The following is a 144,179-nucleotide window of genomic DNA, read 5'->3' as shown; positions in this document are numbered from 1 at the left end:
CACCTGCCCTTGGGGAACATTTGCTTACACGGTCTTACCCTTCGAGCTGTGCAATGAACCTGCACATTTCAAATGGTTGTACTCAATATTTTTTCATATTTAATAAATGAAGGGCTCAAAGTGTATATGGATGACTTCACACCTTATAGAGATGACTTCGAGCCAGCATTACAAACATTAGAAAAAGTGTTGCAAAGATGCATTGCCACTAGGCTCTGTTTAAGCAATGAAAAATGTCATATGACGATGACCGAGGGACTCATCTTGGGACATTATATCTCAGTAGCTGGAATACAGGTAGATCCAGATAAAATTCAGATAATTCTTTTAATACCTACCCCTTCCACACAAACAGAGGTACGCAGTTTTTTGGGATTTTCTGGTTACTATATAAGATTTATAAAGAATTTTTTTTAGATTGCTGCACCATTATATGCACTAACCGGATATTGATTTCATTTGGACAGATAAATGTGACAACGCTTTTGAGGATTTAAAAAGGCTTGTATCAACAGCCCCAGTGCTAAGGGGCCCAAACTGGGATTTTCCATTCCAGATTTCATCTGATGCTTCAGACACAGCAATCGGAGCAGTTCTCGGCCAGGAAGAAGATAAAAAACCATATGCAATATATTATGTTAGCGAACATCTATCTCCTACTGAATTAAATTATACTGTGACTGAAAAATAATTTTTAGTTGTAATATATGTTGTTAATAAATTCTCACATTATATAACTGGATATCCTGTAGTTTTATATACAGATCACTCTGCCATTAAATATCTAGCGAATAAACCTATTACAAATGGAAGAGTGACAAGATGGTTGATTCTCTTGCAGGAATTTGACATCACAATTAAAGATCGACCTGGAAAAGAAAACCTTGTAGCTGATTTTCTCTCATGAATGCCAAAGCCAGTTGACATAGCAGCAGTTGAGGATCAATTTCCTAATGAACATTTATTTGCTGTTATTGTCAGAATGCCATGGTATGTGGACATTGCAAATTATTTAGCAGTAGGTAAATTACCCAAGCACCTGACGCCTAATGAAAGAAAAAAAATAGTGCAACGCAGTACCTGATTCTCTTCGATCGGGAGCTATTTATTCCATACAAGAGCAGATATGCACATTAGAATATGCGTCCGGGAAGATGAAGTGTTTGACATTCTAAAAGCATGCCACGATGGGTCGTGCGACGGACATTTTGCAGACCGCAGAAACGGTCACAAAGTCTTACAAACAAGTTATTACTGGCCCACTATCTTTAAAGACGCTAAAAAGTTCATTCAAGCATGTGATAGCTGCCAGAGGGCGAGACACCCTGGAAAATCTAATGAGATACCTCTGAACCCTCAATTAGTAATCGAACCTTTTGAGCAGTGGGCGCTAGACTTTATTGGTCCTATTAACCCATAATCTAATAAAAAAACATACATACTAGTTGCAACAAAATATGTTACTAAATGGGTCGAGGCATAGGCGTTACTAAGGGCAAATGAGGATTCAGTGATACATTTTCTTTTCCAACTATTTGTGTGATATGGCCTTCCGAGAGATATAATTATAGATGTAGGACTGCAATTTGTAGGCAAAAATATTGCTACAACATTGAGACATTATCATATCCTACACAAAATTACAACTCCATACCACCCACAGGCAAATGGCCAAGTAGAAAGTACTGATAAGGTAATTGAGGAAATACTTACAAAGACAGTTGCATCACATAGATGTGATTGGGCTTCCAGATTGCCAGAAGCCTTCTGGGCATACCGCACAACATTAAGAAATACCACGGGATATTCACCATATCAATTAGTATTTGGTAAATAACCCATCTTCCCAATCGAATTCGAAATTAAAACATTAAGAACAGCTCAGGAGGTGGGTTTGAATTTAAAGGAAGCTCAGATCACTAGATTACAGCAAATCAATGAATTAGATGAAATCAGGTTATCAGCTCTTTAGCACACTGCATTGATCCAACAGCAAAGAGTGAAATGGCATGATGCCCTTATTAAGAAGAAGATCTTCCACGAGGGAGATTGGACACTCCTATATGATTCTAGGTTTCAAGATTTCCCCAGAAAGCTCCAGACCAAATGGTTGGCACATTATGAGATACAAAAGGTGCATGATAATGGCACCATTACATTAGCAACCATTGATGGATCTGGCTATTCTTTTAAATCGAATGGTCATCGACTGCGACTTTATCGCAAACTGCTTACCAGGGAGTCCTTTTGTCAACAGATATGGGAAGATTCCACCATGCAAATTCTCGCTGAGGAGGGTGTTGTTGGGAAAAGTATCCAATACGGAATGACCCTATCCCACTCTAAGGGTGATAGTACCTCAGCAACAACCGAATGCAAAGCTATCTAAGATTTCTTCTTTATGAAAGTAAAAGGGGAGAAAGGGATCCACTAACCGATGTCTTCCGCTAATGGTTGATCCAATCTTCTCTCCTTGCTACTTGTTCCCAGCTCCTTGTTTTTTACCGGCCCAGCTACAACAAGATCCTGCAAAATGACAAGAGAGGGAAACTACAAGAAGCATACATTCATAATTGATTCAAGGATTAGAATAAATCAAATACACAAGTATAACAATGCATCATTGAGACACATGCATATAGAAGAACCTCAAATGCTTTATTAATGGAAGAAGTAAAGTTCTGAGAGTGTTACAACCATAAGAGGCCCAATCCAGCAACACCTACCAGCAGAAAGAAATCTCCTCTTCACCTCCTTCAAGCAAATCACCCAATAGCTCTATACTCAAACCAACAGCATTTCTTTACCTTCACAGAATTCCAGCCTCCCTAGACCTCATGAGAGAGCTCTATATATAGGAGTTTTGGAGAAAGGATGAGTCAGCTTGAGGCTGGCATGAAGCTAACTAGTGTCCTCTCCCACTTCAGTTATTCTTCAGTTCTTGAGTCCACTTGGAGTTTCTTGCTTCCACTTGGAGATCTAGATCCTCTTACTCATCACAAGGCGAATTCCATGATCCAAGTGTCATTTTGGAAGCTCCCTGGGCATTTGACACCTTGAGGAATGACTGTGCCACTTGGCCAATCTCGCCCAGCACAGGTAGCCTTCATTAAAGTTGACATTCAGCGTAGGTACAGAGTGGAGCAGTTGACATTCAGCGCAGATGCTCAGTGGAGCAGTTGACATGATCCAGAATTAGCTTGTTTTTGAGTGTTTTCAGGTGGAGAACTGATATTTAGTGCTGTGGTTTGCTGACCTTGTTCCTCTAGGGGTAGGAACAACATGTATAGGGACTTTGGATCCCTTAGATTATTGAAATTTCATGCTTCATGCTGTAAGGCACAAAAATGTCTATAACAGTTGCCCCCTAAAGTATGAGGTCGTTTATCGGGTGAAATGCTTTATCAGGACGATCTGAAGTTCATTCAATCGCTGAGAGGTGACCTGTAATAAAATACAATACAATACATTATTTTTCATTCTGCTTTCATGATCTAGCTGAGGCGGGCATTCCCATGCTCAGCTTTATAAATTCATTTTGGTACATAGAACAGATGATCATCTGATGGTAGACTAATAATTCTCTGCTGAAATTATCATCCTTTGAGTAGGATGATCATCTGCTGCAATGATGTACATATCAAATGTCTTTATATTTCCTGAATATATATCGCAGCCCGGATGGATGAAATTAGATCCGGAGTCTTCAAACTCGTTCGATCTTCACTCTAAGTACAAGTCGATCCATGTGAGAATTGTGCTAAAGTCGAACATGGAAAGACATCGCTTGATTATTGGTCAATGATGTAAACCGTTAACAAGCGCGAGAGGAATCACCGATAATGATAATGATCCTCAAGGTACTGCAGTACAATTCACGTGGTGTGAATAAAGGACTTGGCGTCGAACACCACGCAAAATCTTCTGGTCGAAGGTCATTGATGTATACCTGTCGCCGGAAGTGAGAAACTTGCCATTGAGGCATGCAAGCTTCAAAGTACTGAGGGGGGTGTTCCTAGATCAACTTCTTGGATAATGAGCTGAAGTCGACAAGAAGTGATCCGTCAAAGGAGGGCCTTAATGAATCCCACATCAGTGACACGGAACGGAGCTAATGATTTTAGTGGAGGTGAAAACAATCTGTGATATCTGATTCAGGGTGGCGATCATGGGTGGATGAAGGATAATGTATGGCAGTGGATGGGACACGGTTGACTCTTGTTGAACAACATCTCTTGAACATATAACGACACTGATGTGATGGATCGGTAGCATTACCCCAAATGTGGATGGTTTGGCGAAGACCATGGTGATGAGACCGGTGAATGAAACAACCCAACCCGATGTGATACGGAGGACAAAGTGTCATGTTCAAGAGCGACTTGCTACCATTAAAGCTTTGAGGTTCTCCCAATTTTTCCCCAGTCATTTCTGACCAGTACCTCTTTATTTTTGTCAAGCTTGAGGAGGATAACATATGCTTGTTCTATAACCTGCCCTTCGGGCAAGCCCATCGCTATGTTTTAACGAGCCTAGCGATAGGGAAACTCATTCTCGTCTAAAGACAAATTTGTCGCTATTTAATCATTTTAACGAGTCTAACGACAAGGAAAACTCGGTCCTTTTCATTTTTAGAGAGTCTGAAAAGGTACAGAAAGTTAACTCCAAAATTCCTTTTTCATCATCTAATCCCTTAAGTCCGAAAAAGTATAAAACAATACAGAAGGGATGAGTTTTCGATAACTTTAACGAGCCGAATAAAACAAGCGCTCGACCTTTTTGTGCAATAATCCCTCAAATCCAAAAAGATTAAAATCTAGAGGAGGGATAGCTCTTCCGGTCACTTTAACGAGCTGGAAGGCCAAAACTCGGCAAACTTTTCATATTTTACGAGTCAGTGAAAAGAGCTCAAAGAAGACTCGTCTTTTGAGGAACGAGTGATGAACAGGGCAGCAGCAGATTCCAGGTACAGGTTGGAATATTCCAATCACGGCAGTGTCACAAGGATGGCTTAGTGAAATCACTCTTCGCAGCTGTTCCTCAAAATGGGTAAACAATCATATGGAGGTGAACGATCGGCCAAATGAAAAGTGGAGGTGACGGTGCACAAACACGACCAAGGCTTTTATTTTATGGCTGATGGGTTACATTTACCAAGGTTATTTACCGGGATGGGTTCGTTTTTTAACGAGCTTGAACACTGCTCAAACTTATGTTTATTTTTTAACGAGCATGAACATTGCTAAAACTGCTCGAATCCTGCGTTTATTTTTTAACGAGCATGAACATCGCCAAAACTGCTCGATTATACCAGTCATAAGATAAGAATGTCTCCTGTGAGATAGCTATTTTTATGGAGCTTTATCTCACGAAGCTATGCTCCTAATTTGGCAAATTTTGACCTTTGCCCCACATCCTTTCTTTATGCAAGTTAGGAAACGACTAATCCAAAAAACAGATAAATAACCGCTCTTGGCTTGCACTCCAAAAGGTTTTCATGCCCCCAGGTATAAAGTACAATTTCAAGGCTGCCCCTACTTATCCATCAAAACATTTGTTTTAAAGGGTGAGGCTTGCCTCTTTCTGGTTACCCAAAGATTGTTTTGTTAACACCATCAAACGAAAACATCTCTTCGGCACTGTCTACCGAAGTAGACCATGGTGAATGACCTTTGTCAAACAAGTAACCTTAACAAAAGAATCCTGTTCCAGAACAACCCCTCTTCCTTCTTTCGGACGGGGTACGGACTAGTCATATTCTTTCGCGGAAATTCTACCTTATACCCAGGGTTTCCTCTGCCCGAAGCAGACCAGGATGCATGCCCCCTGGGTTCCAGTCCCATCTTTCCAAATCACTCACACTCATCGGGAAGGAGGACTGGGGGTGGAAACATTCCTTGAGTGAATAGACCATTCAGGGTTGGTATTTGACTATTTGCGATGCGTGATCCCGGAAATGAAAGTTGGTCTACGAGCTTGACCATTCTTCCTTCGTGTGGAAAACACATTACTCTAAAGAGTGAGGAGACTACAGCTCCCATGCAATATATATAGTCTCGTCCAAGGAGTAGGTTATAATCCAAGGGTCCTTGAACGACCATCACGTTCATTTGAATGGTCTTCCCTTTCAATGTAACAGGCACATTGGGGAGGATCCCTAATGGTCGACTGGTTCCTTTATCGAAACCTGAGAGATTTCTTATCTCAGGTAAAAGCGCCGGGGAACCTAGTGCTTTCCAAGCAATAGAGGAAAGGATACTCACAGATGCCCCTTCATCAATGATAGTTCCAGCCATTACCATTCTGTAAATTTGGACGATGATTCTGAACGGTATACTGGCTGGCAACCGGGGTCTGCCTAGTTGGTTCCAATCAAAGGACACAACCAGGTTGCTTGGTGGTGGGACCGAATACACGGCCGGATATGACCCTGACGATGTTCCTTCCTGCGATAAAGGAATGGGCGCATTGCCCTGATGCTCATCAGAGTCTGTGTTGATGAAAAGAATCTGGATGGTGTCATCCTTATTCTCTTCAGTGAGGGTGTCATTTGAAGATGAATCTTCAATGACGGTGTCATTTGAGGATGAAACCTCTGAAGGAAGAACCGGCTCAACTGCCGTTTCAACCTTTAGACTTTCGTCCGGTCTGGATTCAGTAGGTTCATTTTCAATGACTGACTCTTCAGCTGACCACTTGAGCGGGCCAGCTGTGTTCTCAACCAACGAAGGACTTGGCACGAGTTTTTTGTATCCAGGAGGAAGTCTCAACGGTGAAACCGGACGATCTTCCAAAACTCTCTTTGCTTCGTCTAAGAAGGGACAACAGTGGATGGCGTGATCGCCTTCACACAGTCTGCAGGGGAATCTTGCTCCTCCTCTTTGTCTTGAACCTTCACTTTCGCTGGTTGACGGTAAGCAATCAACATGGCTATCAGAGGTTGATGCTCCCGAATTGTGCAAACGAGGGGACCAGTCCCTTAGTATCCGGGGAATACAGGGAAAATCTCTATGGAAATGGTCTCCTCTACATATGACACATGGCGATTTAGGCCCGGTCTGTGCTGTGTGTGGATTTTTGTCAGATGCCTTTTGCTTGCCCCCAGTCGCCTTAGGCTCCTTCTTCTTCTTCTTCTCCTTCTTCTCCATGGGAGCTTGGCTTTTGCCGGCTCTACCTTGCGAAGATGAAGGATTGGAGGAAGAGTTATAGGAAGTAGAAGGCTGGTGGGCAGCTCTAGACTGATCTAACTGTTGACTCGACTGCTCAGGAACCATGGTGTTCTGAACTACATTGGTTGAGAATAGCCAAATTGGCAGGCCAATCGTCAGTCCTGGAAGCGACAATGTGGCCATATGGGGCGCACCAACTTCTCCCCAAGAGGAGAAAGGACTAGGATTTCCATCATGTGGAATTCCTTGGTTGGGGCGTTCCATGTTCTCAACCTACAGATCAACGCAGGAATAGGAGGTGATTATGTTCCGTTTAAAATAAATTTTATAACAACGCTTTAGACACAACTTGCTTTTTCACTTTTTAAGAGTCGAGAAAAAGCTAAAGATGACTCTAGTCTCCTTCGATGTTTTAACGAGCCCGAAGTGACAAATTCTCGGATGGACTTTTTCAGTTATAGAGTTTGAAAAAGGCCAAAAGAAACTACTCTGGAGTTCTAGGCAGAGGGTGTGCCAAACTTTTCGCAAAACCACAGAATACGTTTTACGGTACGGGTGGTCGATCTTCGTGAATGCTGTGTTCACTGCATTGCGATCAGTAGGGCGGCCAACACGGCTTCCTAAGGATAAAATATATATGCCTATAGGGGTCTCCCAATATATACGCGACGGTACGTGGGAGCACAAGTCCGTATTAGTGCTACCGACTCTCAAGAGGAATCACCCACCTTCTTCGAGATCGACAGTCACTACGTTTAACGACGCCGGAACACGTCTCTAGCTTAGACCTCTATGTGTTTGCATTATGTTTCAAAGCGTTGTTAGGTTCATTCAATATATTTTAAGTTGATCTTTTTAAAGTTTGCCTTTCAAGGTTCACCACGAGATGTATGATACAAATTCCTAAATGCAGTCTAAGATGAGAAGCAAGCTTTTTCAATCTTTTTGACTTATGAAAATCTTAACTACTGAGGGAAAAGAAAGACATCATCTTTTCACACAGATCATAAAGCACACACTAATGCACTTTCTCCTAGATCAACATGCAAACTTATCGAATGCAAAATGCACAATGCAGGTATTTCTTTTCTCTTTCTTAATGTTGATGTATTACAAAAAGAAAGCTGTTATATAACTTTGAATTCAATTTCAAGTGAAAGCAAACAAGCTTGTCCAAAATCAAAAGACACCTTAAGATTTACTTGTTTCGACACTAGAAATATATAAATTCAAACCATATGACGAAAGCAAAAGCTCAATCAGCTATGAACAGCAAACAAACTAACTCTTAAGATCAGAAAGACACTTATCACAGGTCTAGATCTAAGAGGCCACAGCAAGACTAGTTCACTTTTCGTTATGGGAAACTGCAAATGATGTAAGAAATACACAAAGAACAAATACAGTTTCTTTATACAACTGAGGCGGAATAGTGGCAAAGAAAAGTGGTTTCAGATAGGTACATTGACTGGTAACAGGCTGCAAAAACAAGGGTGAAAACAGGGCAAGAAGCAACAGGAAACCCCAGTAGCACAAGGCAAGACTGGTTCAGCGCAGGTAGTACACAGGAAGTTTGACCTTCAGCGCAGGTAGCCCCTTCGGGAACTTCGCTGAAATGCAGACAGCCTTCACATAGCCTGCACTGAATAACGAAACTTTCGTTTCTCTTGGTTTCCGGGTCACAGATTGCTCAAAAATTCACAGTTTTTTGCCAAATCAGAAGCTATCAGTCAAGTACACACTAAGGGATGAAAAGGAGGATGAAAAGCTATCACTAAGAGCTTATCAGAGTCCTTGTGGATCAGCTCTTCAAATCATAAACATGCCCAGAAACTGAGCTAGAGTAGCTGCCCTCTACTTTGCATTTGAAAGATCCAAATGCTGTTCGATTCGGTACTCCCTGTGTTTAGGAAATGAATAGCAAAAACACAAACAACCAACAAGATACGATCCCCAGCGGAGTCGCCAATTTGTTGTTGGGAAAAGTATCCAATACGGAATGACCCTATCCCACTCTAAGGGTGATAGTACCTCAGCAACAACCGAATGCAAAGCTATCTAAGATTTCTTCTTTATGAAAGTAAAAGGGGAGAAAGGGATCCACTAACCGATGTCTTCCGCTAATGGTTGATCCAATCTTCTCTCCTTGCTGCTTGTTCCCAGCTCCTTGTTTTTCACCGGCCCAGCTACAACAAGATCCTGCAAAATGACAAGAGAGGGAAACTACAAGAAGCATACATTCATAATTGATTCAAGGATTAGAATAAATCAAATACACAAGTATAACAATACATCATTGAGACACATGCATATAGAAGAACCTCAAATGCTTTATTAATGGAAGAAGTAAAGTTCTGAGAGTGTTACAACCATAAGAGGCCCAATCCAGCAACACCTCCCAGCAGAAAGAAATCTCCTCTTCACCTCCTTCAAGCAAATCACCCAATAGCTCTATACTCAAACCAACAGCATTTCTTTACATTCACAAAATTCCAGCCTCCCTAGACCTCATGAGAGAGCTCTATATATAGGAGTTTTGGAGAAAGGATGAGTCAGCTTGAGGCTGGCATGAAGCTGACTAGTGTCCTCTCCCACTTCAGTTATTCTTCAGTTCTTGAGTCCACTTGGAGTTTCTTGCTTCCACTTGGAGATCTAGATCCTCTTACTCATCACAAGGAGAATTCCCTGATCCAAGTGTCATTTTGGAAGCTTCCTGGGCATTTGACACCTTGAGGAATGACTGTGCCACTTGGCCAATATCGCCCAGCGCAGGTAGCCTTCATTAAAGTTGACATTCAGCGCAGGTACAGAGTGGAGCAGTTGACATTCAGCGCAGATGCTCAGTGGAGCAGTTGACATGATCCAGAATTAGCTTGTTTTTGAGTGTTTTCAGGTGGAGAACTGATATTTAGTGTTGTGGTTTGCTGACCTTGTTCCTCTAGGGGTAGGAACAACATGTTTAGGGACTTTGGATCCCTTAGATTATTGACATTTCATGCTTCATGCTGTAAGGCACAAAAATGTCTATAACAGAGGGTAACCCATCCTTAACATCAATCCAGTAAATAATTCATTTGTTTTTGAATTTTGTATATAAACTTTTCTTTCTATTTGAATTTGCTTGTATAAACTGTAAATAAACTCTTGTTTGCTTTGGTTTTTCCATTTAAAGAACAGTTGTTGTTCCCTCCTAAAGAACAGCTACCGTTCCTCTAAAGGAACAAAAATTTTGTGTACAGATTTTGTGTTGTTCCATTTAAGGAACAGCTGCCATTCCCGTCAAGGAATAGCAACCGTTCCATTTAAGGAACAACAGTTTTCTGTTTATTTGATTTTCGTGTTGTTTCACTTAAGGAACAACTGCTGCTCCCTCTAAGGAACAGTTGTCGTTCCATTTACGGAACAACAGTCCTCTGTATATACAATCTTTTTGTTGTTCCATTTAAGGAACAATTGTTGTTCCCTCTAAGGAACAGTTGTTGTTCCCTCTAAGGAACAATAGTCGTTCCCTTTAAGAAACAACAGTTTGGTATGTGTCTTATTTTTGTTGTTCCATTTAAGGAACAACAGTTTCACGTGGTTGTGTTTTCGTTGTTCTATTTAAGGAACAACTGTTGTTCTTCTTAAGGAACAGTAGCTGTTCCATTTAAGGAACAACAGTTTCGTGTGGTTGTGTTTTTTCTGTTCCATTTAAGGAACAATTGTTGTTCCTCCTAAGGAACAGCAGTCGTTCCATTTAAGGAATAGCAGTTTCATGTGTTTCTTCGCACTGTTCCATTTAAGGAACAACTGATGTTCCCTCTAACGAACAACAACCGTTCGATTTAAGGAACAACAGTTTCGTGCGTTTCTTTTTGTTGTTCCGTCTAAGGAACAGCAGTTCTATTTATATTTGTTTTCGTTGTTCCGTTTACGGAATAGTTGTTCCTTTTAAAGGAACAACAGCTATTCCATCTAAGGAACAACAGTTTCGTATGTGAGTGCTTTACGATGTTCCATTTACGGAACAGTTGTTGTTCCTCCTAAGGAACAACTGTCATTCCTTCTAAGGAACAGTGGTTTCGTCATTATTTTATTTTTTTTGTTCCTTCTAAGGAACAACAGTTTCACTTGGGTTTGTTTTAATGTTGTCCCCCCTAAGGATCAACACTTTCGCTTGCGTCTGTTTTTCCATTTTTCATCTCAAGGAACAACTACTATTCCTCCTTAAGGAACAACAGTTTCATGTGCAATTTTTTTGTCCTTTTGCTGTTCCTCCTAAGGAACAACAGTTTCGTGTGCAGTTTTTGTTTTTTTTATTGTTCCTCCTAAGGAACAACGGTTGTTCCTTTTAAGGAACAACACCTTTTTTTTGTGTGTATTTTTTTGATGTTCCTCCTAAAGAAAAACACTCTTTTTGAGAGGTTTTTCTTTAGAAAATAAGCACCTTGGAAAAATTATTTTATTCTCTATCATCCTCTATAGGGAAAGAATACAAACATATATGTAAAGATACAAAATTTAAAGGTTACTGGAACAAGCAAATCAAAGAAAAATTATCATCTTTAATGAGATTGCTTTGTATTGATTAGAAAAGGGGAGCACACAACTATCTATATCACTTTGTTGTCCTTATCTTCACTATAACTCAAATCGATTGATTACTTGTACCATGCTGGCTTTTCCCTAATCCCCATAATTCTCTCTGCTTATTATCATTGAATAAGAGTAAGGGCATATTATCTTCTATTGATATGTTCAGACTTCTTCCACCATCCCTACTCTTAAGGAGTGCTGAGCCACCCTCTATATATAAATAGGAAGTGCTATATAAAAGAAAAGAAAAAGAAGGAAAGAAAAATATATATATGTTTACTAACAATTCTATGATTTGTCAGATAGAGGATAGGGGGTCTCATCATGAGCCATCCTACCATGATCATAAGGAAGTAGTGCAGTGGAATTCCCACTATGGCCACCACACCAAGGATATGATCCAATGGACACATAAGAAAAATAAAAGTCCTTGGAACAGGAGGTCTCATCACGAGTCGGCCTGCCCACCTTTCACTCCTTCCCAGTGAATGGCATTGTCATCCCTCTGGTTACCAAGCCAGCACAAGGGCCTCCATTTGACATCACAAGGCACTTTCCTAATTATACATAAAGGATCATGGTTCCAAAGGGTGAAAAAAGAAACTCTATCAAGGTTATAAACACTTGTGGGAAACGAAAGCTTTGCTGATGGTATTGGAGTCATACTTTCAACCTCAATAGTGATTATAAATCCCTTTTCTTATTTCTTTATCTTTATTACAGAAGAGATTATCTTCCTAATTCCTTTTTTTGAACCTTTATGCATGAGATATCGTTTAAAAAGTCAATCATAATGGTTTAAGTGGAATAATGACCGCATAGCATCTCACCCATGTCAGATGTCCTTTCTCCCTTTTCAATCACTCCATGGCATCTCCACATTTATTTATAATTTTCATTCTATGCATCGATTCCAGCAACTCGATATTTTTGTGATCTTATCATAAATATGTATACCTTGCCATTTTTTACTATTGTACGATTTCCACCAGTACATCGTTCCTTCATTTAACCGGCCAAAGGCGACCTCTCATTTTTCAGGGGGGCGCAAGTTACTTCCAAAGCACTTTTGCATGTGTGTCAGTCTTTTATTTGGTTGTACTAGGCAACATGATATCCCATAATAGCAAGTTTTAACGGTATCTATGTTAAAAACGTATTATCCAATATTAACAACTTGTTGTTCCCTTGTTGGCTCTGTGTATTGCTGTGTTACCTATGTTAAGCTAACAGTGTGTAGAATTCAGACAAAATAGGAGGACGATCAGTGCATAGGGAGCCATAGATACTAGTTGTTTCGTATGCTGCCCGAGAAATTATAGTACAGGCCGGATGGGTCGCATATTTTACATGATTGCAACAACCTAATGAAACTGTGGCTATCAAATTTTTACAAAATTTACATGATGATCATTCTATAATAAGAGGAAGGCGAATGATAGTAACAGATGCAGTAATAGCTGAGGTGTCTGGATTACTAGCAGCCGGACCCATATGGACACATAAAAAATTGAGGCTACAAGACGCCATTTCCACCTTTCGGGATGAAGGAAAGAACCTGATTGTCAAAGGCAAAGGAGTTCAACCTTCATCTTTGGGAGAACCATGGATAAAGCTAGCTAGAGTCGTTTAGAGCTATATCACATGCGACAAAAGAAAAGATGTGGTAAGGCCATGCCGCCTTAAATTATTAGCAGTTCTAAAAAAGAAATGTTCTATAAACTTGCCTGCATATTTGAATTTCTTGTTGCATGCCGCTGCTCAAAGCATAAAGAAATCCTGGCATATAGAGACTGTTGTAATTCATCATTGTTTAATTAGGCTGGTAGTAAGCTACAACCTTGCCCAACAGCAAACCAGTCGGGAAGAATTAGTGTTTACTATAGGGGGGGTTAGCCTTACCTGCCCCAAAAAGGAAAAGGACTACCAGCACAGTAAACAGACCAAAAAAATGCAAACGATATTCCGAGACAAGCCTGGGAACAGCTGAAAACCTCCTGGGTAGTAGCAGCCAACCCTTAGAATTATCTAGCCCTGAAAATGAGCAACCTTTACAGCTGGAAGGAAGAGATAACCAAGAGTCAGAACTTGAGGAGGAAACAGAGCATACTAGTGAAGAGGAGAGGGATGAAGCAGAACTTCCCTTAACTCCCAGCACAAGTCCATCACAAGACTCATTACATGATGTTGAATTGGCCTAGATTTTTGCCAATATGAGTGAATTCATACAACCCGAAAGCTCACTCAACCTTAATATTGAAGTAGAGTAATTAGAAGAAAACTCTGCCCGCAGTAGGAGCATGATGGAAAATGAAACTGGTGAGGAAGAAACAGGGGCAGAAGTTACTTAGGAAGAGGCAGACCAAACTAGGAGTACACATCCAGAAAGACCTAGTCGGGTCAATTTGAACATAGAAGATGTGGGCCAAATAGGAGAAACAGAAACCAGTCGGGGCAAAGACACATCCCTTGGAGAGCAAAGTCTAGGTGAGCAACCGAGCTCATTAGGAATGGAAACAGTTAGTGAAACAGTTGTTCCTCCCAAAAAGAAGAAAAACAAAAATGAAAGGTTTAGAAAGGAACAACAAAGGCTGCAAAAAAATAATTAAAATACTTCGGCAAAAGATAAGGACATTAAAAAGGGGAAAAATTTCAAGCAGAACCCTGAAAATGGTGAACATAGCCATTCAAACTGAATTTCATGACATAAGGGTTACTGGGACTCAAACTGAGCCCATATTCATTCAAATTGATAAGGAACAACATGCAACTATTATAGAAGCGGCTGCCCAAATAGAGAATATACATTTTTGTAATGTAGTTGTTCAAACAGAGGCAATACCCTCCAACAGCGCGGCCACCCGGACAGAAAGACCGACTGTCAATAATAAAAGAACACAGATTTTAAGCATTCCATCCCATAATAAGAGTATGCAGACTATAGGTATCTCATAATAAAAACACCCGGACAGATATCCAAGCCAAAGATTTTTTGATGTGTAGGGATCCTTGTATAACAAATCTTCAAGAAAATCTGGCACAGACTCAGTTGACCATAGAAAGGCTTGAGGAAGAAACTATTCCCCAACAGAAGTACCAGGAATTACAAAGCCAATTGCAGGATATAAATGTGTTGGAAAGTGAGGCCTTCGATAAATATTGAATGGCAGAAGAAAGAACTGAGAAAATAAATATCAGACTAGAGATAGTCATGCATCAAATGGATACTCTTTGTTCACTATACACGGATGTTTTGGCATGCAGGTCCCCTACAATTAACTATGCTTTATTTTTGTTAGAAAGGTATTTACAGCTAAAAATCAAGGCTGTCAGGGTAGGGAAACCCATAGAATTGAAAACTGTTGAAGATTTCATAAACTGTTGTAAACACCATGGAGTGAAAGTTCAATGATTACTCTATGAGTTTTACTTGCATAATTTTGTATTGGAAGAAGAATTGGAGAAGAATCCCAACCCTTTTGTGGGGGATGTATAATTTCAAACCTTCATTTCATTTGCTATTAACCAATTGAAATGGTTTAGAGCCCATAATACATTCCAGAGGCAGGAAAATGGATTGGACCTTTGGGTCAAAGGTGAACTGAAGAACCCACTATAAATGTTGGCCAAACATAAAAGTTTGATGAAAAATGAAGGAGTAATCCAGATCTTGGGGCCCATTCACAAAGAAATTGTCCAACAGGGGGTAGAGTATTTTCTCTCTATTAAAGACAACTCCTTGGCAGCAGCTAAATTCAGATGGACAGTTTCCAATCGTAATGTACAGGACAGAGAACCATTTAACTATAAAAACTTCAAATTGGCTGCAGATCGCTTTGTTACTTATAGCAACCTCATCTTGAGGGAAGGCCCATATTGGCTAGGCTATCGGTTCTGAAGCCCTATTGTCTGGTATCCTACCGAAGGGTATAAAGCTATATATGAATTACCTGAAGGGCAGACAGGGCACATCTTTGAAATTTTGGCTAAAAATCATGGTTTCAGACCACTTCATGACCTTCCTTCTCCAACCAATTGCTTGACTACTTTGCACAAAAACTACATGGTTTTCATGAGGACAAGAAAAAGGGTAAGCAAGGGAGTGTGTTTAGTTATGGAAAAGGTATGCATATCTTACTTATTTCATCATCCTTTTCTTTAGTTATATTCCCTTTATATCCTAAGATGATAATATATCAAAGGATTATAGTAAAAACAAGGAAATTATCTATTATCACAATTTAGCTGATTTATGTCCTTCTTCATGCAGGAAAAAGGAAAAAATGGGACAACTGTCGTTCCCTAACCAAGAAAAGGATAAAGATGAAATGGAACAACTGTTGTTCCCTAACCAGGAAACAGCATACAGGAAGCAAGCCAAGGATGGAGCACGCAGTTATGGACAAAAGCAAGGCAAATCAGAGGGCTAGCGCAAAGGAGGAAATCTGACTAAAGTTCAAATATTGCACGAATCCCTTAGGATCTCTTGATCCTAAGGGATTGTTGTTACTATTTATCCTTCTTACCTCTTTGCCATTATAAAAGGCAACGATTGTAAGCAGAGGGGAGAGATTATTCAAGAATTACTATTGTATTTGTAACTTTGATCATCGACTCTCGTTGTTGAAACAGAGTACGAACTGGTTGTAACTATTTTGCAATGATTAATATATAAAACAGTTGTTGTTCCTTCTCATATACTGAAGTAATCCAACAGTGTTCATTGGTGGCTAAGGGCCCGGCCCTAGTGGATTCACTTGTTGTTCCTGTACCATTCTTTTATGATTTCTGTCGTGTGATGGTTTGGTTTGATTTCCACTTCTTATAATCACATTGCTTTGCTATTTCCTATTTCCAGACTTAACGAAATTACTCTGTTTTACATGCTGCAGAAATATTGATTTACGTTGTTATTATCTATGATCTAATTATTTGCTTCAGTATTTCATTATTGTTATTTCAGATTTAGTCATTTAGTCCAGTGTTCTATTATTATTGTTTCCAATACAGTTATTTAGTTCAGTGTGCTATCTTGAGATTCTCTCCTGTAAAGAGTATTGACTATTGTTGTCTACGCTCTCAGACCGAGATCCCTACTGTTCAGATTAGAAATTGTGTTTGGAAAATCAATCAGTTCAAAGAGAAATGAGTTATTGTTACTATATTCTTGACTGATACTTGAATGAATGCATGATTTGGTTTCATTAGTGAAGTAATCTTTCTTTTAATTGTAATTAGAATTATATAAGCTGCATCCATTTACTCTTGTATTAGAAAGAACTGTACTGCAATTTAGATGCATTACTCTTGAGTAAACAGCTGCCACAAACTGTGTACACTCTTGAAATAGAAATTCTTACCTGGATTGATAACTAATGTAAAGATAATTAGGAGTTAAAAAGACACCTTTTATCACTCAACACCTTCAGTATTCCATTATTGTTATTTCAGATTTAGTCATTTAGTCTAGCGTTCTATTATTATTGTTTCCAATACAATTATTTAGTTCAACGTGCTATCTTGAGATTCTCTCCTGTAAAGAGTATTGACTACTGCTGTCTACACTCTCAGACTGAGATCCCTACTATTCAGATTAGAAATTGCGTTTGGAAAATCAATGAGTTCAAAGAGAAATGAGTTATTGTTACTGTATTCTTGACTGATACTTGAATGAATGCATGATTTGGTTTCATTAGTGAATTGAGCTTTCTTTTAATTGTAATTAGAGTTCTATAAGCTGCATCCATTTACTCTTGTATTAGAAAGAACTGTACTACAATTTAGATGCATTACTCTTGAGTAAACAACCGCCACAAACTGTGTACACTCTTGAAATAGAAAGTCTTACCTGGATTGATAACTAATGTAAATATAATTAGGAGTTAAAAAGACACCTTTTTATCTTTATTAATATCTTCCCTCAAAACAACCAAATCCTCCCTACGCACTCAGCTGCAGGGGTCGATGCACACAGCTGCAGACTCTACCAGGCCTTTGCACACACAGCTATAGAGCCTCTATATATCTACCAACACCCTTGACTCGGACTTATAGACGCAGAGAATATTGCATTCACAAACCCATAACATCAAGATCCCAAACAAAACTTCCAAAAAACTGACTTCTAGCCATAGAGCCTTGCTCTATTTATACATTCCCATGGTCCACGGACCATGTGCAGGCTGACTCACTTCCTATTATTTTACATTATTCTTGGGCGGCCAACCCTTTGACTTAACTCATTACAATTCGCGCTCTACGCACTTCGCAAAGTCTTTACCATACTTTTTCCCAAAATTGTGGACTTTGAGTCCCAAAACACTTACACGGGGCCTTCGCTACCCAACAACTCCAATTCATTGATGGGTCCAAACATAACTAGAAACCAACTGTTATACCTATCAAATACATGTTCATGAATATAACACATATTCTCATAATGTTAGATAAAATCAAGGTGAAGAAGACATATTATATTCATGCAAATAACTCATTCATTTGGAATTGTGGTTTCCAACATATCCAAAGGAATTCTCACCCAATTAATTTCTTGTACTTTTTACCTTGCTACAATTGAGTCTTACTCTACACTATCACATCACCTGGCTATTATTTATATAAAAAAAATTAGCTATTACCTTGTCATGCTAGTACAAAGCATGTTGCCCTGCAACTGCTCAAACATGTGAATCACATGCTCCAAATATCAAGACATCATATCTATTAATTTTAAGTCAACCTTTACCAATACTAACAACCATGTGATAATCTAGAATCAACTCACAGTCATAGTCATAATACTAAAACTATCACCTACTCTCACTCAAGTACATATCAACTATCTCAACACATATTGAGTTAGTACAACCATATTAAAACAATATCATTCCTTCATGCAATATTATAGACACATGCTCATATCATGCACTTAATCAAACAATCAAACATATTATAAACATACCATGTTAGCTAAACCAAATAGGAGACATAATCAAACTCATACCTCAATTTATCTTAGGGGAGGCTACCACATCTACACAAGTCAATGTAGATTAGCATGACACAATATCACAAGTATATCAACTTGTACCCGAATATCATAACCATAACCATATGCATAGAGAAATCCATATTAGCATGATACATATAACATAAACATCTTAGGTGCAATGACCATAATCATCATGCATATGACTGCAATGCATATAACTTGTATGGTGATTTCTCTTACACTGAGGTCCAACGTTGTAACCTTGCTCTCATTATCTACATCTCCTGCTCTATCTCAACCAACACATCAACATCATAACATACCAACAACATCAAAATGACCTAAAATTCATACAATGACATCATGCCTAACAACCTTAACTATGACAATGCATGCATAATAGCATGCATCAATCCCATCAAGTCCAAGTATTGAACCATGCTTTGATACCACTCTGTAACGCCACCTCTCATATGTACCCACTTTGACCAGCCTGTTCGGGTAAACATGAGATGATGAGCTACTATGACATGACTCATCCTCCTAGATTACCTTAAGGAAATGGATTTGACAAACCAAGAATTTACTGACTTCCCTTAGGTGCTACAGGGCCCCCAAGAGCTAAACCACCTGTCCAGGTGCGCAAACCCTGAGTTAAATTGCTTTTTCACTAATTTGGACCCTCAAACGTTGGCATAAACTTGCCAATGTCACATGCATAATCTTGCAAGGGAGCGTTTGCAATATTTTTTACCTAGTTTTGTGCCAGTGACCATGAGATCTAAGCCACTTTTTCAGGGTTAGTCACCAGACTACTGACCAAAACTTGATGAGACTTTCCATAATGATGCATGACACACCTACAAATATTTTAACACAAAACTTGATTAGGGAATCACCCTAGCTAATCCTAGCCATGATAGTCATTTTTAAACACATGATGAACATGCATCCTACAGGTCATGAATGCATATTTGAACATAGAGATCTGAAAATTATCTGAGGTTTACCAAAGAGGACTAATGCCCTCTCACCATAGTTGCAATAGCATCTGTTAGGTCATGCATTCAATAACCATTCATTTATCAATCAAGCATGATAAGATCCATAACTTGGATCTTTCATAAAACCATGCTTATAACCAACATATAACCAGATAAAGAACAATAATAGAACAACCATTAAAACCACATAATAACAAGTAAATTTGCTCATGAAATACAAGAGGAAATTATCTCTTATTGACATATTCAAAGGCCAACCAAGTCAATGACTTCCATGTACCACCTGACCATAGATTGGGTTGAACCAAATATTTCTTTCAGCCAATCACCCCCATGCCATGTTCCAAGCATGAATGTGGGATCTCATGGGATAAAAAAATCCATAAACAACTAAGGGAATCTAGAGGTTAAACCACCTCCACACTCACACTATCGTGATCTCACCTAAACCGGTATTGAGATCACAAAATGAAACTAAGCTTGGATGCCTCATAATTCCTTCATCATCCCTTGAGGAATTTTCCTGTCTCCAACCACTCGTTGAGGGCTTCCCAGAGAAAATCATCTCCACCCTCAACCCTTGGGATTTTCCAAAGACCACCTCACCCAGATCCAAAACCTTTCAACAATCCAAAGCTCAACCAAGAATGAATCCCATCACACCACGAATATTTGGATATGGCAAGGAAAGGATAAAACCACTATCGAAACCTGACAAAACCCATGCCATTGACAAAAAATAACCAAATACAGACATGCATATACCATGCATGCCAAAACCATCTAGGAAATCATACATGCAACTAGTTACCTGCAATTATTCTCACTGAAGCCACTTGATCCAACCTTTCCTTGCTTTATCCTTGCTTTCCTTGTCCTTCCTTTGCTTGCTTACTTTCCTTCTCCTCTTGATGTTCTTCTACTCTCTCGGACTAATTCCAAAACTGATATGACAAAAGTTTGTGAACTGGTCCTCATAAGCCTTTTTATTTGTAGGTTTTAATCTTGTACAGAAATTACTTGCAAACAAATTCCTAAAACAAAAAATATACAATGGAAAGAACATAAATAAAATATCCATAGATATTTTCCCTTGAATCCCAAAACTGGGACTACCAAATTGATTTTTCATTATATTCCTTTCAATGTTACAGTACAATATATACATGTCGAAGCATTCATAAACCCCAATCCATTAACCCTGGATTAAAACATAATCATAGTTCCCTTAACCATATCTATAAAATATCATGGGAAGAAAAATATTATGCCCAAATCCATGTGCAAAAACCATGCAAAAAACCATGGTAGGTCCACCCACCATGTTTGGGTTCACCCAAATATTATTAGTTCTGCAAAAAAGAAATAATAATAATAATAAAAAATAAAAAAAAATTGGCGCACTATCCCGGACCCCGTGCAGGGGGGCTACTGCCCACCTTGTAACCCCCCCGCCGCCCCTGGCACAACGTACAATGTGTTAGTGTGAAATTTATTGGAAGGTGTACCAAAACAATTCACTTAAGTCACTAGATGAAGAGTGACCCTAACAACAATTTGATGGCTACTTACGATTCATATTTGTAATAAAATTTGAAAAACTTGCAACAAAAATATAGATGATCCAGAATAACAAACAACAGTAAAAATATACAATTTAATAACTCAAATGGAAATACTTTAATTGAATAAATTATTTATTAAAAACACCTTGTGAAGGAGATCTACATAAAGGGTCTGCAAATCCCCCTTCTTGGGATGGGTCTTTTGATGTCCTTAATGCTTCAGTAAACGATCTTCTCTCTCAATATGTGAAAAACCCAGACAAAATGTGGAGAACTCAAATGGGAGCTCAAAAGAAAAGAGACAATATTGGTGACGATGATAATGATCATGGTGAAGAACGAATGGAAAAACCATCCTATTTATAGCAAAGTATTGAGTTAATCTAAAAAATGGAGAATAATAAAATAATATTGACTAAATCAAGATCTAACCACTAGGAATAGTTTATTATATTTATTGGAGAGGGAAAAGATATTTAAAATGGTTAAATATCTTTATTTAGAAATAATTAAAAAATAAAATGATTTATTAATTATTTCGCGAGGATTAAGAATGGTGTGATATTGAAATAGTTATTTAACAATTATTCCAATAGTGGACATAAGGAATAATAAAGAAATAGTGATTTATGTAATTTTTCCTAGGGGATTTAGTCAAAAGGAATACTTATTTAAACAATGATTTAATAATTATTCCTAGAGAAAAGTTAAAAAAATAATTATTTATCTAATTATTTTCATGGGTTTTTTTATTTAACTCAGAAAATAATTTAATAAAAGTGGTTTACTAAATTATTTTCCACTGAAAGTGATTTTACTATCGTAAAATCAATCCTACATGGTGTATTTCGATCCACCTAGTTAGAAATGGCTAGGTGATCATTTTTTGGTGATAACAGATTACCCCCAACGTATGAGTGTTAGGAGATAATTGTATGACCGAAATACGTTGTAAGTTACACTTCACCAAAGGGGAGTCAAAGAGAGAGAGAAAGAATTGAAGCAATACAAGGACAGACAAATAATGGAGGGGGAAAGACCTACTAAACTGATAGAAGTCTCCTTTTATGTGGGAGTAAATGATCTCAAATGAGGCGGGGGAGGCATTCCCATACCCACCAAGATAACCATGTACAAAGAATAATGATGAGCCCAGTTATGTGGGACTGAGCTACAAAGTACATGATACATGATACACTGACATCAATGGGCTTAAAAATAATACAATGGATCCCATATACATAATGCGCCTAGAAAAACATAGGCCAAGATTGAATACAATAAAATCTGATTACATGAGACATAATGCCCCTCAAGCTGACATGGTGAGGGGGGATCACAACCAAAGAAACCTTGATGAGTAGGAAAGGGCTCTAAATATCTGAATGGGTCATCTGAAGGAGAGATGCAAGAGGTAGAAACTAAACCCGTCACATATGTGGAACTACATCTAAGGTTGGATCAACATCTGCGGTCATCTAGGCATGTGGGGGGCTACCTGAAGGGCCACCCCCTCATGAGGTGTGAAACATCTAACACACACTTGAGAATCACTGGGACAATCGTCTAGATCAATGAACCGTCAGGTGTATGAATCTCAATTGTGTGATAAGGAGTTGGTGTCGAGCACATGAGAAACAACCAAGTCAAAGGGAAATGATGATTCCCTTTTCTTGATCTAAGGCACTAAAAAAAGATGGACGCTAGAACCAAGGTACACCACCCTCTATACCACTCTTTTGGAATAAATGTGCTAAGGGTGATAGAAGGGAATCATAGCAGAGTGACTGATGGGCTGACACTAGGGATGATGATGGAAGGAAACAAAATGTGTGGCGGACTGACGAATTCCCTTGTCATAGCATAATAAGGATGGTGAACCTGGCAGCGACTGATTCGATTCTAGAGGGGATGGTCAATGACTCAAATGGAGGTTCGGAAAATATTGAATAGTAGAGCTGGAGGAAAAATATGAAAAATGGGAGGGATGTGACATGACAATGTATGGAACACTGTAACTAGACAGAAGGGGACTCAAAACAGATGCCATAGATACAAGGGTAACTCATCTCAGAAGATATGAAGAAGGGTGACTCGATGATGCTAATGTTGGCTTGATGGGGCCCATGCCCAACAGTTGCCACGTGGGAGAGGCCTGGAGGGGACCATAAAAACATGAGTGATTACTCATGATGAAAATCAACACCCAGACCTAGACCTAGGCATATTAACCTAGACCTTGTGATATCTAGTAAGTATGTTATGATCATGATTATGCTGATGTTTATATATGTATACATGTAGGTGTATATGTATGTCATGTTTAATAAGGTCTTCAGAGATCATGATTATTAATGCCAACATTTATGTGTATATATATGTATGTATGCATGTCATTTTCTAACAAGATCATGCTTGTTTATGCTACTGTTTACATATATGTATGTATGTATCCATGTATTTATGTCACTTTCCAACAGACCATCAAGAATCATTCTTGTGGCAGAATGAATGCTTATGCAGGCGAATGGCATGAATAGGTTCTTGGTCTTACAAGGAATCAATTGGGAAGAGTAGTCATGAAAAATATATGAGGTTAGTATTATGTGGTTATGAGTTGATATTATGTGAATATATTATGTCTATGTTATGGACAGGTTATACCAAGGGATACATCAGCGAAATGAAAGTAGTATGGTCTACGGCATGCTAGGACAAGCATGGATAAGATTGTGGAAGCAAGGCTTCTTGGTAGAGGTAGTGTGGTTTCAGATGTGTGGTATTACTATTGTGCATATGGCATACATGTTGTAAATGTTTCATCTATGATGATTGTGCACATGTAGTATTGTGCATATGTAGTGTGTGTACATGTTGTTTATGAAATATTATGTACAGGGTGTTAGTACAGATAGTGTTGTATGAGCATTGCATATTTAGTGATGGGTATAGATGGTGCTATGAACATGTTGGATATACGGTGTTGTGTACATATTATACAATGTGCATGATGGATATGTGGTGTTGTATGCATATGGTGATCTGCGTGTGTTTGATATGCGGTGTTGTGTACAAGTGATGCTATGTACATGTTGGATATGTAGTGTTATGTACATGTGGTGTTGCGTGCATGTTGTACATGTGGTGCTATACACATATGGTGTGGTGTGCATGATTGTACAAGTGGTGTTGTGTATATGTTGTACAAGTGGGCGTTGTGTGTAGGTGGTGTTGTGTACATGTCGTGTATGTGGCGTTGTGTACATGTGGTATCACATACATGTCGTGTATGTGGTACTATGTAAATGCGGTATTGTGTACACATCGTACAAGTGGTGTAGTGTATATGTGGCATTGTGTACACGTTGTGTAGGTGGCACCGTGTACATGTGATGTTGTGCACACATTGTGCAGGTGGTGCAGTGTACAAGTGGTACTATGTACATGTTGTACATATGGTACTGGTGCATGTGTGGTATTGTGTGCATACATGCTATGTTGAGGGTATGTGGTACTAGGTATGTGCATGTATTGTGTAGTGTTTTACATCAGATATAGATGTATGGTGTTGTGTTGTCGCCAAGTGTAGGTGTATGTATTGTGTTATGCATTGGATGTAGGAATATGTATTATATTATATACATTGGGTGTAGGTGTATGTGTTGTATGTCAGGTGTAGGTGCATGTATTGCATGGAGTTGTATGTTGTGTCTGGTCATATGTGTGTGATGCACACTATGTATATGTGAATTTGGTTGAGCAGAACGCACTGGGTGTTTTTCGTTGTGGCAACCGATCTGGTGTATGTTGGAATAAGAACAAAGGTAGAAGTAAGGATCAATTAAAGGATAAGTATCAACATTTTATTTCAGTTTTATTATGCATGTGATTTATGATTATGGTATATGATGATTATATGTGATTTATGATTCTGGTCTATGATGATTACATATGATCTATGATTTTGGTTTATGATGGTTACATGTGATTTGTGATTTTGATGGTTATGTTTTGAGATAACCTGATGTGATATTTTTATACATGTTGATTTGGTCAAATATGCTAATTTGACTTGTTGTGATAGGAAGCGAACAAGATTACCTTATTGACGAGCTACCAATGAGGTATGATGTGAATTTATTTCAATTTATTTTAAATCTAATGGAAGTTATGTGCTTGGTAGAAGAATGCATGAAATGCCTAGTTGGGTGATTGAAATTGACTGCAAGAATTTGCAACAACAAAAGGAATTGGAAAATGAAGTAGTATACTAGAAAAGAATTCAGGAACATGGCCATTGTTGGAAACTGATACCCAATAGTGTCCATTGATTTCCATAAGCATGCTATGACCGGTATGATGGTTTTGAGGCAGGGATATGCCTTGGTTTTTGTATCTTCCAATGTGAGAAAGCCTTGCCAAGGGATGGACTACCCAGGATGGGGGTTCTAGCGGAACTTGGAAGGTGAGTGATTGCACGAAAGGGATTGACCGGATTGCTCGAAGGACTATGTAGCAAGAGAAGGGAAGATCGGGGATGGATTTTTTTTGGTCATTAGCATTGCCAGATGGGATCATATGCACATTAGGAGTGCACCCTCGAATAATGAGTCAGTAATTGTTCACTGAGAGGACAAGTGGTAGAGGATTATAGCATTGGACATTGGATGTAGTTTCACTGTGGCAGTGGATTCTAGACTTCCTAGGAAGGAGTTGAATACTGGTATTAATTTAGGGTGGAGGTGTGAGCCTCTGGATTCCCTTGTTGCAAATGCAAGCATTGTATCCTTTTATTTTCGAGCTGAGAAAACATGTATATGTGTATATTATTGTAAATATTGTATCAAGTTGGATTTATAAAGCTCCATAGACAGTACGGTTATTCGCTTGTTGAAGCAAACATGTATGTGTATATGTTGTTATTGTAAATATCGTAATGAGTTGTGTTATAAAGCTCCAGTAAATGGTATGCTTTTCATGTTTTAGCAGTGGTCATTGTAAATACTGCAACGAGCTATGTTATAAAGCTCCATGGGTAGTATGTTTTGTTTTCAGCAGTCTTGTTGGTTATAAGTGTCATTGAACACCGAGGACAGTGTTCCACCAAGGGGGAGGGTTTTGTAACACGCCTGGTGAAAATTCCATGTAAAAATGTATAAGAGCACAGTTGATGGGACAAGTATTCCAAGCTAAATGCTGGGCAAGACACCCTGGGGGGTGTTCATTTGGTTGTTTATGGCTAAGGAAATTGGAAAAGGCAATGGATAAGGCTTTGGAAAGGAAAAATGGCATTTTTGGCACAATTATTTATGAAAATAAAGGAAATTAGGAGAAAAGGAAGGTGAAAGGTAAAAGGTTGCATCTAAGGAGGAAATTGAAGGAAAATAATGGAAAATGAAGAAAATAGAGGCCTCATTGATAAAAAGGCTTATGAGGATTAGTTGGTAACCTTTTGTCAGTTTAGTGTTGGAGCTCTCTCATTATTATCTCTCTCTCTCATACTCTTGGACACTTAGAGTTTTCATGGGGCACTTTGGCATTGGATCAAGAAAGGAAAAGAAGGCAAGAGGAAGCAAAGATCAAGCAAGGAAAGGCAAGATCAAGCAGCTACAAAAGGTTTCATTGCAGGCATCAACTTGCATATATATTTTCCTTGCTCGATTTTGCATGCATGGGATTGCATGTGGTTATCTTCTATCATGGCATGGGTTTTTCCAGGTGTGACAGTATTTTCATCCTAGCCTTTCCATTTCTTGATATCTTTGATGAGATGGGTTCTCACATTCAGTTTATGTGGGATGGCCAGATTGGATTCAAAGATGAGTGGGGTGGATATCCGAATTGACAAACATATGGTCTAAGTGGTCCCTGAACTGGGCTGAGGATCACAAAGCCACTGGCCTAGTAAACCATTAACCAGACTGTGAGTTGTGGTAAGGCAAAATTGTGTGCCTCAGTGGGCATAGGAATACTTGTCAGTGAATGGCGAGATATACGATAAATACAAGAGGTGAACTTTCTCTCTGTTGGGCCTAGTGGTCCTGGGATGGGATGCATGGTAAAGCCTAGAGAGTATGTCTCGATGTAGGGCCTATTGATCCCTGGATCAGAATGTGGATTGCAGTAAAGCCTTAGAGACTAGGAATAACTCAAATTCCTCATGGTGTAAGTGGATAACTCCAATGGCATCCATGTTGATTGGTGTTTTTGATGTGTTCTATGAATCCCACATTCATGTTTGGAATATGGCACGCTGGTGATTGGATGAAGAGACTTGGTTCAGCCAATCTATGGTCGGGATGAAGGTGGTAGTCCCATCTCTAGTTGGTTCATTGCATTCATTAATGAGAAATGCATTCCCTTGACTTTCAAGTGTAAATGTACTGATGTATATGTAGATTTTGATGGCTGATATGTTTATGGTATTTATGTTCCTATTATGCTGGTTATTTGTATATTTTATAACAACAGCTATGTATGTCTCTTAGAATATTTTTAGTTTTATATGAATGGATAATGTGTTTATGACCTAATAGATGATAATGCAACAAATGACATGAGGGAAAAATGGTTCATAGTGATTATCAGATAAGTATGAGACCCCTACACTTAATTATGTTGTTTACACCTATAGGTTAAATGTTGATGATATGTTTGAAGAAATGCTTGTCATGGCTAGTAGGGGTCTGGTTATGGTCTTGTTCATATTATTGCTTTTTCATCATTGTTTCCCTGTATTTTTACTAATTCTAATTTATCACTCCATTCTGGGCAGTGACCTGGGTTCTGGGCCTGAAAAAGGGCTCAAATCTCGGGGTCATTGGCATAGAATTGGCAACTTTAGTGTCTGGTCACTGGAAGGAAATCCTATGAGAGTGACTTTGGGTCTCTGGTCACTCCATTTCCCATAGCATGAGAGCAATCATGGCCTAAGATATCCAGAACATTAGTGCGACCTAAGGACATGTTGTCTAAGTGGTTGACATGTCTTCTGAGGATTCTGAAGCTGATGTTGGATGACTGTGTGTGATGTTTCTATCAATTCCACTTCCTTAAGGTCACATAGGAGGTCGAATTTGATCATAGTAGCCTCTCATATAATTTTTACCCCAGTTGGTATGGTTACCTGGGTTGATGTGGGAGGAGGGTGTTATACATTTTTTTTTCCAACTATGGTTCACGGTCACTTAGTGGTTACTACATCATGGGTAATAATCCGACAGACCCACCCGAAGGGATCTACCCATCATCTTATCTGGTCGGGCCTAACCTCAAGGGCGTCGAGGATATTTGACCCCGTGACCTCCCATATTGGAAAGGTACTTATCAACAGGAACTTGAACAATTGAGCTATCCCTTGTGGCTAACAGAAGTAGTACATACAATAATACATATTCTCAATAAGGCACATCTCAGACCAAAATGTGATAAGACACATATGAACTGTGGCACAGTAAGCTAGCTTCAATCAAACATTTTAAAGTATTTGGGAGTAAATTTTATATCAAAATAATGATGAAAAACTGGGAAAGTTTGATGCTCGATCAGATGAGGGAATATTTTTGGGATATTCATCAAAAAGTAAGGGATATATGTGCTATAATAAAAGAATGCATAAGATTGTGGAATGCATATATTTAAGTTTGATGAAGAACTACTTAATAGGAACAACAACACAGGTTTTATCAACCCTCTAGATCATCATCATGACAATAAAGAAAACAAAGTATAAGATGAAGATTTATAAATACAGAGACTCATTCAAAATGTCCCTCAAGGTACACACAAAAGAATCATCTTGAAATTCAAATTATTAGAGATAAAAGTGAAGGAGTGAAAAAAGGAGGCAACTTGCGGAGAAAGTATACCAAGTTCATATTGCTATGTTGTCACAGATTGAACCCAAGAACTTTGATGAAGCATGTAATGAAAAAAATGGATAGATTCTATGAATGAGAAGTTAGATCAAATTGAAAAGAATAAGACTTGGGAATTGACACCAAGACCAATTGGAAAAACTGGCATTGGCACAAAATGGGTATTCAAAAACATGATGAATGAACAGATTCAAATTGTTAGAAACAAAGCCAGGCTAGTGTGTAAGGGGTACTCACAAGTAGAAGTTCTTGACTATGAAGAAACATTTGCACCTGTTGTCAGATTGGAGGAAATCAAGATGTTTTTGGCTTTTTCTTGTTACAAGGATTTCAAAGTATACCAAATGGACATAAAGTCTTCTTTTCTAAATGGAGAAGTTGAGGAAGAGGTCTACATGGAACAACCAGAAGGATTTTCATTGTCAGATAAACCTAATTATGTTTGCAAGTTAAAGAAGGTATTGTATGGTCTTAAACAAACACCTTGGGCATGGTACCCTAGAATGGACAAGTACCTTCAAAAATAGGGTTTCAAGAGAGGAGGAGTTGATAGTAATCTGTACATAAAGGCTTATGGAGATGAATTACTAATTGTGGTTGTGTATGTGGATGATATCATGTTTAGAAGCAATAAAGATCATCTAGTAAAATGGTTTTATCAAGAGATGAAGTTTGAGTTCGAGATGTCAATGACTAAAGAACTTAACTTTTAATTAGGGCTGCAAATCCTAAATTTTTTTGGAGGGATATTCATTTCTCAAGAGAAATACCTCAGAGATATTTTGAAAAAGTTCCAAATGGAAGACTGTAAACTTGTCTCAACCCCCATTGAATTTTGATGCAAGCTATGCGCAAATGATGAATCGCCTAATGTGGATCAAAATCTTTACAATTATATTATAGGAAGTGTGCTATACCTAACAACTTCTAGACTAGATATAATGTTAATAGTCAGATTAGTGGAAAGATATCAATCAACGCCTAAACAAAGTCATCTATTAGCAATAAAGAGGATATTCATATATTTGAAAGGCACTACGGACTATGGTATTTAAAAGGTAAGTACTTTACATTGACAACATACACAGATGCGGATTGGGCCAGTTGTGTGGATGACAAAAAAAGTACAAGTGGTGGTTCATTATACCTAGGAGAGTGTTTGGTTGCATGGTTAAGAAAGAAACTATCATCAGTTCCTCTATCTACAACAGAAGCCGAATACATGGCAGTTTCCTCTTGTTACACACAAGTGTTGTGGATCAAACAAACACTAAGAGATATGAAGGTAAATTTCAGTGAACCTATATCTATCAAGTGTGACAATATAAGTGCAATAAGAGTTTTGAAAAATCACGTGTTGCATTCAAAGACAAAACATATTCCCATAAAGTACCACTTCCTTAGAGAACAAGTACTTGAGTAAACAATGAATATGGAGTACATACCCATAAAAGAACAAATAGTAGATATATTTACAAAGCCTTATGCTAGAGAACCTTTTGAATATCTCAGAAACAAATTAGGGATAAATTTTGCAGATCCTTCTCACTAATATGACTTCAAAAGGAGAATCTATATCATTATAGAAAATATGGGGTTGAGTGCACTATCTAGGGGGAGACTGCAAGAAGAAGAAGCATATAATTATGTGTAGAATTTGAAGCAATCAAGAAGCAACAAGAGAAAAGGACTATCATCAAATTGATCAAGACATCTTCTTTATAAACTAGAAACATCAATCAGGTTCTTCATTCAGAGACCTATTCTTGATTCAAGATTTTTTTTTTAAATTGTAAATACTTGTATATTTTGTATATAAGCATGGAAATAGACATTCTCAAATGTACATAGTCCAGTTAGACATTCCCAAATCATGTTGAAAGATGAGCCTAGTTCATTGTATATTGCCATCATCAAAATTTCCTCAAAACTCTTCAACTTCTGTTGAATTTAAATATATGGAATGCATCAATGCATAACTCATGTATTCAACTGATCTTATTCAATTCAAATATATATATGCATGCAAGAAAAATCAAAAGTATGGCCATCATGTGAAGGAATAGATTCTATACATTTATTTTTGAAGCTTTCATCATGATCTACATCCGGACCATATTACTTGCAACCTCTATGTGAAGATAACAATTGAAATGAAAAAAGCTCTCCAATCAAAATTAAACTACAATGCTACATTCCATAGCATCATGAGGACTTCTCTAAATGCTTCAGCTATGTATCATAAAAGCAAAGACTCGTATGCTATGTTATATTAGAATGCAAGAATTTGAATGAATACAAAAGATGAATGCTAGAAGTATTGGAAAAGAAATTCCTTGAACTGCTTCTGCAACATGTGGTATTCTTAGTTATCATTGGCACAATGTGTTGAGTATATTTTCTAAACAAAAATAATAAAAGGGAAAATAAATATCTAAATGCAAATGATAGTTAATGAGCCATTGCAAGAATCTAAAGCTTACCATGAAGCATAATATTGCAAGGACATTTCACTACCAAACTAGAATGCATTTAAAAATAAAAGAGGAGAGAACACAAATTTTACCAGTGCATGCCATTGAAAAGGGACATCGCTAGCTTTGATACATTTAACAATTGAATAACTGCGTACATTCAAAAGCTACAAAAGAAAAATGAAGCAAATGGAAAATCATTCAAGGTTGCAGAACATATTCTCTAAATCACTTCTCTTTGCTAGTGAATTCCATTGAAAAAGACATCGCTAGGATTGAATAACTAAAACTAAACTCTAAATAATCAAGTAAGCATCTCAAATAAAGAAATGGCATCCCAAACAGAATTGAGTGCTCAAGGTAATTCACATTTGTAATGGAAAGAATGAATTGTTAAAGGAAAAGTAATGTAAAGAAAAAGTAATAACTATGTGGTAAGGAATATGATGAGGATAGGCGCAAAATGACAGGAGATAGAACACGAGCAGGATGGAAGGAGAATGAAGGATAATAAGTATGGACAACCCCAACATAAATGTATTATTGACTGTGCATTAGCATTTATTGTGTGTTGGCTCAAATATGTGCATTGGCCATAACATTTATCATTACTCCTTTCATTATCTCATTTAATAATTTTATTTATTGTCATACTTCAGCATGCAATATCATATTACAACTGGCACACCATTATTGTTTTAACGGTTGGCGTAGGTCTTGGAAGATTCATTATTATTTTTCTAGAGCCTCATTATTATTTTTCTCGAACAACCTCTAGCACAAAATTATTTCATGAGCATTATTGTGCAACTGATGCTGGAGTGCTCGATATGTTTTGAAAAGGTTATACCACTATTCATTTTCAAATGTGTTGGAGAAATTGTTCTTAATGGGGTGATTATAATTTGATATGCATTGAATTTTCGATATGTGTTGAGAGTGGCTTCAAGATTAATATGTTTTGGCATGCATTAATATATTTATTATGTCCCAATAATATTTCTTGCATTGGTTTTGTCGAATAAGAAAAACCAATATTAGGGTTTTATGTCCTAATCTGAGCAACATTATATATTTAAATACTTCAATGAATGGATTGTGTTGAATGTTGTGTTTCAATGTAATGAGTTTGAATGGATTGCGTTGAATGTTGGTGGAATCCTCCAGTACCAATGTGGTGTTTTCAACTTCAAGGATTTCCTATCTCGTGGTCTTCTAGCCAAAAAACAATTCTGCTCTAAGTGGCATCCAATAGCCAATACATGGCACCCCTACAATATACTCTAATATTATGAAGGAAATATTGAGAATGTATGGGCTCTCTCCATGAACCTGTTGGAGTTGAAAGGCTCAAATCAAGGGCTCAAAAATCATTCAAAGTGAATATTCAAGACCAAGGAGTGCCACTTACAACAAATGAAGTTTCAAATCAAGAACTAGATAATAATTCTGACCTATTAAAGAACCATCCTGACTAGAATATTTCCTTACAAGTGGGAATACAAGGCAATGGTATTAAAGTGACACAATTATCTGGTAAGTCAAGCATGGTTGGTGTGGATGTGTCTATAAAACAAGAGTCTTTGGTGGGAACCCAAATGTCTACTGAACGTGAAAAAAACAAGAAAATGACTGTAAGAATAAGGTTTTAGAACCATAACTTAAAAAAAAAAAAAAAAAAAAAAAAAAAAAAAAAAAGAAAGAAAAGAAAAGAAAAAAAAAATTGATGACACAGATAAATCAACCTTCGACCACAGAATTTTTGGCTAGATGTTGCACAAAAATTGTCACCATGACATTTGCAGTCTGTGTGAGTCTATCACCACTCATACATACCTCCTTTGCAAGTCTTAAGCCTCAGCTCTTCGTGTCAAGCCTTGAAAATAAGAGAAAGACCTTAAAAATCTCTTAAACTCTGGTTCCGCACTTTCTCTTAGCATTACCTGTGGTCCCGCAACTAACGTTCATGTCCCCTGTGCACCTGACCGCTCTGTCTGTGTGTAATGGGTGCAGACCCCTGTAAAAGTCAAAAAGGTGTAAGTACATTCTTAAAAACTCACCTTGAGTCATTTCTGGATGCTTCTAGAAGGAATCTTGCACTGGCAAGTTCGCTCCTCCATGGTTCATGCATCCCATAACTAAAGGAGCTAACCCCTTGATATGAGGTGCTTATCCCTTTGAAGGAGGACTTATCCCTTCATAGGTGGACCTGCAACTTCCTTCCTTTGCACTATAAAATGAGGCATTGGGCTGGTTGTAGGGGAGGTTGAAAGCTGAATATTTTTTAGGGTAAATGCTCCTGGAACTTAGTCTTCTTTTTTGAGCTTTTGAGAGGAGAGATCACATACCTTTTAATCTCATTTGGAAGTGAGTGAGGCTTGTCAAAGTAGAGGAGATTCTTGTTTTGACCCTGGAAAGAGCTTCTACAACATCAAGGCACCAAGGTTGTAAAGTTATTTTATTCTCAAAGTTAATACAATCAAGTTTATTTTTCTCAATAAGTTGTGTTTAATGGTTTATTTTATGAGCTCCTTGATCTTCATAATGAACATGATTTGTTATATTAGCTATGCAGGTGTTATTTGATGTGTGCTTGTTTGTGTTTGCAGATTCTCAAAGAAAAACTCTTTCAGACGGTCGAAGCGTGGCTGCAACAAACTAGCGTTGGACTTAAGGTAGGGTCTAAAACACCTCTTAGTTTTTATTAATGAATCACAATATGTTTAGAGAAAGGTAGATTTGCTTGTCCTGCTTATTGCTAGATATCTGTTGATACTAGGGAGATCAGTCTTGTCCGCAAGAACGATTTATCTGGCCAACAACTTGGCGACCATACTGGGGAACTGGATTTTGTTTTTAATTTTCCTTTGCCTTTGACTTGAGAAACTTGATTTTTTGTTTCTGATTTTTGCTCGATGTGTGTGGGATTGGGTAGTTGTTAGATCCTAGTTTGATTTTTCTTTTTTCGAATTTTTTGAAAGAGGACCACACATTCAGCTTGTAATACAGTGTGGACCTCTCCACATTGTTACATTACTACACAGAGCGATACCGCATCTGGTTTTACTGGAAGCCTGCGGACCCTGTCAAAAGTTTGAAAAACCTAAGATCTTTTCACCCAGTTAGGTTTAGGTTTTATTTATAGCTGTTAGTTTTTGCCCAGATCTGCATGTGTCTTTTCAAAAGTTCCTTGTGAGTTAGTTCCATTGGCATTCTTGTTTTAGGTGATTTTCTAGAAGTTTTGCTTGTCCGGATCGATTTTCGCTTGGTCTTTGTAGTGGCTCAGAGATTGGAAGTTTAAGAACCTTAGATCACCCTGGTATCTTTTATCTTCTTGATGAGTCTGGCTGGTTTATGAAATCTGTCCTTGGAGAGAAGTAGATCTCGTTTTCTCTTTGCAAAACTTTGAACGAACTTGCTTGTAAGTTTTGAATTTCATTTTTTATAAAGAAAACATAGCTAGGTGTTTTTGATTAGTTTGTTTTTTCTGAACAAATTAATCCTTAGTTGACTGAATAACTAAGTAAAACATCCTCAAAAAGATTTCAAGTTTTTATCAATCTATTTTGTTTTTAGATTTCAATATTAGAATTTTATAGTTTTAAGTATTTTCTAGAAATTATAGAAGTTTTTTGAAAGAATTATTTTTAATAGTTTAGAGTGTTTTCTAGAAATCTTAGAATCTCTTTTGAAAGAATTGCTTTCTGTAGTTTTGAGTGTTGAAAAAGAAAAGGGATTTTCAGTGAGCATAATTAGTAGTCTCGTTTTTTAGTTCATTGAAAAAGACAAAAAGTTTTTCTTTTCAGTTGTATGTTGAAGGAAAGATTTGTTTTTCAAAGCATTGCATTCTCAACTCTTCCTTTAGCTAGAAATTCATTGAAAGGAAAAGGAATTGTTATCATATTAGGTGCATTTTTTAGTGTTTTGGAGTCGAGTCTTCACACCATCAAGTTTCATCTCCACACCTATTGACCTAAGAAACAACCAATAAAAATAACGCTTAATTAAAATCAATCTAGCAATCTTTTTATTTTCTAGGGCTTTTATCACCAACATAGCTTAGGCCAGTATCTTGGAGTAGGGAGTAATTAACTCTCCAAGACAGTTTAAATAAACAAGTAGTTGTATCTTGTGGTAGGAAGTAAATCCAATTGTGATTGATATAATCTGGGAAGCTCCTCTTATAGGAGTCAATCACGAGATCATGTCTAAACCTTTGAGATAATCAAGTTTGTCTCATTGGGAAAGAGAGAAGATTTGCACGTATTAAAAATGGTAAACCTCAGATTAACCATTGTCGAGCAGCCTGGGGTCACTTGTTGGTAAACCTCGGATTGATCATGTTGAGGAGCCGTCAAGGGGTTTGAGCTTTGTTACTCTGCCCTTGCACGTAGATCAGATCGTAGATTGTTCCCCCAGTTGTATTTGTTACTGTTGGTAACCTTAGTGACCATAATCTTAAGATTCTTTCCCAAGGTGACGGTGAAGGACGGGTCTCACTGTACCTGGAGCAGACGTCGACTAGACTCACTTGGACTCTCTGGGGGTTCTCTCCACTCGAGACGGTTTTGTGGAGAAACTTGTGCTAGTCTATTTCATTAAGTAGGTTGTCGGGGTAACTATTCCAACCGCCATTTCTGTATTGAATTCTGTGATGTTGGATTTCATCACCAACTAGTGTTTTCAGTACGAAAAGTTACTGTTTGTGTGTGGTTTGATCTCTTAGATTTTTTTTAGGTGTGTGCTTCAAATTGTTTGGTTCTTTAGAGACTTTAGGTGGTTTTATTGAGATTTTCTTTGTTTGCATGTGAAATAATGAAATATTTAATCGTGGCTGAAGTACCGAGACAATCCCCTAGACTTTGGGGGCAACCTCCCGAATTTACACCAAGTCAGCTTGAAGGGCTACGAGCTCTTGTTACACCTAGTGATAGTAGAGTTGGGTCACTGGAGGCCGGAGAGTCTTCTTTGATTATACATCTTGATTATCAAGTTCAAGCAACAGAATATATTTCTGAACTGATTTCATTTTCCGAAGTTACTGGTAGTATTAATCCTACTAGTGAATTAGTCGAAGAACCTGAAATCTCTGAACCTGAAACTGAACCTGCTGCTACTCCATCTTCAGAATTTGCTTCTCCAGCTTCTAGTGGTTCTCGTTCACCAAGGTTAGAAAGTGTCATTACCCAAAATCTTCCTTCTGGACTCATTTCCATTGAAGAACTTGTAAGTCCGGACGAAGATATAAACCTCCCTGAAAATCAACCAGCTATAGAACTTAGGGAGCATGAATCAATCTTCTACAGTCAAATTAGAGGTGATTCTTGGTATATATCGTTGATGAACTTTTTAGAAAATCCGGGTCTTGCTTCTTCACCACCTTGAATTCCTTTCAATCCAACGCCCAGAGGTTATTATACTCCTTTGAATATGTCGAAACGGTCATCCTTGTTTTCTCAGATGCCAGAAACATTTTTACATGGCGGTCCTTTTGTTCCTTCTGTGTATCAGTCATTATCTGGTACTTTTTCAGGAGCATCTCCTCAACCAATTGAATATGTGATATCAATTGGTAATAACGGAACTCAACCGTTGAGTGTAGAAGAGATTCTTATGATGTCTGGTACTACTCCAAATCTGCAACCTCAAGGTAGTCAGATACCACCTGGGGGGCAGCCACAAGGTACTCAAATACCGCCTGGGGGGCAGCCTCAAGGTAGTCCATTATCGCCTGGGGGGAAACCTCAAGGGCAGTACATCCCTACGGGACAGTACATTCCTCAAGGTCAACCCCAGATGCAATATATACCTCAAGGTCAACCCCAGATGCAATATATACCTCAAAGTCAACCCCAGTATCAATATGTACCTCAAAGTCAACCCCAGTTTCAGTACGCACCTCAAGGTTATCAACCTCAAGGTCAGTACCAACCTCAAGGTTTCCAACCACCTTTTGGTCAACCATTTGTTCAAGGAACTGGAAATGTACCATTTAATTATCAACCCTACACTCAACCCGGTTATGGTCCTCAATATGCTCAACCTTTTATGGGTCCATACCCTGGAATGAATGTGGTGTGGGATTCATCTCAACAGACTTCGCAACCCAATGTGCAGTTGTCATCTCAATCTGGACAACCTTCGGTTTCGGGCCCAACCCAGCAACCTGTCCAACCTACTACTCAAACTTCTGCAACTAGGGTAGTTCATCAGCCTGGGCCTATTTCACCTCGGACTCTACCTCAAACGCCTGCTGCAACTACTGCGGCTTCTGTTCAATCCACCCCACCAACTTTTGGAGTATCAGCAGCTCCGGTTTCTATTGTTCCTGCATCAATTCATCAAGCCTCTTTACCACAGTCCGGACCTACAATCTAGACTTCGGTTCAAATGCATGTAGGACAACCTGGGCCAAGTACGGTTGTCACAAGTCAACCACAATTTACTTATCAACCGTACCAGGGACAATATCAATACGGTCCTGTTGTGCAAAGCCCAGTTTATCAGTATCAGCCGTACCCTGGGTATACTTATCAGCAACCTCAATAACCCCAGTATGGTCTGGTTAATCTTGGTTTTCCAGGAGGATATAATATCCCAAATGCAAATCCAATTCCAAGTTATCCTGGATATTCTCCTCCTGGGGCTGGTCTTATGACCCAAAGTTTTCGAGACCTGAACCGTTAGTTACCATTTATAGCAACTTTCATTTACCTGAATTGTCGCGCCTTACAAACGATCCAATTAATTATCTTCCGTTTTGGCTACCAATGCCGAATAAGTTGCCCAGTGATATACCAAAGTTTGAGGGGAAGTCAGGAGAAGATCCGTCTAATCATGTGATGACTTACCACCTCTGGTGTGCATCTATTTCCATTATAGATGATTCAATTCACTTACGTCTTTTTCAACGCACTCTGATTGGTCTTACTGCCAAGTGGTACATTGAGTTGCCACGAGGCTCTTTTTACAATTTTAGTCAGTTAGCCACTTCCTTCCTAACTCATTTTCAGTTGCCTGTCCGATATGACAATGGCACGGAATTATTAACCTCATTAAAATAGTCAACGTCCACATACATTTCAGATCATATTCATGAATGGCAACGTCGACGTCGTTTAGTGAAAGTTTTTATTTCAGATCAAATTTTGGCAAAATGGTTTGTTAAATCATTATTACCTAAAATAACTAAGGATGTAGCTAAGGCAGGAGTTGTTACTGAAGAGCAAGTAATTGCTCAGGTTCAGTACCTTGACCTCGTTTATACGCAGTCAGGTACTTTACATGAGAAAATCCCCGACCTTCTGAAAAAAATCAGATAACTGTAGCTCCTTCAGGGTCTCATGCCGATGATGGTATGATTGGTTTGGTTAATACCAAAAGTAAGAAGAAATCTTCAAAGAATTCTTCTCCTATTATAACTTTACCAGATTCCTCGACAGGAGATTCTTCTGCTGAAATTCTTGCCGATGTCCATGTCGTAGAATCATCTACGGCCAAATAAAAATCCAGCGGTAAAAACAAAGGCAAGAAGAAAAATAAACAAAACTCAAAAGAGAAATCAGATAAAACTGAATCTACTGACGAGAAACATAAGCCTCGTTATCCTTGTCTCATCTGTGATGAGGAGCATTTTACAAGAGATTGTCCACATCGAGTTGAGGTTGCGAAAATCGTCAAAGGTTTTCAAACACCTGCTGTCTTGAAGGATCCTTTTCCTAGCCAAGATAGTAAGATGATAGGTTCTTCCTCAAATGCCTCCGAAGAACCCATAATGATGATGTCCCATATTAGGATTGCGACACGATCGCAAGATTATGGAAGTAAAAGTCCTGTTGGTGGTAAGGAAGCAGAATCTTCTAATTCAAACCCATCAACTTCAGCTCCTTCTGGTTCCGATCCACTATAGATCGAGAAACCTAATCCAGACTTAGTAATCAAACCGTCTGCTAAAGGTATACTTCGAAAGTCAGCTTTCAATCCACATGCGAGAGCTACTCAGAACTATAACATTATTGAAGATTTAGTTGTTTCTCATTCAGCAATGTCGGCTTTGGAGGTGCTGCAATCATGTCTAGCACAGCCTAAATTGCTATTGTCATCTATAGGAGCTGTTGATCTTCAGGACTCAAATCTTATAATATTCGATTTAGAAAATAGTACACCTCATCTACCTCATCAAATGACTTTCCAGATTCCAATGTTAGTCAAAAACAGACCTTGCTTTAGGACTGTGATTGATGAGGGAGCTTCAACGTGTATTATGTCGATATAGTGTTGGAAAGCGCTTGGTTCTCCTACACTTAATCAATCCCCGAAGATTCTAAAGGCCTTTGATGGCCGAGGGTTTCATCCCTATCGCATTTTGCAGGACTTACCTATAGGGGTTGAAGGAAAATCTGTTAATCTAGATGTGGAGGTGGTTGATGCCCCTCTAGATTACAACCTTCTCTTGGGTCGTAGTTGGTCTTACACAATGACTGTTGTTGTTTCATCGGTCTTTCGGCTTATTAAGTTTCCACATAATGTAAAGATTGTTACAACAGACCAGTTAACTTACTTCTCATCCGATCCATCCTCTTCTGAGAGTATTCAACATGTTGGTAAAACAACTATCCCTTATAAGGATGTTGGGGTAGGTTTAGTTAAAGATTCTGGTTTACTAGGAACTTTTTCCTTTCCTCCTCCCAATGTATCACCTTCTTTCGCAACTATTCATATGATTTTGTCAAACACCATTGCTTTTGATGATCCTTGGATCGTTCCTTCCAATTCCGAGGTGGACTCTTTTGGTGATGCCATGCCTTTGAGTCCCTTTGAGGTTGCTTATCAGGCTGTACAGTCGTTTTCTGACTCAAGTTCAACCAATTTTGATCTAATAAATGTGATCCATGCAGAATCACTTTCAATATCAACCTCAGATTCAACAACGTTTTCCGATCCTGTTCATACTGATGAGCGAATTCGCGAACTCTTGTCTGTTGATGATTTACCTTGGGAAGATCTTCATCATCGATCTTCGTTTTTACCTGAGCTTGATCATTTTGAAAATGATTTTTCATCTATTTTTACTGTTGATTATGTCAAAGAACCACAGAATCCATTACAACATCCTCATTCTGAGCTAAATTTGGGAAATATTTCTTGCACGATTCCTATTGACATTTCAGTCAAACCCGGAATTGTTGAAAACATTCATATAGGTGCTTCCTGTACATACGATGAAATCCAAACTTATAAAGCCCTATTTCAAGAATTCTGCGACGTGTTTTCCTGGTCATATGAAGAAATGCCAGGAATCGATCCATCAATTGTTGTTCATGAAATTAAAACTTACCCAGATGCTAAACCTGTCCAGCAACGTTTGCATCAGATACACCCATGAAAAGCTGCTGCTATTAAAGCAAAAGTTGAGAAATTACTTTGAGCAGGTTTCATATATCCAATTCCTTTAACAGATTGGGTATCGAATATTGTTCCTGTTAACAAAAAGCAAGGAACGATAAGAATATGTATTGATTATAGGGATATTAATCGAGCTTGTCCTAAAGACAATTATCCAACCCCCTATATCAATCAAATTATCGATGATTGTGCCGGCAGTGAAATTTTCTCCTTTATGGATGGCTTTTTCGGTTACAATCAAATTAACATTCTCCCTGCTGATCAACCAAAAACGGCTTTCATTTGTCCATGGGGGACATTTTCTTATTGCAAGTTACCTTTTGGATTGAAGAACGCCGGAGAAACTTTTCAAAGGGCCATGTCTTACGCATTTCACGACATCAAGCACATTGTGCAGCCTTATCTCGATGATTTACCTGCCCATTCATTAGGTAGAGCCGACCATCTCACTCATTTACGAGCAATATTTATGAGATGTAGGCATTATCGAATTAGGCTGAATCCACACAAATGTGTTTTCTGTATAGAAATGGGTCGTTTACTAGGATTTGTTGTTTCGAAAGCCGGCATTCGTGTCAATCCCTCGAAGTTTGAAGCTATTGTCAAATTGCCTCCTCCTTCGACTCTTCGCCAACTCCAAAGTTTGCAAGGGAAGGAAAACTTTTTACGTCGTTTCATTCCTAACTACGCCGAGATAACGAAAGGTTTTACCAGGTTGTTGAAACAGAACACTCCATTCTTTTGGGATGAGATAGCTGACAAATATTTTGATGCACTCAAACATGCGTTGACCCATGCACCGTTATTGCATCCTCCCAACTACAACCAGGATTACTTCTTGTACCTCACCACTTCTCATTCCACCATCGGGATGGTTTTAGTTCAGGAAAATGAATTCAATAGTGAACATGTGATTTACTATCGTAGTGGAACTCTGAATCCGACTAAGCTTAAATATTCACATGTGGAGAAATTGGCCTTGGCAGCAGTTCAAGCTATCCAACGTTTTCATCATTACATCTTATTACGTAAAACCATAGTAATTTCTGACTGTAACCCTATGGCGTATATTTTGACTAAACAATTGCTAGGGGGCAAGTATTCCAAATGGATCGTTATCCTACAGGAATTTGACTTTTGGAATTTGAAAAATCCAAGGCAAAGAAATCTTTGGTTTTTGCGGAACTGATGTGTGATTTCCTGCGTACTGATACTGAAACTGTGGCGGAAGAACCCATTGCGGATGAATCCTTGTTTCTTATCAGTATTCTTGATCCATGGTATGGAGATATAATTGTCTATCTCCAAACCCAATCTTTTCGGCCTGAAATCTCACGATCTCAGCGAAGGAAAATACGTTTCCAATCCCAACAATAAAATATTATTGGAGATACACTTTATCGTTGTGGGGCGGATTTTGTTTTCCGACGTTGTCTAACTCATCAAAAAGCTGAAAAGGTTCTTAATGACTGTCACTCTGGAGCATGTGGCGATCATATGTCTGGGTATGCCACAGCCCAAAAGATATTGCGCGCTGGTTATTTCTGGCCATCCTTATTTAAATATTGTATCTATGCAATCCAGAAATGCCACAATTGTCAGATTTTTTATCGTAAGATGCGCGCTCCACCGGCTCCTCTCCACCCTATAATTGTCGTCGACCCTTTTTCAAAGTGGGGTATCGATTTTATTACATGTAAGCCTCACTCAGCCAGGGGGCATTCGTACATCATCCTTGCGGTAGATTATTTTACCAAGTGGGCCGAGGCGATGCCTACATTTTCGGCAGACGGCAAAACTGCTGCAATTTTCATTTTCAATCATATAATTGCTAGATTTGGTGTTCCTTAAGCGATTATCACTGATCATGGGAGTCATTTTCGAAACATCATGATGACTGAACTAACAAATCATCTTGGCTTGCGTCACGATAGTTCCACTCCATATTACCCACAGGCAAATGGTCTGGTTGAAGCAATCAATAAAGTTCTAGTCACTATGATCCAACGAATCATTGGGATTCATAGGTCAAATTGGCATAACATGTTATTTTCAGCACTTTGGGCATATCGAACCTCAGTAAAAACATCAACAGGTTTCACTCCCTTTCAACTGGTTTACGGTTTGGAGGCAGTGTTACCTATTGAATGTGAAATCCCGTCATTACAAATAGCCATAGAATTACTACCAGCCACTTCCGAAGAGGAGAAAAATTTGTTGTACTTAGCTCAGCTAGATGAGAATCAACGTGATGCTGCATTAGCAATCGAGACTCATGCCAAAAGAATTAAAGCTCAGTACGATCGAAATGTTACACCCCACAATTTTTCGGAAGGAGATCTAGTCTTACTATACGATCAAGCAAATGATAAGCTAGGGGCTGGAAAATTTGTACCTATGTGGCATGGTCCGTATATTGTTAAGCCAAAGCTGGCAAAAGGGGCCTATAAATTGGAAGATTTTGACGGTGTCTCTTTAGGTAGACCTAGGAATGGGCTTTATTTGAAAAGATATTATGCTTAAAAGATTGGCGTGGAGATTTTTTAGAATAGTTTCTTTATAGTTGGTGTGTTTTAGATTAGGAATGCGTACTTAGTTTAGAGAGTGTTTTCATCATTATTCTTGCTTATCGTGATTTTACTCTTGATATTGCAGATGTCGACGTCTCTCCAAACATACATCGGTTTTGCTGATGGCGCTTGTCGTAGTACATGGAACATTTCTTCCACAGCTTGGGTTATCTATTCACCCTCTGACAAGTTAGTATCTATGCATGGGGTAAGCCTCGGTCAAACAACAAACAACATTCCAGAGTATAGTGCAGTGATTGAGTTATTATCTGAATCCATTTCATTTGGGATTTGGAGTTTGATTGTAAGGTTAGATTCTGAACTCGTTGTATTACAGCTTAATAGAGTTTATGCCATTAGAAATCCAGTGTTATTGAGATTATTTTTGAGAGTTCGTCTCTTGGAATGTGAATTTGATTACATTGAATATCAGCATATTCCAAGATATTTAAATATACATTTGCATTAAATCAAAATAGTAAATTTAAAAACATCCCATAACATCTTTTACAAGATAACCAGTAATAGTGATATAGCATAGTATAGGAGTGTGTCAAATATACATCGTCCTCGATCATAGGTTGAAAAACACCTTATGATCAGCAAAAATGATAGTACAAAAAGCTATAGAATGTCGTATGAGTCTACAAAAGGCGATCATCCTATCACTGGTGATGATCACGATAAGAAACCACTGCTCGGGCCACTCTACAAAGGAACCTCCTAAAAGGTCCTAGGATCCCAATCACATAGTGCTATAACCTAAGAGGAATATCATCTATGTTGGTCTCTAGAATGTCTACTGTCAAGCGCTCTAGATGATTCTCCAATTCTGCCAAGGTCTCTGTAGATGGGTCCTGTGGGGCCGGTGCTGCGGCAATAGGGTGTCTTCTTTCATAGGGCTAGAGAGTGGCTAGTCGCCGTGGACCCACATCTACATTCAAAAACTTTTTACTATCAGTTTTGGGGCGATTTAAAAAACAAAAAAAAAAATTAGTTAAAATCTAGAAAATGTTGAAAATGATTTTACCTGAATCATCCCATTACTCTCCTGGTGGAAGAGCCATGTTTGGATCACCAAGACAATCCATCCCAGCATATGGAAAATCCTGAATCATGAAAAGTTGGTTTCCCAACCAATGAAAATACTTTGGAGGAAATTGAACGACCTCTGAACCCTCCTCGGGATGACGGGCCATCACTGCAACCCAGCGCATAATCCTAGGCTCACGAGGAAGTCCGTCCTCAACGGAAAGCTGTTGTGGGATCAACATAGGAACCCTCTCTAGGCCAAAGCTCACAACTAAGAAACCATATCCAAAGTTCTTTAGTTTCCCATTCTTGGCTCTAGTCAGTTGGCCCTTCACATTCGCCAACATAGCGTCACACCAGTTGAAGATGGTGCCTCGGTAATAGTCTACTGCCATTCACATTTGGGATCTGGTAGCTAAATGTAATGCTGCGCTCCCATAGAGTCTGGTGACAGTAAATGTGATCACTTTTAGTTCAGGACGGGAGATAGTCTTAACATCTATCCATTTGTCTGCAGTTTAGAAATTGCAAAACTCTAGTCGGAGACTAGCGACAGACTGGCCACCTGGCCTAGTCCCGAATATAGATAATCTTTCGCCTCTCTTGGGCAAACCAGTCAAGAAGTATATGTCCTCCGGCTCGATTTCGAGCCGGTGGCCACCAATAATGAAACACTGGTCCTATGTGTTCCACATGTCCACCAGCCATTGCAGAAAGTCTACCTGAGCCCTCATGTCGGGTATGGCCCAGAATTTCAATAGTCTGCATGCTCTTAATGCCTACATTGAAGATTGATGAAGTAATGTGGCTTGATCCACATCTTCGTGTTCCATTTCCTGCCAAATGAGCATCTTGTATATCTACATTGCAAAAAAGGTGGATTAGAACATTTCAATTCAAAACTTTTGGGGTAAAAATGGAAAAATTTGAACTTTCAAACCGTATTTCGCGGGGTTCGCACCCGCCAGTTAAGGACAGTGCGTAGTTTCGCACTTGTCCCTAGGAGCAGGTGCGGCACCCTAGTTGAAGCAAACGTGTATGTGTATATGTTGTTATTGTAAATACCGTAATGAGTTGTGTTATAAAGCTCCAGTAAATGGTATGCTTTTCATGTTTTAGCAGTGGTCATTGTAAATACTGCAACGAGCTATGTTATAAAGCTCCATGGGTAGTATGTTTTGTTTTCAGCAGTCTTGTTGGTTATAAGTGTCATTGAACACCGAGGACAGTGTTCCACCAAGGGGGAGGGTTTTGTAACACGCTTGGTGAAAATTCCATGTAAAAATGTATAAGAGCACAGTTGATGGGACAAGTATTCCAAGCTAAATGTTGGGTAAGACACCTTAGGGGGTGTTCATTTGGTTGTTTATGGCTAATGAAATTGGAAAAGGCAATGGATAAGGCTTTGGAAAGGAAAAATGGCATTTTTGGCACAATTATTTATGAAAATAAAGGAATTTAGGAGAAAAGGAAGGTGAAAGGTAAAAGGTAAAAGGTTGCATCTAAGGAGGAAATTGAAGGAAAATAATGGAAAATGAAGAAAATAGTGGCCTCGTTGATAAAAAGGCTTATGAGGATTAGTTGGTAACCTTTTGTCAGTTTAGTGTTGGAGCTCTCTCATTATTATCTCTCTCTCTTATACTCTTGGACACTTAGAGTTTTCATGGGGCACTTTGGCATTGGATCAAGAAAGGAAAAGAAGGCAAGAGGAAGCAAAGATCAAGCAAGGAAAGGCAAGATCAAGCAGCTACAAAAGGTTTCATTGCAGGCATCAACTTGCATATATATTTTCCTTGCTCGATTTTGCATGCATGGGATTGCATGTGGTTATCTTCTATCATGGCATGGGTTTTTCCAGGTGTGACAGTATTTTCATCCTAGCCTTGCCATTTCCTGATATCTTTGATGAGATGGGTTCTCACATTCAGTTTATGTGGGATGGCCAGATTGGATTCAAAGATGAGTGGGGTGGATATCCGAATTGACAAACATATGGTCTAAGTGGTCCCTGAACTGGGCTTAGGATCACAAAGCCACTGGCCTAGTAAACCAATAACCAGACTGTGAGTTGTGGTAAGGCCAAATTGTGTGCCTCAGTGGGCATAGGAATACTTGTCGGTGAATGGCGAGATATACGATAAATACAAGAGGTGAACTTTCTCTCTGTTGGGCCTAGTGGTCCTGGGATGGGATGCACGGTAAAGCCTAGAGAGTATGTCTCGGTGTAGGGCCTATTGATCCCTGGATCAGAATGTGGTTTGCAGTAAAGCCTTAGAGACTAGGAATAACTCAAATTCCTCATGGTGTAAGTGGATAACTCCAATGGCATCCATGTTGATTGGTGTTTTTGATGTGTTCTATGAATCCCACATTCATGTTTGGAATATGGCACGCTGGTGATTGGATGAAGAGACTTGGTTCAGCCAATCTATGGTCGGGATGAAGGTGGTAGTCCCATCTCTAGTTGGTTCATCGCATTCATTAATGAGAAATGCATTCCCTTGACTTTCAAGTGTAAATGTACTGATGTATATGTAGATTTTGATGGCTGATATGTTTATGGTATTTATGTTCCTATTATGCTGGTTATTTGTATATTTTATAACAACAGCTATGTATGGCTCTTAGCATATTTTTACTTTTATATGAATGGATAATGTGTTTATGACCTAATAGATGATAATGCAACAAATGACATGAGGGAAAAATGGTTCATAGTGATTATCAGATAAGTATGAGACCCCTACACTTAATTATGTTGTTTACACCTATAGGTTAAATGTTGATGATATGTTTGAAGAAATGCTTGTCATGGCTAATAGGGGTCTGGTTATGGTCTTGTTCATATTATTGCTTTTGCATCATTGTTTCCCTGTATTTTTACTGATTCTAAGTTATCACTCCATTCTGGGCAGTGACCTGGGTTCTGGGCCTGAAAAAGGGCTCAAATCTCGGGGTCATTGGCATAGAATTGGAAACTTTAGTGTCTGGTCACTGGAAGGAAATCCTATGAGAGTGACTTTGGGTCTCTGGTCACTCCATTTCCCATAGCATGAGAGCAATCATGGCCTAAGATATCCAGAACATTAGTGCGACCTAAGGACATGTTGTCTAAGTGGTTGACATGTCTTCTGAGGATTCTGAAGCTGATGTTGGATGACTGTGTGTGATGTTTCTATCAATTCCACTTCCTTAAGGTCACATAGGAGGTCGAATTTGATCATAGTAGCCTCTCATATAATTTTTACCCCAGTTGGTATGGTTACCTGGGTTGATGTGGGAGGAGGGTGTTATACATTTTTTTTTCCAACTATGGTTCACGGTCACTTAGTGGTTACTACATCATGGGTAATAATCCGACAGACCCACCCGAAGGGATCTACCCGTCAGCTTATCTGGTCGGGCCTAACCCCAAGGGCGTCGAGGATATTTGACCCCGTGACCTCCCATATTGGAAAGGTACTTATCAACAGGAACTTGAACAATTTAGCTATCCCTTGTGGCTAACAGAAGTAGTACATACAATAATACATATTCTCAATAAGGCACATCTCAGACCAAAATTTGATAAGACACATTATGAACTGTGGCACAGTAAGCTAGCTTCAATCAAACATTTTAAAGTATTTGGGAGTAAATTTTATATCAAAATAATGATGAAAAACTGGGAAAGTTTGATGCTCGATCAGGTGAGGGAATATTTTTGGGATATTCATCAAAAAGTAAGGGATATATGTGCTATAATAAAAGACTGCATAAGATTGTGGAATGCATATATTTAAGTTTGATGAAGAACTACTTAATAGGAACAACAAAACAGGTTTTATCAACCCTCTAGATCATCATCATGACAATAAAGAAAACAAAGTATAAGATGAAGATTTATAAATACAGAGACTCATTCAAAATGTCCCTCAAGGTACACACAAAATAATCATCTTGAAAATCAAATTATTAGAGATAAAAGTGAAGGAGTGAAAAAAGGGGGCAACTTGCGGAGAAAGTATACCAAGTTCATATTGCTATGTTGTCACAGATTGAACCCAAGAACTTTGATGAAGCATGTAATGAAAAAAATGGATAGATTCTATGAATGAGAAGTTAGATCAAATTGAAAAGAATAAGACTTGGGAATTGACACCAAGACCAATTGGAAAAACTGGCATTGGCACAAAATGGGTATTCAAAAACATGATGAATGAACAGATTCAAATTGTTAGAAACAAAGCCAGGCTAGTGTGTAAGGGGTACTCACAAGTAGAAGTTCTTGACTATGAAGAAACATTTGCACCTGTTGTCAGATTGGAGGAAATCAAGATGTTTTTGGCTTTTGCTTGTTACAAGGATTTCAAAGTATACCAAATGGACATAAAGTCTTCTTTTCTAAATGGAGAAGTTGAGGAAGAGGTCTACATGGAACAACCAGAAGGATTTTCATTGTCAGATAAACCTAATTATGTTTGTAGGTTAAAGAAGGTATTGTATGGTCTTAAACAAACACCTTGGGCATGGTACCCTAGAATGGACAAGTACCTTCAAAAATAGGGTTTCAAGAGAGGAGGAGTTGATAGTAATCTGTACATAAAGGCTTATGGAGATGAATTACTAATTGTGGTTGTGTATGTGGATGATATCATGTTTAGAAGCAATAAAGATCATCTAGTAAAATGGTTTTATCAAGAGATGAAGTTTGAGTTCGAGATGTCAATGATTGAAGAACTTAACTTTTAATTAGGGCTGCAAATCCTAAATTTTTTTGGAGGGATATTCATTTCTCAAGAGAAATACCTCAGAGATATTTTGAAAAAGTTCCAAATGGAAGACTGTAAACTTGTCTCAACCCCCATTGAATTTTGATGCAAGCTATGCGCAAATGATGAATCGCCTAATGTGGATCAAAATCTTTACAATTATATTATAGGAAGTGTGCTATACCTAACAACTTCTAGACTAGATATAATGTTAATAGTCAGATTAGTGGAAAGATATCAATCAATGCCTAAACAAAGTCATCTATTAGCAATAAAGAGGATATTCATATATTTGAAAGGCACTACGGACTAGTGTATTTAAAAGGTAAGTACTTTACATTGACAACATACATAGATGCGGATTGGGCCAGTTGTGTGGATGACAAAAAAAGTACAAGTGGTGGTTCATTCTACCTAGGAGAGTGTTTGGTTGCATGGTTAAGAAAGAAACTATCATCAGTTTCTCTATCTACAACAGAAGCCGAATACATGGCAGTTTCCTCTTGTTACACACAAGTGTTGTGGATCAAACAAACACTAAGAGATATGAAGGTAAATTTCAGTGAACCTATATCTATCAAGTGTGACAATATAAGTGCAATAAGAGTTTTGAAAAATCACGTGTTGCATTCAAAGACAAAACATATTCCCATAAAGTACCACTTCCTTAGAGAACAAGTACTTGAGTAAACAATGAATATGGAGTACATACCCACAAAAGAACAAATAGTAGATATATTTACAAAGCCTTATGCTAGAGAACCTTTTGAATATCTCATAAACAAATTAGGGATAATTTTTGCAGATCCTTCTCACAAATATGACTTCAAAAGGAGAATCTAATTCATTATAGAAAATATGGGGTTGAGTGCACTATCTAGGGGGAGACTGCAAGAAGAAGAAGCATATAATTATGTGTAGAATTTGAAGCAATCAAGAAGCAACAAGAGAAAAGGACTATCATCAAATTGATCAAGACATCTTCTTTATAAACTAGAAACATCAATCAGGTTCTTCATTCAGAGACCTATTCTTGATTCAAGAATTTTTTTTTAAATTGTAAATACTTGTATATTTTGTATATAAGCATGGAAATAGACATTCTCAAATGTACATAGTCCAATTAGACATTCCCAAATCATGTTGAAAGATGAGCCTAGTTCATTGTATATTGCCATCATCAAAATTTCCTCAAAACTCTTCAACTTCTGTTGAATTTAAATATATGGAATGCATCAATGTATAACTCATGTATTCAGTTGATCCTATTCAATTCAAATATATATGTATGTATATATATATATATATATATATATATATATATATATATATATATATATATATATATATATATATATATATATATAGATATGCATGCAAGAAAAATCAAAAGTATGGCCATCATGTGAAGGAATAGATTTTATACATTTATTTTTGAAGCTTTCATCATGATCTACATTCGGGCCATATTACTTGCAACCTCTATGTGAAATAACAATTAAAATGAAAAAATCTCTCCAATCAAAATTAAACTACAATGCTACATTCCATAGCATCATGAGGACTTCTCTAAATGCTTCAGCTATGTATCATAAAAGCAAAGACTCGTATGCTATGTTATATTAGAATGCAAGAATTTGAATGAATACAAAAGATGAACGCTAGAAGTATTGGAAAAGAAATTCCTTGAACTTCTTCTGCAACATGTGGTATTCTTAGTTATCGTTGGCACAATGTGTTGAGTATATTTTCTAAACAAAAATAATAAAAGGGAAAATAAATATCTAAATGCAAATGATAGTTAATGAGCCATTGCAAGAATCTAAAGCTTACCATGAAGCATAATATTGCAAGGACATTTCACTACCAAACTAGAATGCATTTAAAAATAAAAGAGGAGAGAACACAAATTTTACCAGTGCATGCCATTGAAAAGGGACATCGCTAGCTTTGATACATTTAACAATTGAATAACTGCGTACATTCAAAAGCTACAAAAGAAAAATGAAGCAAATGGAAAATCATTCAAGGTTGCAGAACATATTCTTTAAATCACTTCTCTTTGCTAGTGAATTCCATTGAAAAAGACATCACTAGGATTGAATAACTAAAACTAAACTCTAAAATATCAAGTAAGCATCTCAAATAAAGAAATGGCATCCCAAACAGAATTGAGTGCTCAAGGTAATTCACATTTGTAATGGAAAGAATGAATTGTTAAAGGAAAAGTAATGTAAAGAAAAAGTAATAACTATGTGGTAAGGAATATGATGAGGATAGGCGCAAAATGACAGGAGATAGAACACGAGCAGGATGGAAGGAGAATGAAGGAGAATAAGTATGGACAACCCCAACATAAATGTATTATTGACTGTGCATTAGCATTTATTGTGTGTTGGCTCAAATATGTGCATTGGCCATAACATTTATCATTACTCCTTTCATTATCTCATTTAATAATTTTATTTATTGTCATACTTCAGCATGCAATATCATATTACAACTGGCACACCATTATTGTTTTAACGGTTGGCGTAGGTCTTGGAAGATTCATTATTATTTTTCTAGAGCCTCATTATTATTTTTCTCGAACAACCTCTAGCACAAAATTATTTCATGAGCATTACTGTGCAACTGATGCTGGAGTGCTCGATATGTTTTGAAAAGGTTATACCACTATTCATTTTCAAATGTGTTGGAGAAATTGTTCTTAATGGGGTGATTAGAATTTGATATGCATTGAATTTTCGATATGTGTTGAGAGTGGCTTCAAGATTAATATGTTTTGGCATGCATTAATATATTTATTATGTCCCAATAATATTTCTTGCATTGGTTTTGTCGAATAAGAAAAACCAATATTAGGGTTTTATGTCCTAATCTGAGCAACATTATATATTTAAATACTTCAATGAATGGATTGTGTTGAATGTTGTGTTTCAATGTAATGAGTTTGAATGGATTGTGTTGAATGCTGGTGGAATCCTCCAGTACCAATGTGGTGTTTTCAACTTCAAGGATTTCCTATCTCGTGGTCTTCTAGCCAAAAAACAATTCTGCTCTAAGTGGCATCCAATAGCCAATACATGGCACCCCTACAATATACTCTAATATTATGAAGGAAATATTGAGAATATATGGGCTCTCTCCATGAACCTGCTGGAGTTGAAAGGCTCAAATCAAGGGCTCAAAAATCATTCAAAGTGAATATTCAAGACCAAGGAGTGCCACTTACAACAAATGAAGTTTCAAATCAAGAACTAGATAATAATTCTGACCTATTAAAGAACCATCCTGACTAGAATATTTCCTTACAAGTGGGAATACAAGGCAATGGTATTAAAGTGACACAATTATCTGGTAAGTCAAGCATGGTTGGTGTGGATGTGTCTATAAAACAAGAGTCTTTGGTGGGAACCCAAATGTCTACTGAACGTGAAAAAAACAAGAAAATGACTGTAAGAATAAGGTTTTCGAACCATAACTTAAAAAAAAAAAAAAAGAAGAAGAAAGAAAGAAAGAAAAAAAAAAGAAAAAAAAATTGATGACACAGATAAATCTACCTTCAACCACAGAATTTTTGGCTAGATGTTGCACAAAAATTTTCACCATGACATTTGCAGTCTGTGTGAGTCTATCACCACTCATACATACCTCCTTTGCAAGTCTTAAGCCTCAGCTCTTCATGTCAAGCCTTGAAAATAAGAGAAAGACCTTAAAAATATCTTAAACTCTGGTTCCGCACTTTCTCTTAGCATTACCTGTGGTCCCGCACCTAACGGTCATGTCCCCTGTGCACCTGACCGCTCTGTCTGTGTGTAATGGGTGCAGACCCCTGTAAAAGTCAAAAAGGTGTAAGTACATTCTTAAAAACTCACCTTGAGTCATTTCTGGATGCTTCTAGAAGGAATCTTGCGCTGGCAAGTTCGCTCCTCCATGGTTCATGCATCCCATAACTAAAGGAGCTAACCCCTTGATATGAGGTGCTTATCCCTTTGAAGGAGGACTTATCCCTTCATAGGTGGACCTGCAACTTCCTTCCTTTGCACTATAAAATGAGGCATTGGGCTGGTTGTAGGGGAGGTTGAAAGCTGAATATTTTTTAGGGTAAATTCTCCTGGAACTTAGTCTTCCTTTTTGAGCTTTTGAGAGGAGAGATCACATACCTTTTAATCTCATTTGGAAGTGAGTGAGGCTTGTCAAAGTAGAGGAGATTCTTGTTTTGACCCTGGAAAGAGCTTCTACAACATCAAGGCACCAAGGTTGTAAAGTTATTTTATTCTCAAAGTTAATACAATCAAGTTTATTTTTCTCAATAAGCTGTGTTTAATGGTTTATTTTATTAGCTCCTTGATCTTCATAATGAACATGATTTGTTATATTAGCTATGCAGGTGTTATTTGATGTGTGCTTGTTTGTGTTTGCAGATTCTCAAAGGGAAACTCTTTCAGACGGTCGAAGCGTGGCTGCCACAAACTAGCGTTGGACTTAAGGTAGGGTCTAAAACACCTCTTAGTTTTTACTAATGAATCACAATATGTTTAGAGAAAGGTAGATTTGCTTGTCCTGCTTATTGCTAGATATCTGTTGATACTAGGGAGATCAGTCTTGTCTGCAAGAACGATTTATCTGGCCAACAACTTGGCGACCATACTGGGGAACTGGATTTGGTTTTTAATTTTCCTTTGCCTTTGACTTGAGAAACTTGATTTTTTGTTTCTGATTTTTGCTCGATGTGTGTGGGATTGGGTAGTTGTTAGATCCTAGTTTGATTTTTCTTTTTTCGAATTTTTTGAAAGAGGACCACACATTCAGCTTGTAATACAGTGCGGACCTCTCCACATTGTTACATTACTACACAGAGCGATACCGCATCTGGTTTTACTGGAAGCCTGCGGACCCTGTCAAAAGTTTTAAAAACCTAAGATCTTTTCACCCAGTTAGGTTTAGGTTTTATTTATAGCTGTTAGTTTCTGCCCAGATCTGCATGTGTCTTTTCAAAAGTTCCTTGTGAGTTAGTTCCATTGGCATTCTTGTTTTAGGTGATTTTCTAGAAGTTTTGCTTGTCCGAATCGATTTTCGCTTGGTCTTTGTAGTGGCTCAGAGATTGGAAGTTTAAGAACCTTAGATCACCCTGGTATCTTTTATCTTCTTGATGAGTCTGGCTAGTTTATGAAATCTGTCCTTGGAGAGAAGTAGATCTCGTTTTCTCTTGCAAAACTTTGAACGAACTTGCTTGTAAGTTTTGAATTTCATTTTTTATAAAGAAAACATAGCTAGGTGTTTTTGATTAGTTTGTTTTTTCTGAACAAATTAATCCTTAGTTGACTGAATAACTAAGTAAAACATCCTCAAAAAGATTTCAAGTTTTTAACAATCTATTTTGTTTTTAGATTTCAAGATTAGAATTTTATAGTTTTGAGTATTTTCTATAAATTATAGAAGTTTTTTGAAAGAATTATTTTTAATAGTTTAGAGTGTTTTCTAGAAATCTTAGAAGCTCTTTTGAAAGAATTGCTTTCTGTGGTTTTGAGTGTTGAAAAAGAAAAGGGATTTTCAGTGAGCATAATTAGTAGTCTCGTTTTTTAGTTCATTGAAAAAGACAAAAAGTTTTTCTTTTCAGTTGTATGTTGAAGGAAAGATTTGTTTTTCAAAGCATTGCATTCTCAACTCTTCCTTTAGCTAGAAATTCATTGAAAGGAAAAGGAATTGTTATTATATTAGGTGCATTTTTTAGTGTTTTTGAGTCGAGTCTTCACACCATCAAGTTTCATCTCCACACCTATTGACCTAAGAAACAACCAATAAAAATAACGCTTAATTAAAATCAATCTAGCAATCTTTTTATTTTCTAGGGCTTTTATCACCAACATAGCTTAGGCCAGTATCTTGGAGTAGGGAGTAATTAACTCTCCAAGACAGTTTAAATAAACAAGTAGCTGTATCTTGTGGTAGGAAGTAAATCCAATTGTGATTGATATAATCTGGGAAGCTCCTCTTATAGGAGTCAATCACGAGATCATGTCTAAACCTTTGAGATAATCAAGTCTGTCTCATTGGGAAAGAGAGAAGATTTGCACGTATTAAAAATGGTAAACCTCAAATTAACCATTGTCGAGCAGCCTGGGGTCACTTGATGGTAAACCTCGGATTGATCATGTTGAGGAGCCTTCAAGGGGTTTGAGCTTTGTTACTCTGCCCTTGCATGTAGATCAGATCGTAGACTGTTCCCCCAGTTATATTTGTTACTGTTGGTAACCTTAGTGACCATAATCTTAAGATTCTTTCCCAAGGTGACGGTGAAGGACGGGTCTCACTGTACCTGGAGCAGACGTCGACTAGACTCACTTGGACTCTCTGGGGGGTTCTCTCCACTCGAGACGGTTTTGTGGAGAAACTTGTGCTAGTCTATTTCATTAAGTAGGTTGTCAGGATAACTATTCCAACCGCCATTTCTGTATTGAATTTTGTGACGTTGGATTTCATCACCAACTAGTGTTTTCGGTACGAAAAGTTACTGTTTGTGTGTGGTTTGATCTCTTAGATTTTTTTTAGGCGTGTGCTTCAAATTGTTTGGTTCTTTAGAGACTTTAGGTGGTTTTATTGAGATTTTCTTTGTTTGCATGTGAAATAATGAAATATTTAATCGTGGCTGAATTACCGAGACAATCCCCTAGACTTCGGGGGCAACCTCCCGAATTTACACCAAGTCAGCTTGAAGGGCTACGAGCTCTTGTTACACCTAGTGATAGTAGAGTTGGGTCACTGGAGGCTGGAGAGTCTTCTTTGATTATACATCTTGATTATCAAGTTCAAGCAACAGAATATATTTCTGAACCGATTTCATTTTCCGAAGTTACTGGTAGTATTAATCCTACTAGTGAATTAGTCGAAGAACCTGAAATCTCTGAACCTGAAACTGAACCTGCTGCTACTCCATCTTCAGGATTTGCTTCTCCAGCTTCTAGTGGTTCTCGTTCACCAAGGTTAGAAAGTGTCATTACCCAAAATCTTCCTTCTGGACTCATTTCCATTGAAGAGCTTGTAAGTCCGGACGAAGATATAAACCTCCCTGAAAATCAACCAGCTATAGAACTTAGGGAGCATGAATCAATCTTCTACAGTCCAATTAGAGGTGATGCTTGGTATATATCGTTGATGAACTTTTTAGAAAATCCGGGTCTTGCTTCTTCACCACCTTGAATTCCTTTCAATCCAACGCCCAGAGGTTATTATACTCCTTTGAATATGTCGAAACGGTCATCCTTGTTTTCTCAGACGCCAGAAACATTTTTACATGGCGGTCCTTTTGTTCCTTCTGTGTATCAGTCATTATCTGGTACTTTTTCAGGAGCATCTCCTCAACCAATTGAATATGTGATATCAATTGGTAATAACGGAACTCAACCGTTGAGTGTAGAAGAGATTCTTATGATGTCTGGTACTACTCCAAATCCGCAACCTCAAGGTAGTCAGATACCACCTGGGGGGCAGCCACAAGGTACTCAAATACCGCCTGGGGGGCAGCCTCAAGGTAGTCCATAATGCCTGGGGGGAAACCTCAAGGGCAGTACATCCCTACGGGACAGTACATTCCTCACGGTCAACCCCAGATGCAATATATACCTCAAGGTCAACCCCAGATGCAATATATACCTCAAGGTCAACCCCAGTATCAATATGTACCTCAAAGTCAACCCCAGTTTTAGTACGTGCCTCAAGGTTATCAACCTCAAGGTTAGTACCAACCTCAAGGTTTCCAACCACCTTTTGGTCAACCATTTGTTCAAGGAACTGGAAATGTACCATTTAATTATCAACCCTACACTCAACCCGGTTATGGTCCTCAATATGCTCAACCTTTTATGGGTCCATACCCTGGAATGAATGTGGTGTGGGATTCATCTCAACAGACTTCGCAACCCAATGTGCAGTTGTCATCTCAATCTGGACAACCTTTGGTTTCGTGCCCAACCCAGCAACCTGTCCAACCTACTACTCAAACTTCTGCAACTAGGGTAGTTCATCAGCCTGGGCCTATTTCACCTCGGACTCTGCCTCAAACGCCTGCTGCAACTACTGCGGCTTCTGTTCAATCCACCCCACCAACTTCTGGATTATCAGCAGCTCCGGTTTCTACTGTTCCTACATCAATTCCTCAAGCCTCTTTACCACAGTCCGGACCTACAATCTAGACTTCGGTTCAAATGCATGTAGGACAACCTGGGCCAAGTACGGTTGTCACAAGTCAACCACAATTTACTTATCAACCGTACCAAGGACAATATCAATACGGTCCTGCTGTGGAAAGCCCAGTTTATCAGTATCAGCCGTACCCTGGGTATACTTATCAGCAACCTCAACAACCCCAGTATGGTCTGGTTAATCTTGGTTTTCTAGGAGGATATAATATCCGAAATGCAAATCCAATTCCAAGTTATCCTGGATATTCTCCTCCTGGGGCTGGTCTTATGACCCAAAGTTTTCGAGACCTGAACCGTTAGTTACCATTTATAGAAAATTTCATTTACCTGAATTGTCGCGCCTTACAAACGATCCAATTAATTATCTTCCGTTTTGGCCGCCAATGCCGAATAAGTTGCCCAGTGATATACCAAAGTTTGAGGGGAAGTCAGGAGAAGATTCGTCTAATCATGTGATGACTTACCACCTCTGGTGTGCATCTATTTCCATTATAGATGATTCAATTCGCTTACGTCTTTTTCAACGCACTCTGATTGGTCTTACTGCCAAGTGGTACATTGAGTTGCCACGAGGCTCTTTTTACAATTTTAGTCAGTTAGCCACTTCCTTCCTAACTCATTTTCAGTTGCCTGTCCGATATGACAATGGCACGGAATTATTAACCTCATTAAAATAGTCAATGTCCACATACATTTCAGATCATATTCATGAATGGCAACGTCGACGTCGTTTAGTGAAAGTTTTTATTTCAGATCAAATTTTGGCAAAATAGTTTGTTAAATCATTATTACCTAAAATAACTAAGGATGTAGCTAAGGCAGGAGTTGTTACTGAAGAGCAAGTAATTGCTCAGGCTCAGTACCTTGACCTCGTTTATACGCAGTCAGGTACTTTACATGAGAAAATCCCCGACCTTCTGAAAAAAAATCAAATAACTGTAGCTCCTTCAGGGTCTCATGCCGATGATGGTATGATTGGTTTGGTTAATACCAAAAGTAAGAAGAAATCTTCAAAGAATTCTTCTCCTATTATAACTTTACCAGATTCCTCGACAGGAGATTCTTCTGCTGAAATTCTTGCCGATGTCCATGTCGTAGAATCATCTACGGCCAAATAAAAATCCAGCGGTAAAAACAAAGGCAAGAAGAAAAATAAACAAAACTCAAAAGAGAAATCAGATAAAACTGAATCTACTGACGAGAAACGTAAGCCTCGTTATCCTTGTCTCATCTGTGACGAGGAGCGTTTTACAAGAGATTGTCCACATCGAGTTGAGGTTGCGAAAATCGTCAAAGGTTTTCAAACACCTGCTGTATTGAAGGATCTTTTTCCTAGCCAAGATAGTAAGATGATAGGTTCTTCCTCAAATGCCTCCGAAGAACCCATAATGATGATGTCCCATGTTAGGATTGCGACACGATCGCAAGATTATGGAAGTAAAAGTCCTGTTGGTGGTAAGGAAGCAGAATCTTCTAATTCAAACCCATCAACTTCAGCTCCTTCCAGTTCCGATCCACTATAGATCGAGAAACCTAATCCAGACTTAGTAATCAAACCGTCTGCTAAAGGTATACTTCGAAAGTCAGCTTTCAATCCACATGCGAGAGCTGCTCAGAACTATAACATTATTGAAGATTTAGTTGTTTCTCATTCAGCAATGTCGGCTTTGGAGGTGCTGCAATCATGTCTAGCACAGCCTAAATTGCTATTGTCAGCTATAGGAGCTGTTGATCTTCAGGACTCAAATCTTATAATATTCGATTTAGAAAATAGTACACCTCATCTACCTCATCAAATGACTTTCCAGATTCAAATGTTAGTAAAAAACAGACCTTGCTTTAGGACTGTGATTGATGAGGGAGCTTCAACGTGTATTATGTCGATATAGTGTTGGAAAGCGCTTGGTTCTCCTACACTTAATCAATCCCCGAAGATTCTAAAGGCCTTTGATGGCCGAGGGTTTCATCCCTATGGCATTTTGCAGGACTTACCTATATGGGTTGAAGGAAAAACTGTTAATCTAGATGTGGAGGTGGTTGATGCCCCTCTAGATTACAACCTTCTCTTGGGTCGTAGTTGGTCTTACGCAATGACTGTTGTTGTTTCATCGGTCTTTCGGCTTATTAAGTTTCCACATAATGTAAAGATTGTTACAACAGACCAGTTAACTTACTTCTCATCCGACCCATCCTCTTCTGAGAGTATTCAACATGTTGGTAAAACAACTATCCCTTATAAGGATGTTGGGGTAGGTTTAGTTAAAGATTCTGGTTTACTAGGAACTTTTTCATTTCCTCCTCCCAATGTATCGCCTTCTTTCGCAACTATTCATATGATTTCGTCAAACACCATTGCTTTTGATGATCCTTGGATCGTTCCTTCCGATTCCGAGGTGGACTCTTTTGGTGATGCCATGCCTTTGAGTCCCTTTGAGGTTGCTTATCAGGCTGTACAGTCATTTTCTGACTCTAGTTCAACCAATTTTGATCTAATGAATGTGATCCATGGAGAATCACTTTCAATATCAACCTCAGATTCAACAACGTTTTCCGATCCTGTTCATACTGATGAGCGAATTCGCGAACTCTTGTCTGTTGATGATTTACCATGGGAAGATCTTCATCATCGATCTTCGTTTTTACCTGAGCTTGATCATTTTGAAAATGATTTTTCATCTATTTTTACTGTTGATTATGTCAAAGAACCACAGAATCCATTACAACATCCTGATTCTGAGCTAAATTTGGGAAATATTTCTTGCACGATTCCTATTGACATTTCAGTCAAACCCGGAATTGTTGAAAACATTCATATAAGTGCTTCCTGTACAGACGATGAAATCCAAACTTATAAAGCCCTATTTCAAGAATTCTGCGACGTGTTTTCCTGGTCATATGAAGAAATGCCAGGAATCGATCCATCAATTGTTGTTCATGAAATTAAAACTTACCCAGATGTTAAACCTGTCCAGCAACGTTTGCATCAGATACACCCATGAAAAGTTGCTGCTATTAAAGCAAAAGTTGAGAAATTACTTTGAGCAGGTTTTATATATCCAATTCCTTTAACAGATTGGGTATCGAATATTGTTCCTGTTAACAAAAAGCAAGGAACGATAAGAATATGTATTGATTATAGGGATATTAATCGAGCTTGTCCTAAAGACAATTATCCAACCCCCTATATCAATCAAATTATCGATGATTGTGCCGGCAGTGAAATGTTCTCCTTTATGGATGGCTTTTTCGATTACAATCAAATTAACATTATCCCTACTGATCAACCAAAAACGGCTTTCATTTGTCCATGGGGGACATTTGCTTATTGCAAGTTACCTTTTGGATTGAAGAACGCCGGAGAAAATTTTCAACGGGCCATGTCTTACGCGTTTCACGACATCAAGCACATTGTGCAGCCTTATCTCGATGATTTACCTGCCCATTCATTAGGTAGAGCCAACCATCTCACTCATTTACGAGCAATATTTATGAGATGTAGGCATTATCGAATTAGGTTGAATCCACACAAATGTGTTTTCTGTATAGAAATGGGTCATTTACTAGGATTTGTTGTTTCGAAAGCCGGCATTCATGTCGATCCCTCGAAGGTTGAAGCTATTGTCAAATTGCCTCCTCCTTCGACTCTTCGCCAACTCCAAAGTTTGCAAGGGAAAGAAAACTTTTTACGTCGTTTCATTCCTAACTACGCCGAGATAACGAAAGGTTTTACCAGGTTGTTGAAACAGAACACTCCATTCTTTTGGGATGAGATAGCTGACAAATATTTTGATGCACTCAAACATGCGTTGACCCATGCACCGTTATTGCATCCTCCCAACTACAACCAGGATTACTTCTTGTACCTCACCACTTCTCATTCCACCATCGGGATGGTTTTAGTTCAGGAAAATGAATTCAATAGTGAACATGTGATTTAATATCTTAGTCGAACTCTGAATCCGACTAAGCTTAAATATTCACATGTGGAGAAATTGGCCTTGGCAGCAGTTCAAGCTATCCAACGTTTTCATCATTACATCTTATTACGTAAAACCATAGTAATTTCCGACTGTAACCCTATGGCGTATATTTTGACTAAACAATTGCTAGGGGGCAAGTATTCCAAATGGATCGTTATCCTGCAGGAATTTGACTTGGAATTTGAAAAATCCAAGGCAAAGAAATCTTTGGTTTTTGCGGAACTGATGTGTGATTTCCTGCGTACTGATACTGAAACTGTGGCGGAAGAACCCATTGCGGATGAATCCTTGTTTCTTATCAGTACTCTTGATCCATGGTATGGAGATATAATTGTCTATCTCCAAACCCAATCTTTTCGGCCTGAAATCTCACGATCTCAGCGAAGGAAAATACGTTTCCAATCCCAACAATACAATATTATTGGAGATACACTTTATCGTTGTGGGGCGGATTCTGTTTTCCGACGTTGTCTAACTCATGAAGAAGCTGAAAAGGTTCTTAATGACTGTCACTCTGGAGCATGTGGCGATCATATGTCTGGGTATGCCACAGCCCAAAAGATATTGCGCGCTGGTTATTTCTGGCCATCCTTATTTAAATATTGTATCTATGCAGTCCAGAAATGCCACAATTGTCAGATTTTTTATCGTAAGATGCGCGCTCCACCGGCTCCTCTCCACCCTATAATTGTCGTCGACCCTTTTTCAAAGTGGGGTATCGATTTTATTACATGTAAGCCTCACTCAGCCAGGGGGCATTCGTACATCATCCTTGCGGTATATTATTTTACAAAGTGGGCCGAGGCGATGCCTACATTTTCGGCAGATGTAAAAACTGCTGCAATTTTCATTTTCAATCATATAATTGCTAGATTTGGTGTTCCTTAAGCGATTATCACTGATCATGGGAGTCATTTTCGAAACATCATGATGACTGAACTAACAAATCATCTTGGCTTGCGTCACGATAGTTCCACTCCATATTACCCACAGGCAAATGGTCTGGTTGAAGCAATCAATAAAGTTCTAGTCACTATGATCCAACGAATCATTGGGATTCATAGGTCAAATTGGCATAACATGTTATTTTCAGCACTTTGGGCATATCGAACCTCAGTAAAAACATCAACAGGTTTCACTCCCTTTCAACTGGTTTACGGTTTGGAGGCAGTGTTACCCATTGAATGTGAAATCTCGTCATTGCAAATATCCATAGAATTACTACCAGCCACTTCCGAAGAGGAGAAACATTTGTTGTACTTAGCTCATCTAGATGAGAATCGACGTGATGCTGCATTAGCAATCGAGACTCATGCCAAAAGAATTAAAGCTCAGTACGATCGAAATGTTACACCCCACAATTTTTCGGAAGGAGATCTAGTCTTACTATACGATCAAGCAAATGATAAGCTAGGGGCTGGAAAATTTGTACCTATGTGGCATGGTCTGTATATTGTTAAGCCAAAGCTGGCAAAAGGGGCCTATGAATTGGAAGATTTTGACGGTGTCTCTTTAGGTAGACCTAGGAATGGGCTTTATTTGAAAAGATATTATGCTTAAAATATTGGCGTGGAGATTTTTTAGAATAGTTTCTTTATAGTTGGTGTGTTTTAGATTAGGAATGAGTACTTAGTTTAGAGAGTGTTTTCATCATTATTCTTGCTTATCTTGATTTTACTCTTGATATTGCAGATGTCGACGTCTCTCCAAACATACATCGGTTTTGCTGATGGCGCTTGTCGTAGTACACGGAACATTTCTTCCACAGCTTGGGTTATCTATTCACCCTCTGACGAGTTAGTATCTATGCATGGGGTAAGCCTCGGTCAAACAACAAACAACATTGCAGAGTATAGTGCAGTGATTGAGTTATTATCTGAATCCATTTCATTTGGGATTTGGAGTTTGATTGTTAGGTTAGATTCTGAACTCGTTGTATTACAGCTTAATAGAGTTTATGCCATTAGAAATCCAGTGTTATTGAGATTATTTTTGAGAGTTCGTCTCTTGGAATGTGAATTTGATTACATTGAATATCAGCATATTCCAAGATATTTAAATACATTAGCAGATGCAGTTGCTTCTCAAATGTTAAATAGACATTTGCATTAAATCAATATAGTAAATTTAAAAACATCCCATAACATCTTTTACAAGATAACCAGTAATAGTGATATAGCATAGTATAGGAGTGTGTCAAATATACATCGTCCTCGATCATAGGTTGAAAAACACCTTATGATCAGCAAAAATGATAGTACAAAAAGATATAGAATGTCGTATGAGTCTACAAAAGGCGATCATCCTATCACTGGTGATGATCACGATAAGAAACCACTGCTCGGGCCACTCTACAAAGGAACCTCCTAAAAGGTCCTGGGATCCCAATCACATAGTGCTATAACCTAAGAGGAATATCATCTATGTTGGTCTCTAGAATGTCTACTGTCAAGCGCTCTAGATGATTCTCCAATTCTGCCAAGGTTTCTGTAGATGGGTCCTGTGGGGCCGGTGCTGCGGCAATAGGGTGTCTTCTTTCATAGGGCTAGAGAGCGGCTAGTCGCCGTGGACCCACATCTACATTCAAAAACTTTTTACTATTAGTTTTGGGGCGATTTAAAAAACAAAAAAAAATTAGTTAAAATCTAGAAAATGTTGAAAATGATTTTACCTGAATCATCCCATTACTCTCCTGGTGGAAGAGCCATGTCTGGATCACCAAGACAATCCATCCCAGCATATGGAAAATCCTGAATCATGAAAAGTTGGTTTCCCAACCAACGAAAATACTTTGGAGGAAATTGAACGACCTCTGAACCCTCCTCGGGATGACGGGCCATCACTGCAACCCAGCGCATAATCCTAGGCTCACGAGGAAGTCCGTCCTCAACGGAAAGCTGTTGTGGGATCAACATAGGAACCCTCTCTAGGCCAAAGCTCACAACTAAGAAACCATATCCAAATTTCTTTAGTTTTCCATTCTTGGCTCTAGTCAGTTGGCCCTTCACATTTGCCAACATAGCGTCACACCAGTTGAAGATGGTGCCTCGGTAATAGTCTACTGCCATTCACATTTGGGATCTGGTAGCTAAATGTAATGTTGCGCTCCCATAGAGTCTGGTGACAGTAAATGTGATCACTTTTAGTTCAGGACGGGAGATAGTCTTAACATCTATCCATTTGTCTGCAGTTTAGAAATTGCAAAACTCTAGTCGGAGACTAGCGACAGACTGGCCACCTGGCCTAGTCCTGCATATAGATAATCTTTCGCCTCTCTTGGGAAAACCAGTCAAGAAGTATATGTCCTCCAGCTTGATTTCGAGCCGGTGGCCACCAATAATGAAACACTGGTCCTGTGCGTTCCACATGTCCACCAGCCATTTCAGAAAGTCTACCTGAGCCCTCATGTCGGGTATGGCCCAGAATTTCAATAGTCTGCATGCTCTTAATGCCTACATTGAAGGTGGATGGAGTAATGTGGCTTGATCCACATCTTCGTGTTCCATTTCCTGCCAAATGAGCATCTTGTATATCTACATTGCAAAAAAGGTGGATTAGAACATTACAATTCAAAATTTTTGGGGTAAAAATGGAAAAATTTGAACTTTCAAACCGTATTCCGCGGGGTTCGCACCCGCCAGTTAAGGACAGTGTGTAGTTTCGCACTTGTCCCTAGGAGCAGGTGCGGCACCCTAACTTTTCCCTGTGCACAAAAAATTTGGGGTTCGCAGGGGCCACATGGTGCACCTGCGGACCCCCAGCGGGCGATTTTTAATTTAAATTTTCCCTTAAAAATCAATTTTTAAGCCCTAAAACAAAATTTCAAACGGTTGAAATGCAAGATTGGGGTGATGTGGATTACCTGGAGCTCTCGATTTTCGTTTCCAACGGTCGGATTTTCCGCAATCTTCACAGGAAGTTTCTTACCAAAAGCTCTTTTTCTTACTCTGAAGTCAAACGGTAAAAATGAATTTACAAAAATCCCTTTTTATAATCTTTTTTGAATAAATGAATTTTTAATTTTTTTATTTTCCACTTTAAAAAGGTAACTTTTTGATGCATTTTTATTTATTTTAAACAGGTATGAGTAACCTGTTGAGTTTTTTTGCAGAATACTTGATTTTTAGGGATAATTAATCATTTTCGACGAAAAACATTGGAGTCCTCTTTACGCTCTTTTCTGACTCGTAAAATATGAAAATATTGCCGAGTTTTTCTCTTTTTGAACTCGTTAAAACGGAATTAAAAAGACGGTCCACTTATAGCTCTTTTCTGACTGTATAAACATGAAAATATTGTCGTACTTTTGTCGTTTCAATTTTGATATTGGTAATAAAACGACGTGTATTTGATCGCTTTTTTACTTTTTCAGATCAAGGCCACTAATTATGAAAAGTACTCCTTGATCGTAATGGTCAAGGGGTTCTCTCAAGTATTATTTTATACTTTTTTGGGCTTGGGAGACACAAATTTACGAAAAAGGACAACCATGGAGTTTTCTTAAGTTTTTCTTCTAACTCCCTAAAATTGAAAAACACCAAGTTTTTCCTATACTAGACTCATTAAAATTTAACAGTAAAGGACCTGTTCAATTTAAACAGGGACGGACCACTCCTTCTTAGGGTTCGAATCTAAACGACGTTGGACTCATCCGAAGGATGAGCTTATAACCAAGCAAATGTTATCCTCCTCAAGCTTGTCAAAAATAAAGAGGTACTTGCCAGAAATGGTGGGGGAAAAGAGAGAAAAATGAACCTGTTTGTTGTACTTTGTGTTTTAGAAAAACTTTAAGTCACTCTTGAACACGACACTTTTTATTCACCTGGTTTGGGAAATCCTTTGCCTAACAGTTAATCAAACCATATTGAAAGTCTTCAGCCGGTTTCTGGGTATTAGCTTTGGGTCAATACCAACCATTGTATGCGGTCTCGAACTAATGATCACAGACGAGGAGCATTTCACTGTTCAAGGGAAACTAAGACCACTTGTGAATTTGATCGGAGCCGTCGACTACATGCAAGAGCTACTGGCTACTTCAAACTTCCCGCCAGGCATGAATGTAGGCATGCTGGGGAATCCCACTATAGGATGGAAGGGGATACCTAATCAGATCTTTTCATCAACTATTGCATATACTACCTGCCTTGTTTGGTTTGTCACCAAACCATCTGCAGTGTCGTTATGTGTTCAAGAGGTCAGTGCAAATAAACCATTCATCTCCAAAATATCTGTCATCAATCTTTGACCATCCCTGAGTTAGTCCTTGCCAAATATATTTCTTCAAACTTGATCTATGATTTCGTGTTATGGGCTTGCCTATGACAGATCGCTTTCTATCGACTTCAGCTCATTATCTAGAAAGATGATCTAGAAATCGTCAGTACCTTGGAATCTGCATGCCTCAATGGCAGGTTTCTTGCCTTCAACGACAGGTTGCATCATTGCCCTTCGATCAAAGGATTTCGTGACATGTTCGACATCAACTCATTCATTCACATTTCATGGATTGTACTGAGTACTTTGAGAGCCATTGACTTTACTAGTGGTTTCTCTCACACTTGTTAACAGTTTACATCATTGACTGGTAATCAAGTGGTTTCTACCATGTTCGACTTCGACACATTCATTCACATGGATAGAATTGTACTAGTTCGGGAAGCAAAAATCAAGACCTTGGATCTAGTTTCCACCATCCAAGCTGCAAAGAATTTTGTTATTCATTATACAGTGGACTATTCATAAATAGATGGTTGCACCAATACTGTTTCCATATGTCTATACTTGTGATGTATTACAAAATCATTTCTATATCAGAACAGTTTAGTTAGTTCTTAGTCAGTTTTGATCTGAGTATGGGAATGCCTATCTCAGCGATGATATTTTCACATATATATATTTTGTATTGAATGTTTTTACAGGTTCCGACCAGGGTATCCACAGGAAGATCCTTGAAATGATAAAGTACTTCACTCTTCTTATATGAAAAATACTATCCTCATCTATTACAGACTTCACACTTTAGGGGGCAATCTTTTGCACAAAAATTGTCACCATGACATTTTGCAGTCTGTGTGAGTCTATCACCACTCATACATACCTCCTTTGCAAGTCTTAAGCCTTAGCTCTTCATGTCAAGCCTTGAAAATAAGAGAAAGACCTTAAAAATCTCTTAAACTCTGGTTCGGCACTTTCTCTTAGCATTACCTACGGTCCCGCACCTAACGGTCATGTCCCCTGCGCACCTGACCGCTCTGTCTCTGTGTAATGGGTGCGGACCCCTGTAAAAGTCAAAAAGGTGTAAGTACATTCTTAAAAACTCACCTTGAGTCATTTCTAGATGCTTCTAGAAGGAATCTTGCGCTGGCAAGTTCGCTCCTCCATGGTTCATGCATCCCATAACTAAAGGAGCTAACCCCTTGATATGAGGTGCTTATCCCTTTGAAGGAGGACTTATCCCTTCATAGGTGGACCTGCAACTTCCTTCCTTTGCACTATAAAATGAGGCATTGGGCTGGTTGTAGGGGAGGTTGAAAGCTGAATATTTTTGAGGGTAAATGCTCCTGGAACTTAGTCTTCCTTTTTGAGCATTTGAGAGGAGAGATCACATACCTTTTAATCTCATTTGGAAGTGAGTGAGGCTTTTCAAAGTAGAGGAGATTCTTGTTTGGACCCTGGAAAGAGCTTCTACAACATCAAGGCACTAAGGTTGTAAAGTTTTTTTATTCTCAAAGTTAATACAATCAAGTTTATTTTTCTCAATAAGCTGTGTTTAATGGTTTATTTTATGAGCTCCTTGATCTTCATAATGAACATGATTTGTTATATTAGCTATGCAGGTGTTATTTGATGTGTGCTTGTTTGTGTTTGCAGATTCTCAAAGGGAAACTCTTTCAGACGGTCGAAGCGTGGCTGCCACAAACTACCATTGGACTTAAGGTAGGGTCTAAAACACCTCTTAGTTTTTATTAATGAATCACAATATGTTTAGAGAAAGGTAGATTTGCTTGTCCTGCTTGTTGCTAGATATCTGTTGATACCAGGGAGATCGGTCTTGTCTGCAAGAATGATTTATCCGGCCAACACTAGAAGTGTGATGCACTAACAGTGTTGTATTTATCGACTTAGGTATTCAACTTGAAGGTTGACTATTTTTTGGTGTATAGTATACAAGATCACAGGTGTAACTTACATTGTTAAAGAAACCAATATGTGGGACTAGTATTGATGCACAAATCATCAAGGAAACTGTAAATTCATGACTCTTTTTTTTGTGATTAGTGTTTTCTAGAGTCTGTTTTGGGAAGATGATATGAAACATCGCAGAATCTCAGAATCTGATGATGTAGAGCTAGGAATTTTCTCTTGGAGATGCATTCTCAAGATAAAATTTACAAGTCTATTTCATCCCTCACGAAGATATGGTTGACATATGGTATGCGTTGGATCTCACAAAGATAGTATATATATATATATATATATATATATATATATATATATATATATATATATATGAATGGTGGTAACCAACATTAAACTACAACAATATTACATATTGTATGTGTTATCCTTGGTGTATAACCTACGTTCAAGTCCAGCATTTAGTATTAATGATCCAGTGTTCAAATCCAACGTTAATAGATCAAACTCCAATTTTATTGCACCTGTTATGGTTGGAATTATTTATGGTTTGGCTTTATTAATGATCCAACATTCTTGGATTCACATTATTATTATTTTGGATGGTGTTACTATATATGGTTTGGAGCTATTATATGATCCATCATTTAATCTATGGTTGCGCATTATTACAAATTGTTAGCATTCATAATGGTATGGGTTACCTTAATATTACCCTTGGTGGTGTATATCCATGCGTTGCCTTAATATTATAGTTGGTTTTGTATATACATGTGTTGTGCATAAATCCTATATACATGGTCGTATTATATACGTGGTGTATTATATACATGCTTTTTAAAATATTTTATATGTTATCTATTATTCAAGACAACAACATCTCTGATTAAGCCAACATTGTCTATATGTCGCATACCCTTGGTAGATACACTACTAATTCAATTATGGAGAACAACCTTCTAATTGGATCACTCAACAGTATCTTTTAAAATTAGTGTTTTGTGCCCTATCATGCAAAAACACTAGAGAATAGTTTTTAAATGGATTTATTAAGCAGATTTTGAAGCAGTATTTTTATTTAAAACACTCTACATTCTCCAACATCTATATTTTTCTTGAAAGGTAAATTTCTTGTCATTGATGTCAAAGGGGGAGATAGGCAGAGGTAAAAAGAAGAGGTAATTTCTTGAGCAACAACAGAAAAGGTTGTCATCAATACCAAAGGGGGAGAATGTTGGTAATATTTTCATCGATGTCATTGATCACATTGGTGATAATTTATGTTAAATGTGAAGTTCACATGAATGTTGAAGGTTTGAATGAAAAAGGTTGAAAGTGATGTGAAGTGAAAAGGCTAAAACATTGATAGATATGTTGATTGAATTGGAAAATGGCTCATGACATAGTTGTTTGGAAAATGTATACTATTATTAATCATTAACAAGTAGCTCGTAAAAATCTGGAAAATGTAACCAATACAAACTAAGAAGTTTTTAGATATGTCTTATACAATCATTATTTCTGGTCCATTTTATTGCAGCTCTATTTCATATTACAAAATTATGATTTTCAACATTGAAAATGAAGAGAATATTTGTGAACAGTCATGGAAGACCAAGAGACAACTTCTCATTTCATATTCATGTAGAGAATACAAACAGCTAACAAGCCATGCTTATAAAATATACCTTGTTGAATGGAAAGAGTGTTAATTTTTCATAGGGCTACATTGTTCTTTTCTTTGATAATTGCATTTCTTCACTAATACATTAAGTTCACCCCATATCATCATTACATTATTCATATCAAAACCATTATTCATCAGCATATGAAATTATATAGAAAGAAAAACATCATCATCAATGCAACAGAACATCAAGGAACAATAGAATAAAATCATGCACACACATAGAGACACTAGGATTGGTCCAGAACCAGGGAAAAACCCACTATGAGGAAAAAACCTTGAAAATATTCTTCTTTGTAGATCATCATCAAATGATTCAGCAAAATATAGTAAAATGAACATAACTTTATCTATGCAACAAAACAACTATGATATCCATGAAACGGATCTAATCATGCTTATAATCACAACCTTGATTCTAAGGAATGTAGTGCATTGTCATTGATTGTAGTCAACAATTAGACACTGTTGTCATTGTGCTGAACACTAATTTCACTGTGTGGAATATTTGGAATACTAAAATATCATCTTTGAGTCTGGGTCATAGGGAGGAGGTGCTGTGTGAGGATCTATAGCAGTCTTGGATGCTCTCTGCAGAACTGGAAGACTGTGCCTGGAACAGATGTGGACGCTCCCACGTGAACTAGATGAGGGTGTCCAAGGTCAAACATACCTAGATCTGCCTCAAACCTTGGATGCTCTCATAAGGCTGTTGAAGAATCTAGGGCATGCATGATTAAGTCAATTCTTCATTACAATTTTATCTTAGCTTAATGTTTACTTCATTATTAGCATGTGTATGTTAGCTTCATCAAACTGCTATCAAAACAAAAAGAGACAAGAACAAAAATGTTTGGCTTTATGCTAGGGCCAAAACCTCTCCCTCTTGGAGAGGAAAATCCATGCATAAATTCTTCTTATAGATATTCCATTGATGAATACCAAGACCATCACCCTTGACACAATCTACCTCTCCAAGACCAAGACATCAACCCTATTCCTTACCATTGATGAGATCATCATCATCACTGTTGCTTACACTGATGTCATCAAAGTTGCACTATTGCTACACTTTTAACTGAGATCATCCTCGTTGCTTTCATCAACACCATAGTTGCTATATCTGCATTAAAATCACCATTGTTGCAACATGAATGCCTTCACAATAGTATCACTGAAATCATTTTCTAATGCATCTCTCACTATACTGAGATCTTTGCTGCACTTCGAGATAATGAGATCATAAAATCATGATCTATAGCTACTATGATTATGGTTATGCCATGATCAAGTTACTGGTCCTTGTAGTATGTCAAGACTGCATCATACTAAGTCCGAGATTTGTGGTAACTAATGAGACTGTTTGTCTCATTTCATAGGTATGCCGAGGATCTCTGCCATCATGTAAACTCATTTTATGATTCTTCCGAGATAGTATAGGTATTCTTCATATAACCCTAACCACTGCAATTCATCTTGTTAAAGATGCTACATGTGTATCATCATAAAGACAGTAGTATGTGTGAAGGCCCAGATCACATGCTTCCTTATCTGCTCTATCCATCCGAGGGAATCATCTTCAGATCACAGGTATGCCGAGACTCTGTTCATAACTGGTATAGTATCTATATGCATATACCGAGACTTATCCATAGGTGACTCTTGTTGAAAAGTGTGCAACAAGAAATGCTAAATTTAGGAAGTGCTAAAAATAGAATTGTTAAAAATAGCACTTCTAAAAATAGCAGTTTGGCCAATGAGGATTTTGGCCACCTTGGGTGAGAGATGAAACTACTAAAAATAGAATATTCTAAAAATAGCATTTCTGGGTCCCTTCCTATTTATAGCAGTCCCTGGTCTATCTATAGGAAGTAAATTTGACTTTGGTCTTACCAGCAGTTTAAAATATTAATTAATTAATCTCCATGAGTTAATTAGTTAAGGAAAAGCAAACTTGAAGTCTTTGTGAGAACATGCAAATATTTCTCCACTAATTGGGGAATGTGTCCTTGATTTTCCCCACTGATTGAGGAATTAAGGATGAGTTCTATATTGAGAGGATCAGTTGACTTAGTTTAACTTAGTCAAGTTCAGTTAGATTAATTTAACTTGTTAAATTAATGAGATATAGTTTGTTGATGCTTGCATGCATGTGACAACTATTATTTTTAGATAACTGTGTATTCTCTCATGGATAACTGATGCATGTCAGTTCTATCAGACACCCAGTTGAGATCAGAGAAGGGATAGTGTACTATCAGTTGGATGAATAGTTTACCTATAAAGGAAGCTCATCCATGATGAGGATTTATCTCCTTCAGGTTTGTGCAGCTAGATCAGAGGTTAGTGAGTGTATGAAGAGGCCAATTCACACAGGTGTAGCACTAGACCCCAAGGAAAACTGCACAAGGAAATAGGAGGCTTGGAGGATAGAGGAGAGGGTTTGTGAGAAGGCCTTGACGGTCTATGAGAAGCAGAGGGATTGCAGAGAGAGTAGGATGGCATGTAGGGCCTTTGAGGAGAACCAAACTGCGGGTTCCAACCTTGCTGGTAAGGATTTTTCCCCCATAGTGGAAGATTTTTTCCATACGGGATTTGATTATTCCCCCACTGAGGGTTACCTTGACCATAAGGTCGATTTTGTGCAGGGTAGGTTTGATATTTCCCTACCATAGGCCGTTGATAAGAATTATACGCGTCATATGTATTGTAAGGTTGTTGAACTTGTTGACTCTGGATCTAAAAAGTTTGGCCTTGTTGCTATAGGGGTTGACCGTGTGCTTGCAAGGTCTAACTTTGTCAATACCCATATGAAACTTGTTGTTGTAGAGGTTGACCTTCATGTTGCAAAGGTTGGCTTTGCTGCTGTCAAGGTTGACCTTGCTACTGCATAGGTTGACCTTTCTACTGCAAAGGTTGGCATTGCGAGTACAAAGGTTGAGTAGACTACTGAACAAACTGAAGTTGTTGCTGCAAAGGCTGTTGAGACTGCGGGAAAGGGTGCCCCTACTACAGTAATAGTTTCCCTTTGCTACTGAAATGTTTTCCCTTGCTATTGCAATGGTTTTCCTTGCTGTTGTAATGGTTTCCCTTGCCACTACAAAGGTTTTCCTTGTTGCTGCAAGGGTAATTGAACAGTTCCTTGGGATATACCCTGCGGGTATTAGTAATTTCTGAATTGAATCTGACCATATCCACAAGGAATGGTAGATTGACCAGGTTGGACATAAGCTCTGGCTTGAAGAATGTAAGACAGATTGACCAAGGCTTGCAAACCATATGGGACAACCTGTTGGAGTGGAACCTAAGCCGTATAAGGCTATTGATATTGGATGTTACCTAACCCACATGGATCAACCAGATTAGGAATACCATATGGGACAAAATCCTATTGGAGTGGAACCTGTTGGCATTATGATTCTGGTATGGCTCTATGTTACAGATGTTGTACTTGATGGCAACACCCTCACGTGACAATGCTCCGCTCAGGTTCTCAAAATGTTGAAAATTAAGAGGTACGCAGGAGAATAGTTCAGCAGGTGCGTACACGCAGGTACACTGTGAAGGGACTGCGGCCACAGACGCAGGTCACCCGTTCAGAAGGTGCGTACCCCCAGTTCACTTACTTCAAGGCAGAGAAGCGCGTTCACGTGGGGTTTCCTATGCTTGGCTCATGGTATTTAGCCCGCCGTTCTTGATTCTATGGTTTTGGCCCATGGTATTGTTTTATATTATTATTATTATTGAGCCCCATGTTTTTGGGCCCCTTGTATTGGTTACCTATGGTATTGATCCATGATTTTAGGAAGTGCTTGCCTATATAAAGCAAAGGAGATCACTTGGCTAAGCATATTTTTCAAATTGAATATCTTAAGATCTGAAATATTTGGTTATCGGTTTAAAAGCTTGATCTACATAAAAGTGAAGTTGAAAGTGAGTCCATGAAGCGTGATCTCTCAGGCGCATGATCAGATCTGGGCATCTGACTATCTGTGGCACACTGGTGGACTGCCAATTCGGCCCTAATCAGAAGTACGCAGGTGATTAACGGTGCAAGTGCGTGGGTACGCAGAACAGAAGAAGGAGAACTGCGTGGGTACGCAGAGCAGAAGAAGGCGCAGTGCGTGGGTACGCAGCGCGACAGAGGTTCAGGTGCGTACGCACAGTAAAACTACGCGGCACTTCAGAAGCTGCAGGTGCGTAGGTACGCAGCGCGATAGCATCTGTGGGTGCGTGGCTACAGTAGCAGTACGCGGCGCGACAGTATCATTAGGTGCGTGCCTACAGTAACAGTACGTAGCGCGATTAAAGAAACAGTGCGTGGGTACGCGGTGCAGCAGAAGGCTCTCTGCGGGTATATGCAGGGGAGCAGAAGGTGAAGTGCGTAGCGACGCAGGCCAGAGAAAGAAAAACTGCGTATCTGTCTTAAGATCTTTTGTTGACTGAATTCTTCTGTTGATAAGGTGTTCTGGGTTTAGTTCTGTTATTGTTGATCTGGTTACTGCAGTTGACTGTGAAACTTACATGTACTTGACGATTATTTGATGTTCATGGATCCAGTTTGAAAATTTATGAAAAGTGGTCCTTGTAAGAAAAGAAGTAGGGGCTTGTAGCTCCCTTCCAGGAGAGACTGGAAAATGAGAGAGAGTTGTAGCTCTCTGCAGGTTGCAGCCTGCGTACTGGTAAAGGACTACACCAGTACAAAACCATTGTAAAAGGAGTTTCTAATTTGAAAGAAGATAGAGACATATTGCGGAAGGTGGTTTTCACCCACATTGGGTTTCCACCTTATATCTGGTGTTCTTTGGTGTGACTATCTGTTTTTTCTTGTTCATGTTCATTATTTTATGGTACTGACATGCAAAAATAATTCAAAGTGTAAATAAGGAAGATTTGTTAAAAGAACCTGATAATACTGATTCACCCCCCCTCTCAGTATTATTTCCAACAATTGGTATCAGAGTAGGTCCTTCAGAGAAGCTTGATCGCTTGAAGGAAGATCACTCATCATGAGCAACTACGAGAGGGAAGCATCAATCAGGCCACCAATTTTTGATGGGACAAACTTCAATTATTGGAAGGTAAGAGTTACTGCCTATCTTCAATCTCTTGGTACAGAAGTTTTGGATATCATAGATACAGGCTACACCTTTCCTTCAGCTACTCCTACAGATTCGGCCGAAAAGAAGAAATATGAAACAAATGCTAAAGCAGTCAATACTCTGCTAGGATGCTTATCTCAAACAGAATTCGTGAAGGTTATGCAATATAAATCCGCAAAAGAAATATGGGACAAGATTGTCTTGAGCTACGAAGGAGATGAACAAGTAAATCGTACTAAACTTCAAACTCTCAGGATTCAGTATGAGAATCTCAGGATGTATAATGATGAAAGTGTGGCTAACTATTTCCTTTGGGTAGATGAGATTGTGAATTGCCTGAAAAACTTGGGTGAAGAAATAAAAGAGTCTATTGTGGTTGAAAAAGTTCTAAGATCATTGTCCCCCAAGTTTGAATCTAAAGTGTCTGCAATAGAAGAAAAGGAAAATCTACGAATTCTTACTATGTCTCAGCTACACGGAATTCTAACTGCTTATGAAATGAGAAAGGGAGTTCCATCAGACAGAAGAGAAGCTGCTTTCAAGGCTTCAGGCAAGGGAGACTATTATGAAGCAAGTCATGTGCCAGAAGAAGAAGAAGAAGAATCAAATTTTGTCAGAAATCTTCAAAGGGGTACTGGAAGATTCAGAGGTGAGTTACCTTTTAAATGCTTTGCTTGTGGAAGAGTAGGTCATTATGCTGCGAAATATCCTCATAAGGATAAAGGAAAAGAACCTGCTAGATGGAACAAGAAACAGATTGCAAATAAGAAAAGCTACTACACTCATGAAGATAATGATGGTCTATCAAATAGTGATGAAGATGAACGAGGTAATGACTATAAACTTTTAATGGCATTTGAAGATGATGATTACATGGATGCTATAGATGTGGATAGTTTTTGTGAAGAAATTTCTAGACTCAAGACATGTATAGAAGAAAAGAATAGGATCATTGATACTCTACAACTTCAAATTGATGAAAAAGTAAAATATCTTGAAAAGTTAGAAGGTGAAATTGTTGGTCTTAGAAAAGAGATTGAGAAAAAAAAGGCTATTAATCTTAAGCTTGTCAAAGGATCTGAAACTCTGGATGAGATCATCAATGTACAACGTTCTCCTCTAAACAAGACAAGTCTGGGCTATAATGGACAAACTTCTCAAGCATCCACCTCAAAGAGTTATCTTGATGCAGCAAGAAGGAATGAGCAAAAGCACAATGGAGATCACCAGGTAAAGCAGGGACCAATTACAAACAAAGACTATCAGGCAAATCAGGGGCAATCCGTCTTAAGGATGAACAAAAGCTACAACCAGCCACAGGTAAAATCCTCTCAATTTACTTCAAGAATGAATGACAGTAGAAATTATAATCGTATGGCCGGAAGATTTGATAACCGCAGAAGTTTCTTCAATGGACAATGCTTTTCTTGCCATAACTTTGGTCACAAAGCAGCTCAATGTGTTGCATATAAAACGATCATGACTAGAGAAGCTCAAAAACAAAGAAGTATGACCAGGATTACAAAAAGGACCTATAACAACTTTTCGGTTCTTGAAAATGAAGTTGAATGTTCTATTTGCAATAATTTTGGTCATGAAGATTCTAAATGTAGGAGCAGGTTTCAGCAGACAAAGGAACAAGCCTCAAGCACCAAAACATGGAGAATAAAGGAACCACAAACTAAAAGATGTGGGATAGCATTTTATGCAAAGGGACAAGAAAATCTATGGTACATTGACAGTGGATGTTTGAAGCATATTACAGGTGATAAAGAAAAACTTGAATCATATTCTGCTCTAGAAAAAGGAAAGAAAGTTTCTTTTGGAAATGATACTCCTGCAACTATAAAAGGAAAAGGCACTGCTCAGTTAAAAGAAAAGGTCAAAGCTGGAAATGTTTTGTATGTTGATGGATTGAAACATAATCTTCTAAGTGTCAGCCAGATGTGTGATCAAGGAACCGAGGTGATATTTAGAACAAATGGATGTCTTGTTCGTGATCTTGATACAGGTAAAACGGTGATCAAAGGTAAAAGAAATCCAAATAATCTATACATATTTGAAGAAGGACAACAACAATGTTATCTAAGCAAGGATGATGAACACAGGTTATGGCACCGGAGGTTAGGGCATCTAAGCTTTTCACAAATAAGGAAAGCATGCAAATATCAGGCAGTTCGCGATCTTCCAGATATCAAAATTCCAGACAACACCATATGCAAATCATGTCAGTTTGGAAAGAAAACCAGTGTCAGGATCATAATTTACTGGAGCTTGAGCCAGTAAAGAAGAGGCTCTCTCGAACTGAGAACGTGTGCGTCGCTGATCTGTAGGATCACCGGCAAGATCACCTGCGGCATCTCGAGTAGCACGAACCCATTTTGGAAGCTCAGGAGCTGAAGGAGGATCCTGAGATGGTGGGGGAGGATTGTCATCCTCACTTTCATCATCTGAAGAAGAAATGTTTTCAAAGGTAGAAGAGATAGGGAGAGGTGGCACATCCGCTGGACTAGGCTCGCAGACCGATATATTTTCATCAAATTTTACATCTCTTCTAATGATAAAATTTTTGGACTTAAATGGAATAAGTCTATAGCCTTTGACATCTTCAGAATATCCAACAAAAGTACATTTTTCACTCTTAGGTTCTAAAGCTTTATGCTTTTCATCTGGAATATGGGCCCACGCTTCACTTCCAAAAACACGAAAGTGACTTACATCTGGTTTGATTGAGCTCCATGCTTCTTCTGGAGTGATATTCTTTAAAGCCTTAGTAGGAGTGTGATTTATTATGTAATTTGCACAGTTAATTGCTTCTGCCCAAAAACTAAGACCAAGTCCTTTAGATTGTAGCATACAATTAGCCATTTCCTTTAAGGTGCGATTCTTCCTTTCAGCTACACCATTTTGTTGTGGAGTATATGGAACAGTATTTTGCATTTGAATTCCATTCTCAGTGCCATAGTTGATGAATGTGTTTTTAACATATTCTCCGCCATTATCAGATCTTAACTTAAGAATTTGATGTCCAGATTGTTTTTCAACAAAGGCCTTGAAGGACAAAAAAGTGTTAAATACTTCACTCTTGAGTTTTAAGAAGTATACCCAAGTGCGTCTCGAGAAATCATCAATGAAAGTTAAGAAATACTTGCAACCAGAGAATGACACAACTGGAAGTGGACCACATAAATCACTATGCACAAGCTATAAAGGGGCTGAGGCGTGCCAAGAGGCACGTTTTTCAAAACTGTCCCGATGATGTTTTCCGAGTACACATCCGGAACAAACACCATCTCTGCAAGATACCATAGGAAGACCTATCACCATATTTTATTTACATAGATGCTGAAGGAAGCGATAGTTTAAGTGACCAAATCGCTCATGCCAAAGTTTGCTCACTTCATCGTTATGAGCAACAAATACTGAGGGAAGATTTGATGACCCAAAGTTGTGCAACTTATACAACCTTGTAGAATCATCAGCAATGCCAGTAGCCAAAATCTGTTTAGGATCTTTTAAGTCCTTGATTACAACATCATGAGGTGAAAATTCAACGATTTTACCTTCACCTGAATGAGTTATCTGATATACAGATAGAAGGTTGCAGGATAAGGTTGGAACACATAATACATCATTAAACTGACCATTGTATAGATGAACAGTTCCAGTCCCTACAACATTAAGAGATCTATCATCACCAACATATATATTTTTGGTGTTACAATCATTTAAAGAAGAAAACATGGCTTTGTTTTTGGCCATGTGATAAGAAGCTCCAAAATCAATGAGCCACTCATGAAAATGAGAAGAAGAAGATACATTTAATGCATAGCCAGACCGAGATGCTTGACAACCACATGCAGAAAGTGCCATTCCTGAAGATGAAGTTGAAGTTGAAGATTGCCCCAAATGGATGTTATGCTTCTTCATTGCTGCTTCCAAGGCTTCCATCTTTTTAAAGCATTTTGATTCTAAGTGGCCATCTCGATTACAAAAATTGCAATGTCTATCAGTCTTAGGGCTGAAATTGCTTAGGACCCTTGTTTGGTTTAGGACCATTCTTTTTAGGATTCTTTGAATTTGGTTGCTGCTGGGCGGCTAACGCTTTCTTGGAAGAGTTTCCAAGATTAAGAAGACCAAGGTGTAAGAGTTTTTCTTGTTCTCTTATTAAAGAATCACAAAAAGAGTCAAAGGAAGGGGGCTTGTAGTCTTTTCCTTGAGAAATGAAGGCTTCTCTTGTAGAATGGAAGGTGGAAACAAATACAGAGTAGGCTGGTCCCAACTTAGTAAGGATGGAATAAATAAGGTTACTATCTTCTTTCTTAACCTTAACACCTTCCAAAAGATATCTAAGGGTCTTGAACTTAGACAAGAAATCTTCAATGCAAGAAAAATTATTAGGGTCCAATGTAAGCAACTCATTTTCAAGTTGATGGGCTCTAATTTCATTTTTAATCCCAAAAACTTTATTGATTTGTTCCATTGCTTCATGAGGAGTATCAAGTTCTGCAATATGGAATCTTAGATCAGGAGAAATAGACATCCCTATCAAACCACGTGCTTGATCTTGTCTATTTTCCCATTTAGCAGCCTTGTCTTCATCTTTTGGTTTCTTTTCTTGGCCTGTGGTTATGCGGTAGAGACCTTTACTTCTAAGTAAATCCTCCATGTAGGACAACCATTAGAAGTAGTTGGTGTTGTCAAGGGTAACTTGGTATTGACTTTCCATTTCAACAGAAACTGAAGCTGAAGATGCTGAAAGTAAGTGTTCCAATGGATAGATCTCGAAAAATTAGGCTGGTTTAAAAAAAACGGCTCTGAAAAAGGCTTCCGGATGAAGAAGTTATGGCCTTTTGAAAAAAAGTTGTTGAAGTTGCCAACGAAGTGCGGGAATGTGCGGAAATGAAAAAATCCGCCCCCACAAAATGGAGACTTGAACCCAAGACCTCTAAATATTTTCAAAAATGAACCTTGCAGCTCAAAGTTAGCTTTGGCCGAAAAAATAAATATTTTTCTCAATGTTTCTGATTTTCCGAGATCACACTAGGGTGCAGGGAAAAGAGCATACGCATGAGAAAAATCCTTCCTTTCTGTTTCTGATTTGCCCAGATCGCACAGAGTCGCAGGGCAAAGAGCATACGCAGAAATGAAAGGTATAGATCTGGTTAAAAAAGGCTAAATAAACCGAAACTGAAATAAGCAGAGAGAAAATAACAGTAAACTGCAAATAAACATTGTATACCTCCAGATCTTAAAAATGACGCAGCTAGGGCTACCAGAAACCTTTTCGCATGAAACGAAAGGGGTTCCTCACTGGAACAGATGCTCCGAACACAACAGAGTATTCCTCTTGGCCCGAAAGCAGTCAGAAACAACAGATCTAGGAAACGGCAGTCGGATGCAGTTCTACCGGCTTCAGATTTGGATCACCAACAGACGCGGCCCTCAAATAGCTCTGATACCATGTAGGAATATACAGGGTAAGTTCCTCAGACAGAACACCAAAAGGACACCGCTCACAACCAGATCGCAGATCAATACACCAGTATTTTGACGTGGTTAAAACCCTCAAAGAGGGAAACAGTCCACGGCCTGAGCCAACGCGGTTACTTCAGGCAATTTATTAATAAAAGAATGAAAATTTACATATGTTTCTCTCATGCACGGATTACCCTACAAATGACCCTCCATGCGCTTTAAATAGAATTCATGGACCAATCGGGTGTCAAGCCACGGATCAAGTGTCGGTAATACCGAGGAGAGAATGAACCGTCGGATCACTACATATCGTGACCATCGGATTGTAAGTTACAAAATGTACAACGGTAAAGAAACACACTTTACCTAACTCTACACTAGACCAAGGTGTACTTAACTATTTCCTATGTGTCGGAATATCCTAACAGAACTAACTTTCCAGAGAAGGAAGGATCAGCTAGCATGCCTCTTGAGCTAGTACACACAGATACATGTGGACCATTCAGGAAAAGAACACCTCGAGGAGAAGAATACTTGATATTATTCATTGACGATTTCTCCAGATTTGTCTGGTTAGGACTTATGAAGCACAAAGATGAAGCATTCGAAAAATTCAAATCCTTCAAAGCCTTGGTTGAAAATGAATGAGGATACAAAATTAAGTGCCTCAGATCCGACAGAGGTGGGGAGTTTACCTCAAATGAATTTTTCGATTTCTGTGAAGAACATGGGATAAGAAGAGAATTCTCTACAGCTAGAACTCCTCAGCAAAATGGAGTTGTGGAAAGAATGAACAGAACAGTCCAACAAATGGCTCGTGCTATGCTTGATGAGTCTGGAACTCCCGCAACTTTCTGGGGTGAAGCTGCACATGCTGCGGTTGTTATTCTCAACAAAACAAATGTCCGGGTGAACAGCACTCAAACCCCTCATGAGCTCTGGAGTGGTGAGACTCCTTCGGTAAAGCACTTCAAAATCTTTGGGAGCAAATGCTATATTAAGAATACTAATGAGCAACTTGGCAAACTTGAACCTAGAGCAGATGAAGGCATTCTTCTTGGTTATTCTCCACATAGCAAAGCATACAAGTGCTACAATAAAAGACTTGGAAGAATTGTTGACAGCATTGATGTAGTAGTTGATGAGAAGGGATACATTCCTAGGCAAGTACATCATGAAGACATCGAAGAAGATGAAGGCTACCCTCAAAGACAGAATGATGAAGAAGAAGAACCTCAAGAATAACCAGAGGAGAAGATAGGGATAGAAGAGAAGACTCCATCCAGATATGTTCAGAAGAATCATCCAGAATCTTAGATTTTGGGGCAGAAAGAAGCAGGTGTACAAACAAGAAGAACAGTTGCAGAATCTTCAAGCTATTTGGCATTACTCTCTTCCACTGAACCACAAAATGTTAAAGAGGCATGCAAAGATGAATGTTGGGTGAAAGCAATGGATGAAGAACTTGAGCAGATTGAAAAGAACAACACTTGGGAGCTGGTTCCCAGACCAAAGGATAAGAATGTTATAGGGACAAAATGGGTCTTCAAAAATAAATTGAATGAAAATGGAGAAGTAATTAGAAACAAGGCCAGACTTGTTTGTAAAGGGTATGTGCAGCAAGAAGGAATAGACTTTGAAGAAACCTTTGCTCCTGTTGCAAGACTTGAAGCCATCTGAATGTTCCTTGCTCTCTCAAGCTTTCAAAACTTTAAAGTATTTCAAATGGATGTGAAATCAGCCTTTCTGAATGGAGACTTGGAAGAAGAAGTATACATTGAGCAGCCAGATGGGTTCATTCTTGGAAATGATCCAAATCTTGTATGTAGATTGAAAAAGGCTCTCTATGGTCTCAAACAAGCTCCAAGGGCTTGGTACTATCGATTGGACAAATATCTTCATCTACAAGGTTTTTCAAAAGGATCAACAGATAGCAATCTTTATATAAAAGTTGGAAATGAAAAATTGCTAATACTTGTTGTGTATGTAGATGACATTATCTTTGGCAGCAATGAAGAAGCTATGAGTCAAAGCTTTGCCTTGGTCATGCAGAAAGAATTTGAAATGTCCTTGCTGGGAGAACTGACATATTTCCTTGGTTTGCAAATCCAACAAAAAGAATGAGGGATCTTTTTGTCTCAAACCAAGTATCTCAAACAGATTTTGAAGAAATATGGCATGGAAGATGCAAAACCAGTATGTACACCCATGGTCACAGGATGTAGCCTCAGTGCAAATGATGAATCTGCAGCAGTGCATCAACCAACCTACAGATCTATGATTGGAAGTCTACTTTATTTGACAGGTACCCGACCGGACATCATGCATGCAGTGGGAATAGTTGGAAGATTTCAGGCAAATCCAAAGGAGACTCATCTTCAGGCAGTGAAGAGAATTTTCAAATATCTTCAAGGGACTCAAAATTATGGCTTATGGTATCCTAGAGATACAGATCTCACACTTCATGCTTATACAGATGCAGATTGGGCCGGAAGCATGGATGACAGAAAGAGCACAAGTGGTGGTGCGTTCTTTATGGGTTCCAGATTAGTATCTTGGTTCAGCAAGAAACAGAGTTCGATTGACTTGTCTACAGCTGAAGCGGAATATGTTGCTGCTGCATCTTGTTGCACTCAACTCCTTTGGATGATGCAGACCTTGCAGGATTTTCAAATCACTTGTACACCACCTATCTCCATCTTGTGTGATAACACAAGTGCAATCAGCATCTCAAAGAACCCAGTCATGCATTCAAAAACCAAGCACATACCAATCAAGTATCATTTTCTCCGGGAACAAGTGCTTGAACAGAAGGTCAAGTTGGAGTATGTTCCTTCTAAGGAACAAGTTGATGATATACTCACCAAACCATTGCCCAGGGAGACTTTTGAATACCTCGGGCAAAAGCTGGGGGTTGTTGATGCATCATCTTGTTGTTGAATCTCTTTTGATTGATGGTTGTACGCAAGGTTCATCTGGGGTATATGCGTACATTTGCTGGGTTGCGGATTGATCGAAGATTGAATGGCACAGGTTCAGGGGGAGCATATAATGCATTGTTGGCATTATGGAGGAAGTACAGGAGGAGATCATGGATGTTGGTCTGAATATTGCTGCAATATGTCTCTATCTCTTTCATGGTGTTTGGTGGATTGTGGTTCTTCTTTGCAGATCTGGTTCATGTTCTTAGGGGGAGCATCACCCTTTGCCCTTGATGTCAAAGGGGGAGAATGACGTTGAATATTTTGAGGTTGCCATCAAGTCCAAAGGGGGAGATTGTTGGCATTATGATTCTGGTATGGCTCTATGTTACAGATGTTGTACTTGATGGCAACACCCTCACGTGACAATGCTCTGCTCAGGCTCTCAAAATGTTGAAAATTAAGAGGTACACAGGAGAATAGTTCAGCAGGTGCGTACACACAGGTACACCATGAAGGGACTGCGGCCACAGACGCAGGTCACCCGTTCAAAAGGTGCGTACCCCCAGTTCACTTACTTCAAGGCAGAGAAGCACGTTCACGTGGGGTTTCCTATGTTTGGCTCATGGTATTTAGCCCACCATTCTTGATTCTATGGTTTTGGCCCGTGGTATTGTTTTATATTATTATTATTATTGAGCCCCATGTTTTTGGGCCCCTTGTATTGGTTATCTATAGTATTGATCCATGATTTTAGGAAGTGCTTGCCTATATAAAGCAAAGGAGATCACTTGGCTAAGCATCTTTTGCAAATTGAATATCTTAAGATTTGAAATATTTGGTTATCGGTTTAAAAGCTTGATCTATATAAAAGTGAAGTTGAAAGTGAGTCTATGAAGCGTGATCTCTCAGGCGCATGATCAGATCTGGGCATCTGACTATCTGTGGCACACTGGTGGACTGCCAATTCGGCCCTAATTAGAAGTACGCAGGCGATTAACGATGCAAGTGCGTGGGTATGCAGAACAGAAGAAGGAGAACTGCGTGGGTACGCAGAGCAGAAGAAGGCACAGTGCGTGGGTACGCAGCGCGACAGAGGTTCAGGTGTGTACGCACAGTAAAAGTATGTGGCGCTTCAGAAGTTGCAGGTGCGTAGGTATGCGGCGCAATAGCATCTGTGGGTGTGTGGCTACAGTAGCAGTACGCGGCGCGACAGTATCATTGGGTGCGTGCCTACAGTAACAGTACGCAGCGCGATTGAAGAAACAGTGCGTGGGTACGCAGTGCAGCAGAAGGCTCTCTATGGGTATACGCAGGGGAGCAGAAGGTGAAGTGCGTAGCGACGCAGGCCAGAGAAAGAAAAACTGCGTATCTGTCTTAAGATCTTTTGTTGACTGAATTCTTCTGTTGATAAGGTGTTCTGGGTTTAGTTCTGTTATTGTTGATCTGGTTACTGCAGTTGACTGTGAAACTTACATGTACTTGACGATTATTTGATGTTCATGGATCCAGTTTGAAAATTTATGAAAAGTGGTCCTTGTATGAAAAGAAGTAGGGGGTTGTAGCTACCTTCCAGGAGAGACTGGAAAACGAGAGAGAGTTGTAGCTCTCTGCAGGTTGCAGCCTGCGTACTAGTAAAGGACTGCACCAGTACAAAACCATTGTAAAAGGAGTTTCTAATTTGAAAGAAGATAGAGACATATTGCAGCAGGTGGTTTTCACCCACATTGGGTTTCCACCTTATATATGGTGTTCTTTGGTGTGACTATCTGTTTTTTCTTGTTCATGCTCATTATTTTATGGTACTGACATGCAAAAATAATTCAAAGTGTAAATAAGGAATATTTGTTAAAAGAACTTGATAATACTAATTCACCCCCCCTCTCAGTATTATTTCCAACAAAACCTAAGCCATATAAGGCTATTGATATTGGATGTTACCTGACCCATTTGGATCAACCAGATTAGGAATACTTCCATAATAAGGTTGATTAACTCCAACCATGGAAGTTTGTAATCCACTCACAGTGGTCTCACCTAATACAAGAGGAATATTCAGATTATGCCCCCTCAGGCAGTGGCACATTATGTCCACTTGACGAAGGGGTAGAAGAACTAACTAAAACCTGACCTGAAACAGTCGGTTGTACCGGAAGAGTCAGTTGAAATGACGATACAAGATGTGATGGAATCATAGGTTGTACAGGAACTGACGTGACAATAATTTGTACAAAAGTTTGAGAGGTCGTGTTTGGAATGAATGGAATGGGCATAGGCATCGCATTTGAAGACTAAATGGGATTTTGATACAAAGACGAAGCAGTAGGAGTACCCGAAACTAACTGAGCTAAGGTTGTATAACCGGGTGGAAACATGTGTCCACTAGTTTCAGGAAGCGTGAGAGATGGGACTCTTCCTGTAAAAGGAAAGCCTTCTGGAGGAAATTCATACCCTTGTTCATCATCGACATGAGGAGTATGGGTAGAGGAAACTTCTGAATGACCCAGAGAAGAGGTTGGGATTTCACCCTCTAACTCCATAGATGGAAACAACTGATGAGGAGGAATCTGAGATGTGCAAGGAGATAAATCCAAAGGAATACCATGTCGATCGTAAGGACTATAAGGATGCTAAGGAGATATCACAAAAAAATCAAATAACGGATTCAGTGGATGAATAGCAAGCCTCTGTGGACTCTCAGGGGTTTGAATAGGATTTTCTGGGGTCTCAAGATCAGATTCTTGAGGTGGATAGGAATCAGATGGAGGTGAACGAGAAGATAGGGATTGTATACTTGGAATAATCCCAAGTTCCAAATCTTGATCTTTAAGTGACTGAGGAAGCTCCATATGAAATCCTTGGGAGGACCCTTCAGTATCAGACAACGAAGGGGAACTGTGAGATGAACTCAATGATCTAGCCACAATGACTTCCTCTCAGAAGCATAAAAGGAAAGGAGATTCGTTGAGGGCTTATCAAAAATCTTGAAATTAACAAGGAATTACTCAATATTGGTCCAAGAAGCAACTACTTGGGTTCGACATGTTCATCGTGGGCAATTATTTTTAGAAACAAAAACTTTCCATTTTCATCGTTTAAGAGTCGAGAAGAGGATGAAAAGGTGACTCTAGTCGCTTTCAATAGTTTAGCAAGCTTGAAAGGACAAGTGCTCAATGATCTCTTAAAATTTAAGGGGTCAAAAAAGATCCAAATGACCACTTAGGTAACTCTAGGAAAAAAGGAGTACCAAGTAACAGTGAATTGCAATATACACCTCAGCAAATAAACTTACCAAGGACTTGACATACGTGCAGGAAATCTCCCCAAATGTTGTGTTTGGTGTACCACATTTACAGGGCAGCAGACTTGGCTTCCTATGGATAAAGGTTTGCAACCTATGAGGGTCTCCATTTATATACTTGATGGTACGAGGAGCACAAGTTCGTGCTAGTGTTGTCTAATGCAAGAGTTAATGATAGTTGCTAAGTTTTATAGATGCTAGAACATGTCTCTAGCCTAGACCACTAAGAATGAACATTGTTTTAAATGCTCCTTAGATTAATTGATAGATTTTAAAGTTGATCTTGAAATTGTGTTTTGATTTCAAGGCCTTAATGATGTCACCTATTCCTAAAATGCAGCTAAATGATGAAATTGAAATCCTTTCATTCGGTGAAAACTACCTATTCAGGGAAGAGAAACACCAAAAGCATGCATCAAAACAAGCAACAATGCATCAATGAAAAATTTCCAATACTAAATTCAAAACATGAAATATAATCTTTCATATTATAAGCAAATGAAATGCCAAAACAAAATCCTAAAGTGTACTACCTTAAGATATAATGAAGATTTCCTTTTCACTTTAATGTAATCAATGCAATCTAGTGCAAAAATCAAAAGAGAATGCAAAAAACTTCAATAATCATGAAAATATCTTTCACATTAATGATTTTGAATGCAACAAATGCTTCGAAAACTACTTAAAAGATAATCAATTTTGCTTTCGCTTTTCGAAACACAAAATTCAAAGCAAATATTTCCTTTTGAGTTCAATCGAAACAAACAGTTTTGTAATATATTGCTTGCCAAAGGGAACTAAAGGGAATTTCAAATCATCTACTCAATTCGACACTAATGAAAACAACTTAATACCCAAGAACCAACAGTCATTTGCAAAAGACGTCCAAACACAAAAAGACTCTTTTAAGAAAGGTAATCAATCTCTGAAGAGAAGAGCAATGAGTGAATGAAGGATGACTAGAAGACCTAAAACCCTAGAAGGCAGATCAAGCTCCAAATGCACTTAAAACCAAATAAAGAGGCAATTGTAATCAGAAAACAAGGACACTAAAATCACATTGGTAAGCCACTAACAGAAGGAAAAAAACTGAAAACAAGAAGACAAACCCTAATTTTCTTTAACCTTTGTTATCATCACACCTGTTAAGAGAAAAGCGTCGATCATTGCTAGTGTAATCAACATATCTAGGATGTCATCACGATTGCGAGGGATAAAACCGAGATGGTCAAGAAAGATAAATAAAAAACAAAAAAAATCTTCAAGAGTAGCACAAATCAAGAACCTTCAAGCAATTACTAGGAAGTTAAAATAGTTACAGACAAGCAAACAAGTGTGGAATTGGACGGTTGGTCAAACTCATCACAAAAATGAGGTGAAGGATTGGATGGAAACGATCATAGGGTCCCTAGTGGATTTGTCATTTTATTGTCTAGGTAAATCCTCTCTATGGATAGAGATGATCCCTCTAGCCCAATGAGTGGTTCTAGAAACCGAAGTGACAATCTACTAGACACTTTCCTAAGTTGCAATTGAAAAGAGGGATGAAGAAGATGGCCTACCTCATTCTAATGTTATCTTGATCTCCTTTGTTGGAGACCTTGAATCGCTTGTGCCATGGGCTCGTTCCTACTTGCTCTTAGTGTTTATGTGCCTGCACAAGAGATGAAGACACAACAAGGCATGCAAATGTGAATGGCATATCCAAAAGTAACCTACTTAACTGATCAAGGAATGTTAAGCTAAATGATACATGACCATACACATTTAGTGAAAATGAACTACCAATTGTATATTAATAGAAAATAAGGGGAAGCATACAGCCAAGCCTTGATGTTGATAAGCTCTCCTTGAATGAATATCCAAGTCAAAGCTAAGCTCTCCAAGCACTCCTCCAAGCCTAATGAATAGCATATAGGCACAATCTTAGCATAAGGGTGAAAATAGGCATAGACCAACCATTTGGGAATGGGAGAGGATGAATATATAGGGTGGGAAACGGAGTTAGGACCTCTCCAAATATAGGATTAGGCCCTCATCTCAAGGAGGTATATCATAGGGATAAAACCAAGAGGTCAAGTTGGGATAATTCGACCTCATTTATGCCAAACAACCTCCAACTCACCGCTCTAGAAGCTTCTAGATCACGAAGCTTCTCATCCTCTTAACAAAAGTTACCTTTTCGAGATGATCGCAGGTATACAAGGGAATAGAGCAATACCATTGTGGGTCAAGTTCAGTGCAACAGGCGATCATCGCCATTTTGAGTCTCATAAGTGCGATGATGTTCAAATCAAGGTTTTAGAGGTATTTCTTCCAAGGAAATCTCAAAGCATTTTCCAATCAATGACTTAGGAAGGATCTGAGCTGCATAATCTTGGGCATATGAAAATTTTATGGGAAAAATGGTTATTTTGCAAGTCACTAGGTTATTTTGAATAATAATTTTAATTTTAGTTTTAAATAAATATAATTTTATAAAAATGTCATTATATTATTTTTATCAAATTATTAGTTTAAAATATAAAATTGTTGCAAAAATTATTGAGTTGAGCCCAATCTCTAGGTCTAAGTCTATTTCAACACAGAGGGTTCATCATCCAAGAAGTTCACCTAGAGTTCCACAATGGTGAAAACCACCAATCACAAGCTAAGGCAGTGCCCAATGCCTCAAGCACCAAGTTGGGGAGAGTATACTTTGCACTACGTGTCGAGTTGGTTTTGAAGGGAATGGTGTATATAAACACCATGATATTTGTTTACACAATAAATGTGTGATTATTTCCCATTGTTGGCTTATCGGGGCTTGACCCAGGTTTGGAAGAGTTATTTAGCCCAACAAATCCTGCAGCTACTGGCCCTTTTGGCAACAGCCCGCAGAACGCGGACTAAGGTCTCATCCAAGGTAGTAGGGGAGGGTGCTAGAACCAGGTTTTCGCACCCTTGGGATGTCTTGATGTGGTCTAGAGGCTTTGTGCACCGTTCTGTGCTTCGTGCCACTCTGCTTCACACAGATCCAGTCCCAGAATACTCCTTAATACTTATTAATGCGTTGTTTATAGATTCAATCTACATTTTATGGTCTTTAAGCAAACATTTATCAAGATCAACCCATTCGCACACTTAGAATAGATACAGATTCACATATATTCATAACATAAGCATACACGCATAGACCAAACTATTATATTAACCATACATTAGCTAGATCCGTGATAATTCAGGTTTAACACAAAATTTCATAATCAACTTATCTTTAATCAATTTCTTCACCAATACATCTAGGTTTGTCCTGCTTACTTAGCTGCAGGGGTCCGCGCACACAGCTGCGGACTCTTCCAAGCCTCTGTGCACACAGCTGTAGAGCCTCTATCTACTACCCAATACCCTCGACTCGAACTTACAGACACTTCAAGAATTTTCTTCTCAAAAACCCATTACATATCAGATCTAAGATTACATACCAAAAAGCTACCTTCTACCCATAGAGCCTCGCTCTATTTATACCTTCCTATGGTCCATGGACAGACTTACTTCCTATTATTCTATATTATTTCTTGGGCGGACAACCCTTTGACTTGACCTTTTACATTTTGCGCTCCGCATATTTCAGAGTTTTACAATATTTTTACCCTAACTTATAGGCTCTCAGCCCCAAAACTGTTACGCGGGACCTCCGCTACCTAATAGTCCCCCTGCACAATCATCGTGACTCATCCCGAGTCACTTGTCGGTGTGGCAAGACGCACCGCCTTGGATTCACGGTTCACCTCCCTTTAAGTGACGCTCTTCGTCCTGCTGCTCCTTCGTTATCTCCTACAACGCATCGTCGAGTTCTTGTTTCATTGTGTCTACCATGTCGCGCAACTAAAAATTTTCATTCTGCCCTGCTCGGTTAACACAGAACATCCCCTCATAGGATTTTAGCTCTAGCGGGGGAGCCGCATACTGGATCTCCTTGTACCACCGCAGCCACTTCCTAGCTTTGTATCTTCTTTTCGCACTATCTGTTGCATCTTTTGTTGCGTTTTCGCAAGACTTGGTCTACTGTCCACGAGATCCCAATCCACAAGGTTCATCATAGACAACTTATTAACTGCACTTCGACCAATGGTCTCCGTCTTTCCATCCTTCCTTTTTTCTGTTGTGGTTCGTCGGCCCACCCATGGGCGAGGCTGCAGCATCCAGACCAGTTCTGCTTCGTGTCTACCATTTTCCGGTACATCCCCTACCGTCGATGTTGAACTCTGCGTGGTGCCCGCAGCTGTCAACACCATATTCTTCAGGGAGCCCTACATCTCCATCATCCATATCACCACCCTCAGGCTTACTCCTTGTGCATAGATAATAAAAAGTTCCATAGCGGTAGGGAGGCACAATAGCTTGCGGTTCTCAGAAGTGTAGCTCGCTCGGTGGAGCCCCCCTTGTGATTTATAAGTGTTTCAGATTTCAAATTTGTTAGCTCCCGCCTATTCTGGCACCCTCACATTAAACTTGTGGCATATCGTGCCATATCTGGTTCGTACTCCTGCTCTTAATGTTCCGTTGCCCGCTCCCTTTAGCCATGAGGCAGACATCTTGTCATGAATAGTGACAGCAACGGTCACCTCATTTCCTATCAACGCATCAGCGCAACCCTTTCCACGCAACCACGACCCTTGCGAGATGCCAAATCTACGTGCATCCTGGCAGTCGCGCCTCTTTCCCCCAGACTGCTTTATCGTCCCGTGCTCTCTTTCAACTAGTTGGAGTGGTGAGATTGTCCTTCGGGCGGTTAGTCAGGTAGTCGGCCCACTCGTGTAGAGCTTCAGGCAACTGCCATTCACTCAGCCCAGGAAGGTGTCTTCGTTGAGCTTAGCCAGTTGAACCGCACCCCCATCTTAACTTCTTTGATGACATAGGGTCCCAACCAATGCATTCAGAGTTTGCAAGGGAATTTCTAAAGCTTGATATCATACAGTAATACTAAATCATTTTCCTTGAAAGTGTGCACCTTGATATGGCGATCATGTCATGCTTTCTCTCATTGTTTCTATACTTGCTGATGGAATCCAGCCAAAAATTGGTCCTCCTCCAGTTCTTCTAGTTGCACGAGCCATTCCTCCAAAGCCCCGTGGTCAGCCATGCCTGTTATGGCCGTTATTCGCAGACTAGGGACAATGTATTCCATTGGCATGATGACCTCCTTACCATAGACTAACCGGAAAGGTGTCTAGCCTGTCAACCTCTTGCACAAAGTTTGGTATCCCATAGCATAGTAGGGATTCGCAAGTCCCAGTCATTTTTTTGCGCATTACAGACCTTGGTCAACGTGGTCTCCAAAATTTTATTGAATTCTTACACGGTCCCATTCGCTTGCGGGTGGTAAGGTGTACTCTATTGATGATATATCTGGAATTCCTCAGTGAGTGCGTTGATCATTTCATTCAGAAAGTGCATACCCTAGTTGCTCATGAGGATTTTGGGGCATCCAAACCTGGTCAACACATTCTCAAAAAAAAACTTCGCAGTTGTAGCAGTCATGTAATCCTTAACTGGTTGTGCCTCTGCCCACCTAGTCAAATATTCGGTTGCGGTGATGATATAGCACGCTCCCGTCTTCCCTCAAGGTGCGATAGGTCCTACGAAGTTGATTTCCCACTTCTCGAATGGTTGTAGCATCATCTATGGTTTGAGCGGCATTTCATCCCTCCGCAATGGTTTCCCGGTCCGTTGACAAATGTCGTAGGCCCGACAGTACACTTTCGAGTCCTGATGTAGAGTTGGCCACCATAGTCCTGCGCGAAGAATCTTTTGTGCTGTAGCATGACCTGTAAAATGTCCTCCAGCCACCCTGCCATGTGCTTCAGCCAAGATTTGTCTGCGCTCGAATGCAGGCACATATTTGCGTAAGATTTCATCGTTGCCCATTTTGTAGAGATGCCCTGCAATCACGGTAAAATCGGTTGCACGTATCACCAATTCCTTCTTCTGCTGAATAGAATATCCTTGCGGCGCGGTTCACGACGTGTCAACATGCACATGAAATTCAATGTCCCATTTCGGAAAGACCAATATAGGGGCAGATTCCATATTTTCCTTAAGTGTTTCCAGACTTTTGTTGCATTCCTCATTCCAGCAATAAGTAGCATCCTTCTTCAGCAACTATTCCATTGGAGCCGTGATCTGGGCGTAGCTTTTGATGAACTTCCGATAGTAGCCCGTGTGTCCTAGTGTGGCGCGTAGTTGTTTGACACTTCGCGGCGCTTGCAGATTGAGTATGACAATGATCTTTGTCGGATCCACCATCAGGCCTTGCTTACAAACCACATGGCCAAGCAAGTTCCCGAAGGGGACGAGGAAAGTACACTTCTTTAGGTTTAGCACAATCTGGTGTTGTCAGCAAGTATCCAGCATTAACTGTAAGCTCGCGATATGTTTCTTAACCAGTCCGAATACGGTCCAGTCATCAAGATAGACCTCTAAGAACTTGTGTATAAATTCCTTGAATGCTGCTACCACAATGCGTGAGAATATCATCGACACATTCTTCAGTCCAAAGGGCATCACCGTATACTGAAAACAACCCGATTCAGTGGTGAACGTTGTTTTAATCCCGTCCTCTGGTGCGATCTTGATCTGGTGGTATCCTGAGAATCCATCCGTGAAGGAGTAGGCTTCCTACCCACCCACATTTTCCAGTACCTCATCTGTAAAGGGTGTTGGAAACGGATTGTTAACACAGGCATCATTGAGCTTCCTAAGATCCGCATGTTAGAGCCTAGATTTTCCTCAGGCTGAAAAGACAAGGTTCTAGGTCCACATCAAACCACGCTTAGCCTTGTAGCTAGCCCTACGAGGACAGGAGAGGGCTCTCTCCAGGTCAATCTCAGCAAAAGATAGTCAGATGGGGCTTGAGATGACTGATTTAGAAACTGATTTTAGGCTAGGTATTAAGTGCAAGGATTTAATTTGAGTTTTTGGGGTTTTGTTGGAAAAAGGGAAAGGCAAATTTTGGGTCCGGGGATGAGGCCAGATTTTTGCAGAGTTCAGGTAGGGGCAAGATAGGCAGTAGTTTTGATGATTTGGATTGAATGAATGGATGGATCAGACTGGTGAGGAGCTAAGGAGGGCAAGAGGGTCTCAAGAGTCCTCCTCAAACAGATGAAAACATGTAGAATTAAACAAAATTTCAAGGCAGAGCATAGCAGTCCAATGAATTCTACCTTAATCACTCATTTGTTTAATTGCAGAAGAAAAGAGAAGGGAAAATGATACACATAAACATCAGTGAACTTACAAATACATAGAGAAAAACACCATCAAAACATAGAGCCACATGGATCCCAACAAGTGCTGCAAAACCCTGGTCTTTCCTTTGCCAAAATTGCAGAAATGAAATGTACAATAGAGTGCCAAACCATCCCAAGTATCCAACCCTAAAAATGACTGAGAAATTACATGATATAGACAAGCCTAACTCATTCCCTTGCCTCTAGGGTTCGAGCTCATCATTCTAGGAGTTGTTTGAACTAATTCTAAACAAGGAACTGAAATCTAGGAATTCAAACAACTTGCCTCTATATGCTAGGAAACTGATTCATTCATTTAATTTTCACTTTTTAGTGAATGAATCCTCTAGAACAAGTAAAAATGTTCCAATATTACATCATGGTTATCAAATTACATCATGAAAGGTCAAGAGTAACATCAAAAAGCAAAACTGGTCAAAACTGGGCAAATTCCTGAGCTGTACAGTGAAAAATAGGCAAATATCCTTTATGCGCCGCGCTTGATTCTCTATGCATCATGCCACGTCGGAGCTGAATTTGAGGCACTTACTGAAGTCCAAATTGGGACCAAGATAGCTTGTTGGAAATCCCTACCTGTCTACTTTCCAAACCAAGTGGAATTTCTGAATTTGGATGTCATTTGTCCCTCCAAAACTTCAATATCCCAAGACTGCTTCCTGTGTGTCACAATATGGGCAGTGAAGTCATTTTTTTAGTGTTTTTTGACCTTTTGACTGCCAAAAATCTGCCCAAATTTCTTGGCCATGCACAAGAAACCATAATTTATCATGAAAAATCTAGAAATGCAAAGTTTTTTGGATTTGGATCCCTCTAGCAAAAGCGAGCGCCACGTGGCGCGGCGCATAGGGAGGCAAAACCTGTTTTTTAGTGCAAAAAAAATTAAAATGCCAAAAATTGCTCCAAATTTCTTGAAATTTGGGCTGGACCTTCTCTATCAAGTGTCATGCTGGGCCAAAGAGGCTTCGGCCAATATCTGAAGACGATCAAGCTCCTTTTGCCTCTTTTGCTTCCTTACTGCCTTCTTTAATTTTGCCTTTAGATTTCTTATTCGTGCCTCGCAAACCTTGTTCCGCGCCATGTAGTGGAAAGCCATGCGTCTCAACAATGCATTGTCCCTATCGGCCTTGTCCAGCAGCCTCTCTAAGTGGATTTTAACTCTCTCAAGATTACACTCCCGATTCTCATTAATCTCTTGCTCCAATGAAGTGAATTCAATCCTCCTCCTTTGGGCAGCTTGACGATTTTGCCAAATGTTCTGTAACTCCATCATCTTCTACTGATCCTCTAGCTGCTTATTCTTCTGCTCCAAATACTGAATAGTCCACTGGGCTCTATCCAAGTGAGTGGACAAGGCATCAATGTCCTCCTGCTGCACGCGAATGATCTCTTTAAGATTTGCATTTTGTGAGCCCATGTCAGTATCGTCATCCCGAATGAGAATGAAGTCGGTCTCTCGTTCACCTAAAGGCCCTTCCTCCTGTAGAGGCCTCTTGCCTCGGTCCTGAACCTATTGTGCTGATGGAGGAAGAGAGGCCCCTTCCACCCCGGGTGGATAAGGCATGAGGGGTAATGAATGAAAAGACCCTTCCGTCAGATTATGGCATGCCCCTAGTGGAATGCAACTGAGTGAATCGAGCGAGACACCTAAAATTGAAATGCAATAAGAGAAATGATCTCTGATAGAGGGATGACCAGACTGACTCTAACACCACGCAAATGCGACTCTCACCCTTCTATTTCTTCTCCTGCACAACCATAGGACTTACCCAGTCAGACTCCTCGACTGGTTCAATGATTCCTGCTACCAGCATCTTGTCCAGTTCTTCATGGACCTTTACTTTGTATTTTGGATTCAATCGGTAGGGTCGCTGCTTAACTGGCTTCGCGTCTGGCTTCAACGTTATCTTCATCATTCCCAGGTCTCCTAGGATCCCTTTTAGCTCTGTGATTTTTGTTGGGAATAAATCTCGATATTCCTGAAGCAACTCGATGACCTTTTCCACCGTGGCGTCATCCCAATAGTCCCCAAGCGTTGCATACTTCGGCTCTTCTTTTGTTCTGATATTTACTTGTTTCGTTTTCAACAACACCGTGATATCTGGATCTTCGATTTCGGTCCCACGCACCTCATGGCTCCCCTCTAATTCTGGAATATTGATGTTTCGCGGGTCATCCTCATCATCTTCTACCTGGACATTGTAACATTCGAGGGCCTGGCTCAGCTGTCGCGACTAGTTGGGCTGCACGGTTTCTTCTGGTTCCAGTGGCGTTTTGAAAATGGCAGCCTTCACCAACTGTAACGTGTCATCCACAGCGTCCATCCATTGATCTTAAAAGAGGAATTTCAACAAAAACCCTTCGCGCAAGCTATCCCACTCGCTTGTGCTGTGTCGGAGCTCTGCTTCAGTATACCAGTTTCTGGGAATGACGTCCAGGGTGTGATAAAATAAGTGTACCCACTCTAGTTGAGGTTCTGCTCTGTAGGCTTTATTCCATCTGGTAAGGTTCATGCGCGGGTCATCACGTCCATCATATTTCTCCGTTATTCGTAGTTCTGGCTTTCCAAATCTTATCTGCATCATGCACCTGCAACTGCGCCAATCTTCGAAATTCCCTTCATGTGTGCCCCACCATCGTGTAAGTGTTGCACGCAATGCCCATCTCAACGCCTCAAACCATTGGTGCTCTGGTACCACGCTTTCAAATTTGGTCAGGAATTCATCTATTATTGTCAGCCCATCATACATTGGAAGTTCGCGATCCTGGGCCCTTACGCAGTATAGAGATTTCGTCACCATATTGCAATGTAACGTGGTTACTCCGTTCAACCTATTATGCCACCGCTCACCTTCTTCATCTGAATCGGTGGTGCAGGACTCTGCATAGCCTCATGATATTCTTCTATCCTTCGTTGACTTAACCCATTCTTGCCTTTGTGCAAAAATTTTGTAGATACAGTCTAATTCGTCGTCACTTTCTTTGTTGCGTACGGGTTCAATGTAGCGTGGTCCTCCAGCCGAGTCTAGCAGAACGACTACGCTGAGCAACTTCGTTTCAAATGTCATTGTCCGCTTCTTTAAATTAATAACCCCATTCATGTCGGTGGCCTAGTCTATCCCTAACAACGCAGGATAAGGCATACTTTCATCCACGATTTCAATTACTTCAAAGTCTATTCTGGTACTCGCGCCTTCTATATCTACTGTAATTCCCTGCAACCTTCCCATGGGCAGGATCTTCTGTTGGTTTGCCATCCGCAATTGAATAGGAGACCATTGTAGTGTAGGCCTACCCATGCGCTCCCAAGTTTGTTTAGGCAGTACATTTGCATCCAAGCCCAAATCCAGAATGATCTGATCCATCTCATAGTCGCCAATTTGTGTCGTTAATCGCATCTCTCGCCCCGTCCATGTTGCGTGTTTTCCTAGTTTACGGACCACACTAGGTTCTCGCGTCCCCGCGCACCTATTTATTAATTCTTGCAATCCTGTAACTGCCCTATTGTCACGCAGCAATTTTATGCATGTCTCTAAATAGGTAGCTAGCATCAAGGGATCCCTATCCTGCTCAGGTTGATCCCTACTACTTGGGGTAGATACCTCCGCAAAGCTCTCCCTAGCTTCCAGATATGTCTCCTTGCCAACCCCTGTATCTTCCTTACTTAAGTTCCCTTTATCCTCTCCTGTGTCTGTGCCACTTCTTAGTACCATGTTTACTTTGGGGTCTTCGTCGCGGGGTTCGGACCTCATCATTTGCACGTTCTGGGTCGTCGTCAGTTGCGCTACCCTTTTTTCACGAATATGTGCTATCAGTGTAGGGAAATCTATCAACTCATGATCGAATTGCTCATAGTAAGTGCATGAAATTCTAGTTGGGTTAGTACAATCCTGCTCGTAATGTCCTGTTCCTCCGCAATTGTAACAAACTCGCTACCCACGACCCCTTCCTGGCCCCATTCCGCCCTGCCCTCGTCCATGTCCCTGGAACCCACAGCGCGCGATCGTCATGGCTGGATCCTGACCTCGCGCCTCAGTTTGCATTCGGTAGGTAGGTGACTGGTCCATTAATAATTGATAGCTACTATAGTCTCTTTCCTCGTGGCCCACTGATCTGCAAAAGTTGCAAAAGAGATATTGGGGGGTCTGGTTGAATTTTGGCAATAGATGGCAGTTATCTATGTTATGCTTCCTCCCACCTGACAGATTGTGAAACAGAGTGGGGTTGTCACGCTTGGTGCTACCTGTGCCTCTGGTCGCAATGGTGTTGGTCCCCCCATTGCCACATAATTCTCCAAGACCAAGAAGTGATCTTTATCATGCCCCTGGCTCCTACACTTTATACACCATACTTCCTCCCAGACTTCTAGGCGGGGTACCTGTTCCTGTTTTAGCTTCTTCATTTCAAAACACAATTCTTGTATCTGTGCTTGGATTTGCTGAACTCCCAACCCCGGTCCCGTAACGGAGTTTCGTGCAACCTCATCGCTGTCTCCAATGCTTCAGCCTGGGTTGATATTTTTTGTTGTGACAAAGTCATCCTCAGATGTGGTGTTAATGATGCCATAAACTAAGCGGAGTGATGCGCATCCGTTAGTGTCACGTTTGCTTCGCAGATGGTACTTTTCAATATTTGATCTAAATCCCACAGGGTTTCACCAGGCATCATCACGATCTCCTTGAACCGTATGATCGACTGTGTTTCTGACTTCGGCTAGCTAAATTCCTTCTTTAGTTCAGTCTAGATCTTTGTTGTCCCTGCAGCCATGTGATCGCTCGAGTACTTTATGTACCATGTCAGCTCTCGGTCCTGCAGCGCGCTAACTAAGGTACCCTTTCTGATATTATCATCCGTAATTCTATGTGTATTCCATACCGATGTTAACACGAACCAAAATTGTTCTGGATCTTCTCTTCATGCTCCTTTGAATACCGGTAGTTGGATCGCGCTCGTCATTGTCAACCTCGTCAATGTACTCTGAACTACTACTGCTCCTAGTCCCTTCGATCCTTCAATTCTTTCTTTATAGAGTCCCCGTGTTCCACGTCAGACACCCCTTAGGAAAATCCCGGTCCCAACAATGGAACCATTTGTTGGCTTATAGGGGCTTGACCGAGGTTCGGAAGAGTTATTTAGCCCAACAAATCCCACAGCTACCAACCCTTTCGACAACAACCCGTGGAGCACGGACTGAGGTCTCACCCGAGGTAGCGGGGGAGGGTGTTGGAACCAATTTTCTGCACCCTTGGGATGTCTTGATGTGGTCTAGAGGCTTCGAACACCGTTTCGTGGTTTTGCACCACTCTGCTTCACGCAATCCAATCCCAGAATACTCCTCAATACTTATTAATGCGTTTTTTATAGATTCAATCTACGTTTTATGGTCTTTAAGCAAACATTTATCAAGATTAACCCGTTCACGCACTTAGAATAGATAGATTCACATATATCCATAACATAAGCATACGCGCATAGATCAAACAGTTATATTAACCATACATTAGCCAGATCCGCGATAATTCAAATTTAACACAAAATTTCATAATCAACTTATCTTTATTCAATTTCTTCACCAATACATCCAGATCCGTCCTACGCACTCAGCTGCAGGGGTCCACACACACAGCTGTGGACTCTTCCAGGCCTCTGCGCACATAGCTGCAGAGCCTCTATCTACTACCCAATACCCTCGACTCAGACTTACAGACGCTTCAAGACTTTTCTTCTCAAAAACCCATTACATATCAGATCCAAGATTACATACCAAAAAGCTACCTTCTACCCATAGAGCCTCGCTCTATTTATACCTTCCTATGGTCCGCAGACTAACTTACTTCCTATTATTCTATATTATTTCTGGGGCAGACAACCCTTTGACTTGACCTATTACATTTTGTGCTCCGCATATTTCGGTATTTTTACCGTAACTTATAGGCTCTCAGCCCCAAAACTATTACGCGGGACCTCCGCTACCCAACACCCATGACTAATCAAATAAAAAATTTGGGTTTGATGGAGTTGTTAACAAAGTAAACACACCGAAATTAGCTCCCATATGGAGTTTCAAATGAACTCCAACAAAGGAATGTTTAATGCCAGTAGTAAGTCACCAATAGATTAATGCAATATGTCAAGTATGTTAGATAAAATTTCCCAAGTATATTATCCAAATGTCGAGTGTTAAAGGCCAATGGTAGTAGTGCACGAGTAAATTGCAAGCAGGTTTCAATGGTGATTAGATGCACCTGTAAATCAACATAGGTGATTTCGTTGTGGAAAACACTGGTGGTTCCACATATAACGTGGCTCAATCTAGAGAAATGCACACCCCCTCAGCAAAAACCACTCACCAGCTAGCGGCCCCCCCCCCCCGCAATCCACTTCTGGTTTTCCTCATACCATGTTTTGATTTTGTCAACTTCTAAAAGTTTTGAATTATTAGCGAAATAGGTGTATTAATGTTGGTCATAGTAGATCGTGCCTCTATGACATCGATATATCCATAGTGATCACACAATGTCTATAAGAAACAACACCTTCACAAACAGGTAAATGAAATTTGATAATGCAGAATTTCACAAGTTAATGGCCAATAAACCAAAAAAAATGATGGATTGGATTGAATAGATAAATTAGTTCTCTGAAGATTAAGAAATTGTTGAAGAGAATCAAAGGAGATTAAAAATGAGAAAGACGAAGTTGAAGCAAGAAGAAACTGATCATAAAATCACCTGTAGAAGAGGCAAGAAAATCATGAACTTGTGCCAAGTTGGTGGAGCAATCAGGGAGAAAACGCTTTCCTACAAACTATTTATAAGCATTCTCTAATTTTGAGACGGAGTGATATGACAATCTAAAACAATATCAAATAAAGAAGTGTTTTGTAAGGGGAATAAGAGGATTTTAGAACTATATATCTTAATAGTTTAAGGTACTAGATTTAGGATAAGATTTTTGTGAAGTTGATATCATGTACAAAATTTAATGTGAAAGCACCCAGTTCTAGACATGAGGAAATCTGGTAGAAGAGCTTATTGCAATAGATATGAAGCATCAGGAAAAAGGAAAAATCATCTGAATTCGCCTAGCTTAATGAAAAATGTGTTCCTTTCAACTTTTTTTCACAAGTTGTCTTTTAAAAATATCTCTCTTAGACTTGGCTTGGTGGGAAACCTAACTATTGTAGCGTCTATAGCCACCCTCCAAAATTTTGGCTCGCATGCAAATTTTGGAGCCTACCTCAGATCATGCGATTGATTATCCTTGGTCACTTGATTGGTAAGTTGATGATTTCAATCTCCCCTCCTTGATCTTAAGCGTTTTCCGTGTTCTCGTCTTCATGCAACATGTGTCATATTTGGGCACAAGGGTTATTGTTTGTCATGCAAAGGGGATGTTGTCTTATTCAAGGGAAGTGTGTGCGTATGAGTGGTTTTCATCACATATACATGTTTCACACTCACCTCACGCACTCACGTCATGAAGGTTGTTGCATCAAGAAAAATATGTCTTATGTATTTTGGATGGTCTACGTTGTGTCACTAAGTGTCTGTGTGTGATCACAGTCAAGTCCTATCAATTTTTGCATATGTTTCATTGATCTCACACTTAGCCATTTTCCCAAGCAACCTAGCCTCATCCAGCTTCCTAGAAATATGCATTTTTTTTCCGCAACCATCAAGCTTGCTCCCTTTCCTGCTGAAACCCCGCAGTGCGCAGAGACGCCAACCTATCTTGCTTGCTGAAACCCCACAGCCCGCAGAGGCCCCAGCCTACACTTCTCTCCAAAAATGCACAGAGCAATCCAACTACACTGCACTCAGAAATTGCATAGATGTGTCCTCTCGGGACCCCGTCCCGCAGTAGTTATTTGAGCCTCAAAACTACGTAGTGTTGTCCAATTTGTCTTCTCGATATTGCATGCAGAAATTGCACAGATGGGCCTCCTAGGGCCTCATTCTGGCAGCAGCCATTGTCCACTGAAATTGCGCAAATCTACCTCTCAGTGACTACAGGAAAACGTGACATGCTGAAATTTCTTCCAAGTAGTTGAAGAGAAGGACCAATTAATGGAAAATATCAAGACCGCATGCAAACTCTGTCAGATGCATGGTCATATTGAGGGTAATTATGGTAAGTACGGAAAATATTTCGAAGTACACTTCTTAGTTGAGTTTACAGGATTGCTTGTCATTGTCATCTCATCCTGTCCTCAGTAACATGCATGTTCACAAACACAAAAATTCATCTTATGTGTTTCTTCTACATGTCTTGCTTATTTTTCACTTCTTCGACCAACTGTTGTCTTCTACATGTTGATTTCTATGTCATGCTTGCGACCTCGTTTTGGTGATGTTGGCAGTTGTGTTTTAGTTGTGTTTTCTATGTAAACATATATCGCACTCACACATGATGTTGAATGCATTGTCGTGCAAGCGTCGTCGCGGTCGTTCAACGATCTATCATAAGTGTTGCGCTTGTCACTCGCACCATCAGTCAGTCACACTGAGTATATGTTGTCTTGATGGTTTGACGTTGCTGGTCATCGGATCATGTTGAATGTGTATTTGCAAGCTCGTGTATGCACAAGTTCAGTCGCTCACACACTTGGTCATTTTTCTGAAATTTTGACGACCGGATCACCCTCCAACAGTTGGACCTTCGCTGAGTTGCATTGTGCATTTTCAGCCCTCAGTAAACATGTAGTGCTACCCAAAATTTCACATAGCTTGAGGCCATCTGTTATCACCAAAAAATTGATCACCTAGCCTAATTTACTAGATGGATCGAAGTACACCATGTAAATCCAATTTTACCATAGTAAAATTTCTTTCACTATGAGAAATTACTTAATAAACCACATTTGTTAAGTATTTTATAATTAAACCCATGAAGAATAATTAAATAAATCACCATTTATTTAATTATCTTCTAGGAATAATTAAGTAAACCATTGTTTAATTAATATTCCTTGTCATATTTGATCCAGTTATAAAGAATGAACAAATAAATCATTAATTATCTTATTTTTCTCTAAGGATAATTAATTAATCACTAATTAATTAGTATTCCTTTTCAATTTTGAGTAAATCCCATTGTTTCCCTCGTCTCGATGAATTTTGTGATTTCCTTGAGGCGCTTCGCGAATATGAGACCACTCGTAGTGGATCACCTGCTCCTCTACCGTGGATTCTGGTACCATTAGTAAACTAGAATAGGGGGACTCTAGTCCCACTATCGTGGTCCCTCCCCCGATGTCGAGATGATGGAATCCATGGGCCATATCCTTTACCTGTCATCATCCTTGAGTTCCTCGTAGGAAAACCTTTCTAAGGTTTCTACATGTGCTTCTATCAAACCACTTTCGACATAATCCCAGGTCTCAACATCTGTTTATCCTCCATCTACTAGCTCGTCATCTACCATTCAAGATGATGCATATATGAACCTTATTTCTCAGGTTGATGCACAATGTACCTCTGTCGCATCATGTAGTTAGCCTTCCTCCCATGCCCATCTTCCATTCTGATGAGGACGTCATGGAAGTTATGTCTACCCCTGATTACCCTTGCACTTAAGCAAGGGGGCATATCTTTTGGATGATTCTGAAGGCCATTTCCTTCCTAATTCTCCCAATGCACTCTACCTTAAGAAATTTTTCTCATAGCATATCCCTATGATTTGCATGTCTTTATTTCTATCATGAATTTAGGTAGGCTGCATCATCTCATCCATTGTATTTTGCACCTTTCAGATGGATCCATCATCCACGTTGTATATCAGTCATGTCGACGGTGCGAGTCGCTTCTCCAAGAATCTAACCTTGGCAGCCTGGGCCATTTTTATCTCCTTTCATATGTTAGTCCTTTCAAATGGCGTGTGCATTGGATCTGCCACCAATAACTAGGTCGAATATGATGCAATGATAGGCTTGTTAGTCGATTCCCTCGCTCATTGCATCCTTCATCTTCATGTTCGTTTAGATTCCTTGCTACTTGTCATGCAATTGAATGGTGCGTATCATGTGCATAGCCAAGTTCTATTTAGAAAATATCTATGAGTTAAGCTATTGGTACGTGAATTTGAAACCATTACTTTCAATCATGTTCCTAGAGCCCAAAATAACTATGTAGATACCATTGAAAACAACATTCTAGATTGGAATTTATCACTTGTATACCACATAAGGAAACCATAAAACACAACACATGGTGAACCATCATCGTCATATAAAAATGCATAATCATATTATGTATCACATAAAACATATAATTGTTTGGAGTCCACCACTCTAAATACATCCAGTACGCCCATAGCATACTGGGGGGCACATAGGCCCCTACATCTCCTTATCATACTTTGGAGGATCTCGTGCCAAGTTGGGTCGAGATGCTTGAATCCATTTTTAGAGCACTTGGAACACAATGGTGCTAAGGGGCATCATTTCCACCTTTGCATACCAAATCAGTCCCCTCCATCACCTACGTTTGCGGGTAGTATCCCATGCTTGGGGACATGATGGTTTTCCCCTGGCCATCTTCTTAATTGATTAACATAAGTCTCAGCCTAGATCCCACTGGATCTAGGTATGGTCGATTATCCTCCCATTCCTTGGATAGTTTGTCCTACTAACATCTCCAGCGAGCCATATGCACATCACATATCATAGACGTTTGATACCATATCTTCAAATATTCTACTCTATGTCCACATAGTCCCCATGTTTTACTTATTGGGTGAGAATGGTTATAGACCTCCTCTAGTAGTTCATTCTCGTTTTCCTCTTCCCCTTATTCTTCACCGGGAACCATCGTTCCGTGAAGCATTAAGGCCATCTTTAGACAAGTAAGGCCACTTTCCTGAAAGTCACAAATCCTGATTCTCATGGTCGGTTTGTCTGCTATGATCTCCACAAGATTTAGGGCCTCCTCCTCCACTCCAAATTCACCATAGCTCTCTTAGAAAATGAATTAAATTGGAGGGAAAAAGCCCTTTTCTAGGAAATCCCATAGTTTTTCTATCGCACATTGTGAGCAGAGCATAGCTTCGTCTAACAAACTCTCAACACCATTGGAAATATCTCACTGATTACTCTAATGGGTCTCTCTTTGTTTTTGATGATTTGACACTTCACTCGGAAGCCATTTTTCCAAGAAGGGTCACTTCGTCACCTCTTAAAATTAAATTTCTTCATATGCGACACTTGTACCTTAGGGATCACCTTCCCTTAATACTAGTTGCTCCACGTGTCGATTTTCATCATGAGTAACCATCAGTCGCTCATGTTTTCATGGTCCCCACTGGGCCTATTCTGTGTGGTAGCATCATCGGTCACCCTTGTTCAGAGCATCTATGATGAGTCACCTTCGCATCCATGGATTTTGTTTCACATTCCATTATATCATGTCATAGTATTCCATCCATCTTTTCATATCGTTCATCTTGTATTGCCCATTTTGGCCTCTAGTCATACTGTCGCCCATCCCCTCCAGAGTCAAGCTAGTCATTGTCAGGTCAACCATGTACTTTATGCTCTAACAAGGGAAGTCGTTAGTTTGTCCCTCAGTCCCATTTTCTCCATAGTCCCTAGTGGCAGTCCATCAGTCACATTGTTATTTTCCCTCATGCCTTAGTTGAGGATCCTCATTGCCTCACCTATCGTGGGCCATATTCTGTTGACATCAACTAATTTATTCCAGAAGAATGGCCTAGAGGGTGGTGTATATTGGTTCAAGCTTTCATTCTTGTCCAATGCCTTGGCTCAAGCAAAGGGACTCATCATTTCCCTTTGACTTTGTTGTTTCATGTTCGTGATTCATACACTTGATGGTCCAGTGATGCAGCAGATTGTACCAGTGATTCCCGGGTGTGTGTGAGATGATTCAGACCTCATGAGGAGGTGGCCATCCAGGTAGCCCCCAACATGCTCAGATGCCTTCATATTATTTTACAGCCTCATATGCAGTTCTGAGATTTGATGGGTTTGGTTCCTACCGATCACAATGTTTATAGCATGCACGTCTCCTTCAGATGATCCATTCAGTTTTGCATAGCCCTTCCCTGTTCAACAGGGCTTCTTCGGTTGTTCTAACCTCCCTCCCACCAATTGTTTGAGGGAAGGGGCATTATATCTCATGTACTCACATATTATTATATTTAGTCATGGCTCATTTTTTTCTAGGTGCATTATGTATATGGGACACATTGTATTATTTTCTGGCTCAATTATGACAGTATGTCATGTACCATTCAGCATGTACTTCATTGCTCAATTTTATGTTTATGGGTGCATCAATATTTTTTTATAAGTTATCTCGGCAGGTATATGTATGCCTCCCTTGCCTCACTGAGATCTGGTACCACAACATGAAAGGAGACTTGTATTGTCTCGTCCCCTCTGTCCCTATCCTCTTTCGCTTTAGCTCTATTGGTCTCTCTCCCTCTCTCTCTCCCCACTTTGTTGTCTAGTGATTGTTTCTTTACAATGTACTTCGGTCATACGTTTTGATCCTAACACTCGTACATTGGGGAGGAATTTGTTACCACCAAAAAAATGATCATCTAGCCTAATTTACTAAATGGATCGAAGTACACCATGCAAAGCCAATTTTACAATAGTAAAATTGCTATCACTGTGAATAAACCACATTTGTTAAGTAATTTATAAGTAAACCCATGAAGAATAATTAAATGAATCACTATTTATTTAATTATCTTCTAGGAATAATTAATTAAGCCATTGTTAATTAATATTCCTTGTCATATTTGACCCAATTATGAAAAGTAAACAGATAAATCATTAATTATCTCATTTTTTTCTAAGAATAGTTAATTAATCACTAATTAATTATTATTCTTTGTTTGACTAAATCCATGAGGAATAATTAAATAAATCATTATTTTTTATTATTCCTTAACTAATTTCTTGAGATGATAAATAAATCATTTATTTATTTATTATTTCTAAATAAAAGTTTAAATACTTTTTCCCTCCTAACCAAGCATACTAAAATATTCAAGTGGTTATTCCAAGAATAGGGTTAATAATATTTTATTATTGCTCATTATTCAAGGATAACTCAATATTTTGTTATAAATAGAAGGGTTTTCCATTCGTTGTTCACTTTTGATTATTTTCATTGTTGCACTCACAGCTATAACTCTGATTATTATCATTGTCGCACACCATTTTTTTTTCCATTTTGAGTTCCCATTGAGCTTAAACATTTTATTTGTTGGGTTTACACATTATAGAGGAGAGGGACTCTACACAGGCTAAAGACATTTGAGGATAGCCAAGAACCCATCCCATAGAGGGGGACTGGTGACATTTATTTGTTCCCTTCACAGGTGTTATAATAAAATATATTCTTTGTATATCTGGTTTCCATTGGATTATTGGAGTTATTACTATTGTTTCATTTTGTTGTTTAACTATGATTGTGGCATAAATTAGGACTTTGGCAGGTTTTGTTTCTATCAGTTGTTGTAGATCTACAATGTTTAGCAACCATTTATATTGTTGAGACTGTTTGTCATCCACACTCTTAGGTGATTTATTTTCGTACACCTTTGAGAAGAAAACACTACAACACTATCTCCCAGGTAGCCTACACTATGCAATCTTGAAATTGACCAAACTGACTGTCATCTAGAAAAGCACAGAAGTTCCTCAGCAAGCCATCTTAATCTGCGTTACCTGCAAGAAAATCAACCAACCCTCCTGCTGGTCAACCGAAGAGTTTGACCGAGTAGTCACCAGGGACTCACTCCCCTAAAAAATTATGCAGAAACTGTAGACCTTGCCCGCTCCACTGACTGAGAAAATTGCGTAGACAGGCCAGACAAACACCCAGTGCCCGTCCCTGTCTCCCTCTAGAAATTGTGTAGTTTTTCCAGCCAGCCACCCAGACAGCCGATCGACTGCTCACCCAGATAATTGCGCAGAATTCATGAGCAAGCCCCTCAGCAGCTCAGCATCCTGCTCAACTCAGAAATTATGCAGAGGTGTTCAACAGGTCAGCCTCCCAGCAATTGCACAGTTTTTGTCTCCAGCGACACCACAGCCCACTACCATCTCCCTCCAAGAATTGCGCAGTTTTTGCTGCCAAGACCCTCTATTGCCTGAACTACTTCCCTCCAGAAATTGCACAGATCTTCCCTCCATCCGAGCTAGATCTTGTGGACAGTCGCTGCTGATCTGGATTGCCCATCTTAGTCCCCTAGTGACCTCTACGCAATTTTCACCAGTAGTGGTCAGAGCTCACATCCCAGCTTGAAGCTTTCCTCGTGCAGTTTTATAGCCTTTTCCTCTCTCATGATCACCTACATCCAAAAGCGAATGACCATGCAACATGGTAGACTAGGAGATTTATGGATTTGATGTCATCTCGTCATGAGTGACTGCAGATACAGGTACATGAATAAACATGATGCGATGACAGATGGGATGAACAAGGACAATACATGCAAAAGGATGTGTTCGCAAACAGACAAACATACGATTGATGCAAGAAGATGTTTTCATGAATGGACGAACAGACGAACAAATGATGCATGCAAGGAGATGTGTTCACAAATGGATAACTATGCAAGGATGTGTTCGTGGACGGACAGATGAATGAGCATGTGAGGAGATATTTTCGTGAACGGATAGACATGTCAAGCATGTCAAAGTACAAGCGAAGAGAAATGTGCACATGCAACATCAAGTGAACCCAACAACCATCAAGGACTCTACACACCTTTCCATGTGGAGGTGAAGTTGTGATACACTAAGAGGGCATCCATCACTCAACAACACTGCAGCTCGACATGCACACCTGCAACAGCATGAACATGCCAGCACTGTCATGACGAGTCATGTCATGAGTCATGTCGACCATATCATTACTGTGGGCCATACTGTTGTCAATCAATGTAATGTAATGTGGAAGTCTAAGAGACCCACTTGTAATCTGAAGAGTCATGTAATCTGAAAAGTCATGAAAGTCAAATAGTCATGAGGGAATTCAAACAATCACAAGGGCCAGTTTCACCCTTCGCTATAAATACCCCCTCATTTGTACATGCAAAGGACTTTTTTCACCTTGCTTCTTCCCACGTAGCCTTGAGAGTCTGTAATATTTTATTTGAGGAGTGAGTAGTGGCTCCAACACCCCGCCCACGGGGTTAGTGATGGATGGTGTACCGATGTGTCTTGGAACTTTCGCTTAATTCAGAAGCCTGCTCACAAGCTAGAACGTTTTCACACATGTGTTGTAACTATTTTTAAGAATTAACCTTGAACACTTGTAATACATGTTGCTTTAAACTGCGTTAAACAATTGAACTCATTCAAATGTTCTAATGCATATATTTATGAAAATGTGTTGTATAAGTTGTTAACTATGTCCTTCCATGTTGGTTACCTCCCCGAACATCAGACAGAACCTTTCACGTAAACTTTTTATAACGATTGTCGCACTCGTGTGGACTGACTCGTTGGGTATTGTACATTCTATCTTCCTTTGTGTGTTGTGACTGCCGCATTCACATGGATTTCTCTTCCGAAAGTTGTGCATGTCCTGTTGTGTTGTGTGTCTCTGAAAAAGTTGGGACTTCCTCCCTTCTGACTGGAGACTCACTCCCACCCTCTCTCTCTGTTGTGAAAGAACCTTGACACAAGTAACACTAACACTCACCAGGCACGCGAACCTCGTTGGTCAAAGACAAAGCAGACCACTCTCACGTGCTGACAAGCAGGAACTAAGGCATATCTTTAAGATAATGGCAACCAATCCATCGTACCAGATGGGACTCCTACACCAAATGATGTGAGTTCTAGTTGGGACTTCATACCAGGGAGATCCCCTGATGTTGGCAGGTCCAACACCGTCAACACTAACCAAAGATGATTTGCAAAACGATTCATAGACAAGGTCAAAGTGAAAGAATTGGAAAATGTTCTTGATACTCAATGTCAAAGTGAAATATGGGAATGCGTAAGGGTGAAAGACAAGAAATCTATGAAATACTCAAAATAATAAGAAGACAACATATGTGGAGAGTTAACTTTTTTTATATTTTTTATGGTATTGTGTTCTTGGATTTCGGGAAATTTAATTTCAATGACTATCAAATACAATTAGAATGCTAGATTAGAAAATTGATACAGAAAAGAGAATAACAACATAAACATTGCAGTTGTTATGGCTATAGATGGAAGCTAATATTTGTTTAGAAAGGAAACAAATTGGTTGGTTTTTCAGATAAGCAGGTTGCATATCTATCAAAGGATATATATGTGTAACTTATGTGTTAATGGATTGGGTTGGTTTATCAAATATATCTAATGACCAGAAATCATATTTTTCCTCTGAGGTGGAACACATTTCGTGGTGGGCAAGATGGCGTATCAAGGTCATATGTGACCAATTGGAATTCATAATGAATATATGACAATAATACATTTGGCATAAGAACGCCAACAACCCTTTTTTTAATTTGGAAAAAGAGTATAAGGTACATGGGATCATGCCAATTTTCTATGATACACATGGATGGGTTCAAAATCTCGAAAGAAGAGCATGCTCAAGTCTCAAGGAACAATTCACCATTGATGCATGATTCTTGATAATTGTTGAATTGAAATGGCATTTACTTGAATTCAATGATGAAACATTCACTGCAAAATATTGAATCCTTCAATTCATCTTATTAATGACAATAATGACCATGTTTACAGGTGTGTTGGGTATTCAAATGGGAGCTCTATGGCGATAAAGTGGATGTATCTTTAGAAGTGAATAATAATGAGAAGTACTTAGAAAGGAGTGCCCATTTTTTTGAGAGAATTGACAAGATTACAAAGCTAGTTTTTTCTTTTCAAATCCAATCAAGATTAGAGGCTGGAAATTACAGATAAGTTTTTGTAATGATAATATCATCACTTATAGATGATACTAAAAATTGCAATGAAAGATAGTTTTTGAAGTAGTGTTAGAATCAAAAACTTGGAAAATCAGGGTTGTTCCCTTCTTGGTCTAAATGACATATGGTTTTAGATCAAACCATATCATTTTTTACAGATTATATGATATGATTTATAGGGTTATGTGAAAAAATCCTCAATTTTTCTACATGAAACAAATTCAATTGGAAATTCTTGTAGGAGATATAAAGGAATGTCTCCATAAAAGTATAAAGACTTGTAGAATATCTAGCAAAAGAAGTTGCATATATTTATGAGTGTGCACGTTAAATGAAGGGTGGAAAATAGATCATATATTGATGATTAGCAATTGGGGATTAAATCCAATTTTTTAGGGATTTTGTGAATGTCTTTTGGGAGTATTAAAGATTCAAGAAATATCTGGCAATAACATAGTATTCCAAGACACAATATGAAGTACCATATTCTTTAACAAAATATTAGCATTCAAGGATTAATTTAGCATATCCAGGAAGAATTTCAAATAGTTAGAAGGTTTATTCAGGATTCAAGTATCAATTCAAGAACATGAAATCTGGTGGATGTGGTAACAGTCAGTTAACATGTGGAATAGGTTGTCAAGGTAGGATATCAGTGAAAAAGTGTTAATCCCATATTCTCATGCACAAAATCACCGTCAGTCGAAGGATAAGTGGAAGAACATTCCTATTTCAAATGAATTTGGTTCCATTTTCAACCATTCGAGACAAATTGTAACCATTTTATATTTAGTTTTATTTTTAGTCTTTAACTGATTTTATTTCCAGAAAGTTTGTAACAAATTAGATATTTTTTTAGTGCATTGTTAAGATTTTTATTCCCAAAATCTTGAAATAGATTCAGGTGTGTAATTATCTATATATACTTTCATTTTAATTGTAAAAGGGTTGAATTTTGAGCCCAAAAACACCCTCATATTCTTCTAAATCGGGATATTACAATGTTTTAATTCAAGGGTTCTTGGCTTCGGTTTATTGACAAAAAATGTGTACATGTGAATGCTACGTGTTATTACATAATATTTTATGCATATATTTGAGGTAGTATAGGACACGAGGAAGGGCCAAGATAAGTATCAACCTCCCTAATGTCCCTAATGCAGTGTTATTTTCTATACTGAGTAAAATATTGAGCAATATATTTAATTGGTCACCCAAAAATCATTAGATTATTGCTTCTATGCTATACTTGGCTATATTTATGTTCAATATAGAGGTTCTTTTATATTTTTTGGATCCTATTAGATAATTGAATATTCAAGGAGTATATCTAATTGTCTAATTTCTCTTATATTCCTCTATAAAAACCTTTTTAGCTATGTTTTTATGTCATGGCTGAACATTGGCACTTTGATGAGGCCTCAATAAGAGAAGGCCTTATTTGTTAAGCAGGGATTTGTGACTCATCAACAACCACCTATACAACAAACCCTAGATTTGAAAATTGTGATTCATAGGTTTTTATTCAGTGACAATGAACAACGTTAAAGCCTCGTAGCACTTGAGGGAGCCCCCTTTGATTCGAGGGCCAGCTTGAACCTAAATTTGGTTGAGTTGTTTCCTCGACACAGTTTCACAGCTAGGAATTGCCTTCGAGAAATAGATAAAATAGAACTATTTGTTACAGTTAGTACCTCCTTTGAATCTGTGTTGAAAGTCATAATTTTTTTTGTAGATGAACTATTGATTTAGGGATTAGGCTTTTTGGTCTAGTTTAATCTAGAGAATCTTAATTCAATTGGGAATTATGTTGATCCTCATCTATTATAAACATTTAAAGGTATCCTCTATAGTGAGAAAATCCTTATTTGGACATCATCATCAAGCACTCTCCATTTGGAGATGTTATCTGGAATTGATGACCTGAAAAGGATTTCCACATAAAATTTATCTTGAGAAAAAATTTCCATTGCAAGAAGTCTAGAGGCTACATTAGCTAAGAGAACAACATCTAAAATTTGTGAACAACGTACAAAATTTGACTCAAAGCTGTTGAAATTTCGAGTTAAATTCCAAACCTCCTAACTATACTTCTTTAGGTGATTAGAAATATGATGAATGGTTTTATTAACTTGTCTCACTGTGATTTTAGAATCACCTACTTATTTAAGTTTTTTAACTTTCATTTCTATAGATTTTCCAAGACCTTGTAACAAAACTTCATATTCAACAACATTATTAGTGCACTAAAAGTCAAGTCTACAAGATAAAAGAAATTTATTACCTTGAGGGTCCAAAAATACACAACCGACATCGATGCCTTCATCTGACTTTGAACCACATACTATAACATCCAAATATACATCAATAAAAGAAGAAGAAGAAGCAACTTGCATTGAATCAGAAACCCTTACTGTAACAAAATATAATTTTTTTATTTCTAACTCTTCTACAGGAGATTATTTAGATGCATATTTGCCAAGATATGTTTCAAAAGAATAATTGATGAGTTACGCTTTAGTAAATATAATGGGTTCATTTTTGATTTTGTAAATCAGTCACAATATATTTTATGCTTTTTTCTTTCAATATTGATTCTATTAGGTTTACTTTTTAGAGGTAACTATAAGTGTGATCAATATATTGAAAAGCACCCATTTAGCTTTTCGAACCAATGTCAACTCAACAATAAATCATATGATTCGGGAATACCAACAACAATTATATCAATAACCTAATAAATTTTGGGATTAGAAGAAGGCCTAATCAATACATGTTTAACTTCACCAAAAACCCTCACATTAGATCTATTGAGTTACACAATTTGTGTAATAGATTTTACGGGAACTAAAATTAATTTCTTGGCCATTGAGTATGGCATGACATTAGAAGAAGTCTCGAAATCTACCATACAATTTTGTACATTTTGATTACAGATTTCAAAAGTTAAAAGGAGAGGTGGAGTATGAGAGATAGACCTTTCTCCAATCAAAGCTACATTTATATTAGATATTTTCTTTGATGAGACATTCTGAATGTTTCCTATAGTAGTAGGTTGATTTTTAAGGTTATTGACCTCTAAAACATTTAAAATTTTATTCTTTTGTTGAGTTAATTTGGATAAATCAAATAAATAAATGTTTTTTTTTCCCTTTTTATATCCTCTACTAGGTCATACTTAATGTTTTTATATCCTCTACTAGGTCATACTTAATGTTTTTATATCCTCTACTAGGGCATACTTAATATTCTCAACCTATGCAACTTTATATGCAACAAATGGTCCTCTACTAAGTCATACTTAATGTTCTTAGCCTATGCAACTTTACTTTACGAAGAATAAGTTGTTCTTAACCTATGCAACAAATGGACCACTTAATGTTCTTAGCCTATGCAACTTTACTTGACGAAGAATAAGTTGTGGTCCTCTACTAAGTCATACTTAATGTTCTTAGCCTATGCAACTTTACTATACGAAGAATAAGTTGTTCTTAACCTATGCAATTTTATATGCAACAAATGGACCACTTAATGTTCTTAGCCTATGCAACTTTATATGCAACAAATGAACCACTTAATGTTCTTAGCTATACAACTTTACTTGACGAAGAATAAGTTAACCTATGCAACTTTACTTGACAATAGCTATACAACTTTACTTGACGAAGAATAAGTTAACCTACGCAACTATGCAACTTTACTTGACGATAGCTATACAACTTTACTTGACGAAGAATAAGTTAACCTATGCAACTTTACTTGACGAAAAATAAGTTAACCTATCCAACTTTATATGCAACAAATGGACCACTTAATGACGAAGAATAAGTTTGATATGTGCAACTATGCAACTTTACTTGACGATAGCTATACAACTTTACTTGACGAAGAATAAGTTAACCTATGCAACTTTACTTGACGAAAAATAAGTTGACGAAGAATAAGTTAACCTATGCAACTTTACTTGACGAAAAATAAGTTAACCCTATGCAACTTTACTTGACGGAAAATAAGTTAACCTATCCAACTTTATATGCAACAAATGGACCACTTAATGACGAAGAATAAGTTTTATATGTGCAACAAATGGAACTTTTATAAGTAATTTTGTACTTTTGGACTTCATGAGCACCGAGTTCACTTATCGAGAGTCACCAAGGGTAACACCCATTCAAAGCACTAAGAGGAGCAACTCACAAGAACTTGCATGACACATCAAAATATAGTGTCGGCATGGGTGTTTATACACCCAACAAATTACACTGTATTATGAATATGGGATATTGGTATTCCAAAGAAAATATGTATATCAGGTATAAAATTGAAAAGAAATCTACCAGTACTGGCTCATCAGGAAGCTAGGAAACCCTAGCATTAGTGGAAATACTTAGTTACAGGAACCAAAGACTAAAGATACAACCTTTATCCATTGCATCTTGCCCCTGTGGAAAGAAAAAGATCACATGTCAGAGCTGCATACACAAAAACATATTTGTAATAGTGTTATTTATCTTAACAAATTAGATAAGATCCATCGCTTTCCATGAGAGACAAACGATAAATGAATATGGATTCACCACTTGATTTGAAGGTGCCCTTTTAAATAGTGTGCTCATTTTTTAATTATCGGATTATTGCTCCGGCAAATCAATATGGAGTTGTCTATAATGCGACTTTTTGAGATTCCGGTGACGGAATCCGGCAGAAGAAATTGAGATGAAATCATGATTTGTTGCAGTTAAAATGGTTTTTTAACTGCATATTCGGATTCAGCACCCTGAAAAACCCCTGGGACGCTTTCATTGTGCAGAAACTAGTTATCAAACTTCGATTTCAATAAATTACTACCGGATTTTCACCGGAAAAAATCGCCGGAAAGGCTTTCAAAAAGTCGCGTTAAAGACTACAGCAATCAATACAAGCTAGCTCTTTTATCGGCATTTAATTCGTCCAATTAGTATAACACCATTATGGATATAAATAATACCATATGCTGACAAGAGACAAAGTTGTATATTAAAACTTATACTCTTGATTCATTATATTAAGTAAATGGTGGGTTGATTTGAACTTAAGGAGCAACTATGCAAAATATAATCTTAAACAAAGGGTTGTAATAGTGTTCTTCAACTCGCATTACCTCCTTTCTATTTTAGACTATTCTGCATACTCGTTTTAGTGGCAGATTGGTTTCATAATCAAGCGGCAACCCATCGCAATGATATAAAATGGAAAAATTTTGATTCATTGGTGGGACATTAGCGTAAATGAATAACAAAGGTTAACATCTAAAGGTCATTGCATATTCTGTCATATTGAAAGATTATTTGCAAAGAGTTATGCTCCCGTGACTATTTGTGGAGACATCCATGGTTAATTTTATGATATGAAAGAGTTGTTTAAAGTTGGGAGAGATTGTCCGAAGACCAATTATTTATTTTTAGGTGAATTTGTTGACAGAGGCTTTTACTCTGCGGAAATTTTCTTACTTCTTGCGTTGACGGTTCAATATCCTGATCAAATCACACTTATCAGAGGAAATAATGAGAGCCAAAAAATTATACAGGTATACATATTCTATGATGAATGCCTTTGGAGGTATGGATCAATAAATGTGTGGCAGTACAGCACAGATATATTTGACTACTTGATTTTATCTGCACTTATTGAGAACTGTATATTTAGTATGCATGGCGGTCTTTCTCCTACGATATCAAATTTAGAGCATATTAGAACAATTGATAGAAAGCAAGAAGTTCCTCATGATAGTGCTATGTGTGACCTTATTTGGTCAGATCCAGAAGACAGTGTTGACCGTTGGGGTCTAAGTACAAGACGCTCTGGATTTCTCTTTGGAGGAAATGTTGCCTCTACATTCAATCATAACAATAAGATTGATTTCATTTGGCGTGCTCACCAGTTGGTCATGGAAGCGATATAAATGAATGTTCAATAATGAGATAGTGACAGTTTGGTCAACTCCAAATTATGGTTACAGATGTGGCAATGTTGTTGCAATATTGGAGTAGCCTCTCAGGCAATGTTGTGGCAGTGTTGTTGCAAAATGAAAAAGTTAATAAGAAGTTTATTGTCTTTGAAGTAGCCTCTCAGGAATCCAGGGGCATTCCTTAAAAAAAACCAGCACCAGATTACTTTCTTTATATTCAAACTCTGAAATTGTTTTGCATATAGTTGACTAATATAATCATATATAACTGCTTTGGTACCCTGACATTGAAATTGAACCGTATATCTTGCAAGTTGGCATCATACTGAGTACCTGGCAGGTGAATTTCTGAGGTCACAATGGATATCTACGAATCGAACTATGGATATTTCCTCTCTTAGTGATAAATGTCTAGTATTCTTTATACTAAGATGGTCATGAACAAGTAATGAATAGATTATTGAGAGGTTCCCATCACTAATTTCGGCCTCTGGAATTGGTGTTTGGAATCGATTTGCAAAGAGTTTCACCCATATTCAAATCTCTGGAGGGTCACCCATACACTAGTAGTGTAAGAAAATACAAGCAATAAAAAACAAATCCCATCACCAACTTCAGCTTCAGCTAGAGTTTTGGTATTTAGAATAGATTTACAAAAAATCATGCATTAATAATACAAAGGTTTTGGGTATCTGTTGAGCTTTTGATTTTTATATAATATTTTGACTTAATGTTCCTTAACAATGCACAAACGCTACAGGGACTGCAAGCACACTTTCTACAAGTTGAAGATTGTGGTGCAGTAGAAAGATTGTTGCATTCGATCTCTAGTTACTCCCTTTGGAGTTTGTATTTAGTGTTTACTTGATTGTATGGAGAATATTTGTAATTTTCCAAAATGTCATTTTCTAGAGTCAATAAGCGAATTTATTGACACAAATATTTGTTATATTGAATTCTGAATAAAAGCCTTTTGGGGTTACCAGCATTTGATCTCATTGCTAATAAAATAATATCATTTTTTATTCAGAACTGAAAGCGGGGTATAATTTGGGACATTGGAAGACTATTTTAGAAGTCTTTGAGCAAAGATAGTGTAATATTCCTAACCCAGAATATCCCTCAACCTAGCAAAAACTCCAACCAAATATGTGCAAATGATATAATAACTCAAAAGTGATAAAATAACAGTGAAACAACATATAATAATGTAAACCTGAAATATAAGCAGATACACAAGAAATGCAGCGAGAAATGTTAAGCCATTTTATTATACTGAGCAATAAATGAGTACAAGAGGTGATTAGATAGATGACATCTCGACTTGCACAATGCAAGTGAAGAAATACTCTCAGAATGACAAGAATGGCCTGGCCTCTCTCCGTGGATGTTGTTGTTGTTGTGTTGTTGCTGCTAGAAAACAAATGATGATTTGGGTCTGCTCCCCTCCTCAGAAAAAGCTGAAACTCTAGATTCGGGCTCTACTCAAGAAACCCAGAAAACCTAGAAAACTTTCATGGTATAGCCTCACATTGATCTGCGTCCCGGCTACTGGGAAACTGCCATGCTACTGTTGCTGTTGGAAATCGAATGAGGATTTGGGGTTTCTCACCTCCTCAGAAAAAGTTAAAACTCTGGAATCAAACTTTACTCAAAAAACCCAGAAAAACCCAGAAAGCTTTTCTTAAATGGCCGACCTCCGAAAATCACCCCCTTGGGGTTCTACGTAGTTCCTCAAAGACGTTGATGAAACTGCTGATGAATCTACTGCTGGAATGCCAAAGGAAATACCTTGCCTGAGCAGGCACTCGAAGTCCCCCGGGGCTAAGGGTGAAATCTCCCAACGGAGACATTCAATGCACTAAACAATATTGCAGTCTGGCTAAAAAGCCAGCGTGCTCTAAGTCGAAATGACTATCACAAATGCTCCTAACCAGAATGATCCCAAATGAGGGGATTCCTCTCTATTTTATAGCCTCTGCCTCTCACAATCCCTAGGCTCACTTTCTCCTACGTGATCCCCTTCTTGCCATGTGTTCCTTCCCTCGTGCGCAGTCCCTCCATGTGTCTGTGTGGGCCCCATTTTTGCATCCTCCTTTGACCCCCTTGGTTCCCCCTTAAGTCACAATGTTATGCTACCTAGGAAGTGACTTTTTATTCTAAAGTGAGTTATGTTACCCTTTCCTCACTTTTTATTTACAAATAACCATAAAAGGCAAAACTCGAACAAAATCGACTATTCTAATTAGCCATAGCTAATTAGGAATATTACAGTCCCCCGGCAAAATGTTGCTTGCCCTCAAGCAATTGAAATGATGGATGCTATAAGATCTACTCACTCTCCCAAGTGGCATCCTCATCCGGCAAATTCTTCCACCTCACCAAGAATTCCCGGACTGTCTTGCTCTACAACTGTCTCTCCCTAGAGTCAATGATAACCTCCGGCTACAATACCAAATGCCCCTCATCATCCATGGGTGGTAGCTCATCCGTCACGGTCACCTACTGCCCCAATGCCTTCTTCAGGCATGACACATGAAAAATGTTATGAATCTCGCTGCCTTGGGGCAGCTCCAACTCATATGCAACCTGTCCAATCCTGCGTATCACCCTGTATGGCCCATAAAAGCGGGGCTTGAGCTTCTCAGCCCCTTTCTGCTTCAACAATGACTATCGGTATGGCTGTAATCATAAGTAAACCATGTCCCCTACCTCGAACTGCCTCTCCACTTGACCCCTATCGGCATACAGCTTCTACTGGTTCTGCACTGTAGCCATGTTATCCTTGAGAGCTAGGAGGATATCCTGACTCTCTTGGATCCAAATCTTGGCTCTAGGAGCCCTGCTATCACCAAACATCACGTCAACAAAAGATAAAGGATGATACCCATATAAGGCATAGAATGGTGACATACCAATGGACATGTGATGCGAAGTACTGTAGCAGTACTCCCCCAGATGCAGCCACTTCAACCATGCTCGCTGCTTCCCACTAACATAGTTACGCAAGTAGCCCTCCAACCACTTGCTAACTATCTCCATCTGTCTGTCTGTCTATGGGTGATAGCTGGTACTCGGTGTCAACTCTGTCCCCACCAATCGGAAAAGCTCCTGCCAAAACTCGCCCATGAAATGACTGTCCCTGTCACTGACGATGGTCTTAGGAAGACCATGTAGCTTGAAGATCTCCCTGAAGAACAACTCGACCACTTGTGCTACTATATAGTGTGCGGATATGGCAAAGAAATGTGTGTACTTCGTCAGTCGATCAACGACAACAAAGATACAATCCTTGCCATGTACCATGGGCAACCCTGTGATGAAATCCATCGAAATACTCTCCCATTTCCCCTCCGAAATGGGAAGAGGCTGCAATAATCCTGTGGGATGGCTCATCTCTCCCTTGCTCCTCTGGCAAACATTGCACTCCCGGATGTGTTGGAGTATGTCCTCCTTGAGGCCCTTCCATGAGAACCTCTCCCCAATGGCCCTGTAGTTTTTGGTCAAACCTTGATGTCCTGCCAATGGGGAATCATGTGATGCCTGGAGTATCTTCTTCTTAAGCTGAGACCCCTCTGTCAAGAAGATCTGGTCCCTGTAGTAGATGATCTCATTGACCACCCTGTACCTGTCATCTGCCACCTGCCCATCCAGAACCTCACATGCAAATCTATCCTTGGAATACTCTACTAAGAGTCGAGCCCTCCAATCTGTATCCAAGCTCATAAGAGACAACGTGGTTGGTCTACATGAAAGGGAATCTGCTACCACGTTGTTCTTACCTTTGACATACTCAATGTCAAAGTCATATGCTTGGATCTTACTGATCCACTTTTGCTGCCTCTCCTATAGTTGCTTCTACTCCAAAAAGAAATTGAGGCTGTTGTGATCAGTCCTCACCCTGAACTTGTTGCCTACCATTTACTGCATGTACTTAGCCAATACATGCATGATGGCCAACATCTCCTTGTCATATATGGAATACAATCTCTCGCGTGGAAGGAGCTTCCAACTCTCAAAAGCTATAGGGTGACCTCCCTGCATCAATATTGCACCGATCCCCTCTCCCGACGCATCACATTCCAAAACAAATGGTTGCGTGAAATCTGGCAATGCAAGCAACTCCTGGACAACCCGCTCAATCTCATCTCAATAGACCTTGGGGTGCCTATAGGGGGTGGTAATCACAGCCTGTATGCCCTGCTCCAGTTCAATGGTGTGCTCAAACCCCCGATCTGATGGCTGTCCTGGTGGAATCTCCCCAAACACTATGGCATACCGATCAAAGATAGACTGTATCTCTGGGTGTACCGTCTACCATGTAGTTCCTGCCTCTGATGCATGCAGCTCCACTGCCCACTCTATGTCTCCCTTTTGGAACACTGCCTCCATCCGATGAGTCGAGACAGTCTGAGGCAAATATGTGTGTTGTCCTCGTATCTTCTCATGCCTCCCTGTCTTCTCATCATCCCACTCCATCTCCAGGGTCTTCCATTCTGTCGTGGCCTTCTCTAGAGTGATAAGCCACTGAACACCCAGTATCATGTTGGTGTCCGGAATATCGACCACGAAAAAGTGGTCAGTCAATGTGTAGGTGCCCATCGTCACTGAAAGCTCTGGAACATAACAAGACTGAAAACCCATCGAAGCTATATGTCTGTATACCTCTCCGCTCAACCATCTGGGCATCGATGAAGTTGTGGGTTGCCCCACTGTCAACCAAAACTGATATGTGCTGGCCACGTACTGTCCCCTCATACGCATAGCATCAGATACTTGGGAAATCCTTGCAATGCTGCAAGGGCCCCTCCGGTGGGTGCAAAAGATGCACCACCTGCTGCTGGTGGTGGAGGTGGCAAAGGTCCCTGTATGGCATGGCTATCTCCTGCCTCCACATCCTCCTCTCCACCACTCTCGGAGAAGAACTCAATAAAATGTTCTTTATCAGCAGCACATCTATGTCCTGGTGCCCATGGCTCCTGAAAAGTGAAGCACAACCACTTCTTCTTCATCTCCCTCCTGGCATCATCATCAAGCTATACTCATCCTGGATTCCCCTTTGGAGGTGGAATCCTCACATCCTTCCCCTTAGAGTGGAAAGTTTGTCTCTGGGGGTAAGGTGTCCGGGTCCTAGGTAAGACGTCCTATAAGTCCCGGGTCCTACTGATAGCATCCTAGAGCGTAGCTGGTCTAGTGGATCGGACTAGACCCTGAAGTGGCTCTGCTAACTCCTCAATATACATATAGACCCTCCGTGACGTGGAGAGGTCTGGCACCATCACGGAGACCCTCAAGAAATTTGCAATGTAGGTCTTTGGGCTCCCTGTCTGTTTGAGCATCATCATATCAACGAAATGCTGCTATGGATCCCTCTTATCAAATCGCTCCATTAGTCTCCTGGTAAACTCGGCATATGACATCACTATGGAGTGCTCCAATGTAACCATCCAATGAAACCACCAATCTTGGGCCTCACCATCCAAATGCAACGGTGCCACCTTGATGGCCTCTACCTCCGACATCTAGTTCAGCTGGAAATAAATGTCCAGCTTCTCCACCCAAGACTTTGCCAAACTATTTGATGAGCCATCAAACGTAGGCAAGTGGAATCTACTCGCTACACGGTGGGTGTCGCCATCATGGTAATGCCAGTACCCTCTGTGATGATCGTGGGGTCTGCTATCTCGGTGGAGATGAACAAAATCTCTGAATGAGAGGGCTTCCCTGAACTCTTGCCCATAGGCATGGTACTCTGCAAAATAATCGCCCATATGCCCGGGCTCTGCCTCCTGTTGGGCTGCGGCCCCCGTGTCTGCTCCTAAGAAGGTGGGCAGGGTAGAGCTTGTAGGGGCATGTGAGGCCCCCTGCTGCGTATTGTCACGTTGCTCTGGCAAGTGATGGGATGCACCTGATCCCTCACCGATCTGAAAAACTCGTGGGCTCTCCCGCTGTCTAGCCTCTACTGTCGTGAATCTCTGCCCCATCACCTCAATTTGCCTTGACAGATCCTGCACTGATTTGAGGAGCATATTCGCAAATCCCTTCCCGTCCTCATTTGCCATCTGCTTTGCATCCACTACTGGCTCTCTCTGTTCTGTGTCTACCATAGGTTCCTCTTATCCTGTGTTTGCCACAAGAGCACAATCTCCCTCTCCGTAGGTATTCTCCAACCTACGCCCAGTGTCTCTGTATCTCTGACCCCTGTAACAGATATAGGGTTTTTCCCCCAATGTCATAGATTGCTAGCTCCACAGGCTGAGCTAGATCTATGCTCTGGTACCACTGTAATATTCCTAACCCAGAATATTCCTCAAATCCCAGCAAAAACTCCAACCAAATATGTGCAAATGATATATAACCCAGAAGTGATAAAATAACATTGGAACAACATATAATAATGTAAGCCGGAAATATAAGCAGATACACAAGAAATGCAACGAGAAATGCTAAGCCATTTTATTATACTGAGCAATAAATGAGTACAAGAGGTGATTAGACAGATGGCACCTCGACTTGCACAATGCAAGTGAAGAAATACTCTCAGAATGACAAGAATGGCCTCTCTGCGTGGATGTTGCTGTTGTGCTGCTATTGCTGCTAGAAAACAAATGATGATTTGGAGCTGCTTCCCTCCTTGAAAAAAGCTGAAACTCTAGATTCGGGCTCTACTCAAGAAACCCAGAAAAACCCAGAAAGCTTTTCTAGTATGGTCTCACACTGATCTACATCTTGGCTGCTGGGAAACTGTCGTGCTATTGCTACTTCTGGAAATCGAATGAGGATTTGGGGCTGCTCCCCTCCTCATAAAAGGCTAAAACTCTAGAATTGGAATCTACTCAAAAAACCCAGAAAAACCCAGAAAGATTTTCTGAAATGGCCGACCCCTAAAAATCACCCCTTTGGGGTTCTGCGCAGTTCCTCAAAGGCGCTGATGAAACTGCTGCTAAAATGCTGATGAATCTACTGTTGGAATGCCAATGGAAATACCTTGCCTAAGCGGGCACTCGAAGTCCCCCGGGGCTAAGGGTGATATCTCCGAACAAAGACACTCAATGCACTAAACAGTGTTGAAAACTAGCTAAATAGCTAGAGTGCTCTAAGTCGAAATGACTATCACAAATGCTCATAACCAAAATGATCCCAAATGAGGGGGTTCCTCTCTATTTTATAGCCTCTGCCTCTCACAACCCCTAGGCTCACTTTCTTCTGCGTGATCCCCTTCTTGCCATGTGTTCCTTCCCTCCTGCGCAGTCCATCCATGTGTCTGCGTGGGCCCCATTTCTGCGTCCCCCTTTGGCCCCCTTGGTTCCCCCTTAAGTCACAACGTTGTGCTACCTAGGAAGTGGCTTTTTATTCTAAAGTGAGTTATGTTCCCTCTTCCTCACTTTTTATTTACAAATAACTATAGAATGCAAAAATCGAACAAAATCGAATATTCCAATTAGCCATAGCTAATTAGGAATATTACTAATAGGAATAAATATTACTAGAGTGGATATTATGTTTCATGACATTTTTTAAAGCAGTCAATCATATTCTAAAGGAAACTCTCCATGGTGCAGAAACAATCCACGGTCGACAACATTCATGCCCATATCCAATGATACTAGACAATTTATTGGCCAACATAGTTTAACAAATAGTGGGGTGTCAAGGAGAGATTTTCCCCAAAACTACTCATCTCCAAATCGAGGGATAACATTCATCCTAGGGTGTCCTTACCAAAGTCCAAAAACTACCAAGGGAGGCCCTAAAGATGGTTTATGGTTTTCTCAACCACTAGTGATTTGCCGACATACACAGTGGCGTGTACGTAATCAAGATCATGGGCCTGCACAACACTTGCTCCATTTTAAAAATATCATTTTTATATTTGGGTTTTGGGTCGAAAGCCAAGTAAAAAATCGTGGCACAAATTGTAAAAGGGGGCCTAAATGAAAAATTAATATTATCTAAGATTTTATAGGAGAACGGTTTTTATTTAGTAAAAAGGAACCTATTTTGTTATTATATATATATATATATATATATATATATATATATATATATATATATATATATATATATATATATATATATTAATATATTATTATGTATATGATATTAATTTTATTAAATTTTGTAACCTTTATCCTGAGCTACGAAATAATTTTATAATGGTTTAAAGAGTTAGTTTTTACAACTAATTAAGTAATTAGTCAGTAAGCTTGGGGCAGAAATAAAGGTCTGAGAATTGGATTTTGGATGGGTTCAAAGTCTAAAAAGAATGGATACAATGTAATGAAGAAATATCTCATAAATTGAAGAATACAAATCAATTTTGATTCTAGTTTTTTAGGTATTGAAAGAATAATTTATTTGTTGTGTTTTCATTAATGTTTTCTTCTACTAGCATGAGAGCAATGAAGTTGTGGATATTTTTAAGTCATGATTGTGAATTTATCATGAATGGAACTCATGTTCAAATTTAAAGAGTCTTGATGTGTGCTTTGTAATGCTGGAAATTCTTTCATATCTAGGGCCTTTTCCATCATTCTTTCTGCAGGGTTAACACTCAGATTCTTAATTTCCCTAGTTATTAAATAGTGTTCATCTTCATCCTTCTTCTTTCCAAATTTAATTAAATCCCTGCAACCCTCATTTCTCTTGGTCAACCTATTTTTAAATATAGGTTTTAGAATTAGAAGATTGATTACAAGATCTCATGGCCTATTTCTCCAGCGACATATTTTAAAGTTTCCATCAGTCTTTTAGATGTCCTAGGCACTGTTTCCCCCACAGACAAGAACTTTCTCTTGGGTTTACAACATCAAATCGGCCCCATTTCCATGTAGTGGAATTGAAATATCTTCCCTCGGTTTCATTTGGAAAATTTATGAGTCGATTCTTGAGGGTGACAAGAATCAAATTTTGGTTGTGTATCCTCACCTACTTTCTTCACTTTAGGTGTTCTTTTTTTGGGTTTTTAAGATGGAAACCCCCACATTCTCTTTTGACAAGTTTACTCCATGAAAAGAAGAACTAATTCAGATGCAAACCAACCGTCACATGTCTTATCTTGTATATTTTGTTAGTGCCCATGTTTTGTATTCTTATGCTTCATATGAAGTGTTGGGGTTAACAGAAGACGATCCAATTTATGAATCATATGATTCAGAGGAGGAGGAGTTTGTTGCAAATTCTCAAAAGAATTTGCTTGTTGGAAAATAGGAATAAGATGACCAACAACAATCCCTTCAAGAAGAGCCCAAAGCTAAAGAGCCAAGAAGTGACCATTGTTGCCCTATGTGAAAAGTTTTATGTCATGATATTGTTCAAGAAAATCAAGCAGCGAATTTTTTCTCTTATGTATTTTACTATTTTATGACCCAATAGCTTACTATATGATAGTTTTCTTTGCTCGACAACCAATATCATTTTTTGGGTATGTATTAAAACTTGTATCTAAAGAATTCATATGTTACATGCCTATTTTTATTTTTCGAATTTTAGAGAGATGACATAAGCTCCAACACTCAAATTTTGGAATGGTATCATTGGAAGGTGGATTACACATGACTGAGGTCAATCGTATGTATATATGTAGGAACTTGTACATAAAGAGGCTCAACTTGGGCAATTTATTTTCAGTTTACATAAGTTTTATTTCAGCTTGTAAAAGGAAGAACAAAAGGTTCACAAAATAAGTTTCAAGGAGATTTCCAGTTTTACAGTTATAGGGTTCAAGGAATTTTTTATGCCATGCCCAACAAGGTTACTAGCCTGAAGTCCTCAGCATTTTGCAGGAAAAGCGTTGGCCCTAGTTGGAGCCAATATGTTGTAGCTCCATTTTGCACATTTAGAATGTTGGAGAAGGGAAACATTTTTATGGGAACCCATTGATATCAGATGTCATATTTTTATAATTTTTGTTAGATAAAAAAAAAAAAAAAAGTTTTAAATTTTGGGGCGAAATTTATTAAGCAATTTTGTACTTTTGACCTAAAGTTCTCTTCATTTAAATATATATATATATATATATATATATATATGGCTTGAGGCCCAATCTACAAGTCACCAAGGGTAGTACCCATACAAAAAACTTGCATGATTAGTCAAAATAAGGTGGGGAATGGGAGTATATACACACCAACAAAACACATTATATTATGAATGTGGGATATCGGTATTCCAAAGAAAATATGTATATTAAGTATAACACCAAAAACAAGTTTACCAAGACCAGCTCGTCGCAACGCTAGGAAACCCTAGCATTAGTGATTTTTTGATACAGGAACTAAATACTAAAGCCATGATATTTTTCCATTGCAGAAAAGAAAAAGATCACATGACATACTGCATACCCAAAAACGTAATTGTAATAGTGCTATTTATCTTAACAAATTGGATAAGTTCTGTCGCTTTCCATAAGATATGGACTATGAATGAATATGGCTTCACTACTTGCTTTAAATGAACCCTTATAAATAGTGTGCTCATTTTCAAGGTATCAGATTATTTCTCTGCCATATCAATACAAGTTGGCTCCTTCATTGGCTTTTTATTCGTCCAATTAGTATAACGCCATTATGGATATAGATAATACCATATAATGGCAAGAGAAAAAGTTGTATATTAAAACTTATATTTTTGGCTTCGTTATATTGAGGAAGTGGGTGGTTGATGTGAACTAAAGGGGTGGCCATGCAAAATATAATCTTAAACAAAGGGTTGTAGTAGTGCTCTTCAACTCGCATTACCTCCTTTCAGGTTTAGACTATTCTGAATACTACTTTTAGTGGCAGATTGATTTCATAATTAAAGGCACAAGTGGCAACCCATCAGAATGATATAAAATGGAAAAGTTTTGATTCATCAGTGATAATTAAAGGCACAAGTGGCAACCCATCAGAATGATATAAAATGGAAAAGTTTTGATTCATCAGTGAGACATTGGCGTAAATGACTAAAAAAAAGTTAACATATAAAGGTTGTCGCATATTGTGTGATATTGAAATCCCATTGCCAATAAGAAATGCCTTAGAAAACAAATTCTGTGTAACAACGAATAATCAAAAGCAGTTCTTATTCAATATATTGATTGATGAACAATGCAAGAGAAGGATATGCAGGAGTCCTGTAAGTTATAGATGTTTGGTTAGCTCAAAATTATTGTTATAGATGTGGAAATGTTGTTGCAATATTGGAGTTAGATGAAAACCTTAATAAGAATTTTAAGGTCTTTGAAGCAGCCTCTCAGGAAGCAAGGGAAATTCCTTAAAAAAACCGGCACCAGATTACTTTCTTTAGCTTCAAACTCTGAAATTATTTTTCATCCAGTGCACTAATATGATCATATATAACTGCTTTGGTACCGTGAAATTGAAAGGGGATCGTATATCTTGCACGTTGGATCCTATTGAGTACCTGATAGGTGAATTTTTGAGGTCACTATTGCTATCTACAAAGTGAACTATGGACATTTCCATTCTTAGCCATAAATGTCTAGTATTCTTTATACTAGGATGGTCATGGAGATTGTTTATGGTTTTCTCAACTCCCAGTGGTTTACTGACATGCACAATCACGTGTATGTAATCAAGATCATGGGCCTGCACAACACCCACTCCACTTTATAAAAATGTCATTTTTATATTTAGGTTTTGTGTCAAAATCCCACTGAAAATTCATGACACAAATTGTAAAAGGGGCCAAAATTCAAAATTGATATTATCTAAGTTTTTAAAGGAGCATGGGTTTTATTTTGTACAAATGGACTTATTTCGTTATTATATCATATATATATATATATATATATTATGTATATGATATTAATTTTTATTAAATTGTGTAACCTTTATCATAAGCTACGAAACTATTTTATAATTGTTTACAGAGATTGATTAGAAAATTAGCTAATGAGCCTAGGGGCAGAAATCAAGGTTTAAGAATTATATTTTGGAGGGGTTCATTGTTTAAAAAACATGAAGACATTTTAATAAGGAAATCTCTCTGAAATTGAATAATATAAACTAGTTTTGATTCTAGTTCTTGGGGTATTGTGAAAATGTTTCTTTTTTTGTGTTATCATTATTTTATTAATGTTTTCTCCTGCTAGCATGAGTGTAATGAAGTTGTGAATATTTTTATGTTATTATTGTGAATTTATCTTGAACGGTACTCACATTTCAGATTTAAAGAGTCTTGATGTGCACTCTGCAATGCTGGAATTTCCTCCATATCTTGGGCCTTTTCCATCATTCTTTATGTAAGATTTACACTCAGATTCTTAATTGTCTGAGTTATTAAAAATATGTTCATATTCATCCTTCTTTCTCCCACCTTTAATTAAATCCATGTAACCCTCATCTATCTTGGACAATCTCATTTTAAATATAGATTTCATAATTAGAATATTCATTGCAAGGTCTCATGGCCTATTTCTTCGGCCCCATGGCCTATTTCTTCGGCCCCATATTTTAAAGTTTCCATAGTATTTTAGATATCCTCACCACTGGTTGCCCCACCACCATGAACTATATTCAGGGTTACAACAAATATTTTGAAGGCTTTCTAAATATACAACCTCTTTTTTATTCTTTTCATCAACATTTTTAGAAGTTGTTGGTCTTTTCAATATAGTTATTGGTTTTTTCTCTTGAACTGTTACTTTTGAGGCTATGCTTAAAAATTATTTTTCAACATTCAAAGACTCATCAATTTTTTCTAAAAATGTAGCTTTATTTTATGTGATTACAATAATAGAAATTGACAGAGGCAAAGAAATAGTATAAATTTCAATTTGCGCGCTATCAACAAGTCTAGAATCAGTAGTAATATTGTTCAACATATATAAAAAAATTGATTGAAATATTTCACTGATTCATTTAGATTCATCTTGATACATGAATGTTCGATTACCAAAGATGTTGATTATTTTTCTTCAACAAAAAATTTAAGAAATTTGGTTTGAAAAATATCATATATAGAAGTAGAACTATCTAGTAAATAAAAATACCAAGTGGATGGTTTTCCCTAAAAAATATAAGGGAAAAACCTATATGTCCTCATGTTGAGCACCCCTAAGCTTTAAATAAAGCATGAATTTATTTATGTGTTCTTATGGGGATATTAGACCTTCAAGATTAAATCTAGGTAGAAATATTTCATGATGTTTATGCAGATCATGTTGATCTCCTGAAACATTAACAACACATGCAGATAACTAGGGTTGTTGTGCCATGGTGATGATAGGAGTTTGAGGAGGTGGTAATGGTAAAATTGCAGGTTGGTGATTTGAGTGGAAGAAGATGTATATGTTTGAACATAAGTAGTTGAACAACAATATTTCCTGGTGGCACTAGTTGAGTAGAAACTACCTCAAAGTCCCGATCAATATCTTGAAAAGGAACAACGATTTGTAACAAATGAAAATTCTAATTTTGGTTCTGGGGCTACTTGAGATGAAGAATCAAATTAAGTCCTTGTTTCCTTTTTAAGTTCCCTTTTTTTTCCAGATAAAGTAAATAGAATTGTGGATAAACCCAAATGTTTACCTTGATAATGAGTGAAAGCTCTTAAAATATGCAATTGAGGGTGAATGGGTGTAGAAATAGCTTGAGAAGTGGATCTTTCAGACGTGATAGGATATTGTATAGTTGGATATGATTCAAAGACACATGTTATTGTGGAAAATGTAATTTGCAGTTCACCTTGGTGAACATATATGGAAGGGGCACTAGAATCATTTGATATGTGTTGGATATTAATCACTGAATATTTATTAGCCATACATATTTTGGCCCTCCATATAGTGCAAAATTGTTGACAGGAGTAAAAATACCTCCTGCAATAAGGGAGTTATCATTTGATCAAGGTTCCAATTATACCCCTCTTCGTTTGGGATGGAAATACTCTCTGGAACAAAGGAATGATTGCTTATGCTACTCTTTCCTAAAGAAATGATTAAAATTAATTTAGAAAGGGAAAATATATGACATAAAAGGTTATAATAATATATTAACAAAATTATACAAACTATCGTGTGTAAGATGGGCTTTAGTAATTTAAACAACAAGGGAAGGAAAATCACCCAAGTGTAGTACTTGAAAAGTCCAGTAGATGTTTGGGTAGTAATTTTCTAGACTGATATGTGGGCTTTGTCAACCACCTTATAGATTTGGGTTGCTGTTAAAAGAGCTTCTCAATGATCATATATATATATATATATATATATATATATATATATATATATATATATATATATATATATATATATATATATATATATATAGATATATATATATATATATATATATATATATATATATATATATATATATTCAAAATTTTATTTGCATGCAATAAATTGAACTAGATAATTCTTGCATATTGCCTTGATTTACTGAAGAAAAAGACCCTAGGGCTGATTGTTGTCTCTATGGCTCTTTCCTTTGGATCCCCCATTGCCAACCAACATAGTATTGATGATGTTTCAACTGAATCATGCTTTCTCTTTTTAGATCTTCTAACAACATATTTTGGTTGAGAAATGTAAAAGTAATCACTAAGAGACACTATTGTCTCCTCAATTGGCTTTGATTCACTAACAGGTTTGAAGAAAGAACAGAAAATTGGAACATTATTTGTTAAAGGAGTCATAGAGACTCCTAGAGAAATCACCTATATTATTTGATAAATGAAACAATACTTTGTAATTGTTCCTAAATTGTCTTTGTTTGAGCAAATTTTGGAATTTGTGATGCTATGGAAGTCATAATTACTTCAAGTGAGATTACCTCAGTTTCTTGAATGGAAGAAACTGGGAATTTTACAATTCCTTTGAAAGACTCTCCTATTGGAATTGACTAAGTTTCTTTACCCTGCTCTATCTGAGTTTGAGTAATTTTCCTTTGATCATTAGAGTATTGTATATGTTTAGGTGACTCGACATCTATTATCAACTTTTATTTTAAAATGATACCTAGTATCTGTAATTCTTCCTTTTGAATGGAAGGTTCAACTTTGTCTTTATTTTCTTTGAAAACTTTGATTGCTTTTGCTCCTCTGATTTATTTTTTCTTGTTTCTTTTCCTCAAAATGATGTTGTTATGTATGATGCTCTGATTGGACAAAATTTGAATGATATTTTCTTGAACATTTTCCTCTTGAATAGATTGCTTCATTTGTGATTCATGTGGTTCAAATTCCTTTATACCATCTACAAAAGAAAAATTCATCCCTTCTTCCATTTGTAATTTTACTAAAGATACACCAAAAATCATGCTCCTTTGTTGAAGATAATAAATATAGGCCTCTCACTATAATCTTGTATTTTTTGCTTATCTTCCATGCTCATAAAACATACTCTAGAAATAACTTGATCAAAGGAGTCATTATTTCTGAAAACAAATCAAATGGTGGTTATTGATGAACATAGTTCTTTAAATAGTTAAACAATATCAAATCAGCATTGACAATGCTTTGAGGATCATATTTGTAAAGTGGAAGAGAATGCAACCATAATTCTTCTAATCCATTTGCTTCTATTACGGCGTGTCCTCTACCTTTGATGATCAACTAGCCAATTTTGATAGGAAAAGTGGGCCACAACTTCTTTAAATTCTTATGTAAAAACTTAATAATTCCATGTAAACCTATATGGCTAGCTATTTCCCTTACTGCAAGCCTTTCTAGAATAAACCTTTGAAGAACATGAGGGCAAATTTACATCCAAAAATCCTAAAATAGAAAAACTTCTCTTAACAAACCATTCTCCAACATATTGTAATCCATAATTAATTTCTTTGCTAACCCTCAATGTAGATTTTCCAAAAAGAAATTCATAGAAATAAAGCATAGCATTTTTATAGATGTCATAGAAGTGGTTTTTATATTGACTTTCCCATAGTAACAATTAGAATTTTTGAAGAAGTTGTTGACTGAGTGAGTAATTCCACTCCATTAATGGAGAACGAACTAAAGCTATCACTATATCCATAAAAAATGCAGACATGAAAAACCCTTGACCAAACCGTGGTGGAGTTGATTGTGAAAGTCTAATGGAATTGGATAAATTCCATCACAAAATATATTCCTAGTTGAACCTTTTAGAACTTTTAATAATTCCATGGATTAAAGGAACCCATTCTAGTTTATAATGCTTTGTATTGGGTTCACCATAAATCCATATGTTTAGTAGAAATTTGGTGTAGCTTAGTCTTCTTAATTACTTCATAACTTTCAGAATTTGAAGAAGTATCCTCCTCTAAACCTTCTTCTGGGTTTTTCCATTCACGTTTCTCAAAGAAATCATACATTTCTTCCCAAGATAATGTACTTGTATCTTGAGTTTTGAATGTTGTACTAGAAAATAATTATGGCTTTTGGTTTTTCTCATATGACAATTCTACTTAGGTTCCTTTCATCTTTATCTTGATATTCTCTGCAATTATCTTGGTAACTTTCGTCCCATTCTTCCTCTATAAAAACACAAGAGAATTTGTTAAGGAAATTTGTAAATTGATAACAAAGACGAATATGAAGGCAAAAATGTACAACAGACTAACTAGATAACGTGATATCCTGCAAACAATTAGTAATTTTGTGAATTGAGCAATTGTACTATAGAAAAACACAGCTTGAGCTCCAAATGCCAAAAATGCTTTCAATGTGCGAGGATTTGAATGTGTTTTGTGCAAAAATGTAGAAAACCTTATAAAATTCGCTAAGTAAAAGGAAATGTATCTCCTAAGGGAAAACGTTATTGTCCACCATGTATGAAATAAATGTTGAACTAACTGTCATTTTAGTGAATAAATCTAGATGATTTGGATATCCAAAAGTATGGGGTGATTTGCACATATAGTGTTTTCTTTGGAATCAGAAGCTAGATGCTTTATTTTCAAATTAAAAGATTCCGGGAGTCCAAGAATTCATGCATAAATTCTCTTGTGCAAACAATTCTAGCAAAATTCTAGGCATGTTATTTACAAAGGAATTAAATAAAATAAATTTATTGAAAATTAAATGATAAATAGAAATAAATCAAATTGAAGAAATCCAAAGAATTGGATGTATCAAGGATCTAGGATGTGAGTGATATCATGTCTTGTAAAAAACACATGAATTATGGATATACAGTGGAAACGCGAATTTTATTAAACAAATGCACACAGGTGCAAAAATCAAACAACGAAAGCAAAGTGCAAAACACAAGAAAAATATTTATTGAATTTGTGTGGTCTAGAAGTACGAGAGTCTAGGGTAAAACAAAGTGGATTTTTGGAAAAAATTCTCGGTGTATAGACTAAGTTGCAATTTGTCAAAATGATTTAAATATAACGAAATAGTTGTTGTCCTAATAAGATTGGATGTCCGGGAGTAAAAATCATATGGAAACTTAAAAAAATGTATGGTTTCTGAATATAAATCAACAAAGTGATAAACTTAAAAGATAATAAAAATAAAATCATTTGAAATGTGTGGTCTAAGGACATCTAGGATTTTGAGATTTATGGGCATGAAATTAATGAAAAATGTTTAGTCGTCGAGATATCGAGATCTGGATGCTTAAAAAGTGAAAAATTTCATCCAAATGTTTGGATTTTTGTTTTAAGTATCTTTTCTATTTTTATTTTTAATATTGGTGGCCACCCACCTATTCCACTTGGACCCCCACCATTTTTTCTTTCAATTTTTCAGTTTCCTTATTTGTAGCACAATTTATTATTTTTTGCAGTTTTTCGGGTCTTGAACTTCTAGAGCCGTTTTGAGGCCCTAAACGACATTTTTTTTGGAAAATTGGGACCAACATGGGTGTTGTCAAGGTTAATCCTCTCTATGAACAAAGACGATCCCTCTAGCCCAATGAGTGGGTCTATCAACTAAAAGGACAATCAACTAGACATCTTCCTATATTATAACTGAAAAATAGAACAAGAGAGATGGCCTACCTTTCTTTGATGCTATTATAATTTCCTTTGTTGAGATCCTCAAATCGCTTGTATCACAGACTCGTTCCTGCTTCTTTTAGCACTTATGTACCTGCACAAGTATCCAGGAGACAACAAACCATACCGATATCAAATCCAATAATAACCTACTTAGTTGATCAAGGAATGTCAAGCAAATACATACATGAGCATATATATTGGGAAGATGAACCAGCAGATCTATTATTATTTAAAGAATAAAGGGGAAGCTTACAACCATAGCCTTGATGTTGAAAGGCTCTCCTTGAGTGGTAATCAAAGTCCAAGCCAAGAAGCTCTCCAACACTCCTTCTCCAAGTCTAATGAATAGCCTCTAAGCACAACCTCAGCATAGGGGTGCAAATGGACATAGATCAACCATTTGGGAATGGTAGATGGGGAATTTATAGGTTGGGAGAGGGGGTTAGGCTTTCTCCAAAGATAGGATTAGGCCCACATCTTAAGGAGGTAGCTCATAGGGATGAGACCAAGAGGTCAAATTAGGAGGATTCGACCTCATATATGTGAAACCACCTCTAGCTCGTCGCTCTGAAAGCTTCTAGATCACGAAGCTTCTCATCCTCTTTGGGAAAACTTCCCTTTTAAGACCATCGTGAGTATGAGAGAGAATAGAGCGATGCCATCACTGGCTTAACAAGGTGCAACATGCGATCATCACGGTTTTGAGCTTCATAAGGGAAATGACCTTCATTTTAAGGTTTCAAGAGTCATTTCTTCACGGAAAACTCTATAGATTTTCCAACAAAAATTAAAGGAGGGATCTGAGTTGTATACATTGATGAGTATATTATATAATGATCATGTTTCGGGCACTTCAGGGTATGCCACAGGGAAGTGCAGGAGGCATGACAAAATATTTTGTAACAATGGATTATTGACCAAAGTTTGTCATTCAAAAGTTATAGTCCCCAGATAGATCTTTCTAATGAGGTATTGTGCGGGTCAAACGAAGATCGTATGCCAAAGTTACGACCCCGGGAAGTTGATGTACCAATTTACCCAAACGGGGCCCATAGTTTGGCGCTTCATCTCCTAGGGTTAGGTTTTTGGAAGTTTAAGGTTTTCCATTGTTTCTCAATAATAAATAGGCCTGTGAGCCTCATTGTAACACAGTTCAAAGGAATGTAGCCACCACATCTCTTCTCATAGATAAGCTACCATCGCCCGAGCTATTCTTATTTCCATTATGTTTGTAAGCATATTTCAATATTTGATATTAATGAAATGAAGTGTTGTTTCTACTGCATCTTTGTATTTATGGTTATATCTGTAATTTGTTGTGTTCCTGTTTAAATCTAGATTAGTGGTATCAGAGTGGTCTGCTCTTTCTCTATTTTTCTTTGCATGTCCCCAACGAGGTCGGGATATAAGGAGTTAGGGCTCGATCTAGTTGAACCTTTGCAAGATCAGCCTCGCAAACCCCGACGGTCGCCCATGGAGGAAGAAAATAAAGATGAGGGGGTAGGAGATCCTATCAAAATATTGCTCAAGGAGGCCCTCGAGAAACAAAGGAACGCGATGATGGATAACTTTGCCCAGATCCTTCAACGGTTTCCCACCGACGGCGCATCCACATCCAGCAGCCACTCTGGAGGCTCCACTCATTTTAAGGTACAAGTAAACTTTGACATTCCCATATTTGAGGGCCAAATAGATGCAGACACCATAGATAAATGGTTAAATCTACTAGAAGGATATTTTTCTGTTCATGATTTTTCCAGCCGAGAAAATATTACTTTTTCTCTTCTCAAAGCCACCCCCCACGTCAAGGATTGGTGGGAAACCTACTGTGAGTAGAAGGATGAAAGTACGACCTCACTTTTTTCAGTCGCACCCACTTGGAATTCATTCCGGGATGCCATCAAGGAGCAGTACTACCTTGTCGGGAGCTATGAGGATAAATACATAAAGTGGACAACATTGCGGCAGGGAAGGGACCAAGATGTGCCAAAGTTTACCAATGTTTTTCATACCCTTCGAACAAAGTTGGGTATCAAGGATTCTGAGAAACATTTGGTACTGAAGTACCGCAGTTGCCTACATAGGTACATCCAGGATGAGATGGAGTTCCTGGACATCTCCTCGCTTGGCACGACGTACCAATACGCCATCAAGATCGAGCAGAAGTTTAAGCAAAAGAAGCGATACTTTGGATCTGTGAATCCGAAGCAGGGGAAAGGTGCCCCCAAACCGCAGAAAAAAGGACAAAGCCAAGGTGGAGCAGCCCAGGACAACCCACCAAAGCCATAAGCAAAGAACAACACCACGAAGCCGAAGAATGACATGGGAAAGTGGTGTGAGTTCCATAAGAGCTCCACTCACAACACAAGTGAGTGTCGGGCTAAGCAGTCACTAGTGGCCAAGCTGAAGGCTTCGGAATCAAATGCATGTTCCGACTCTGAGCCAAAACCCGACAAGGGGAATGAAAAAGGGAAGTAGATTAACGATGCGGATCCCAATGCCACCGTTTCCACCATGAAGATCCAGAAGGAGGAACCTCAAGATCCAGAGGAGGAGGAGCACCTCTTCCACTCCTAGATGTGGGTAAAGGGCTCCCTGCTACAGTTCATTGTCGACAGTAGGAGCCAAAAGAACCTCATTTCGGCAGAGGTCATGAAGCAGCTGGGCTTACCGAAAACAGCACACCCACAATTGTACACCATCGGGTGGCTTCACCGAGGACGGGATCTTCGCATGAGCCAGCAGTGTTGCCTCCCATATAGCATCAAGCCCTTCACATATGAGGTATTATGTGATGTTTCTCCCCTTGATGTTTGTGATGTATTATTAGGCCAAACATACTTGTGGAAGAGACATGTTGTGTATGAGTTAAGGCCTCATGTTGTTATTGTTACTTTGGGAAATAAGTTGTACAGGATATCGGAGGTAGCACCGCCTACCGCCATCTCTTTGGTTACTGCAAAACAATTCAGTAAGCTCATTTCCAAAACCAGGAAATTTGTTTTCCTGATGGTATGCCGTCAGGGAAAGAAGAAAACGATGGCCACGGCCTCCAGACAGGGCCCCTCCACACGACAAAAACAAATGGAAAAGGTCATGGAGGAGTGCAAGGACATCTTCACCTCCCCCACAGGGGTGCCTCTTCACTGTTAGGTCAAGCACTACATCGATCTGACCCCAGGTGTGTCATTGCCCAATGGACCAATCTATCGGCACTCCATTCTAGAGAATGAAGAAATCAAGAGGAAGATTCAGAAGTTGTTGCAGAAAGGTCACATCCGGCCAAGTTCATCGCCCTACGAGAGCCTGATCATGTTGGTACAAAAGAAGGATGGGACTTGGAGACTCTGTATTGACTATCGGGTGTTGAACAAGATCACTATCAGAATTGGTACCTGATCCCACGGCTTGATGGCCTTCTGGACCAACTCAAGAGGGAGAAATATTTTAGCAAGATCGACTTGAAGTCCAGATATCACGAGGTACCAATCGAACCCTCCGATGTGTGGAAGACTGCCTTCAAAGCTAAGGAGGGCCTTTTCGAATGGTTGGTTATGATTTTTGAGTTGACTAATGCTCCTGCAACCTTCATGAGGTTGATGGATGACATATTGCGACCATTCAGCAACTCATTTGCGGTGGTATACTTGGATGGCATCCTGATATTCAGCCAGAGTTGGGAAGAGCACCTCCACCACATTCGACGGGTTCTCCAAACACTGTGGCAACACAAGATGTGTGCCAATTTGGAGAAATGCATTTTTGGCATGAACCAGGTTTAGTATCTGGGATACATTATTGATGAATGGGGGGTGCATGTGAATCTAGCCAAGATCCAAGTCATTCGAGATTGGCTAGCCCAAACCACTCTGACAGAGCTCTGCAACTTTCTAGGTCTTACCAATTTTGTGCGCAGGTTCGTGTTGGGATTCTCTCATGTCACTTGGCCCTTGACTCAATTCACCGATGGAGGAGTGAAAGAAAAATTATTTTATTCTGAATCTCAACAAAAGGCATTCACAAAGTTGAAACATCACCTCTTCTCTGCACCAGGGCTCACTTTACCAAACTTGCAATAGCCATTTGAGATTGAGACATATGCCTCTGACTATGTTATTAGGGTAGTCCTTACTTAGCAAGGGCATCCAGTGGCATATCATAGTGAGACACAGTCCGGAAGTATCCCACTTATGACAAACAGATGTATTCCATTGTGCAGGCTTGCTAACAATGGAAGCATTACATTTTTGGGAAGGAAACAGACATCCACACATACCACTGACCCCTGTAGTTCATACAGACGCAAGGGAAGTTGCAAAATGATCACCATCAGAAGTGGTCCACATACCTGCAAGAGTTCCCTTTGAATATCAAGTATAAGAAGGGTAGCACCAACTCTTGTGGGAACGAAACTTCTAATTGGCCACTTCTCTACAAAAGCGACCCAAAATTCGACCACACATGCCAGACTCTCTTGGAGGGTGAGCAAGTTCTAGATTTTCACCTCCAGGATGCCCTGTTATGCCACATGGGACACCTTTGTGTTCCTTCAAGCGATCGTTCCAAGATGATTTGGGAAGCGCACTAGAGTCGGGTTGTTGAGCATTTCTGGGTTGAGAAAACGGTGGCAATACAGCAGAATTATTTCTATTGGTCGAATCTTCGACAGGATGTCGGGAAATACATCAGATCTTGCACTGCCTGCATCATTGCCAAACTGACCATCAAAAATCAAGGCCTCTATACTCCGTTTCCTACCCTTAGTCGACCTTGGGAATCTATCTCCATGGATTACATGTCAGGACTTCCTTCTTCTAAGCATGGCAATGACTGTGGTTTTGTGGTCATCGATGGATTCTCAAAGATGGCCATTATAGCAGCCTGCAAGAAGAATATCACAGAAGAAGCCGCTGCTAAACTCTTCTTTGAACGAGTGTGGGTACACTTTGGGATCCCATGCTCTATCATCTCAGATTGGGACAGCAGGTTCCTCAATATATTTTGGTTTAGTATTTGGTTGATTTTGGAAACCAAGCTCACTAATTCCATAGCTTTCCATCGCTAAATTGATGACCAGACAGAGGTCGTCAACAGGACGATCATACACATTCTGTGCATGTACAACTCAAAGCATCCACGCACATGGGATGAGAGCCTCCTCTATGTCCAGCATAGCTATAACCAGGCTCTCCACAGCTCAACTGGCCACAACCCTTTTTAGGTGGGCTTGGGATCCCAACCACTATGTCCCATTGATGTGGCCATGCCATTTGCAGCTACTCAAGTAGATTTGGCTCATGTCCAATCTGAAGCCGATAAGGCAAATAGCTTCATTGAGCACATCCAACATATCCACGAGTAGGTCCACGACATTATGAATAAATCAAATGCCTAGTACAAGCAGCGACATGATCAACATCGGGTGCCACACAATTTTCAGGTGGGTGACAAAGTCTGGTTGCATTTGCAGAAGGAAGCCTTACCGGAGCCTATCGGAAACTCAGACCACTCCGATATGGTCCTTACACCAGTACCAAGGTTGTGGAAGACAATGCATTTGAGGTCAACATTCCCCCATTCCTTGGCCTGCACCCAGTGTTCAATATGGACCGCCTTCGACCATACTTCTCACCATTGTTGGACACATCAGACATTGTAGAACAACTCACACCTACAGAGTTAAATCTAGATTGCATAGAACAAGCCACAACTGATCAGATCATGGACACGTAGATCAACAACACCCAAAAGAAAAGGATTCAACTATATTGAGTTGTCAAAGCAGGCCAACTTCTTCACCAGGGCAAGTGGCTCACCAGGGACCAAGTTTAGTAGAAGTTTCCTCATCTCATAGAGGAACTCAACGCAATGGGGACCATTGCTTCCTAAGGGGGGAGGAATGACCTAGGTGGATATTGGTGGCCACCCACCTATATGACTTGGACCCCCACCATTATTTCTTTCAGTTTTTCAGTTTCCTTATTTGTAGCACAATTTACTATTTTTGGCATTTTTTCAAGTCTTGAACTTTCGGAGCCGTTTTGAGGCCCTAAACGAAGTTTTTTGGGAAAACTAGGACCAACATGGGTTATAGACTGATGTTGGTCATTCAAAAGTTGTAGCCTTTAGATAGATATTTCTAATGAGGTCTTGTGCACGTTGTTACACATCATTTTGTCATTGTCCCTATACTCCCCGTTCCTTGATTCTAGAGAACCTCTACAATGAACCCTGCATGCTTTGCCTTCATGAATAAATTCCCATTATGTCCCTCTTCGTGAGCAGATCATTTCCTTTTTGCACCATTTTCCCTGAAACTTATGTTTTTCCCAGTTTACAAGATCGTCGCTAATGGCCTTTGTCTCCCCCGCACCAATGTGCAGAGATTAGGGCTATTCCCCATGTTGATCTATGCGAATGAGATTTGTTCCAGTCGCGTCGGTCCTGTTATGGAAATTTTTTTAAATTAGAGCCGAAGCTTCCAGTGCTAGAAGCTTTGTAACGGAAGTCCGGTGAATGGTTTGGCCAGATGGGGTCGAGGATGATAGTTTGGGTTCCTTTCCCCTATAATGATGGAACTACCTCAAGGGATAAGTCCTTCTCCCATGAGAAGAGGATACATCTCCCATCCATATTTCCTATATAAACCTCCTTTCTTCCCAAGAACAAACTAGTGTGAATTTTATAGTCACAGTTAGAGTGTTGGCTGAGTGTGAGTATACTATTTTGATTATTCAAGCAAGATATTACTAGTTGTATCCATCTAGTTGTGTGAGGGAGAAGTGTGTTTGGTTTGGAGTGAAGTCTAATGGGAAGAGCCTTTAAACTATTGTTGTTTGAAGCCATCATGGAATGCTAGCAGAAGTGTGTGGGAACTTGGTCTTGTCAGAGGAAGACTACGACGTCAAGATGAATGGTTGTAATCTCTCTTTGATATTAATATATGCAACTATCGATTGATTTCCTACATGTTTTGTAATATTACGTATTCGTGTCTTGATGCTTCTTGACTCATCAAATAGGTTGAATTGCAATTTGTTTATTATTATGTTTGTGTTTTGTTGGTGTTTACTTGTTTCAGGAACTTGAATAAGGAAGCGAGAGATTGTTGGAGCAAGCAAGCGAGGACATCATCAAGCAGGATAAGCGACCAAGAGGTAGGCCCTCTTGATTGATTCTAACCTAAGGAAATCTTCCATAGAATGTATTTGTTGTGGCTAGAACCATTATCAGGTTAGAGGAATTCAATCGTGTCTGCACTTATAATTTTACTTCACCACACACGTCAAACGGAGATCGTATGTCAAAGTTACGACCCCGAGAAGTTGATGTACCAATTTACCCAAACGGGGCCCATAATTTGGCGCTTCATCTCCTAGGGTTATGTTTTTGGATGTTTAGGGTTTTCCATTGTTTCTCAATAATAAATAGGCCTGTAAACCTCATTGTAACATAGTTCAGAGGCACGTAGCCGCCACATCTCTTATCAAAGATAAGCTACCATTGCCCGAGCTAGTCTTATTTCCATTTTGTTTGTAATCATATTTCAATATTTGATATTGATGAAATGAAGTGTTGTTTCTACTGCATCTTTGTATTTATGGTTATATCTATAATTTTTTGTGTTCCTGATGGAATATGGATCAGTCTTCAGTGTTCATTGTTATTTGATGATATCTTGAACGAAGATCCAACTTGATGAAGTAAATTGCTCCATGTAGTTCATCCAATAATTCATCAATGACATGAATGGGAGATTTATCTTTAATAGCGATCTTATTGAGCTCCCTATAATCCATACACATGTGCCATGATCCATCTATATTATGCACCAATACTGCTGTAGCAGAGAAAGAACTTTGACTAGGTTCAATTATACCAGCCTCTAGCATTTCTGCAACCATACGTTCAATTTCACTCTTTTGGGCATAGGGATATCTGTAAGGCCTGATGTTTGGAGGAATACTTCCTAGAATTAAATGAATAGCATGATCATGATCACGAATAGGTGGGAGGCATTTGGGAGTCTCAAATACCTTGGAATGATTGTCCAAGACTTTTTGGAGGTCTGGAGAAATAGATGATTTCAATGTTTGAGCCTCTAGTGAACACAAATGTGCAATTATGTCCCGTTGTTCTTTCTTTAGAAGCTTTTTCATGCCATTAGAGTTTATTATCTTTCCTATTTTCCCTAGATACCCCTTAATTCAACTTCCTTTCCTTCCCAAAAAAAATTCAAGTAAATTTTTTGAAAATTAAAAGCTATTGTACCCAAAGATTATAACCATTGGACTCCTAGTACAACATCAACACCACCCATTGGAATGGAAAGCATTGGACTATTCAATACATATTCTCCCATGGATATCTTGATATTATGGCACTTTCCTGAGCAATTTATGGTTCCTCCATTTTCAACCATCACTTGACACTCTGGTGTTGGATATAGGAAGCAATTTAATTCCTTGGCTATATTACAATGAATAAAATTATGGGTACTACCCGAATCAATCAACACTATTACCTTTTTCTTCCTTATATGTCCTTATCTTGAGAGTTTGAGGAGTGGTAATTCCTTCCAATGCATTACAAGATATGTTCAGATTCATTTCTTCTTTCTCTGGGGTTGGTTCCTGGTGTATATCCTCTTATTTTGGCATTTCTTGTTCCTTTTCTTCCTCCTCTTCACAATCAATGTAAAATAATTTTTTCTCAACACACTTATGACCTTTAGTGTATTTTCTATCACAACTGTAACAAATCCCTTTTGCTTTGTTTTTCTTCCAATTTTTGTGGTGTCAACCTTGTAGGTTTTGGAAGGCTAAGAGCAACCACACTTCCATCTTTATAGTTGTGAGTGGTAGGCTTCCTTGTTG

General features: G+C 38.8%; 1 pseudogene; it reads left to right on the top strand.

Moving 5' to 3' along the window:
* The first annotated feature begins 115,656 nt into the window (after positions 1 to 115,656).
* On the top strand, positions 115,657 to 117,452 carry LOC149209689 (serine/threonine-protein phosphatase PP-X isozyme 2 pseudogene; annotated as a pseudogene).
* The last annotated feature ends 26,727 nt before the right edge of the window (positions 117,453 to 144,179 follow it).

Source organism: Pinus tabuliformis, chromosome 1_2, assembly GCF_031772625.1.
Source record: "Pinus tabuliformis cultivar Carrire ecotype Pingquan chromosome 1_2, CPIR1, whole genome shotgun sequence".
Lineage (NCBI taxonomy): Eukaryota > Viridiplantae > Streptophyta > Pinopsida > Pinales > Pinaceae > Pinus > Pinus tabuliformis.
The sequence above is the reverse complement of the archived record's forward strand: the minus strand, read 5'-3'. Positions and strand labels throughout refer to the sequence as shown.